Here is a 119,712-nt window from a genome sequence, read left to right on the forward strand (position 1 = left end):
TGCATCATACAATATAGGATGCAGACATAAAGCATTGCTGTGCTGCAAAGATTACTCCTCAATATATTCTTTTTTTTTTTTTTTTATTCTTCACAAATGTTAGAGTAAACACAGGGGTAACGTTGGAGTGCTGACAGACAGACTCTCTTTTTTCACACAAGCATTTTAGATTGTTTCACAAAAGACAGTTTATCTTTTATACATTTATCATCATGTATTCTCCCAGTGAAAAATTCTGTTTCTGTTTCTTACTTTGCTGATAAATTTACAAAGCTTCCTTGTAGTTTTGTGGACTCCTGTGAAGGAGAGGGATGTGATGTCTCCCTGATGTTTTGGTCATGACACATTTGGAGCACAACATGCTGAGATTGGTGACCTCTTCATCTTGACAGTGACTCAACTGATAAGGCTACTGAGTAACGTGGCAAATACACTGTTAATTTTAAACTAGGTGAAACAGTAAATAATTTTCTGGTTTAAAAGACCTCCTTGTTGTATGCTAAAAAGGGAGTCTAATGTATTGCTGACCACTGTCACTGTCGGGGACTGGATAACCCGCAACAATGTGCCAGATACCCCATTGTCCCAAAGCACCCCCAAAAGGACATCCTGAGAGGCCACCCTGCAGCCTTCCATGTATACAAAACACATGTAGACTGTTGGGCAAACTTGCATGAACCCTCAAATATCCTCTAGAGGGAAAAGAGGAATTTTTTCCACGACCAGGATTAGTCAAAATTTGTTCCTTTGAGGTTTAACTAATGGACAGACTTTCCAACCCATTGGCCCCGACCTCCACTTGATGTTGTAGAGGCCAATGTTTAAATACCTCAGTGACCTCACACAAAGTAATGAATGGGTCATCCCCTTTATCGCCACACTCTGTTTCTGCTATAGGAGGTGTGTCACTGGAGTTAGCAGATCCTCAAAGAATTCCTTCCACGGTCAAACTATATCCTTAGTTGAACTCAGCAGGAGTCCAATCCAGCCAGATATAACATGAGCTGGAAGCTGCTTTACTCTCCTGAGGCACCAGACAGTTTCTCCAAACTACTTAGAGACCAACAGAAAATCTTGCTCCATGGCCTTAAGAAACTCTTCCCACATCCAGGTTCTCTTTCAACTTTTGTCCAAGCCACACTCCACTTAGCACCGCCACATGTTTTCTTTAAATATATTCTTAAAGTAAGAATCTCATATATCCTTGAAGTTTTTATATCAACCACAGTATAGCATATTGATGTGATTTTAGCCATCATTAGCAGGTAACTGAAGCATAGTTTCTACTAGATTGTTAACTGTCAATACCTGGCAGCTCTATGTTCATCATTCTGGCTCCATTTTTAAAAGTCATGCATAGTATTAAACTTTGAGGAAGGATGAGGAGACAAAACAGGTGCAGGAAAAACAGTACTTAGACTGTTAGGCAGCCATACAGCTGGTAATAGAGAGAGGAAGAAGAATTCCAAACAGTGAACAATTCACAGACATATGAACAGATGTCTGGAAGAAAAACAGAATTAAGGATGATGAGTTAAGATAACAGACCAACAGAAATAAATGTTCTTGGAAGGTGTGAGGAAAAAGTTCTCAGAAAAGATCATTTGCCTAATATCATGTTCAGTGTTATCAGCTCGTGTGCCTCTGGACCATTTTCAGAATGGCCTCTTCTTCTAGAATCCTTTTGTAAAATCCTTTACATCTATGCTTCTCCCATGAGTACTGGCTTTCCTCTAGTGTGTCAAAATGGAAATTCTTTAACTTGATTTTCATTTTTGGGAAGTGGAAAAAGTGTTGACAAGTGTTCTAGGTGGTGAATGAAGAGTATATTTATGTGGACAAGAAAATGTCACATTATCACTGCTCTCTGACATGCAAAAGACAGCATGCATAGCAGTTCAGCTTATTTCCTCTGAATGTTCTTCTTTAGACCTCGGGACAATACAGCCAAGTTGACAAGTTGCAGTCTCACTATAGGAGGGGTTGGAAACTCCAGGCCTCAAGAACTGGTGTCCTGCAGGTTTTAGATGTGCCCTTGATCCAAGACAGCTGATTTAAATAGCTAAATTACCTCCTCAACATGTGTTGAAGTTCTCCAGAGGCCTGGTAAAGAACTAATCATTTGATTAAACATCATCTGCAGGATTTAGGTGATATCTAAAACCTGCAGGACAGGTTCCCCAGCCCTGAACTATAGGGAAGACATAATGCACATCCTGATGAATGTTAAAAGAATGAATGAATGGCTTTACTCCTTACCTGATGCTATGCCTTAAGTGTGGAGCCTGCAACTGAAAAATACTGTAAACAGGACAGTCATTGCAAGAGACCAAGGTCTCATCACCTGAAATTCAGTTCAGCTTGGAAGACACATGTGCAAGTCCATTGGTGAAACAGTAATGTGCAAGTGGTCAAGGCGACTCCAGCAAGTGAGCATAAAATAGCAACCAAAATTGAGTTCGTGTGGACATGCCCAAGTAGACGACCTTGAATGACTGGATAAATCATCTATCTTCTAGGAAAATGCCCTAGACAGATAAAAACAGCCAGATTGTTTTTTATTGTTTCTGCAAGAATATTTTTGCATAGATAGAAAATTGGTTATTAAGTCTATTTTATCCGATCTCTAAATGTCATATTTCATAAGGTTAATCACTGTTGTTCAATAATGATCAAATGCAGATATAGCAATACAGAAAACAAATATTTATTTATTTACTTTTCCCCCCAGATAACAGTATAGTGTAGACCTCAGCACGGGGCTCATCCCTTTTGTGTGTGGATTAATGGGGACAACATGGAATTATTTCTTCAACATGATTCTTTAAATTTAAATATCCTATTACGATTCAATAAATGGAGAGAAAGGGGTGAGCATCTAAAGAAAATGCACTGGATCTGTCTAAGAATACTAAACAGATTATACATATTCACAGGGGCCAGCACACCTCGGTGAATAGAGAGCTATGGATTTGCCCAGGCTCTGTTCCTGGCATTTTAATCCACTATGGAGATTAAAGCTGTTATCCACCTTCATCTCAAATAATTTGACACATACTGTACAACGCATCCTAACCATTGCAGGTGCGATCTAAACATCATCTGGACATTTTAATGAATATTCTCAAAATACATTTCCTCTGAAGGACAGATACAGTGCAGAGCTTTCCTTTCCAGACAGATCCTTAAAATAATTCTTCTGATTTGACTGGTTTTGCCTTTTTGGATTTCTGATCAAATGGTTTAATCTTGATTTGCTCAAACTGCATTCTTAACAGCAATGCATATATTATTCCTAGAAAAGTTTAAGATATCTGCAAATGATTCACAAATTTAAATCAAAGCTGTAAACTTATGTGTCTAACAGTGTCGCTGGTAAAGCCCAGAAACTCAATCTAAAAATCCCCAGCTACAGTGAAAGCTGACACAAAAGCCATAGAGTAAAGAATTGTGGATCTTTGATCCTACAAACTTTAGTCCCTGAGGGCAAGTCGTAAACCCGTCTTTCTGCTTTTACTTCAAATATATATTTCTGCTAGAATTCTTGTGACACAGCAAGCTACTGAACTTCCTAACACTGAGTGCTGCCATTGTCTTTAACCTTTTTGTCATTTGTGCTTGTGTCTACTACTTGACTCAAATTACATGATATCTAATACTGGTCTTTGGCATTGAAATGTGTGGCTCATTCTTACCTTTTCTTGCTTGGGCCCTTTTATCACTGCTAAATATTGACAAGGAAAGATGTTTTTGAGAGAAGCAAATGTTGGCTGATTGTGCAGCTTACTGTGTTCCTGACATACTCGGGGCTACAAACATCACATTTTCCTGTAATAGCCTTTGTAGCATTTGTTTATATTTAAAAGCCTTAACCATTTTTATTTAAAGTGTTCACGGCAAAAATTTCTGGTACAACTTCACCTACTTCCAAGGTGCATGGAGAGGATGAAAGAATTCACAATGCAGGCACTCCAGCAACACTTAAGGGAAGATGAACAACTTTAATAATTAACCAACGCGTTTCGGCTTGTGGCCTTCATCAGGGTCGATGACCCCTGATGAAGGCCACAAGCACTTTAAGCACACACTTAAAATTGTTATTTAAAGTGTTCTAAATGATTAAACCTGAACACATTTTTAGTATAACTACTTTTGCATAGCCACAATCTTAATTTAAAGCAACACTGCTGTGGTAGTTAGCACAGAGTATTCAAAACAGCAGCTTTTACCAAATTTCGGTCTCATGACTGTGGAAGCTGTAAGAATGAATGAAATGAATAGAAAAAAAGTTTAAAAAAAAAGAATGAGAGAAAGATAAGAAAAAAGATGCAGGTGCTTAAAATAAGAGGTTGTTTCTGTAATATTGATTTCACACCACAAGAGGATCAGGTGTACCCCTAATGCACATTGAAGAATTTTGACTTCAGGGCGTTCTCTCAGAGAACCTTGTCTCCTTTAAACCAGAGAGCTTTCTACCAAAAAAGCTTGTGTGGATAACTTTGTAAAGGGGTTTATTGGAACCCAAATCACAATCATTAGCTCAGTTTAATTAATCTAGTCAATCTAATAGAGTAGCTTTATTACCCAAAAACGAATATATAACATAACGGATGTAGCTCTATTATCTGATGACCTATTATCACACTCAACTTTCTACGACTATGACACTAAGCCTTCACAATGTGACATTCAACTTCCTGTGTAAAAAAAATAAAACTCCACTCCTCCTTTTTTACAAATTTAAACAAAGTCTTTTCACAAACAAGAATCTAATTTAACAATTTAGATCTGGCCTAAAAATGGAACCGTCAGATTAATTTTTTTACTGGCCTCTCCAGGTAAGGTTGCTGGCTGGTGGAACCGCAAATTGATTGATCCCCACTTAAAAAAGAAATGATCAGTTCTTGCTGATAATGCAATTCAAAGTCTGTTTCTATTTTAAATTCTTTCTTTTTAAAATTTAATTCAATTCAGTTTTTTTATATAGCATCATTCACAAAAGCAGTCGCCTCAAGGTACCTTATATTATAAAGTCAAGACCGTACAGTAATCCAATCGATAATTAAACAACCCCGTACGAGCAAATATTTGGCAACAGTAGAGAGGAAAAACTCCCTTTTAACAGAAAGAAACCTCCAACAGAAACAGGCTGGGGGGGATGGCCATATTGTGGGACAGGTTGTGGGTGATGGGAGGTAGTATAGGAATAGAGCCAAAGATTAAAAATAACTAATGATTAAATGTAGAGTGGTGTTTAAGCACATAGTGAGTGAAAAAAGGTGAGTGCAAAGAAAACAAATTGATTCATTATTCACATTAATTCATTACAACATTTAGAACGATGTCTGTTCCTTTTTGTCATGTTCATGTTTACAGAAATATGCAAAGCTGAAAATTCTATCTAGGAGAAATACAATATGCTAAACATGTAAACAATTGCTATCTTCAGTCAACACATATCTAGTATAACCATGCCCTTATCTGCTGCTGTACTCTCATATAGAGAAATTCTTTTTTCTCCACTGAGAGGAGATGTTGCATGCAACCAGTGAATGCCCCATTTCTTGGTTTGCAATATACATGCACATGTGAAATGTGAAGGAGGTATTATTTTCTTCATTCCCTGTCAGAAAGACCTCTGTGGGGTAAATCTTTCTTCTATGACAGCCTCAGGCAGCAAGGATCTCACCGCTACCAGCGTGCTCCATCTTTATAATCCTGCCTTATTTAAATGGTGACTGTCTGCCAAATCTTGGTATGTTTTATTAAATCCTCATGTCTTTAGATCCACTTGGTTGGATCTTGGAACTGTATGAAAAATTGTCACAAAGAAAGACAAACTGAATACAATTTTTCAGCCATATTGAAACTAGAGTTGAATCTGAACTGAACTAATTTCAGGTAATCTTGTTTTTGAATTATAAATTTAATCTTTATTGGATTTGAATATGGGAATAATTACAGAAAAGTCTTGCTATTTTTTAATGTATAAATGATCCTGGAAAATACTGAGTATATTTAGCATATTCCAAATTCAAATTTATTATTATACTGATCATCTGTACAATAGAAGAGCTGCCATTGTTTCACTGCCTCCTTAATGAAAATAACCAAGTGCACATGCACACATATTGTAGATGGTAAAACTTGTTGCTCATTGTTGCAAATTGTGTATAAAATCAGCCACCTTCTGTCTAAGCAAAGGCTTTGGGCTTGTTATGAGCAGCTATGGAAATAATGCTTTTATTCCATTTTTAAGCACTATTTGCTCCCTTTACACTAAATTAATCAAGGCTTTTATCCTTTAATAGGATTAATCTTCACACTGACTGTTGTGGGTAACAGTGAACCAGGAAATAATTCTTTAAAAGCTTTGAAATTTAGGTCAATCTTTAATTTTCATTTGTAAAATATCTTTTATGTCCTTTTTGTAGTTGTGACATGTTTAGTATTTAAACTGCTTTATTAACATTTGTACCATGAAATTCCTCTTTATTTGCATAGCATACAGACAAAGAGGAATAAAACATATGTTTTCTTTATTTTCATGACACTCAGATTTTAGGTTACTCTACTGCTAAATATTTTTGCAGGTCCTGCTTGATAAGTAGACATCTTTTTTTTTTGTCCTTTTTTCTTCTGTGTGCCATCTTCAGCTGAGAGGAAAGCCAGCGGTCAGGAAAAGCCAAGACAGGCAAAGTTTTCAAGAGGATTACAGGCAGACTTTGTCAAACAACCCAGGACAAGGAAATCACTTTCACTAATCCCACTCTCTGATGTCTGCTCCACAAAATGTCCCTTTCATCAGCAATAATTGAACATTGAGCAGACTACTATTGTGCTAAAGTCATTTCCTATGCCCTTAGTATTGTGACTTTCAAAGTATCTTGTCTCGCTGCTCTGTCTTAGATTTGGAAGAGGTTTTGTCATTGCCTTGATGCTATATGGTGTATGGTTCCCTTATGCTGAGGGTGAAAACCTACATTTAGTTTCATATTGGCGCACAACTAAACAAGCTACGTAACTTAAAAGAAAAGTGTGCTTACCTCCAGTAACTGCACATTGGTCAACACTTTTCTCTTTAGTTAATTATTTTTGCTACTCCTGTACTGGTGGAAGGTGAGTTTATTGTTCAAAATTGACTTTAATCTTCTTTTTCTTTTCTTTTTTTACTACTGTGGAGTCTGACTTGGCTGATGTGTATACTATTCATACAAACTGTTTCTTGAAAGTAAGATGTGAGCTGTGGGTAACCTCTGCTGAAGTATTTGACACATTCAGTCCACATGACCCCGAGCTCCATTTGCCAGCTTTGTCCTTGAAATAAGCTTTCTGTCTGCAATACAGAGGAGCTAAGAGAAGCTGAAAAATAGGAGAAATCCACTAGGCAGCAACAGTTCATAAATCAGACAAAAAATATGCAAGAAAGAGATTTCAGGTTATGTCAAGAGAAAGTGATTACAAATAGTAGCTTTTAAAAATTAGACAACATATAAATAGTGTTAAAAAAGGGATAGGCTTGAAATATTTACGCACAAAATGTGGGTGCTATGTGGGCGGGTTATTCACAGGTGTAGGTGAGCAATCAGTGTGGATTGACAGATTTAGTAGATTGGAAGTCTGTTGTGTGAGATGGACATCAGATGGACATCAGACGGACACGAAAAAACACTGCTGCACTTGAAACCTAGTATTTCTTTTATTGCAGTGTCCTGCACACTGCTTTCATGTGTTGAGGAATACAAAGCAAGCAGTGACAGGTTCAGTTTCTAAACTCTGGACAATCACTATTCAGAGGAGCATTTAAAGAAGTATTAGTTTTGCTTGTTTGTTTTGTTTTTTAAATGCCAAAAGCCTAATCTCTGTTGGTCATGTACAAATGACGTTTATTTTTGCTGGCAAATTGCGAATTCAGCTATAAAAGGGAACCCTCTGCATATAGCTGTAGGTTGCTAGTGAGGAAAAAAATAAATATTGTGAATCTAATCTCTGAGTCCACTGACCTTGAGTGTTTGGACATCACTGCGATAAAAATTCAGAAGGATATTTTAGTTTAACCTAGTGCAGCTCAATCCAACAGTAGCTGCAAGTGAACCATCATTTCAAAGTGCTCTGTCCCACACTGAGTTAGTGAAATGTCAGAGTGGGTTTGGGTCTTTCTCATACACTTACAAGGAAGGACAGGGTGTTAAAGTTTATACATTTGGGCTTGTTGTTTTGTCTTGTTTCCCCAGCAGCAGGGAGTTCTCAGGCTCTGCCGTCTTTACACATGGTTTAGCCTGGGGCACTTTAAACCCCCTCTATATCAGACACGTACGCATCACTCTTCCCAAGCCTCTCAGTCTCTCTTTTTCTGTATCTGTCATTCTTTTCAGTTTTGTCCGTCTGTCTGTCTCCCATTCTATCTGTCACCATCTCGCTCCACCTGTTCAGCGTTAGTTAGCAAATCCCTCAAGTCTACAGCAGAAACCTTCCTTTGACACACACAGCAAAAGCTCCTGGACTGACAGGATGAGGCCAAACTTACCCAAAAGTTATGTATGCAGTGTATGTAAGAATGTTTGCAAAAGCAGAAAAATATCAGTTTGTGTAAACATGTAATATAAAGTTAAACATTTTTCAAATACTTTTTTGCAAGATACAGTCATCTGAATATGCCTAGATACACAACATCCACTCAGAATTTGGCTTGAACAGATTACTAACTGTATCCATAATTCACACTGGTGGTGTAATGGTGCCAAAAGCATTTTCTTGGGACTCTTTGATTCCCAAATGGGCATCATTTAAATTCCACAGCCTACCTACCAGCACTGTTGCTGATCATGTCCACCCGTTTATGTCCAAACTGTACTCATCTTCTGATGGCTGCTTTAGCATCATGTCACAAAGCTCAGATAATCTCAAACTGGTTTCTTCAATATGACAAGCTGAGTGTATACTGAAATGGCTTTTGATCTCGATTCACCTTTGAGATGTCGTAGAAAGGGATATTCACATCAAGGAGGTGCAACCTACAGCTCTTTAGCAACTGAGGGATGCTATCAATGTCACTGTGCCCAGAAAAGAATAAGAAATGTTTCCAGCACTTTGCTGAATTAAGAATTAAGAAATTTCTGAAGGCAAAAGAGGGTGCAACCAAAAGGTTCCACCTCAGTAATATAGGAGAATAACAAAACAGGAACAATACACTATGACAGAGATAACACAAGTTAATGGCATGCAGGGTGACATTATTTCGTGACATAGCGTCAGCAATGCACAGGATTATATTATTATGGACTCTCTATCTTAAGTGCCAAGAAACAAGGCATCAAGGAAACAGGGTTGCAATGAAACTGTGGGTTCATATGATAGAAAAAAAATGCAATAAAACTGATCGGACCAAAGCCAAAATACATCATTTACTGAGCCTTTTTACTGAGGCTTATTACATGATCAGATCGGACCAGTTTTGCAGGCGATACATCTGTCATAAAAACCTGTCTGGAACAAGGATGACTTCAGGGGGAGGGAGAAGATAGAGACAGAGAGAGCCTTTATTAAGCTCTTGCTGCCTCTTAAAGCTTACTATTTAGTGAGACAGTTGGCCTTGTTTCAGATTTCAAAAATAATTTATTTCTGAATTATTTTTGACGCCACATGGAAAAAATTACACTGGGAGGTTGTTGATGACATGAGAGAGAGAGAGGCTGATGAAGTAAATCTACTGTTAGTAGGTGCACTCCCATCAGATGATGAGAATCAGTGAAATTACTCCAAATCAATGCACAATAATTGTGCACATAGACATAACAAGCAACCCATGAGCCATGTGGGGAAAGAAACCCAGTATCCTCCAAATGTCATGCAACAGGCATTATTGAGAGTCACGTGCACACTGCAGAGTTTAACATGAATTTATTATACATAACAAAACCATTAGATTTTCTTACACTTTATGCATTTATAAAAATAGTCATTGTAGTGTTAAAAAAATGGTTGTTATAAATTTGAAAATTTTGAAAGACAAACCTGAAATGTTGCAGCTTCTGGGGGTGACCTGAGCCTTTAAGCCAGGTATCCATGACATTTATTACACTGAAGATATATTATCTTTTTACCACTGCTGCCACATTCTATAATACAGCAACACTCCAGTTTAAAGCAGTACTTTCATTTATGTAAGTTCTAGTCACCAGAAGCAGCAGAAAGCAGACTGATGGTGAGCACTCAGAGGGGTGAGCAAAGATAAAATCTGGTGCAGTGTTTGATTTTACATGGTTTGAATTGTCTCTACGGGAAGTCATCCCTCACTGCTGGTGTTCAGCATGTTTTTGTCATTTCACACCAGCCTGACATTGACATTTTGTGCCTAATTTAATCTTTGTCCTGAGTTTGCATTTTGAATATCCTTCCCATAACAAATTTCATGAATGCTTGAATGACTAACATGTTTAGGCTCCATCTGTTAGTCCACAAGGGATCTGATTCATTGTATGATGGACGGACATGATGGCACAAGGGCTAAAGAAAAGCATGCTGTTGGACCCTCAGTTTGAGCTTTGCATTATATATAATTTTGGTTGCCTTTAAGGTTGTATACATTTATATTACTCTACTATATACTATATTTTTCTATATTATATAATATATATATATATATATTATACATTATATATTTTATATATATCAAATTATATATAACAATTATATATTAATTAATTAAGCTAAATATCAAATTCCATAGCCACCTTTTTACTTTTAATGTTCAGTTTTCATATAGAGCAGTTTTCATTTATCAATTCCACTGAAACATTGAAGCCAAAGAAAGAATTATGCAGATCATCATAATCAACAGAAGATTATGAGAATTACACCTCGCACAGATGATAAGATCAAAAAGTCGGTCTGAAAAATGCTCAGAACAAATTATCCTGACCACTACCTGATGGCAAACAGTGTGAATATATGAGTCACAGTCTCTAGACATGGCATATACAGATGTAGGTTTATGTACAGATAGGTCCATAAGTATTTAGACAGTGACATAGATTATACACACACATATATACACACACACACACACGTATATATATACACACACACACACATAAACAACAACACCCAGCACGCCCCTGCGGGCGGTTTATCCTTCAAGCTCGGGTCCTCTACCAGAGGCCTGGGAGCTTGAGGGTCCTGCGCAGTATCTTAGCTGTTCCCAGGACTGCGCTCTTCTGGACAGAGATCTCCGATGGATCTGCTGGAGCCACTCGCCTAGCTTGGGAGTCACCGCACCTAGTGCTCCGATTACCACTGTGACCACCGTTACCTTCACACTCCACATCCTCTTGACCTCTTCTCTGAGCCCTTGGTATTTCTCCAGCTTCTCGTGTTCCTTCTTCCTGATGTTGCTGTCATTCGGAACCGCTACATCGATCACTACGGCCGTCTTCTTCTGTTTGTCTACCACCACTATGTCCGGTTGGTTAGCCACCACCATTTTGTCCGTCTGTATCTGGAAGTCCCACAGGATCTTAGCTCGGTCATTCTCCACCACCCTTGGGGGCATCTCCCATTTTGACCTCGGGACTTCCAGGTTATACTCGGCACAGATGTTCCTGTACACTATGCTGGCCACTTGGTTATGGCGTTCCATGTATGCCTTGCCTGCTAGCATCTTGCACCCTGCTGTTATGTGCTGGATTGTCTCAGGGGCATCTTTACACAGCCTGCACCTGGGGTCTTGCCTGGTGTGATAGACCTATATATATATATATATATATATATATTATAAAAAAAATAATATAATATAATATAAAGGTTGTTTTTAATACTTGTAAACCTTTTGTAGTCAGTGACTACCTGAAGTCTACAACCCATGGACATCATCATCAGTGCTGAACGAGAGAGCGCTTCCAATTCCTTGGGGATGATCTTATAACCAGGTTTTTCCCATATTTGGGCCCATATTGTAGTGATTTGTCAAAGTAAAAGTGTATCAAAGCATTGAATCAGTCTACCATGACTAGGTGTGTTTAAAAACGAAGCAATTTTCTATTGAGACAGAGCACTATTTTTTTCACGATGCACAAATATCCATTGTGAAACCATATCATCGAAGGACAGATTACCAAATAAGTTACACGGTCACTGACTACTACAGTGCAGTTTCACAAGGAAATACTTGAGCATCAACAAATTGCCAAGTTGACTTTGCTATTTTCTTCAAGGACATTTGCTCCATGCTTATCTCTTCGACTTTGCGGGCTTGACTGGTGCAATGGAACAAAAAAGTTGACACCTTGTTTCAACAAATGAGAAATGACAAATGCATAAATCATTCAAGCTCTGGCGCGTAGAGATTTCAGTTTGACACAAACTCGGGCTGTTTGATGCTCTGCTGATGAAAACTTCCAGGAAAGCCCACGGAAGTCTCATGTCACCATTGATATGCAAAAATGGTCAGAGCCGTTGTTCAAGCTTCAAACCACGACATAAGACCATTACATCATACCACTCTGTACATATATGTTGCTGCACTTTTACAAACGCAATCATTCATGCATCTCACTTGTGGGCATACGGTCAATATAATTTAATAATAAATATTGTGAATCAATGTTCTAAATTAAGAATAAGGGACTAATTCAATATATTCTACATTATAGCCTTGTTGATGCTATATTGCCACTGATATTGTGCTTGACCTCAATAGCAAAAGACTCTTATCTTTGTCAGAGGTTAGTATTCCTCAGTGAAACAAAGCAATATGTGAGATTTCCAGGGAGAGTTCATCTTATTGGATGAAGCTACACAATGGTAGCTTAGATTATATTGTAAACACAAACCCAAAGTGGTTCGATATTTGCTCTTTTCTGAGAAAACATAATGGCGACAAACAATATTTTACAAAATCTGAAAACACACTTTATTTACTAAGAAAAAAAGCAATTTCACCTGGTTTTATGGACTCGTAAATCAGTAGTTATCATAGTATGGCATACTGTAAATTTGCTGCTTTGCATTTCTTCAAAAATTACTGCATTTCAAAGCATTCCTCAGAAGCATTAATTTATCTTCAAGCCCATCCAATTATCTATTTAGCCAATCGTATAATTACTTGTCTGTGTGCCAAGAGTGTTTATTAGGATTCCTAACACACAAATTAAATTGCCCCATAAACAATTTAGGAGCCATTAGAGCATCCTAAGAAACGATTCACTTAATGAGGGGGTGGGATGGCTATGGTGAGATGAGGAGACAGGGGGTTGTAGCAAATAGCAGCATCAACTGACATTGGGGTAACAGACAATTAAATCTTGGCAAGCTAAACTGCTATACAACCGATATGATGGCTTGTTTGAAATCCATATAATGAGCTACATGCAGAGTCTTGTAAATTTTTTATTTTTTTATATAACAGATGGAAAACACACCCTCCCTTGCTATGTTTATGAATGAGTACCTGTATAGAAAACCAAATTACAGACGAATCTTTCACTGTATCCCACTGGTGGTGGAAGCGAGTATCATCATGTCACCAGCATCTTGTTGAAGTTGATTTCTCCTGAAGGCAAAATGGTAGGCGTGTGAGTAAAATAATTACAATATGTAACAATCTGTTTCTCCTGCTCACAATAATTAATTTAAACAATTAATGTCCGAAGGTTAAATTTGCTTTATAAAACAAAAGGGTTTTCAGACAAACCCCACTCATAAAAAACGTCCAATATAAAAGATATTAGCATACATATACATATACACAATAGCAACACAGTTAAGTTTAAGGAGAAAAAAGTCCTACAAAAATAGAAAATGTACTTATTTTTTGCAGATCAGTTGTTTCTTTGGTTGGTATACAATACTATATTTTATAATTTCACAAGTTTTACTGTTAGATGTTAAACATTTTATCTTCTTTTAACTACACCTATAGCATATAAACCACAACCTTATACCATGAAATATGTTGCCACATTACTTTTTGCAGCATTACAAGTATGTGTTTTTAAACTTCTTCCAAACAAACCTTGAAGAATCAAATTTTGTCCACAAGAGGTGCTGTCATAACTTATTCAATAGCAAGTGAGGACTTGTGTTTTGACACCTAACTTCAAAGTATCTGGATTCTTTTTCATGTCGGCATTGGAGGAAAGTCAAAAGGATGCCAAATGCAAAATCCGTCACCGAGGTCAAAGCTACTTCCCAAGATGACAGAGGGGTCGGCAGATTCATTGTCAGTGCAGAGTCACAATGCCACCTGTCCTTGAAACACTGTTCTAAGCATCAGCTTTGTCTTTTCCATCCAGCATGACCAGCTCTCCTTTCTCTTTAGCTGCTCTTTCATCTGGTATTTAATGGAGGGATTGTCGACATGAAAGACATGACCACTTTGCCTTTCATCACAATGACATCATCCCTCTGGGTGCACCTGAGAACTTATCTTGTTAAAGTGGAATTCTGTATATTAAGATAAAATCCCACATTTCATTGGGAATGGTTCGCTTACACAGAAGAATGATAACATCGGGGGGGATAAAGCTTCAACATTTAGAATGATTTGTTGACAGGATCTTTGACCCTCTTTTTATTACACTATAACCATTTTAGGAAGAAAAAATGTAGTCCCTAACATTTACGTGCAATAATGAAATGTGTGTATTGTATTAACTTTTACTTCAAATGAGTTATCTGATCAAAAAATTACTTTTTTAGTATTAAATATTGTGTATGTAAAGCTTTTTGCTATTCAAATCTCCGTGTGACTGTTGACTGAAACTCCCTATGCTTCAGTGTAGTATCATTTTGAGTAACAAGCAGGATCTCTATTAGCAAAAGCTTTATTTCCCCTTGATAAAGCTTTAAGGACCTGTATATTTTTAATGGTACTTGTAGGCAAGGAAATCAGTGAACCACACAAAAAAGTATTATTTCACATTTAATCTTACTATCTGCGTGTTTGAGAAAAAGAGAGAGTGTGTTGAACATTACAGCAATGAAATGGATATCCTCTAAATCCAATAATTACGCTGCTAAGACACGCACTTCTGAATTTAATCAAACTTATTGAACAGAACCTCTTGTACCCCTGCACTGAGTTTAACAGGAGCTCCCTCTTTTTTATTGAAGTTGTAATGTTTTGCGGTACTTGGTCCCTCTGAGACTGTAGACACATCTTCAAAAGAACACCTGCCCTTATCTGTGTGCTTGACCTATTTCCCCAGCTTCTTTCCTCTATCCCTCCCTCTGTACAGCTTGGGCTACAGAGGACAGGTAATCCCATTGACAGTAGCAGAGACTGATGCGGTGCACCTGTGATCTGGTTATCTTGTCTAATCTTAATCATGAATAAAGCTGGTAGCAAACCAGTGAGGCTTTTGTAAGAGTTCCTGGGCTGTCATAGATCATTAGACTTAAAATAAGTGAGCACTGAACTAGATATTGTCAGGGGAAAACACTGGACAGAAGAGGTGAATGAAACTGCTGATAACAGTTTGTATGTAGGTAATGTTGACGCTTTTATGGAAGAGAGTCAAGTTAAAACAGCACTGATGGTATTCATAAAGAGAAAGAAATGATAAGGCCTTTAGTTCAAGGTTTAGCAGGACAGTTTAGAAATGCTTTTGATTGTGTTTTCTAGGACAAACTGAATTAACACAAGAAACCTAGACAAAACAGTACATGCAAACCTAGCGGCTTGGAGCTGTTGCAATATGAAAACAAAGACAAGAAAGGAAAATATTAAGTTCCCTGAGCATGGTCAATAAAGTGAAACAGCTAAACATAAACAAACTTAAATATTGATGGAGGATGTTATTCTCCTGGGAGGGAAAGCAAAGGCGTCTTCTGGTGCCTCGGCGTCTGTGTGAGCAGCAGCAGAACGCAGGGAGCCTCTGTAGCTGTAAGAGATGAGAAGCAATGAGTACAGTCAGTATCTTTGCTCAGCCTCCAGGTGCTTAACTCGTTTTTTACCGTAATGTGCACTTTGTTTTTATCAAAGCAGTGAAACTCGATCCATGCAAGAGTTGTCCACTCATTCAATTAATTGATTTTGCTGTCATCAGCCACTCTCTGCTGAACACTCTCTCTATCCTGTGCAGTCTCTCGTTCTTTCCGACCTCTCTGTGGGCTCTTGATGGCAGCTGAACGTTTATAGAGAGGCCCAGCAGGTATTTAGGCTTTCAACAGCTCAGGATAATGTGCATCTAGTGCACGAAGCTAAAAATGTAGCTACTCAGGCCTACCTAATTCATTTAACACAGCCCAAGGAGGCTGTGTTCTGGATCTTCAAAATCCATCAGCTTGTGGAGGAGTTCAGACACAAGTACAGCAAACAAACTGTTCCCAAGAAGCCGAGACAAGTGTGCGGAAGAGTTTTAATTCTCTGACACAATTTACTGCTTCCCATCAGATGAGGATTCATAATCCAGATTTACTGTGAATCAGAATCAGAATCAGAATACTTTATTCATCCCGAGGGAAATTAGGGGTTACAGCAGGTAGCACGCTAATGGCGCATGCGCACTCACAAAGGAACCTTCTGACCAACTTTACACAAACATCACATTGGGCAGACATGTCAGAAGGTAGGCTGATAGGAAAAAAACAACGAAAATACACTACATGAGGTAAGAGGAGGAGAAAAAAAACTCCACTCAGACTGAGCTCCTAGTGGGAGAACAGTTTGATAAAAGAAAAAACACCTCAGCACAAAAGCACATGACTATCAATACACCATAGAAACACGAGACAAGCAACAGGGGCGGGTAAAGGGTAAGAGAGAGCCGGCGTAGACAGCGCATCCGGTCCTGCAGCATCTGTGCTGGTCCAGTTGACTGCTATCATCCCCGGTAGGGCACAAGCATCGAAGGCGTTGGAAAGGGAGGGGGATGAGTGAGTGCTTATCAGTGTAAGTGTGTGTGTGTGCGTGTCCATAGTTTAGCTGAGACAGTGTCCTTCGGCCTATCAGGCTAAGTAAACAGTCCTCCAGCCAATCCAGGTGTCCTTCATGGGGCGGGAAGAATAGTCATCACACAGTTGTTATCAGGGAGTTGTTTTGGTGGGCTCCAGCCTTGGGCCTGCAGCTGGGGCCGTGGTGTCCAAATGTTGCATATTGTTGATTTCTCCTTTGTGAGCAGCTTGAATTCTAGCACTCCGAGGCTGGTCTCTCGATCTCCCGTTGAAGAGCTGCGAGCCTCCCCATGATGGTATCAAACTTCTGTTCCGTGGTGTTGTCAGTCTTTTGATTCTGAGACCTCACAACTGCAGTGATCCGTTCCGCGATGTTTTCCAACTGTCGCTCAAGGGTCTCATTTTGAGCAGGCCTCTCTCTGATGTTTCCCCTCATACGCTCAATGGTGTTGTTTTGAGCCTTCACAGCAGCTGTAAGCGTCTCCAAGGTGTTGACCATATTACGTTCGTTGTGAGAGGTCGCACCTCGTCCCGTCGCTTCGAATCCAGCGGGCAGCCTTGTGGGGGTTTGAACAGCCGGTTCCGCTTTCTTATTTCTCTGATAAACCAGGGCTAAGCCAACGCCGATCAGCATGAACCCTGTTATCATGGTTCCGAATAGGTAGATATCTTCAGCGTCCTCGATCGACAGTCCCGCCAGGCACACGGTCCTCCAGTTCTGCCACCCGTCCAAGGTGCATAACACTAAAATAATGACAGAGCTGCTCATCGTTCTCAGTATGGTCAGACTCAATCTACTTAGTTTTGCCTTGTACGAGAGTTTCCCTTTTTTCAGAGCTTTTCCTAATGGTTATTTTTTATTTGCTGCATTCAGGCAGATTGCATCTTTGTTCTGGGGTTGTGCAGGAGATGCTCATCTTTCTTGCTAAGGAAACCAGGGCAACCACCTTCTGACAACTCCCTCGACTCCACTGGCTTATGGAGTCAGACAGTGAACACATGCATACACAGAGGCGCACGCCAACACATACTGTAGGTGGTGATAGACAAGTTAGAGGAGGAAGAATGCATTCACATACATACTGTATAAGGTGAGAGAGAGGTTCAAAGATGGATTGGAAGGCAAAAACAAGTGCACTGTAAAATTTGATTCTGGTTTTAATTTTTGTTATTAATAACATAGATAATCACATCATCCATAATCCTTAAAAAAAAACATACCACTACATCAATGTGACAAAATCTGTACCATTTAAAAAGCTACAAATCCTTTTAAAGTACTCCTGAAAAAAATATTCTATCTAGCTTGCTGATATGGTGGGGTTTATCAAAAATTCTTAAAGCTTGTCTACCCCAATATATTTGCCCCACATTAAAGAAAAATACCATCTTCTAACTTTTTTATGCATTCACACAGTCACAAAATTTTCTCTTGCAGCGACAGAGGTATTGAGGCCTGTCTATACGGATGCGCTGTGGCATGGTTGTCTTCAGCTGGGAAGAGGACTGCAGAGGGTTTTGACAGCGTTCACTCCAGCTATCCTGCTCCAAGTGGAACTGATCAGAATAGACGCCTCTCTCAGCACTGCCGGGTGAGCTCCACATCATGTCTGTCACTGCTGTCAAAAAGTGGGGCCTGCACTTGGATGCTCACTTTATAACATAGAGATGGGCTGTAACATCTTGTTAAACTCTCAAAATTGCCTATTTTCTTTCTTTCTTTTTCTCATTGCATTTTTTACCGTGTTACCTACTAATTTAAGACTAAAAAGATTATCTGAATGATCTGAATAAAAACTACTGCTTACTCACGGCCCTCAGCTAATGATGAAACCCATCTCTTTGCAGGTCTTATGACAATTAGACAGAAAGCAGATTTGTTTATTTATTTATTCGTTCATTGAATCAGCACATTCAACAAACTTGCCAATGTGCTACATTATACCATACAGTTATTATTTCTCATCATATGGTAGTTAGTTCTGCTTCCTCACAGCCAGAAGGTCCTGCTTCTGAATCCTTTCTGTTTGGTATTGCAGGTATTCCAGCTTCCTCCCACAGTCCAAAGGTTAATTTTTGGGTGTAGGTGTGAATGGTTGTCTGTCTTTATGTTTTATATCAGCGACTGATCAGTGACCTGTCCAGGGTATTCCCTGCCTCGTGTCCTATGACAGCTGGGATAGGTTATATTCCCTTGTGATTCTGAATTGAATGAGTGCAGGAAAATGAAGGGATTATTATTTCTTTTAATTTCTTTGTGCGTCCAATGAGGCAAATCATTTTGAGTGTTCCATAATATCCTAATATTCTATTCTAGATAATTGTACATAATAATCACTATTTAGTATTTAGAAACAAGCACCATCTTGACAGAACCACAGTGGTGAAATCTTCTGATAAATACCCAGTTATGTCATTTACCCTCATCTTTCTCTGTGAGAACATAGTAAAAGTAAGAAAAGATTTTTGTAATTTCATTAGAAAATGAGCCTGAAAAAATGAAGTGAGTTGTGTGATGCTTTTCTCATCAGTATTTTGATAAAGGCTCTGTCGAAGTGTTTGGCTGCTGTACTGGACGGGTGGAGAGTGTCCCCATCAACACTGAGGTGAAGTGAAATCTCAAACCGACGGAGCTTTCCCTGGTGACTCGGCAACATGGCTAATGGCTTTGCTCAGGGCCTGTCCAGGCATAGCTTGTCAATACAATTCTGTCCCGCTTTTCCCACTTGCCAGTTCCCATCTGGAGCCAATTCATGAACTAAGATGGTGTGTACCTTTCCCATGAGGTCACTGCCTGTTTCTACACAACACTTAGCCCCAGTCCTGCCTTTCACATCCCATGTGCTCCTCTTTCTTCTCGCTCCACTGAGCTTCTTTTTCATTGTGACAGACCATACAGGGAAGTGCTTTACAGTAACTTAACTTCCTCTTTACTGTAAGGCCTCTAAGGCCTTTATGGCAAAGAAAGTAATGAAGATGTTGCTATAGGTCAAAGCACAACTTTGTGATCTATGTATGCAGTAAAAACATAGGTGCACGTGTATATAATATTCCTGAAAAGTTTGGGATCATTGTAATTTATTGTTCTGTTCTTCATGTATAGCCTCTTTTTGTGTCAAAATACATTTGACTAGAATAGGAAATTTATGTTTACAGTTTAAGTTCACTTGAATTATGGACTGGATTTTCATTCAACAATTCTGAAATGCTCAGTAAAATGGTAGAAACAAAATCAAAGAGAGGATGCTGGTCATCTGCAGTGAAAGAGGTTGATAACAGCAGGTACAACCTGCAAATTATTGGCCTGCTGTTGTTAGTCCACTGGCCATGCTGGCTCCCACAGTTAAAGCATGCAGCCCTACCCAAGTCTTGCGGCCATTATTTTCAAAAAGACAGTGTATTACACATTTCTAATTACTTTTCATTTTAATTTGTTACACTGGTCATACGGCTTGTTTTGCTCTCTGCAACATCACCAGGGATCCAGTGTAACTTAACTGACAGTTAATAATAGAAACCCTGAAACTGCCCAGGTATTAGCACAAATCCCTGATCTTATAAGCAGAACACATGCAAGATCTCTGCACTTTACCATCACATCCTTTTGTTGATCAGTTTCAAAGTAATGTGCATATCTTCAACCCTCAGCAGCCAAGGATTTCTGCACCTATTGAATTCAGGGAGCTGTTGCACGAGGGAGTGTAAAAGGCACTTGTTGGTACCCTTCTCAAAAATTTCAGCTGGGGATAAACAAGTACTTAATTACTTTTACATACGACAGTTCCACAAGTATTTCTGAAGGGCGCCAATTCTGTATACTGCGTTCTTCTGTTACTAGGTCAGTAATTGCATTCTGACACCACTTTAGTGGAAATCACTGTCACTTTGATTGTGGCATAAGAAACAAACAAAGAAAGAGGTTAGATAAATTATATCTTTATCTAACCTCTATATTTATATAACCTCAATACATACTTTTATTTGTCCTCCAAATAGATTCCTTGTCAGTCTCCAAATAATAATTTGGTAAATTAAGTGACCAAGCTTAACAAGTATATAATAAAGTTTTCCTCTTATCATTTAGGAGCAGCTTAGCTTTTGAGCCACTAAAACATATCATCCATAAAGAAAAGAAATGTAAGCTGCCACAAGTCAAGTACTAAACAGCAGGAGGTTGTCAGACAGCCTGGCTAAGGGGGTTACGGTTTCTACTCACCCAGTCAAAGTGCATATTCATTCTTGCTGCTCTACTCTGGTTCAGCACTGAACTGTTCAACTGTGTCTCAAGGGTGAGCATCAGACAGGCATAATTCCAGGGCCATGCACTGTTGCTCACATTACTATGCTGAGCCATATTTACCTGTTTAGTTGAAGGAAGAACGAGTGAACAAGGAGAAACTGTTAGATCAACTGAAGGAGCATCAGGGACTTTGGATTTTGTATTAGAACATTTAAACAATGGTCTGTAACTTGACTGCAAAATAAATATTTAATCTTTTTCTGACCAACTCTGTAACCTTTTTGGATTTGAGAAGTTTGAACATTTAGCAGTGCTGGGTAAAAACACAGAAATACTTTTGACAGATCTTCAATATATCACAAAGAAAAAACACACGTTAAACCTAGGAGTATCTGCCTGCTTGTACAAGTAAACTAGGAAGTGGACGAAAAGTAATACAGTCAAAAAACATACAGCCCCAAAGGATGGATGGCTACATTTGTAAATTTGCCTTTGAATTTTGAGATATACTGCACAATAATTATTACACATTATTATTTTCACTCATGTAATAATGTGGAAACAGCAAGAATGACCCATATATAAGCAGTTACACAAGAATGCTTCCCAAGTCTGCTGATTGCTATTTCTTATTATGCCCCCTGATCAACGTGCCTTACAATGTGTATTTGCCCTTTTTCCTTTTCTATGCCTGAGATTTTTATACATTTTAAAACTTATAGTTTACTTTTTTATATTTTATACTAACAAGAGTAACTAGAAGGGGAGCCAGAGAGTACATTTTGAACATCGTATAAAATCTTACAACTTACTTCAGTCAGTTCTGATGTTGCCCATGCTACAACTCTGGCCAGGTTTCATGAATTTTTGTTTGGTCAGTGTCCTTGTAGTCTTGGTAAATTCTAAATAAATAAATAGTGTACCTTTAACTTCTTAAAAAAGTTCTTAGAAAGTTTGAAACTTTGCCGCAAATAAGGGTTTCAAAAACTTTCCCTCTTCAGATTATAGTTTTACTATGTTTACTATGTATCTACAAAGTTTCGCAACTTGTTGCTTCATTTATGAATTAATCCAGAGGGCTGACTAGAATGGTGGTCATTCACTAATATTTATGTGAAAATGGTCCTACCCTGCACAAAAAACAAATGCATATGTACGTTTACCATCATAAAACATTCATAAAACCCTGTGCACCAGAATATTTTGTTCTTACCATTGAAAGGCTTGTGAAATCTGCACACAATCGGCATAGTGCCCCATTTCTAAAAACCTCCAGGTGAAATGGAGAAACTGGTTACAATGTGAAAGGCAAGCCTACACCGCTAAAGGCAAGAAAGTAGGTCCCTGCATTACAAAGGGAGTTCAAAATACCTAGCATACGTCTCTGTTATCTGGATTCCCTTACCCTTAGTTATCAACTCTTTTTGTTAACCCAGGGTTTCCCCTGCATGAAAGTGCACATGAAAGACATGACCTTGGCAGCATCTGACCAATTCCAGTTACTACAAAGTCTAATGCCAACAAGTGGAAGATGAATCTATACTATGGAGAAAAAATTTGAAGAAGTTAAACACAATACAAACTGAAAACAACACAGCTGCTCCCGACAGATCAATAGTGTAAGTGTGCACAAGAGGAAAAACACTGTAGAGTAATATAGTAATAAAGGTGTATGCTTTAAGCACTTTGGTAGGTAAGACTGGAACAGCACTACTACATTAATAAAGTCCACCTTATTCGAAGAAAGGAAAGAAGGCCTGGAAAAATGTTAACAGACTCGTCAATATCATATCTCTATCATTAAGACACAGGAGAATCTGATGGTTTATGATTGAGTATTGCCCTGGGGCAGACTGACAGAAGCGAGGCTGCCATATCGCGCCATTGGCCCCTCTGGCCAACACCAGTAGGCAGTAGGTGAAGTGTCTTGGACACAACGACCAGGACAGAGAGCCCGGGGAACAAACCGGCAACCTTCCGGTTACAGATGCGCTTCCCAACCCCCTGAGCCACGGTCGCCCATAATCTTTAGACTAACCAGATTAGGTTTAGATTAGCTTTACAGGGTAAGATATAATGACTGTATACCACATCATTGTACTTTGAATCCAGTGTTAGCCTGGATAAAATAAGTTACTTGAAGAAATTCCAACAAAAAAATTGAAACAACAGTGGCCACCAAGGAAGCCGGAAAAATTACATTTTTCCATGGTTTCAAATATTTAATGTGGTGACACTTTAGCTCGGTGTATAACCAGATAACAACATACGACATCTACACTGATCCATTATGCAATTAGTTTTTAATTAATTACAAAATCTGAGGCTCCAAGTTCTCAATGCTGTTTCTCCAGTGCTAGCAATTGTATTCAGTTAAGGGTGTGTGTAAATTATCTGAGATAGCTAGCCCTTAAACTTAGTTTGCATATATGGTCAGAGGGTCTTCTAAATTTGTTTGGAGAGTATGAACACATTTAGGAAAATATTGACAAATCAGTTTTGTGAATGAGGTCCATTTTTGGATCTTCCTACCAAAGTATTTGAACTAAGAACATGCTAATGATGTGGATACAGTAGCCTAATGAACAGATCACACAGTTCTCTCATGATCTTGCTTCAGTGGGACAACATGACTGGCACATATATTTCCAGGCTGGGCTGCTGTTTGGCTCTTTGGAAGCAGTGGCTTGAACACAACCATTTTATTATGCATTATGCAGTTCTCCTGTAAAGTTCTGCTCAGGATATTGTGAATACTATTTCTCTCCCTCCCTCTCTCTCTCTCTAACTGTGTTGGCATTTAGATAAGCAAATGCAACAATCACATCTTGGCTTGGCATAATTTTCGTGTCATGTTTGTGTCCACTCAGCAATTCTATAGTAGCATATGGTTACAGTATGCTTATGTTACAATGGGAGTTAACAGAAATGCATATCTGTGTATGAAATGCATGTCAACTGAACAAAGAGTCAGAAGCATAGTGACACATGTCTGATATTACACAGTGTGTGTTTGTGTTTAGAAACATTAGCTGTAACTTTCTGAAACTGACAGTTTCTGATGTTTACATCTATTTTATTTAATGGTAACAGTGAAGATTCTGGCTTTTTTTTTTTAAATTTCCCAACATCACATTCCTTTCATCTTTATACACTTGATTTTCAGCAAGTCATAGTTATGAGATGCCATGACACAATGCTCTGTACTGTCTTTACATGTCAGTGACCTAATCTCAAATGGTATTCAGCAGTGTTTTGCTTAAATCACATTCTCACATACTGTACTGTCACTTTTCAGCAAGGTTGCTGGAAATAATCATGACATCTCGGTGTGTCATGCATCATGGTGGATAGCTCAGGTGACACAGGGCTGATGTCAGCACCCCACATCATATAAAAAAGCTCTCATCATTCATACCCACAGGTCTCTCCCTATAGCAAAGAGTGCTGAACCTGACACACGCCAACCGTCAGGGAAATGTGCTACTTCCCACGTAGCTTTGCCTGTTGGACAAGTTGGTGCAAACATGCAGTATAGCGTACAAGGTTTGACTCGGTGCTCAGCACTGTAGGCCTAGGCATCTGTCTCTCACACCCACAGGTCTCTTCTTGGCCCACAGGTCTCTTCTACAACACCCTCTCTCAGTCAGCAAATGCCACCCACCAGCTATCCCAGCTGCCAAACAGTAGGTGGTGGAAAGCAAAATAGGCAGGTGTATTAAGTACAACAACACCTCAAACCACAAAGCACAGTCTCATCTGCCTCCTCCTGGTTCTTAGCACAGATACAGGAAGCAACCCACAGTTTCATTTGTAGGTAATAATTACAAAATTCATTTTCACAAGAAATGTATTTAAATAGCACAAGAACAATCTTTTCAGGGCACTTTACATCATAAGGGGACTGATTTACAAATGTTATATAGGAAGAAATCTAACATTGCCTTTTAGGCAAGGACTCAAATGTGCAATATGTACATAAAAAATATGAAATAACATAATAATAAGACTGTGTTTAACTAACTGAGCCATTTCCATGCTACATGTAATAAAATAGAAATCAAGTGGTGGGAGATTATTTCTTTATGCCATACTTCCCCATTGCAGGAGATTTCATGAATAATTCACCTTGAGTGGACATAAATGACATGTAATTGTTGTTAAATTAAAATGATAGGATGATTTCATGGGGTATTATATGTTCATAAATGGTAAAATGAGCCATTTTAGTCCATTGGTTACTAGACAACATCTCGGTATCTAATACAGCTAAGAACCTTCAGGTGCATAAGATATACCTGTGTGTACAATCTGGCTAGTAAACTCCATGTGGTCAAGGAGTAGTTCAAGGACCAAGAAACAAACAAGCGAACAGAGCATGATTTTGTGTATCGTAGTAAGATTGATGTGCCTCATGCAATTTCTGTCTGCGCTTTACAAAAAGAAAAAAAGTCTGCCCCCTTCTTAACCGTTCATCCACTTCTGAGGGAAGCTAGAGCCTTTCTCATGTGTTATAAGGCAAAAAGCAGGGTACACCATGGAGAAGTTGTCATTTAGTCTTTTAAAGGGCCAGAACAGAGAGACAGACGGTCATTCACACTGATGGCCAATTCAGAATCATCAGTCAATCTAACATACATGTCTCACCCCAGTCTTTAGAGTGTGGGAGTATGTCAGAATAGCCACACGGGCAAAAGAAGAACAAGCTCCATGCAGACAGGCCCTGGCCGCTTAATGGATTCAAACCCAGAACCTTGTTGATGGTAAAAGGTAGTACTTACCACACTGCCACTGTTGCTGCACAGAAACACACTGCTGACACTGCTAATTAAAAGGTTAGTACAAAACATGTTGCAGAAAACTTCCAGACCAATGGTGTCTTTTGTTTAGGTATATGTAAAATTGGAACTGCTTATAAACTGTCTACGGCACTCTTCACACAAGCAAGGTGTGGACTTTTAATATGATTCGCAGGCAAGCCTTTTGTCAGAGCTGTGCTTCTTTCCTTCTGTGAAACACCACCTATTATGATGCAGAATCCAATTACAGATGGCAGAGGCTTGTCAGGTGCAATGAGCTCTAGTGACCCCTGACCCTTCAGTCAATGTTTTCTAGCTTTCCCTTGCAGCTGATCACTGGTGCTGTCGAATTCTTCCACTGAACGGTTATGCAAAAATTTAAACAGCGATAGCGATGAGTTAATTAGTGATGGATGGAGTCAGTCATGACTGAGCTAGGTATCAAACTTACATTATGAAACAAGCACATGTTTTAAATGAAATGATGGTTCATATTGTGAATTTTACTTCTGATAAAGGTTTTAGTTTTTTTTATGTTGTTTTGATCCTGCTACAGTCACTTTAAGTAAATACAATATTGCACGAGGCTGTTTGGGTTTAAAACTGATAAAATACAATTTGAGTGAACATTTTATAGCAATGAAAATTTGAGGATGTATTCAGTACATTTTTCAGCTTTCCTGGTAAATAATTTACAAAATGCTCTCATTATTTTTCTTTAAAAATAATTGTGGGTGAAATCGAGGAGATATGGTTGGATTTAGAGTTAGGGTTATGTTATTGCACATGATCCCAGTGTTGTGTTCACTTGCTTGTACTGGGTCCAGTTGTATTTGTTTCTTTACTTATGTCCAGACTTGTTACATTGTTTGCTGCCTTCTTGGCCACATGTGTCTTATACAAATAAAAGATTATTGATATTAGACCAAAACTCTTTTTGCAGTAGTTGTGTCTACTGACATTGCATCACAACATCTTCTGTGCCCCATGACTTATGAACATTTGAATTAAGAGTCAGTGTCAGCTGCATTAATTTTTTTAATTAAATAAATAATCACTCAAAGCACAATCATACAGAGTCTAGAGTCTCTGAATGGAATATAATATTGTTGAATAATAACTATGTGGTGAGGTGTGAGTACTAGAAATTTGGATCCATGCAAACGACAGGTAACAACAGACGCAAGCCTAACGAGGCTTTCAAACTTAGAGCCTGGCTTTTCATGTGAAATGAAAAGAGTGGATCTTAATATCCTTGCATACATGGCATTTCTGCTGCTCTCTACCTGCCAGCCTCTCTGAGGTAGGGCGAATATTACATGGCTCCTTTTTTAATGTTCTCTGCAAATCCTGGGGGGAAATTACCCAAGCCCGGTCACCGCCGTTTGTGACAGATGGAAAACCTTTCCAAAGGGATTATGATGCCCTAGACTTACTCTCATTCTCATTTCTTTTAAAGCCCAGGTATCAGGTATCTGTCAGGCGAGCTTGGGATTGCCTTGACAGAGGTTCTCATGTCTCAGCTCACCCCTCGTCAGAGAGCAGATGAAATTCCCCGTTATAACCCCTCTGTCTCTGCCATTCACAGCTGTCAGGCAACACAATGACATAATGGCAACATTTGAAATGCACCCTAATAGTGCCGTGTTGGACCTTGTTAACACTATCATCCAAGCCAAAGAAAAGGCTTTGTAGCCCATCAGACGTGTGCCACATTCACAGTTGCCCCTTGAAATGGGATTAACTTTTAAGTACACATCTGAGGGAGACACTATGAGGAAGAATTGATGGACTGCTCCATTAAAGGAGATGTTGTTTGTTGAGATTTAAGGTACCTTGGGGAAAGTCACAGTGAGTGTGTATCCATGGTGTTGACAACATGTAAGAATGTGTGCCCATTGTTCTCTATTTGTAAGAATGTTCCCAGGTACATACTTAAGAGTATGCAAGTATTTATGATCTGCATTTGTTGTGGTTTCAATTGATTTTGATAATGTCAATATTATTTTTAAATAATAGTATAGTATATAAAAGTATTATTTATAAATGTTTATATATATATTACTGTGTAAAAGTCTGTGCAAATTAGTCAATCCCCATTTCTCTATATTTGCTATGAAAGTGGGAAAAAGGAGCAGCAATGTATTATTACTGCTGATTTAAATGCATTGCATGAGGCAAAAGCAGTGTTTGTACAATTCAAATAGACCTGAAAGTTAATATTTGACATGACCACCTTTTTTTCTTCAGAATAGCCTGAACTCTCTTGGGGTAGCTTTTCAGTAATTTATCAGTAGTCCTCCCAAAACACTTCCCCACACTTCTTGAAGGACATTCTGAAGCTCTTCTTTCATTGTTGGCTGCCTATTGTTCAGTTCTCTGTCAAGATGATCCAACACTGCCTCAATATAGTTGAGGTCCAGTCTCTGGGGAGCCCAGTCTATGATTGTGCTCCATTGTGTATTTTTCTACACTGATATGTTTTTAGTGCTTCAGTCCTAGTGTGTTTGGGATTATTGTCCTGATGAAAAATGATCAACCAGACACATTTTTTAAAATATGATTGTATGGTGAGTCAAAATCTGACCAAATTTTTCTGCGTTCATTTTCAGGCCACTGCCTGAAATGCAGCCCCAAATGAAGACAGATCTTCTGCCATGTTTTTAGAGATGTCTATAGCTATTGTACATGTGTCCTGACCTCCTTTGTACAATCTGAACACAAAGTTTGATGTTTCAATTCATCATTCCATAAGACGAAAGTTGCACAAGGTTTTCAGTCCAGTTCTTGTGTAATTTGGCATACCTCAACCTTTTCTGTGCATTTTCCTTCATTAACAATAGCTATTTGACAGCCACCAGACTATTTTTGATGAGGCCTCGGGAAAATATTCAGTTCAATTCAGTTCAGTCCAAATCAATTTTATTTATATAGCTTCAAATCAAAACAACAGCTCCCTCGAGGCATTTTATATTGTAAGGTAAAGACCCTACAATAATACAGACCAAACAAAGAAATAGTAGATGGATTAACTGAAGGGTCAGATGTATCTGTCAGGTCCTGTGTCAACTTTGCTTGATTTTTTTCCTATTTCATAATTACTTGAATTTCAAATACTGTTCATCTGCTGTATATAGCTTTAAGCCAGCAGCTTTTTCTTTAGACCTCAACTTGTCCAGCATCCTCATTTTTAATAACACAGTGTACATCATGTTGAGTAAGTTTTCAGCAGCTAACTTTTTGGAAATTACATTTTTGATGCCAACAATGTAGTTTTATGTCTGTCAAGGTGTGTTATCTTTGGCATTTTTCACAGATTTGACAAAAGAAATTGGTACAATTATTTGTTTTGCCAAAAGAAATGATTTGAAATTGATTAACTGTCTGAGTTGTCTGTTATGTACAGACACAACACTGGCTCAGTGCCACAACAAACTAAATAACCTTTCCTCTAAAAAAATGGTCAAGCAGAAAATATCAAAAGAAAATTTCTGAAATAACTTCAGAAAGCCTGGAGAAGTATTCCTCAAAACCAGAAAGCCATGCTCCTTGGGGGTAAAATAATGAAATAAGGGGTGACTATACTTTTGCACAGTACTGTTTACTAAATATTGCATATATGTTATTTATCAGTCTCGGTAGGCGGGGATCAGCCAACCGAGGCCTCCGCTCCTAGCCGCTTGGCACACATTGCACCCGATCCCTACGGCACCTCCTTTGGGTGGTGGGCCTGCAGGACGATGGGCCCATGTCCCTTTTTCGGGCTGTGCCCGGCCAGGCCCCATAGAGTAAGGCCCAGCCACCAGACGCTCGCCCTCGGGCACCCTACCCAGGCTTGGCTCCAGGGTCTAGGGCCCCGGTAACCTTATCCTGGGCAGTGTGAACTGTCCAGGCAAAGAGCCCCAGTACAACATATCCCCTGGAATCCCTGGGACACACAATTCCCTGCACCACAATAAGGTAGCGATTCGCGAAGGGGAACATTAACAACAATTATCAGCAACAATCAAAATTATGCAGTTTATGTTTAATTTATGTTTTTCCATGTGGACTTGTTATTAAAAGAGAGTCAGTGGAAGTTATCTTTCTTACTATGTGTTTTTGTTATGTTTTATTATGTTTGTATCCTGTTTTAACAGCATTGGTATTAAAAGGTTTTTTAACTTTCTGTTTTATTGTATTGTGATTATTCCTAGTTTTTACTTATATAGCTATATAGGGCTTTGTGACTTTGAACATTTTTCTGTACAGTGTAAAATATATAGATAATTTTACTTGTCCATCCCAAGTGGAATTACTTTCTTATTTGTGTATTACTAGTACCTCATTTATCCATGTTCCTGTCACACACTATGCTGAAAATACTCATGAAAGGTCCCAAAGGTTGCTTTTTGAGTGACATTCAGAATATTTAAAGAAGCAAGACTAAGAGTCTACCGTTCTTCTATAGCAAGTCAAGCTGTACAACTTTAACAATACTAACAAGTTGCTGTTTAGCAATATTTATTGTGATACCATGTCCACATCTACTAATTGCTGTAGCTCTAAACACAAATTAGAAGTCTACACACTGAACAGAAACATTTTAATGACAGTCTATCCAATAGATGTTTAGGCATTTTGGTCAAAACTTTATGTTAGCCCCAAATAAAAAGTCAAAGAACAACCAGAGTCATTAGGACTTCTCTAGACAGCATGAATATTTGCCTAATTAAAAGTAAAAACCAAAGGCTACAGAGACAGTTTTAAAAAACAAAAATATAAGGTTGTTGAGTTGAGGAATTGTTTGGAAACCCACCAGCCAAAACTTCAGTTTAACGCCTCTGGACAATCACTAAAACCCAATGTCAATTGAGTACAGGCATTCCATGTTTAAACTGCAGTATGCAAAAAATAAATGACACATTTAACAGTATGAACATCGGACACACTTGATTTTTTTTATTTTTTTTTATTTCAGGCTGCATTTGCTGTTATTGTTAATACTTTCTCTTTGTCCAATAAGATATTCCCACTGGTCACTAAGCACTTATTCCAGACCAGCCACACTATTAAAATTAAATAAAACCTCAGAAGAAACTAATTTCCATTTGCTTTAACTGAGAGTGGAGACTGTATTCTATGCATTGTCTACAGGTTCACCATCAGCATGGATATAGTTCTTTTCATCTTTGATATTAATTTAAATTCCATTGTCTGTTTCAATTGCAAATTTTTTCAGGTCCATAATTTCCACTCTCCTCATTAATGCTCAAAAAGCATAAAGAAGAATATGTAAGGAACTGGTTAAATAACCCATTAAGAAAAAAATAATTACTTAATGCACAGAACACAGTTTGTAAGGCTGTTGTTGAACTGCATAGGTAATGCATGCTTTTGTTTGAAGTGAATCAAAGACTCATCACCCTAGGGGTGATAGAGTCAAAATTAAAGAACGCTTTCAAATATTGGGAAATAAACTCACTTGTCAAGAGTGATGACTACTGTGGTATGCTAGGTATTCAAGCACTGTGCTTTTGGGTTCAGACATAGATGGAGCCCTGCGCACCTTCCTAATATTCATACCATCTCCTCCCAGCCACTAACAGCCACTAACAGCTCATTACTACCTTTTACAATTCTTCATAATTATTAAGAAAAATATACTGAGATTAGCAGCATTTTTAGTTCTGCAATAAGTGACCTGGTGTAAGGTTAAAGGGATAGTTCAGCATTTTAAAACTGTAAATCTTAATAGTAGTCCTGCCAGTTATTTGAAAAGAAGCTTCACTTTGTCTTTGTCTTTCTTTATAGAATGAAACTGGTTCAAGCTTAACTTAATTTAGCTCAACTTAGCCTAAAGACTATAAATAGGTGGAAACCTCTATGCTACGCCCAAATTTTATTAAGCCGTGCAAAGACAATATATAAGTGTGAATATTCTTAAATGTGACTATACATATTTAAATACATTCCCAGTAACTGGAGTGGATTCTGCTCCTTGTCAGTTATAGAGAAGCACAAACCAACCCTGTAACCAAGGCAGTCCACTACACATTTCTCTTGATGACTGCTCAGTAATGATTTAATATTATGCCCACGGACTGCAAGAGCAAATATCCACTGTGCATTAAATGAGGGATTTCAATTTGAAACACAAGGGTGTTTGTGTTAACATCGTGATTCAGTTAACCAGAACGCATCAGGTTTCGGAGTTCATCTCTCCTACGCTGATGTAGTCCAGGATCCATGTGTGAGACTTTCTTTCCAAGCTCCTTAGACGACTTTCTTGTGGTCAATCCAGGCGGTGTGCAGGTCAGTCTGGGGGGCTGGGGCTATCCTAGCTACAATAGGGTGTCCGGCGAGGTATACACCCTGGACATGTTGACAATCTGATGAAGGACTAACATAGAGAGACAAACAACTATTCACTCTCACATTCACACCTACGGGCAATTTAGAAGCACCAGTTAACCTAACCCCACTAACTGCATGTCTTTAGACTGTGGGAGGAGGCCAGAGAGAGAATGTGGAGAACATGCAAACTCCACACAGAAAGGCCCCGGCCAGATGGTGGATTTGAACTCAGGCAACAGTGCTACATATATATGTTAAAAGATATAAACAAAGATCCATAACTATATTAGGAAGATGGCCACGATCAACCAAGTGCTTAGTGAATACTTCAGGCAGCAGAAACCTGAGAAAGAAGATAAAGCAAGAAGAGGAACCACCATGGTAGGACAGGCCCCCGCAAGGCAAGTGCCATTGGCAGATAGGATTTCTTTATGTCAGCAGCTTCTTCTATCAACGGCTGGACATAACTGGGCTGAAAGTCAGCACCGAGACACTATTCATTCTGTAAATTTTAGCTTTCTTTTTGTAAGAAGGCTCCAGTCAGGTGGTAATTCAACATTGGCTTCCTTCTTTCTTTCTTTTATTTTGCTGAGTTGCCAAATGCGTTGCCACTTGTAGTAAAAGTGAATGTTTATATTACATAAAATGTCAGAATCCTCAACAAAACTAGAATTTTGTTTAATTATAGGCATGACAAATTAAAATTTCTGAACTATTTTAAAACAGCACCTGCTCAGAAATACTCTACTCTACATACTCTTACTTTGGTGTACTGACATATGACGGATTTTGCCAAAACCAAACATGGCCTGGAGCAGAGAGACCTGGGTGTCCAGGTGGAGTGGCATAGGAAAACAGATGAGCAGGAAAGGTTGAATAAATAGTCGGAGAGCATGGCAGACAAGAACAGTTGCACTGAAGCTAGGAGACAGGAGAGAGACCTCAAGAGGTCACCAACTGAGGTGAATCCCCTCTGTAAGCTGGGCAGGATTCTGAACTGACTCTTGAGCAGAAGCTGAAAAAGACCAAGGCCAGCCAAGGGCCTGGAAGCATTAGAGGCCAGGGAACTGCAGTGGCTGCAGGACCTCCAAAGCACTAGGGAACAGTGACCCTGGCACGCTGGGCAGCTGTGGGTACAATGAACATAAATAGCTAAGAGAGGGGCAACATAGACTGTCAAAAATCTGGTTAAAAGTTATGGTCGTTTCATTCTATTAATATAACACAGGGGAAAAGACCCAAATGCATGACCGTGAAGCATAATTAATAATGAGAAAGTAAGTCTTCAGTGTCTAAAACAAAAAAGCAAGAAATATTTAGCTCAATGAGCTACTTAAAACAAAACAGAATTCCAGCGTGAGTAGACACAACTCATACATTCAGGGCTGAACTGTTGTGTATGAGACAGACGGTCACAGAGGATGAAAAAACATAGCAAAAGCACCAGATATGCTGAAGAAGCTCAAAATAAAGCAAAGGGAGGACAGGGAAGCTAACACTGAGAGAAAACAATAGATGATAGACAATGACAAAGAGATACAGGAGGCACTGCAAAAATGTGAATAATTACTAATCGCTTAGAAATACAAGAAAACATGTCAGATAAATGAAAACAGGGAACAAATCTCAAACATAGCCAGGAAAGCTAGACTAAGAAATTATCTAATTGAAATATAAAATGATCAAGTTTATGCGACGAGTCCATCAAATGCTCTGACATCTCAAAATTAAGTCTTTTAACTGCCAAACAGGGGGAGGGGGTGGACTAGGGAGGGTAATCTTTGGAGACAGGGTTGTAATTTTTCTAAGTGAGTCATCAAAGATAGCCATTTAATCCCACATCTGTCCCAGACAGGAACAGAGAACTCTTTTGATCAGGAAATGAGGCCAGCACTGGGCCTCCAGAAAAATACCTAAATTCCATTTGGGGGATTGAAGTCAATTCAAGGGATGAAAAGATCAACAAACCATCGATTTGTTACATGCAATGTGCATGTCATCTAATTAAGTAAAATGTACACAAATTAGACTACTGCTGTTTCGCGGTTCTTCTTACCCACATATTTTAGATAAAATGAATGACCTGTCAGCTTGCTTTTAAACTCTGTGGATACGAGGGATTCATTAGAGAGCAAAATATGTTATTTATTCTTCTATAACAGTCTATACATGCTGTAAAGGATGTAAATACATGTGTAATAATACACACTGTTGGATGTTTATGTTTTTAGCATTATTGTAAATGTGCTTTATATCTTTCACTGTTATGCAATCACCACTCTCTTACACATAGAAATATTACAGCTTCAACTGCTGGCCTCTATTATTGAACAGAAAGAGGAAAAATATTGCAGGTGGTTGGCATTTAATATTTAAGAGGTTTTGCTGGATTCAAGCACCTGACTCGCATGCTGAAGAAAAACTGAGGATTTCTCTGCAGACCTGGCCTGCAGACCCTGTGGCCTCCACACTGCCCTCTATCCCACAACACCCCCTACCCACTCTCAAGCCATCCCTGTCTTGGACACAAAGCCTGGTCTGCACCCAAACACTTCGCCTTCATGCCTTATTCATTTTCCATAACATGAACATCGCAAGTAAGTCTCTGTCTGTCAGCCTCTCTCTGGATTCTTGGATTAATGTAAATCCCAGCAAACAAAGAAGATTCAGTAGTGGGTGATAAAGAATAGCTGCTATTTGCATCGTAATGTGAATTTATTAGATCGGTCTATATCCTGGAGATGGCTGCCTATTTCAGCAGTGATGTGGTGTTTTGTTGTTTTTGTGGAAAATGATGCTTCCTCCGGATGAGGGGTGGAGATAGAAGTGTCCTTGTTCATCTGGGGAAATGTTTATCATGATTCCCACACATTTCTTTCTCTTCTGACAAATCAGCTGCAACACTTTTTACACCAACATTTGAAGTAGATATCCCAAGCGACCTCCTTTGGGACTTCCAATTCTGAAGACTCTTGTTTGTGTCCTCTCCGAGGCTCTCAGCAGGGAAGGATGCAATGTTCTATGTTTAAAATGAAAAGAGGTGTCATGAGGTGTCACTAAATGCAGCGGGACTGTTTGATTGCTTCACTCGGCTATGAGGGGCTGTTCTCGTGTCTGTTTGGTGCCTATCACTTGCTGCTGGTTTGCCTCATCATAAATAATGCAGTCTTCATCCTGCCCACCCAACAAACACCTAAATGAAGGCAGCCTGCATTGCAGATTCTCAGAATGGGAAAGGTTACTTCAAGGAGTACAGCAAAGCCGAACGAGAAAACAACAGGAAATGTTTGACGAGGATGCCTCTGTTTGAGGGCGCTGTTTACAAATATGTGTATTCTTGTTGGAATGATATGTGTGTGCTGGTGTCAGCGTACTCTTCTGCATATGTATCTATCTTGTGTGGGTGGAATAAATAAAAGTAGCAACATATAAGGGGTAGTATAGAGAGAGAACAGAGAACACTATGGGCAAATTCATAAGCCTGCAAAATACAGTAGCTCTATTTCCCAAAATATCGTGTTTTGGGGGAAGATGAGATTGGCAGAAAAAAAATATGTGATGACAGTTATCTCCAACATAAAAGTATGCTCACGCAATGCTCCAGAAAACTTGTGGCTGAGACATTCCAACAATTGGAAATCTGCTCCCCCTCTACTTTTAATCACCTGAGTTTCTGATGAAATACTGAGCTGGAGGCACGTCAGTATCTGTTAATACTGGGAGCAAGACAAACCAGTTGTTGTCATTCTCCACTATATGTGTGAATGGGGAGGAATGCATTAACAGATGATCTTATAAACCTGGTCTAACCTCAGACTAACCTGGATTTGGTCTGGAAACTAACTTTTTCCAGAGTCCATCCCTGAGATTACAGACGCCACGCTGGGTAATTTGTGACTATTACATAAGGTGCAGTCGATAATGAATCTTTTTTATAACAACTATTTAGAAATAATAATATCTTGTCGTGTTTGGTGGCAAGAGACAAGCAAGTTAATAGTCTCTGAAACAGCAGTAAGCCAATTTCTGCACTATTCTAATTCGAAAGTGAAATGTGTGTAGTTTGGAGGAGCTAGTGGGAGCAGGTTTGTTATTCCTTCTGCTGGCTGGAGTTTTTGAAGATGTGATCTCTGCTCTCCTGATAGTAAAGAAGCTCATGCAACTGAGTTCAGTTTACGAGCAGCTAGAGTCAATAAAAAGTAGATTACGCATGGATTGGTGACTACTTAGTTCAGCATTTGCATATCGCATATGCACACAGAAATCAAGACAGTGGACTCCTTTTTTTTTTTTCTTTCTTTTTTTTTTAAACATTCCCATAATCTGGGAATCAATATTCTGAAACCACACATAGACACCAGAAGCAGTTTTTATGTGAAAATATGTTACCCTCAATCAAAAATAGATTAGGTAGAGGTCACTGACTACCTTGTTGGCTGCCAATGGTCCATGTTGAAAATAATGAACCGCTGAAAACATGACAGACGCAAATAGCATGATATATGGGAGTAACAGACTGTGCAGGCTTAATTGATAGTCAGGTGATAAATAAGGCAGAACACAAGAAAACTCCTATCAATTAATAGCATTTGCAAGAAAACATGCCCATGACAATGCTTGTAAAACAGGGGGAAGCATTTGACTGTGAACAAGGATTAATGAATGACTGATCAGAACTTTAATTAATGACTGTTAAAACAGTGGTCTGTCCTAAAGTGTTTTAACATGTGCCTAGCATCAGCTGGTTAAACTCAGTTTTGTCTCCAGAGTACCTCGACAAGCTATATTCAGAACTCTTGTTCTTTGTAATACAATCCAGTTTATAGATAATTGATTCTGGGATATAGTCCAACTAAGTCAGCCTTCTGGGAAGTATGTTAGTGGTCACCCAACTACTGAAAAGCTTCTAGACATCCATACCGAGCCAAGAAACAGCATCCCACCCTGAATCTAATGATTTTCTTTTTTATTCTTCCTGAAAAATTCAGGGAATTTAATAAACTTTACAATGTATAAGTGACACAGCAGTTTCTCTGGATTCTGGCATTAAACCTCACCAAATGTCATGCTGGCAAAGATAAAGCCAAACAGCAATTACGACCCAGCAAATAGGGTTACCAAAAATCTATTTAAAGTCTGTTTTAGAATCTGAAATTGTGAGTCACTGTGCTGTGGAATAGACTGTTAGCATTATGATCCACCAGAACTCTTGGAAGAAAACCTCAGCTTTCCTCAAAACCTTGTCAAGACACAGCAAAAGAACCTCAGGGAATACGGGACTTTTTGGCATGCCATACCTAATAAATGTCAAGAGGCTCACATGGGTTTGTGGACATGTGAATCCGATCTTAGAGCTATCAGAATCAATGCTTTTGTTTAAAAAAAAAAAAAAAAAACATGAAAGGCTCCTTCAGTCTATTACCAAGTCGAATGTTCTTTTTCACCTCCAAACCTTGAAGTGTTTTTATTTTCAGGCTTGTCCACTCACTTTCAGGCTTGTTTTGTGAAACCTCAAGCACTTTGATTCTATCATTGTGAATACAATTTTTTTCAAGGTCATCTTTTCATGAAAATTTGAATAAGCCCATGGCGAGTATGAGCTATCTGCCGCGCATAAAGCCACAATTGAATACTCAATAGCATCATCTCATCTGTCTACTGAAGTAAAAGGGCAGGAAATAATCAGAACGTGTCAATTGGCCTATCGTTCAGATGGGAATCGTTCACAGTTATCACCTCATTAGAGGTTTTAAATTTTAGCCGTCGTCCTAAAAGAAAGCCTTTACCTCCTCTCAACTATTAATGAGCGCGCTTGATGAACTGATTTGTTGTTACGGTTAAAATTGACTTATGCTATCCATCATGTTGTAAAATGTAGAACAGCTCCCAGAGAGTTTGGCTTTTTGCCAGCAGCTCCCAAACCAAGTGATGCTGGGTTCCAGCTGCTTATGAGCCCTGGTTTTGGGGCCAGATCATAGCTGGCAAACAGTTTAGGTGTACTACCCAGTACCCACTCAACACAATATATTAATATATTTATTTATAGTGATGTTTACAATGATGAGCCATTCCTATATGTAATGTAAGGTGCTTCTTGCGTTTTACACAAGACTATAGGAAACTACTGGGTTTATTCATAATGTGGTTTAAGCTCTGAGAAAGATTTCCACTACTACTGTTAGCCTGACAATCAGTGAGTATCTCTGCTTCTTTTCACTTGTTTAGTCTGACATCGTCTTTAGGTTTCTGTTTTTCAGGCATAGAGAACAATCCATAGTGGGGAACAAGAGACGGCAAGAGACGACGCTCACTCAAGCATATCCATGAATTGATCAGGCAATAATTAGCATGATTCACCATGCAAGTCTTGCTGAGAAATTCCGATAAATTAAACTTTAATACAAAAAACTTTCAAATCATAAATCTAATGAGATTTTGAAATTGCTGGCATTAAAGGAGAAGCGCCTTCATTAATTTTGTGCTCAACAACAACAACAATAACTCGTCTGGCTAGGCTGCGAGTCCTTTACAAGGTGCGAGGCTCCACGAGGCCACCAGATTCAAACCCAGGACCTTAATGCTGTGAGGCAACAGCACTAATTAGTGTACCAATACTCTACCCAATTCCTGCTCAGTGGTGGGTCTGCTCTAATGAAAGGTGCAGACAGCATATAGATTTATTTGTTGTTGGCAGTTCTGTTGTGTTGACACTTTTTTTTGTGCACTGGTAAATAAAAGAAATAAAGATTTTAAGATAGTGATGTAATCCACTAACTTTCATCTGTAACATCTCACCAAAGAAGTAAATAAGGATGTTTACAAACTTAAGTGTCTCAAATGAGCAATACTCTTGCCTGAACACACATGTACTCAAACAAACAAACACATGCACACAAGGACACACTGCAAGTGCTTGAACCAATTCCAAAGAGTGTTTCCTGCTTCTCCCAGCTCCTTCCTTACCCTGATCACTTCCTGTTCTAAGCTGCACCGCAGTGGCTTTGGCATACTCTCCAGAACAGTGTCACATATTCCTTCTACACAGACACTTTTAAGTGTGGTAACAACCCACTCAAATTCACAACTATGTCTTGCCGGGTGAAAAGCTATACTGTCACATGCCAACACAGGGTTGCTCAGCTCATCATTTCAGAGGTGACGTTTCACTTCAATTGTGAGTAAGCTTCTAGTGATGCAATCAGCACGTGTAAACAGTTATAAGAACCTCTTCACCTAAATTCTGCAATAGCTGAGTGATGTTTGTCAGAGCATGTGAATTTTACTTTAATTATAGCCGGCAGGCCTCTGAGATCTTTATGTAAATCACCAATACCTGAAAAAAACAGCTTTTGGGTTAACTTTCACAGGGACTTGGGAAGTTATCTAATATTTATACCCCCTCTAATTGCATGCCATAATTACAACCTTGGCCTTAAGAAAGGTTTCTGAATAAATTGAATTAATTTGGCAGCCATAAGTTGTGCCTGCATGCTGATTCACTTTGCCCCACCTCTAGAGAGAAATAAGATTAAATACACCAATAATACATTTAAATAGGATAGAAATGTGTCATTAGGAAAAAAGAAGGAAATCTTAAGCTAGGCAGAACAAAGAAAATGTTTGGAATTTGGAAAAGGTGCAGCTCACCAAAAACATCTTATCTATCTCATCTCTGCAGGTCCAAATGTTTCCTTATCATCTCTGCATGTCAGCCTCTCCTTCTTTTCCTCTTCCTCTTGACTGCTCACACACACTCTAAGTACGAGGCTGCTGATCCTGCTGTCCCACTGTGGTCTTCCAACATGCAGTGGGGTCACAGATGATTAAAGCAGTGGCAGGTGGACTCCACTTTGAAACTATCAATAGACCCCCGGGAACTGAATCAAACAGCAAGCGCTCCATCTCTGTCAGCCTAGGTTCTTGGTGGCACCAAGGGAAAGGGTGTGCAGAGGGTGAGAGGGCAGACTCCACCTCTGTATCCTCGTCAAACACTGTAGCACTCTGCTGAAAAACTGTGGAGCTGCTATGGTGGAATTCTAACTCTCTGATGTGATTTCAAGGAGGCTTTGTCTATTCACTGAGCTGACCCTGGAGCCTTTGACCAGGGGGGGCTGAGGCTGGGGTTTGCAAGAGTAGCAGTCTGCATTTTTTTATATAGATCAACTTGAATAGCAGTCTGCCTAGATTAAAGGTCCCAGTACTTCACCGACATTGTGCAATCAGAAATTACAACTATATCAAATTCACATGGTCAGTCTATCTACCTACCTACCTACCTATCTATGTATGCCTCAAATCAAAATGAAGCGGGGCAGTCATGTGACTGTCAGGGTGGTATAGTAGTATTTCCAGGAGGAATGATTTAATGGAAATGTCAAGAGCAGCAGTAGCTGGAAGCAAAGGCTGAACCCTCTGATACAGCGTGAGACACTTTACTCACTGGGGTTGAGAGACTTGTTGTCATGCAGCTCCAGTCCTAACCAAAATCTGCCTTTATCAGAACAGAAATGGCATTGTCACTTTTTAATGGGATTACAGGTCTTTCATTGCATATCAATTTGCAAGAAATCAATATGGGCTTTGGTGCTATTTGGGGGCATTTAAAACACATAACTGCTTAGCTTACATTCTACAAAACCAGGGACAAGCAGGGAAATGAAGGGTAGGAATAAGACTTCTATTCAGATTTCTGGAAGAAAAAAAAAGAGGCGGGAGGAAAGGGAACAAAGAAGGAATGAAGGTCAAGTAGATGCCTTGAAAATACAAGAAAAAAATTGTAAATTAGATGGATGAATGGATGATGAATATAAGAAGGGAAGAAAGGAAGGTCATCTGCATCCATAGATATGAGAAGAAAAGGACAGAAAACGCCAACAGCCAATACTGGAAAGCCCTCGGCTTTCAAAAACGCAATAATTATTACCTATTATAGCAAACAACTTCAACGCAGAGCTTTGAAACGTCACATATTTGAAAAATATTTTGCTCTTATTGAAAATCCACTTATACAGCCGGTCAGTTTGCCTAAAGGGCGCAAGAGCCGCCCAGAGTACTCAAGATTCATGCGAGTCGCAAAAACGGTGAAAATGTTTAATCGGAGAAAAGATTATCAGAGAAATATGGATATTTGCATTTCTTATTAAACTTACAACAGAAAAAGACCGTTTTTCACTTCGTGCCTCTGAATGTGCATAGTAATTTTGCAGCTGGTAGAAATATGAACTAAGAATAAGCGCGAGACTTATTGATTCTTATTGCTTTAGAAGTTTTTAAACGGTTCCAGCGTCGACGTGAGATGCGGACTGCTCAATTACTGTGGTGACCTTCAGCTGGGCGCGGTTGTTCTTATCGTGCAATCGCCACCAGTTGGCATTACAACACAATTAAAATGCGTATTCAAAGCGACCTGTCACCGTGGTTGTTTGCCGTGCTGCTTGGCACCCTGTAGTGGAGCGGGTGACATCTGTGACTCCGCGCCAAGGGAGCCCGCCAGACGCACCTAACTGTAGTTATTCTTTTAGCTCTGCCCGCAAAATTCAACGAATAATTACAGCACGAACTCCGACCGGAGGAGTTTTTTTTTTCACTTATCTGTTTTACAAGCGCAGTTATTTCCCCACATTGTAACATGTACAGGTAAGATCTTTTTTCCCCTTTATTTATTTTCTGATCGCATTAAAACCCGAGGCGGTGATGTTGTAGTAGCAATCAATGTGTCAGACAATCGGGCGGTTATTGGTGCATAGATGAATAACCTATATTATATTTTTAGAGGAGGGGGGGTCCTTCACTTATTTCTTCCGAGCTCGTGTTCTCAAAACTCCGCAGGCTGCATTCTAATTGTGCTGTACTTGAAATTTTCGCCCCGAAGAGTCGCAGCTGTCAAGTTTTGGGGGGTTTTACTCTTCACGTGCAGCCCTTCCTTTTCATGGTTCGTGCGATGTGATAATGAAACCGCAGTGAGTTTTGCTGATGATGAGATCTGTGCGGCAATAGGGTTAGATTCAGAACTGTTATACAGTAAATCTAGGTGGACATCATTATTGTGTGTGCGCGTGTGTTTGTATGTGTGCGCAGTGCAGCTGTGGTTTCGAAATATCATTAGCGCATTTACAGTTACAGCTGGCTTCAAATGAGTTGGAAGCTTATGTAGAAACCGATGTAGTCCGTTGCAAGAGATCATGGAGCAACTTTATGAATATTATTCAACTTCAAGACTACAGCAAGTTTGTCTACTTTGGAATAATTTAATGTAGATTAAAAATAATCAAATGCTCAAATATTCTAGCATTTTTGAAAAGCGCATGTTTTACTGTGCCTGCTCTGATTACATTTAATTTGCGCGTGAAGGGGAACTGGCTGTAATATTCTGGTAAAACAACGACTGAAGTTGAGATTTACCAGCCAGTCAGTGTTATCTTTAGGACCCGGCGGAGCGCTCATATGTAACTGGACATAGTAGCTCCATTTGAGAAAGATTGCTTATCTCTTTCCTCCTCCGAGCACAACTCGGCTGGGCTGAGAAATCAGTCTAACCTATCCAAACGACCCCGAGAGTTGTTCTTCATCGGGATGTATTTTAATAGCCGTTGATGGACTTCATCGAATTTGGGACAACTGAGAATTACCTTAAAGGCTTCTGAAGTATTCGCGTGCGCCATTCGGATGAACGCTGCGCCAACCAGCGCTGCGTAAATCAAGGAGCCGCTTGTTTGGACACCCGTGAAGGCACAGTGGCGTTTGTAAAAGGGGGAAGAAAAGCTCTGGTGATCGGGTCCCCGTGTTCATTATTCGGATGCAAAAGTTTAAAGAAAGTTGGGAGCAAGAGAGAACATCGTAGTCTCCAGGTCAGTTCCCGCTTTCTGCGCACACATCATTTTTATTGATCTATGTGGTGCAAAAAATAGAAGGAAATTAGAAAGAAAAGAGCCAGTCAGAGACCAATAAACGTCTTTCTGCAACTACCGGTGGCCTCAAAATAACTTGTTGAATGAGCAGATTGTCCCAGGAGCGTATTTAAATGTAAGTGTTATGTTTTGAGCATTCAGATGAGTTTGTACGTTTTCGTTATTTGTGTACTGTTGCTTCTGTGACCGGGATCGTCGTTACTAAATGGGCCGCCGTAATAGGGTAATTGCAGTAGGCTGTTTGTGGGAACGGTAACGTTTGTTAGGTGAGAAGTGGGTAACATAACCACGAGTTTTATATGAGATATATAAAAACTGTTGTGCATGTCCATAGTGTTTAATTGGCATCCTTCTTCAAAGAGTTTAAATGTATTCAGAAGGTTTTCTTCATTTAACAAGAAACTGAAATGTGTAGTCTGCACCTAAACCTAAACCCTTTCTTCAAGTCCGCCCCCAAAATTTAATAGTGGAAACAATGTCAGTTTAACCTGTTGCGCAGCAAGTCAGCAAAGTCAAATCTAGGTGTGCCATGTCTCTGCGCAAAACTGGATTCAGAACATAAAAGAACAGCTTCTTTAAAATATGTCATTTTTTCAAGCTCTATCAGATATTTGCATGTTCCATTTTGAAATCATTTAGAGACCAGAAAAATACTTTTTTTTTTTTAAAAAAAAAGACTTTTGCTCGAGGCTCTGTCTTTGAACATTACATGTGCTGAACAATAATTTCAAAAATTTGTTTTGATGCTGTGCGTTTTTGCATGTTAGTCGTCCTGGAGAAGAACTCGTGACAGCATGATTTCATATGTGATTGTAGTGAAGGCTGTCTGGCTGTGTCTGGGGCCATCACACTGTAACTACATCAACCACATCCTAGAGTGAGTCCTTAAATAACAAGTGACCTAACGTGGCTCCAGTTGGAGAGGTTAAAGGTGCAGCCCAGGGGCAATAATTGTATGTTTTATGTCAAGTGTTCATATTGGGAGAAGCTAAGAGACACAGTTGTAAACAGAGAGAGAGACAGAAAGAGATAGTTGAAGAGAAATAACAATTGAATGAAGGATCAAGACGGAAAGGAATGACAGTCAGAAGATAAATGTGTTACAGTACAGACATGCTTCTGCTTGCCAGTCGATCCCACTGTGACTCATATTGGGGGGTTTGTTCTTGGCTGTAAGAAATTTGGAAGCATTAACCCGTTTATTGTTGCACTCATCAGCCAGAAACAAAGCATTAGTCTGCTCAAACTGGCTATGGATCATAAGTTATTGGTTGGAATTCAACAAAATCAATGAACACAATAGGAGGTATTGTATGTGTGCACATCCAAAAGCCTGACTGATGCCCAGTACAAAAAAAAAAAAAAGAAAAGGCAAGACGGTAAAATAGCAATTGTCAGTAGAAAAACCACAAAGCGCAAATCAGACTGTCATGTTAGGGTCTTTTTTTATTTCAAAATCAATACGAGTGTTATTTTGCAATCATTGATGTCAGTTGGTGCAGAGTATTGGAGTAGATCTGAGGTCCTGCCTTTCAGCACCATGGACAGCTCTCTTTCACGTTGGTTAGAAAATGAGAGCTAAGAGGGGATCAAAAAGCCACACTCAGAGACAGAGAGAAAAGCCACACTTAAGCAGGATTACTATAAAATGAATGGAATACATCCGTTATGGTTTTTAAGAGTCTGGCTGGGAGTTTGTAACCAATATAAGCCACGGGGCACGACTGCCTGCTGACTTTTAAAACACTCTGCTATGCTTGAGCTGCCCAGGGGATGGAATGCAAGTGGACACAAGGGGGTGTTTCAGAGGCTTCAAAAACAAGTAAAGGAAAAGAGATGAAGAGAGAGGGGAAGGGAGAGAGAGAGAGAGTGTGAGAGAGAGAAGGAGTGGGGGGGTGGTCATCCAAAGTTCTGAGCTTTCTCCCGGCATATGGAGGGCTACTCAAATATTAATAACTTCTAATATAGAATCTGACTCATATTTTTCTCAGTGAAATTATGACATTCACAGGTTTCTCCTTGCACTTTGAGTAGCACAGAATATGAGGTAGACATGCGATGACAGAGGAAACAAGTGTTCTTCTGCATTTAATTTTTTCAGTGTAATAATTTTGATGCAAAATATACAGTGCTGCCAATTATTGCAATGTGTTCCCATGTGCAGCCAAAGCAGCTCTGGTCCATCGGGGCACTGACATTTCTATGGTGTCCTACAGTGTCAGGCTAGAGTACATTGTCAGCTGGTATTATGGTCCTCTATGGAGCTGCCTTGTTTTGGTACCTCCTATGGATGCTTAATCAATTTGGGATTTGTGGAGACTGGAGGTCAACACGCAGAACGCGTTTTCTTGAGAAATGTCCCAAGTGTTAAACAGGTTTTCATGTCAGTGGTTTTAATGTTGTGGCTGATGGTGTTGCTGTATAGCCCAATATGCAAACACTACAGCACGGAGGCATATTATTAATGCAGTACAAATTGCTGTGGCTATCACAAATGTCACCTCTCTTGGTCATGTTTCATTGAAAAGCAGTTGAATTTACTTCATAAATTGTGTGGGAACGCTTACTCGGCGCACTAATTTTCTCTTTTAGAGGAGTAAAGATTAAAAAAAATTGCAATTCCTTTTTCCTACCTTAGCACCAATGAGCATACCTGTCTATGCCGATTTACTGAGCTACCTGATACCTGCCTTTCATCTGGATATAATTTCATTGCTCTAGATGTCTGTGAATTAAATCCAGTATCCCATGGTCAGGCCTATTTGTTGTCCCTTATTAGCTTTGAATGTTCCTAGCGATAAGTGACCTACACCACCCTGCTGCTGCTACCTAATTTGACTGTCTTATGAAAGCCAACCTCAGCATTATGAAAGGGGGTGTGGGACTTTGCAGTATCACGGTGTGTGTGTTGGTTTGCATGTCAATCGTAAGTGCTCCATCCCATGACGCACCTCCGATCAGCCACTGACATTTATATTTATGAAATCTTATACACACATCCTGCGAAAGAAATTACTTAATCAACAATTACACTTCCAGGCATGTTTTAAAGACACTTTGCCGACTGATACGAATGCATTTAAAGAAAAAGAATTCTACCTTTTCGCCTTTATTTCCTCTACTTTCTTTCTTTTTTAAACAACCATTCATCTATACCTTTTGTCATGGCCCACTTTGAAGGGTCTGAAAAGCAGCTCAGTAATTTCTCCGGCTCAGATGAATAACTTTCATTACATTTGGAATGTATTCAAGCCCATAGTCATTTTGTAAAAGGGGCATTAGGTTAGAAAAAGGAATGCAGTATTTCTAAGGAAGTCTGAAATGTGATCTTAACTCCTTCAAATTGGCACCATTTTCAGTCCAAGACAAGATGACCAAATTAAAATATTGAATTCTAATACCTCCATATGCTAGCAGGCATCACGTAGTATGTGTTCGTGAACAGAGACATCGCTCATTAAAATGAGTTTCTCTTGATAAATATTGTTAAATTGCTTAATTGATTAATTTGATTTAATAACCTCAAATATGGTAATACTTTGTGTTGACACACCAAATTTTCTCACTCTTCTGAACATAAAACTCCCTCCACACGCTTCAAACCCCAGGTTACCTAAATAAATAAATAAATTTCAGCTGTAACTGTCAGTCACAGGGGGGGGTGGCTGTAGCCTGAAGGGTAGAGAGGAAAGCTGCTGACCGTAAAGTTACGGGTTCAACTTCATGTACTGTATCAGCTGGAGGAATCAGAGCAGAGAAATTCAATGAGTAATGGTTCTGCCTCAACAAGTACTGCTGAACTCCCCTTGCACAATGCGTTTAACCTGCACTTAAGAGGATAACCATGCGCGTTTCTTAACATTGTGACCTGTGTGGGCAAAGGTTAGATTGAAATGTATTTTTTCTGTACAGCTATTCACAGCAACAAATACTTTTCACTAAGGCAAAAGCTCTGGCAAATTGACAGTCAACAGTAGCTTAACTCTTATTTAAAGTGATACTCAGTTGGAGGTGCTAGTGTATATGCTTGCTTCATTTAGTCCCTGCTACTGCACACACTTTTTACCTGAGTCACTGAGATGGTGCAGGTCTCCGCTGACTGCTGCCAGGCACCATTACCTGATGAGTCGGGCCATCTGACTGATGGCTTGCGATTGCTTTGAGAAATGTACAATCCCTCAAATAGACTATTTCTGTCTTCCAATTTTACTTTAATATTTCCCAAATGCCTCTTAAGGTGCTGAGACAAATGCAACTCCACATTCGGCTATAAAGGAGCAAGAATCAGAAAAGGCAATAACTTAAATGTAGTGACTTGACACATGGAAATAAGTCTTTTTGCACAATGTATGAAAATCACATGGAGATTAGACTCTACAGAAGAAGCTCAATTTGAATTGTACACAGTGATTTTGAAAAAGTTATTATTGAGGGACCCATAAAAGCAGCAAAGCCATACATTACACTTGTGCACTTATTGCACATACGTGTGTCTTTGTGTCTGGGTTTGTGCATGTGTTGGAGTGGGTAGTAAGATGTAAGACTTCTCCACCTAGCTCCCTGCAAGCCATGCTAAAACTCATTTAATATTTTAATGTCGCATTTCAAATGTTTTGTAAATGTATCCAATCTTTTTAATTCATTAAGCTATCCTTTTCTTCTGTCCTTTAGGATGCTGCTGGTGCCAAAAAGTATACTTGGGGATCAAGCTCAGATATCTGCTGATTTATGAGGAGTGTCACTCCTCTGCACATCACATCTGACCGTTAGTTCACCTTTTCATCAACTACCAACACTAGCGAAGACACCCCCTTGTTGACACACCTCATCAGCCTGGCAGAAGCGGTGGCAATCAAAGACAAAATAACTGAATGGGGGCTAATAGTTGCCTGAAGCTCCTCACACAAAACTAGCAAGATGCTGCCACAGTTCCTAAATGCTCTATTGCCCCGTTCAAAGCTGCTGTTAAGTTAGAGTGCTATCGTCATTTCTGTGACTAAGCAAAAGACAAAAAAGAGAAAGAAAAGAAAAGAAGAATCCTACAGAAACCATACTGAATGAGATCAGCGATGTTCTTGCCTGTGTTGTTCGCTCTGCAAGCTTTGTGCACCAGTGTGGGCCACGCTATGCAACATTACCCTGCGGTCTGGGGACACTATGACGTGTGCAAGTCCCAGATCTACACAGAGGAAGGCCTGGCATGGGACTACATGGCCTGTCAGCCCGAAGCCACTGACATGACAGAGTACCTGCGAGTGACCCTCGACCCTCCAAATATCACGTGTGGAGATCCGCCAGAAACATACTGCGCTTTGGTGAGTCGTAACCTCGGTTGTCCCCTGATGGAGACAAATGAGGCTGTAGGCAGGATCGCACAGCATACTGGGTCAGGGATAGAGAGCGGCGCATACAAGGCAATGAGCTGCCGCTGCAGCGGAGATTAATGTACATGTAGACCTGTGCATTAGGACAACAGCAGCAACATACACACACATGCTGTTGTGCAAATCTTGGAGATGAATTTGGAGAGACTGGTAAATGTAAAAACAGACAGATGCACAAAACAACTGGAAACCGTTACATGCACAAACAATCTGTAAATATGTCCTTGCACAACTGATGCACAGGCATACACAAATCTGTATGTGTACATTAGATGTACACAAATTTGGAGCCATTTTTTTCCATATTCTGTTGAAATTCTCTTACAAATGTATTTTTTATTTAAGTTTTTGATGTCCTTCCAACTGTTGCCCTTTAGCGGTCATACAAAGGAAAGTTTTAGGATCGCTCTAATAAATATGTTTTAATATCAAATTATACTGGGGCAAAAATATTGTGAAAATGGATTTATTACTAAGTCTAAACAGACAAAGTACATGCAAATACATAAACAAACATCTATCTTTATAGCTGACTGAAGACTGACTGCATCTGTGCAGATGACTGCAGACACACACACACACACACACACACACAGGCACTGACAGGGTAACTGCACTGGTGCTGGCACTGTTATTAAACAAAGAACAGTGAATGCAGTATTCAGCCCCCTTATCAACCTTCATCAACAGTTCAACCCCAGGTTGCATTTGTTTAGAATCACACTCAAAGTAAGCTGTAAGAGCCCATAGGCTTTAAAGTGCTTCATTAGACGTTATGTTCATGCCTGCCAAGAGCTCGTGCGAGTAAATATTTACCAATTAAAATGGGCATCTTTAAAAGGAGGGCTTTTCTTCTCACAGCTCCAGATGGCATTGAGACATTTAATGCCACTGTAGGATGAAAAAGGAGCTAGTCTCCAGTCGGGTGTGACGTTCTGGTAAGCTTTTTTTTTTTTTTTCTCTATCAAAACACAAACTGAAACCTTTATCAGACCAGTAGATTATCCTGAATGTTCAACATTTACATAACACGGGGCGCATAAAGAACAGAACAGAGACAAACAGAGTCAACGTGGTTGGAATACTTTGTATGTTTGTTTGATTTTTCTTGTCAATACAGAATTTGTTCATAGAAAAGATGTCTTATATTTCTTTGCCATGTCATTTTTTTATGCATACTCAGCTTATGTATAATTTAGAAACACTTGTGTTTTATATTTCTTTTGTTGTAATCTATTTTTATTTTTATTATTTATTGATTTTTTATTAAAATATTAATAGCACATGAAATCTCTATCTATTTTGATGTTGGCAAAATACAGAACTAACAAAATATATTGTGGATCAGTTTTCTCCACAGATGTTATGATACACAGGGACAAACTAAAAACAATTTTAAGTAAAATAGTTTCAGTTCAATTTTATTGAGTTGTATTTATATACGGACAAATCGCCACAGCAGTTGCCTCGAGGCACTTTATATTGTAAGGCAAAGAGCCTACAATAATACAAAGACGACAGAGAAAACCCAGACAAACATATGATCCCTTATGAGCAAGCACCTTGGTGACAGTGGCAAGGAAAAACTCCCTTTTAACAGGAAGAAACCTCCGGTTGGGGGTGAAGGGGAAGAAGGCAGGACAAAGACATGCTATGGAAAAGATCCAGAGATTAATAAGAACTAATAATAAATACTTCAGTCTGAAATCAGTCTGTCAAGTGAGTCCAGCACTTAAATTCAGACTGAAATATGTCCGTATTTACAAGCAAATCTGTATGTACGACCCCGTTCACAAGATGGATGGTATCAAATTTTTTGAACAAGCATTCATAGTTCGCATATGATATCATAAAGATTTTGGTGGAATTTACATGTTTCACAGGACTTTTATAATATTTGGTTCTGACTTTGCTACAAAATTTCAGTTCCCCCTTGAGATGCTTTACATAATTTTTTCTATGCGGAACACTTTATTTACAACAGATTACACTGCTAAACAAATGACATCAGCAAAACTTGCTGTTTCGCTTAGGAAGTGCCTAAGAAAACAATGTCATGTTGAAAATAATCAAACTTCGAGGATTTTCCTTCACTGGATGATTGCATGTGCGTAAAGACACAAGTAGACTGTGTTCAGCCACCAAATGAAATAAATTGAAAAGATTAGCTGAGGACAAACCATATTGATCTGTTGTGAGACTTTTCTGCCTCATTGGTAGGACAGAACAGTCCCATTAGTGTAAATTCCAGCTGTATGGTAACTCTCAACTATTCTTGCTTCTGGCTAGAATGCCTTTCACCTCTGACATGAATTTGGGGTCATGATTATCTAGATCATCAAGAACACAGACTCCTTCTGGAAACACTTAAATGCCTGTTGTGTGTTTGATCTGTTTACATGCAGACTGACACCAGTGACCTTATCCACCAGTGCTTCCTGAGACTTTGTTGAAGATGAGAGGAGCATGCAAATCAGCTCTTTCAGCCAATCACTAAGTTGCCTGTTGTTGTGAGCCGACTCTAATCAGTTTTTCCCAGGAGTTGGTTTTCCTCATAGTGGATGGTCAAAGAATCCTCAATGTCTTGGCCCCCATCCCTTTCTCCATGTGTTTATGATTCCCATTTCCTATTTCGATTGCTGCTCAAAGAAGATTTTATGCATATGAAAGGTTCATTAATCATTCAATTGTGTTGTGGTTTTGCTAAAATGACAAAGATACAACCTTTTGAATTAGAGACTCAATATTCAATAATGAGACTCCAGGATATACAGGGTGTAGGAGATGTGTTCTGCATCAAGGAGTTAGCCTTGTTTATATTTTTAGCTGCAGACCTTCAGGGGTTCTTCAGAATGTGTTGGTATTAAGCCTGTTCTCCTACGGTGTGCTATGGCGCTGTCACTCAGTAGCACTCAACACTGGTATTTTTTACTGTACAGGTTGTGTGAAAGGAAGGAAACAATAAAATTGTAATATTCTGTATTAATACAAATGATCCAATTAAATGTATTTAAAAAGTTGCTGGCCAAATGATAATTATACTATTGTACCACTTGGGCATTAATGAAAATTAGCTGTTAAAACAGAGAAACTAAATAAGTGTTTTCAATTACACACCTTTTTTCTGTCTCTAAAAGCCATATTAGGCTGGCTTGTGGGGATCTGATAGTAATTCACTAAAGTAGCAAACCATTGGATCAAATGCAGCGAGAAATGAGGTTTAATGTTCAAGCATTTCATAGATAGACTTAATTTTTTGTAGTTCAAGTGCATGAGCATGGATATGTTTACTCCACAAAGCATAAATTAGCATCAGGAAGATGGATCTGGATATACTGGATAAATAAATTCTCTTTTGCTGAATAGACCACCCTGTCAAGCATTTCCCTCTGAAGCTGCCATAGTGTAGTAGTGTCTGGATTGTACCTTTCTGATTAGAGAACCCAGTGGTTTGGTGATTTGAAACGTGGCAGAAGATGAGAGATACTCTGTGCTTCCACAACATCTAGGGATCTGGCAGTTAATCTAAACGAATGAATGTGAGCTCTGAGTTAGGTGTCATCTGCCCACATGCTCTACGCTATCTTGAGCCATGCTGGTTCAACCACATCAAGTTGGCAATTGTGTAAACATTTCTGAGAGTGATTCAGTAACCGTGCTTATGCCAGCTACTCTGGGTCTAACTGGGTATATTCTTGTAATTCCTCTGAACTTTATTCAGCTCTCTCAGAATGGATGAAAGAAGTTGTGGCTGCCAGTTTGCCACACGGCCCCCTTTGGAGGCTTAGTAAGGAGAGACGAGACGAGAGCCCCGAGTAAGCTGCTTGGAGACTGCCACATTATTGACAGTCAATGCAGCAGACTTATCTTTGCTGGCAATGACAGCAGTCATTGTGAAATTTCAGTCTGTGTCTTACATGCACACAGAATTGGCGTAATAGACTTTAAAAAGACAACTAGATTATGGGGGAGAAAAGGGGACGTAACCTTTGATACATACATTGGATGTGAGGGCAATGACAGATGAATCTCCAAAATGGCTTTTTTCTCATGGCATGTAGGGGCCAGTTCTGTGGTTTCATGAATCAATGAAGACCTATTCTATGAGAAAGTCAAACTACATCTCACTCTGTGACTTTGGTAACTATCCCCCCTTATTTGCCAGCTTCCAGTTATTTTCAATAGATCATGGTGTGCATTTATTAGATTGCAGTGAAACATCTTGCTTGTCAAGTTCAAGTTTCAAAATACAAAATGCTCAGCTGTTAACAAAGCATATATCATGTGTGTTTTTAGGCCTGAGTTGGTGAAATATTTGGTTGTGCAGAGCTTGTAATTAGGGCTAAAACTTGGTAAAGTAAAAAGCATTAGGTCTTCAATGTCAAGTCTGCACTGATGTTTGGATTAATCTGTAACAAAAAGACCTGAAGCACACATCAGTGCAAGTCCAGTGATCCTTATTTTCAGCATCTTTCGTGCTTTTCTTAGAGCAGCTTTCCAGCTACCTTCTTCACTCAACACTTCACACACCACTCGCGTCAGGTCCCTACAACTTACTAAAACAGGGAAGGCTTGACCAGGTGATGAAGAACAGCGGTGTGGGTCAGCCTCCTATGCCACCACACCCTGAACCCACTGCTCCACCCCTCCCCTTCAGCTGTGCCACAAACCACACCCCACCACATAATCACGCTCACACTATACCATCAATCTAGTACCAACTGCAAGGCAGAAAAGATTAGATTATATAAAATATGAGAATACATTGTAATTGTATTCTTATGGTTTTGACCAAAATCACTTTTTTACACTACTCCCAGTTATTTCAGTGAATAAAGAAGCAGCATTATTCATTTTATTATTTTGTATAGTTTGTGATCAGCTGTAATCTCTCACTAGTCCAATTTTCTGAGATAAAATGAGGGTCAGCAATAAGTGATGAACGTGTCTGTGCAGAACCAGGTTAAGTAGTGGTATCAGGAGTTATGTGTCTATCTCCAGTTCTGGAACTAACCAAGCAGTTCAGAGGTCAAGCCAGAAACTGTCACTGGACCTCTCTGATCTCTGTACCCCTCCTCCTCGGTGGGGAATTCACTCATCCATGTATTTGTTTGGAGACAGGGAACAGTTGGAGCATTTAACTTGCCGTCACCCCGATGCCCTTGACTCTGTTCTGAACTGGCCCTGCCCAGCACATCATCACCGCACCACTGCGTACCAAGACACCGAGATGACATGCAACATGTCCCCTGACTCCGAGAGAGGAGGAGAGTCATCATTTATTCTTTCACTCGCCTGCCACTTCTTTTGTCTCCTGGCTTTTTAATTTCCTTCTCCCTTGTTTTCTGTCAGCTGATGATGCATAATATCCATGTCTTGTTTGAACATGTGGAGGTTGGATGCTCCATATGAGGTGAGCACTTGACAGATAGAGATATGTCGGCATTATTGCCCCAGGATCTGTGACAGGTTAAATCTTAGAGGGTTGTAAATACAAAGACGGATGAATTATGCATGGAGATATAAAAGAAAATGATGGGCATTGTGGCTTAAATAGGCAGAGTATTCCTGGCTTAATATTCAAAGCATGTTTTCACTCTGATTTAGAGCACATACAGTATTATTGCTGTATATCGTAATTGCTTTATTCTGTTGTCGAGTACACAAAAGCCAGTTTTGACATTTTAATGTGTATATGAAAATACTGCTTCCTGAGCAAAAATGTTACTAATTGTGTTGCTATAATCTCAAATTACACCCCCATGATATTTGCTATCCATATAAAAGTGCATGCCTATTAAGATTATCTATTATCTATTACAAAACGGGAAAGCTTACCATTCTGATTCAGTGAAACAGATGGTTCAGTTCTTATTGTGGATTTGTGAGTTTTACACTCCACTACTTTCACCAGCATGTGATGGAACCAAGCTGGTTGGCACGGCAGATTGTCAGACCGTGATGTTTCTTGACATTATGTTTGCCAACTGCTTTTGAAATCAAGTGAAAATGTGACATACATTTCCACTTAACACAGCTGGGGTCAAGCACATGCAAGTAAGGAAATGCAGGATTTTTCAGCTGAATTACCAAAATGTATTTAAACTTCTATTGTTATAACATTGGCCAGCTGTTTCACAGATTTTTCTTTTTATATATCTCTGCAAATCCTAAGCCTTACATTTTTGCTACATATGTCAGCATGTGTTACCCTTTTTTGTGGGTTTTTTTGTAATTTATCTGCATAACTCTTGATCCATTATCAAAGTGTATTCACTTTGCTGACTCAAAGGCTCTGTAATTGCTATTCATCAAATTGCTTTCTTGCCAAAGTAAGGTAAATATTATTTGTGACCCCAATCTTTTCATTGGAGCATGTTTAATTTGGATAGCTGGGTTTTCATTTTCCACAGAGAAAGTTATTAAACCTATACTGGAAACATTTAGCAAATAGAATAATTCAATAAAAAACACTCCCACAAACTTCATGTAAGAGAGATTATCGTGAGCTGAATACATCTCAGTACCTCATCATTCTCTGTTTCAACGTCAAAACATTTCATTATGAGTAGTGACACAAAGTTCCACGATTCTGTCAACGATAACCAAACATTATCCATAATTTAAATCTGCCCGATCCCCCCTTCAGAGTTGGTTCATGGAGAAGGTATGTATGCTTTCTAGTGCATTTGTAATGTATTGCTTTAATTTACTTTGAGAAAAAGGACAAAGTCAAAAGACAGAGACAAATCTGGCAAGTAGGGTGGGATGGTTAAGGGAGGGTTGTGTTGGCGTGACAAAAATGTGGGAAAATTCTCAGAATAAAACCCTGTAAACAAGCATGCTTCTGGTCACATACCTGACATCATGTGCTGCCTTTGGGTTTGGAAGCTGCGTGCTTGTAGTCTGAGACCCGCCCTGCATCCATTGTGATGATTTTCAGCACAAAGTAATTTGGATACAGAAGTTGTTGTTTTCCATGCACTTTGAACTTCATGGTACAATGACAGATGCACAAGTAGAGATGAACTCATCTGTATACCAAAGTATTCTAGACTCAAATGTGAGGCCATCTGTTTGACACCTAAAGCCAGAAAGAAATTGTGTCATGTAATAGGACAATGACGGCAAGCACATCAACAAAAAAGAAAAGAATCAAGTGTTGCAATAGCCCAGTCAACTGAAGCCACATTGTCAAGAAGAACGGGCCAAAATTCATACACAGCATTGTGAGTCTTATAAAGTTATATAGAAAATGATTTCTTTGAGTTGTTGCTGCTAAAAGCAGAAAGCTACTGAGACATGGGGTGTACTTAGTTTTTCACACAAACGCACAGTCCTGTGCAAAGTTTCTTTTTCACAAGACTGTAGTAGGAATATGTATCTCAAAATGATTCAAAGGAAATCCACTTACATCATCTATGACACATCTTTTTTCCCATAGTTTAGCCACATACAGTTAGTTCGCTACACATGCAAATGCTAGCACGTGTCAAACTCAAGGCCCGTGGGCCAAATGTTGCCCACCAAGTCATTTTATGTGGCCCACGAGAGCTTGTGCACGATTGTCTTAAAATAAGTTTAGTGTACGCTGCCTAAAAGTGCTCATTGGCCGTAAAGCAGCATGTATGAAACCACAATGCATTTCAGTTATTTGAAACTCAGTGAGCCCTGGTACCAGGGACAAGAAGGAGAACAGCTAGTTTAACGTGATGTACTGCCAGATCTGTTATTTAAATATAGTAATGTGATAATGTGTGGTATCGACAGAAAGGTCAGAATCTCAGCTAAAAGTTTATAAAACCATTTCAATGACCACCAAAAAGCTAAAACAGCAAACAATTAAAGAGCAGGTAAACAGATTCTGCCAAAAGATGTAAACACAAAGCCCGGATCCCACATACAGGACATGCCCATCGGGCATGAAAAGCCAACATTTGACAGCTTCTCAAACTCCAGATTTGGTCACTCTCCAACCGAAAATCACTGAACCAGCAGCAAAAGAAGACCAGTAAACTACACTTCATATTTGAAAAACATTGTGATGAATCCCCACTTACTTTAGCTGTCTTGCTTCCACCACAATCAAATCACACTTCCTTCACAGCTCTACCTCAGTGTGCTTCAAGACTAGTTTCCCACCAAAAATCTTTATTTTCTGTCTTATTTGCTTGCTTATTACGCACCGGTCTGCCGTTGTGTACAGTGTTGTCAACCGCTGGTTTTTTTTCCCCAAAAAATGCCATCTGACAAGAAAGCCTACAGCACCAGACATTTCAGCTTTCACAATTTATGCAAAATGCTGAACTATATCTCTAATAAAACCTCTATGACTTTGTTTCTGTTTTTTTGCTTTTTACTATAGAAATCTCTGGTTTTTTTATGACTAAAGTTAAAAAAAAACAACAACAACCACAAAAAATGGACAATCTGGACAATGAGCTACCAGAACTACTACTGTAATTTTATACATTTATTTCTTACAATTTAAGTCCAAAGAGTCATGCTGACCGATTTCTTTCTTTGTCACAGCAGCTTTTTCCTTAACAGGTGGAAAAAGTAAAATATGTGACTTTACACAGAAAGGGGAGTGTCATGTGTCCGGGCCTCCTAAGATCAAAGTGGGCTGTGTGTGGTCTGTAACTGTGCTAGCACATTCGTGGCACTCTACTGGCAAAGACATAATACAAACATGAGTAAATGAGCACTTAAGAAATAATTTGTCATTTCACTGGGCATGGTGCCTGTCACTACCAGTGAGCCAGCTTAACTCTTCAAGAGAAGTTATAATTCAGAGCTGTTAATGAAGTGCTTTCCCAGTGAAGATATTGTTGCAGTGACTTCCATGTGAGCATGTTTTGCTTTGCACACCTTGCCTCCTGTAGCTTTTCAGTAAAGACATAAAGGTGACTGGACACTGTCTGCTGCAATTTAAAAAATAAAAAGATATTCTTTCACTATTAAGCTGCATTCTTTGTGCTTTCTCGGCCTTCAGTGCTTGTATATCTATTCAGCATCCTTCATGCTTGACAAGCTGAACTAAATTCTTATTAAGATATAGTAATTGAATTACTCAAAACCTACTTGGCAGCATGGCTTTCTATTGGTGCCCCCTGAAAAAACTCCACTTGGTTCATCCATCTGTGAAAGATTTTTTTTTTCTAAGATGTGAAGTGCATGTGTGTGTGAAGGACTTCCAATCCCTCAAGACATTGCCTATAATTTTGCCTAGAATAAAGGGTTTCAAGCAATCAAGAAGTTCTCTCACAGGGGAGGAATGCTTTCAAAGCAGTAAACACAGAAGTCTTTGTTGGTGAGATGTTTAACAGGTTACCAGTTATTATTGTTAAAAACACAGCAAATGTTTTAATACAATAAAATGCAAAGTAATGTAAAGTATTAAAGTGTTTGAATTTTTTTATTCAAATGTTTTTGGAAAATAATGTTAGTGCTCTTTTGCCAATTTCCAGAAAAAAAAAACATTTTGTTGAATTTCCAGAAAGGCATTCTTGTCAAATGTCTACTGTGCTGGATATGGAGGATTTAGGTTGATCAGAATGATCAATGATTATTGAGCTGATTAATAGATGAGAGGCTACGGAAGCGTAGAGCTGCCACCCAGGCAAAAGAAAAATACAAGTGTATCACGTTATAAGGTGAAAGGTTTATTGTTCTAACAAGATACTTTTCCTGTTTGTACAATATACTTTTCACGTTTGAACAACATAATATCACGTTATTACAATATACATAATTATCACGTTCGTACAATATTTATATTGTACGAACGTGATCCTATATTGTACGAACGTGATCCTATATTGTACGAACGTGATCCTATATTGTACGAACGTGATAATTATGTTGTTCAAACGTGAAAAGTATATTGTACAAACATGATAGTATATTGTACAAACAGGAAAAGTATCTTGTTAGAACAATAAACCTTTCACGTTATAACGTGATACACTTGTATTTTTCTTTTGCCTGGGTGGCAGCTCTACGCTTCCGTAGAGAGGCAGTGTTAATTCATACAAGGAAATTAATCAGAGAGATTGAGCACACGCACTGAAACAAGCACAGTCTATCTACAGCACTGTGGAAAAAGTGTTTCCCCCTTACCGATTGCTTTGCTTTGTTTTGGTTTTTGCATATTTGTCAAAAATCTTTTCGATCATCAAACAAATTTTAATATTAGAAAATTATTCATGAATGCTTCCATTTTCTATCACTTATCTGGGTTCGGGTCTCAAGCTTGAGCAGAGATGCCCAGAATATCAATCTATAGATATATAGAGAGATATAGCTTGTATATAAAGATGTATAATATATTTTTTTAATTAAATCAGTGCCCGGATACGAGAAATGGTCCCTGGAGGAAGAGATTAAAAGTTTAACTTGGGTTTGTATAATGTGATTTTTTTTTTTTGTGGCTGGCAAGAATGTCCAAGAATTACATGAGGCCGCATCTGGATATTGGCACCACCTTCATTTGGAGCTAAATGTTCAAAAAGTTGAGTTACAGACTATAGATTCTACATTTTACTGCTTTACTGTTACAGTATCATAAGGTGAAAATATACATCTTCCTTAAAAAGTTATCCTATTTGTTATTTTTTATATTTAATGAAGCAAATTAACTTTCCATTTTCAAGTCTTTAAGCTAAGCAGGCAAACAGCTTATCAATTGTAGCTTCAAATTATCCACAAACATGACCAAAACAATTCTGCACTGTTCTGTTAAGGTGATAATATTTATATTGCATCAGACTTACCATATGTTGCCTTTAAAATCTCAAACAAGTCCAAATGAGAAAAATGAAATTTGAAAAGGTCAGCCCTTACAGAGCATTGTTTTATGTTTTTGTATTTTTTTTTAAAGAATCATGCACTGAGTAATAGGGGTCAGACTTGAAAGACAGAAATGGTTAGGAGATGACAGGCAACTGTTGCAACCCACCTCCCCTTAGGAAACCCAGCCATCATGTTGTCAGGCCATATTGATCGCTGAGAAAGAATGAAAGAGACTGTGCTGTAAAGAGAGGGAGGAAGTGAGAGGTAGAGATGTAAAGTACAGAGGGGAAGAGTGTTCGTTTGGTGCGATTTTATCATGCTCAGTGAAATGGTGACATTTCAGTAATGTTTTATTCCTTACTTTGGCATTTCAAATTAATAAAAGCCTCTAATAACTATGCAGACTGAAAAGATGGAGGTTGAGTTCGTTGACACACTATGAGCTAACACACTGATGAACAATGCAGCAATTTCACTCTTACACTCGCCTCATTCTTGCTTTCACTCTTTCAATTTCATCCCAGTTTCTACCAATTTCTTAGAGATGACCCCTGCATCCCATTGTGAACAGCTAAGGACTGAGTAGGTGTCTTTTGATTTTCTTCTCAATTAGAGTGCACCTAGAACCAGTGATCGATTTCTGATTCCAAGCTGCTTATATGAAACAAATGAGTCAAATCAATAAAATATTGATTTCACGGCAGCTTATCAATGTATACTTAGCCTGTCAGCATTCTGAGGCAAGAATTGGATTACACTTTAATTCTAATTTAGTTTCAAAATACTTGCAAACTGTAGGGCCAAATAGGACTGAAAGTGAGTGCACTGATGCAAACAGTTGCCATTTTGTGGGTTTTATGTGGCAAATGTTAAACAGGACACAAGCCTCTTTACTCAGCAGAAGCAAGTTTACCTGGACTACAGAGTGAAAAATATGTTAATTCCAGTGGAATAATTTGTTTATGAGGTCAAATTACTTGGTATTAATAAGTTTGACTTTGGTGAACATGAACTTCCAGGGCTGAAAACATTTGAACATGCATTTAATGGCAAGAGGTAGATAAGAAGGTGTTACAGATTATACTCTATAGCTGGTATTAGTTCAGAATTATGCCTGAAACAATGGTTTATATGATCTCTTTAGGACTGTTTGGAGTCATTTACTTGCACTTTTGGATTAACTGATTAGATTTAGATCTAATATCAAGGTCATTGTGACCTTAAGTTTGTGGACCACTATTCTGAACCCTGATATGATTGCTCATGTCTGGACAGGTAAATACTGATTTCACTGACACAGGCATGCAAGTAAGACTTTGTATCATGTAAAAACAAAATGGCATTTAGCCAAAATGGAAAAAAAATAATTCATGCAAATAAAAGTTTGCTAGAAGGTGTAAATAAATCACTTCCAATCTCCAAATGTAAACACAACCTACTGTTTTGCATTGCTATGGAAACTTGAGGTGGGCTTCTATTATAAGCAAGTTTCATACTTAATATTTGTGTATAAGACATAAACACAAGATGTGCAAGATATCTGTGACTAAACTGGCAAACAAAGAGTATATGTGCTAAAAAGTATAATGTCAATATATGCAGTCACATAAGACAAAGGCTCAAAATGTAATTCTGTGGTTTTTCACGTCTTGCTGGGTTCTTACTATAGGTACAGAAAACAAACTCTTCCAAAAATACTGTCAAAGTATTTGGACAATGATTTTTTTTGTAATTCTGCCTCTGTACAACACCAAAGTGCATTTTAAATTGAATAGTCAAAACGAGGTTGGACTAATCTAGTGACTTTTAGCTTTAATTCAACTGATTTAAAAATACTGCACTAATTATGTAAGAAATACAGGCAATTTTGTAAATTGTTCTCCATTTTTAGACGCTTAAAAATAACTGGACTTTTGAGCAGGTTTATGGCAAGTGAGGGCTGTTTTCTTCTTTCTTTCTTTCATGACAAATTAAGCAGATAAAAAATCTGGAGCTGATTCTTTCTCATGAACTTACATTTGGTAGCTGCCTATTGGAAATCTCAATATGAGGTCCAAAGAGCTGCTGGTGCATTTGAAAGAGGTCCATTATTAAAATGAAGAAAAAAATAAATCTATCAGAAAGATGACAAAAACTTGCTAATAGTGGTTAGAGTAGCAATCTGGTCCACCCTCAAAGAAAGTGAATCTACAGGCCTGCTCAACAACACCAACAAGCCTGAAAGATCACAGAAGACATCTCGAGTGGATGATCACAGAGTTTTTCCCTTGATTAAGAGAAACCACATCTCAGTGTCTAGCCAAGTCAAAAATAGTCCTGAGGAGGCAGATGTATCATTGATGACATCTACAATGGACAGACACCTCCAGCAATAGAAATACAGACAGTTTAGAAAAGGTGTAAACCACTGCTTAAACTCTATAAAAAGCTCTTAAAGGCAGTGCCCAGTTGTGGAAAATGATTCTTTGAACATATGAATGCAAGCTTTATGACATAGAATAAGGCCATATTAAAAAAAAAAAAAACAGTATTGTTGATCATTTTGAAAATAGTCAAAATTGTATTTTGAGGAAAAAGTTGAAATAATATTTTGAGAAAGACAAACTGCCATATTTGCTATACCCTTTACAAAAAAGCCTTGTGTAGTAGAGATAGTGGAACAAACTGATCAGCCGTCTTGTGATAAAACATACTTCCTCTTTATTGTGCAAGGGTGTAACCATCCTTGCATCTAGCCATGAACAGAAATTTAATTTTGTACAAATCCACTCTTCCAAGTTTGTGTGGTTTTTCTGACTGAGCCGCCGCAGCCGCAGATTTCTGCACCAGCTTTTCAGCATCCTTATACTCATCACCACAATATGTTTATGTGACAAAAGAAAAATTATTTCCTTCCTTGTTACTAAAGCTGATTCTGAAGTATGATTTCACTAACTTAGAGGGTATAGCATCTATGGCAGTTTGTCTTGAAACAACAATTGTAAACACTATCTCAACTTTTATCTCAAAATGATTGATAGTATTTTTTTAATGTGCCCCTAATACTCCTTTGTACTTTCACAAGAATGATGGCAAAAGTATGGATAGGGAAAGAAACAGCTCATAGTCTGAAGAATAGCATCAAACATAATGGAGACAGTGTTAGATCATGGATCTGTATGGCTGCCAGTGAAACTACTACTATTTATTTATTATGTGAGTGCTAATATAAATAGGAGAATGATTTTTGAAGAGTACAGGGCTATACAGTCTGTTCAGATTCAGCCAGATGGTGTAGAACTGATCACTGATTACTTCACAGTGCAAGTGGATAATGACCCAGAATAAACTGCCAAAGAAAAATAAGTTTTTCAAGGCAAAGAAATTGGATAGTTTGATCTTAACCCAGCAGAGTCTGTTTTTAGTGCTGAACACAAAAATGAAGATAGGCACTCATAAACAAGCGGAAACTGAAGATGGTTGCAGTAAAAACCCGGAGAAGCATCTCAAGGGAAGAAACTCAATATTTGGTGATGTCCATGATGTCCGCTATTTAAAATTATGTTAGTCTGTCCAGCCTGTCCAATTTACTTTTGCACGCTTGCTTACTTTATACAGAATCAAAACCTTTTAAATTTGAGTGGTGTTTTTTTTACACAGAAATATCTGACTGCATTAAGTGTTCTGTCTGACAGGTCTTGACAAGAGAAATATAAATTGTGCCATATAAGTAGGCAAAGAGATTGAAATCTACCAAAGAGAATTAAACATCTTCTATTAATCACTGAAACATCCACTCTTTATAGCATTGCTAAAGCTTTTTATTGAATTCTGACACAAGAGAGGATATATCCCACACAAAGCAGATACCTACAAAGCACACACAGCAATACACAGATACACATGGGTGTATAAACATACACATCCACATATCCACATATACAAGCAAAATCAGCCACACAAATACACAAGTACAAAACACATTAATTCACTTCTCCATACATAAATGCACAAATTTCATACACAGAATCAAGTGCTCACCTCCAACATCCCCCATGATAATAAGGCAGTGTTAAATATACCCCACTGGAACTCTGCCACATGGGATAGATAATGAGGCCAGGTGTTAATTAATGTGGAGTGCGTTTCTCCTAGTCTGTTGACACCCTGTGAATCCCAATCAAGACTGGGGCACTGGATCGTGGTGCGCTTGATTTGCCAAGCAGTGTACTTTAAAAGGCCAGACTGGCTGTGCTGCAACCCTCAAAGGGACTCCTTTGGCAAGAGCTGTGTTCCAAAGGGCGGAGTGTTTGGCATGTGGCAAATTAAAACACGAGCGCCGGGAGAAGTTTGTGTTTTCGTTTTGATCAAACGTCTGCACCAATAACACATTACAACACCCTCCGATATGTTGTTTGCATAACTATCTCATGCATAAGATTTTATCTGCAGTATGCGGTGTCATGCGTGACACTCAGAGGAACATACTGGTGTATTTGCACAGTTTTCTCAAATAACCATTGAGTATATGTCTTATTTATTATCTTTGACGGGTATAAAAACTATTGCTATTACATTTGTCATGGGGCTAAATTTTTTGTCATGAGTTTAAGGACTGGCTAATCTTAATTTCCTGTTTTATTTTGAAAATATTTTATATCTTGTGTCTTTGGTGTCTTTTGTTCTTATCTTTGTTTTCTTGCCTTTTGTAATGTCTGCCCTAATTGTTTTCACTTGTGTGACATTGTCAGTCTCCCCTGAGAATGCATATATAGCCTAAGATCTATATATAAGACCTTTATATAGCCTCTTTCTCAGATTTTTTGTTTTCCATGTTCGGTTTTGTATATCAGTCTGTTTTTCCAACCTTGTGTCCTTGAGGGTTTTTTTCCCCTGCGTTATTTTTTTTTCCTTCGTTAGATTTAATATTTTTCTGCCATCTTTATGTAGCATCTTGAGTTCCTACCTTTTTGTAACTGGTAAATGGACTGGTTCTTATATAGTGCTGTGCTACTCTATCCGAGCACTCAAAGTGCTTTATACAACTTGCTTCATTCATCCATTTACACCCATTCATACAGGCATTCTTTCTTTGCTTTCTATGCAGTTAAGGGTTAAAGTGAGATTCAGAAGGTGGGGGAACCCTAATATCTGTGCAGTGGCTCAGCACAGGGGAGAGAAAGAAAAAAAAAAAAAAAAAAAAAAAAAAAATCACAGTAATTTCTGTTGTGAGCTTCAGTAGATTTTCTTAGTCTGCAGGATATAATCAGCTGATGTGCTGCTGATTGTGGATTTACACATCAGAATCAAGCAAGATGTACACAGTTTGAGCAGTTATCATGCCTAATGTCCATCCCTTTCACTGACACTATACTGTTTATACTCACAGTATAAAGTTGGAATTCAGTCAGTTAATTTGAATTAATCAGCTTAATGCAAAATGATCTCTGCTACACTTGATGTAAACCTAAATCTGACCACGAGCACCACAGCCACTGTGAATTCTACTGCAAGCTAACCTGCTTATCCTGCACAAAACTATCCAGTATGTTCATGCAACATTTGAATAACACAGACATAGTATACTTAGTTTGTTTTGCAGGAGGTTTCACAATATGAAAATACATAATTTATCAAAACACATCCTATACAAAACCAATATGTGATTAAAATTATGACATCAGATATAAGCTTTAAATTTGCAGTTTATCGAGTGTTACTGAGCAGGCCTTACCTTTAAATCTAACCTTTTTTCTTCCTCTCCTGTCCTGTCTGTCTTCCTACAGCTTCCTTAAAATTACCTGACAAAAATCCTCCTCCCTTCACATTTCCGTATCTTCTGTAGTGCTAGCCAGATGCAATGTAAGGAGTAGAAAGTAAAAAGTTGCTAGAAAAATAAATACTCAAGTACAGATACCTGAAAATTCTATGTAAGTACAGTAACAAAGTATTTGTACTTCATTACTTCACATCTCTGAGGTTAAGTAATGGTTATATCAACTTTTTTTTTATCTCCTCTGTAAAGCTCCTGCAATTTATAATAAGTATAATTTTACTGTTAAAAATATTTAGTTTAAACTATCCTATTGTCTTGTGTATTAAATGTACATGTTTTATATATAATTTAACTTATGTGTCGTCAGGTCAGTAACACTCATATCCCACCGACCTCAGAAATGATATGATAGCCAGCCCGCCCACACACACACACACACACACACACACACACAGGTCGGATGTCCTTCATTCCTCTGAAGGTCAGAAGAATGAAAAGTCTGGCTCTGTTGTGAACCACTGCTGGCCCTGACTGCAGGTCATTAAAGCTCTATTGAGTTTCTGCCAAAGCTCTGACTCTACCAATATCTCACCATGGCTCATCTCAGCTGTCTTTTCTGTCCAATTTATACCAAGCCCTGAAAAGATCAACACCCAGCCTCTGTGCTCACTATACACATGTGCATTCCTGGATATCATCGTTTTGGCCTGTCGCCTGTGCATCATTACAAATGTATCATCCTCACTTAAAGCCAGGAACAGTATGAGTTCAGTTCAAAAGAGAGTTTTCCTGAGAGTTGAGAATTTATTGTCACATCTGATGGGCATCTTCTGATTTTGTCGAGTGGCGCTTCAGCTCAAATTATCGCCATTTTGGTTTTCTTGGATCAACTACCTGAACACTGAATCGCAGCCGAGTTACATCTTCAAACTGTCATTTGTCAGGGTTTCTCCTCCTCTGGTGCACCCCATGAATGAGGATGGGCATCCGATTGTGTGATAAAGGGGCTCAGAGGAAAGCACTCCAAGGGATCATTAACACCGCCCAAAAGATCACTGGCTGCCCTCTCCCCACACTGGAAGTTCTACACAACGCCCACTGTTTTAAAAAGGCCCAAAACATCATAAAAGACACCTCACATCCTGGCCACTCCCTGTTCGAACTGTTGCCCTCAGGCAGACGGTACAGGGCAATCAGAGCAAGGACTAATAGACTCAAACACAGCTGTTATCCAACTGCAATAACACATCTGAATACTACAAAAAAATGTCCATCACGCCACTCTTGTGTTAATCTATGCACGGTCTGAAGCATGTGTGTGGGAATGTATGTGAATGTTTTACTGTTATATCTTATTAGTATTTTAAGTATTCTATCTATTTTATTTATTGAATTTTATTGTTTTATTTATATTTTGATATTGCTAGGGATGATGCAATGATCGGGGACCATTCTTAATTTCGTTGTTCTCATGACAATGACAATAAAGTTTCTGATTCTGATTCTGATTCTGATTTGGGCCAGCGACAGGTCTGCAGGTGTCATGCGGCAAGTCAGGAGGTGCAAGGCCGAGCAGGATGATGGGCTGATTAATCCAGCAACACCTCAGGTCCAATGAGAGAGATTTTGCTGCCACAGAGGTGCTGAGTCAAATAAGTTACTGAAGTCTCAGCACAAACTAGCGAGGCACACGCAGGTCACAGATTAATATTACCATAGGGTTCATATTGCACTTTTACTTCAATTTGTACATATAAACAAATACTGAAGCATCTTAAAAATTGTAGTTGCAGATTTCATGAATAAGAATGGAAACCACAGAATTATACTACAACAATCTCCAAAGTACCAAGAAGTCATGTTGTTGTGTATTTCAGGAAGCCCACAGGTTAGTCAGATTTACCGGGGAAGAAAAAGTGTGGGTGAGTGGAAAATTATCATAATATTATATTATCAAAATAATTATCAACCTCTATTAAAATTATTCAAAATCTTGCTAATTTAAACTTTTCCATTTTAAGTCCACTGCTATTTTCTATAAACCTCCAAATAATGCAGTTTAGATAATCTAGATAAACTCTTGTTTTTTCCCTTACCCCCTCAGATTTTATCATACAAATAGTGCTTCTGGTTGTCACATTTACTTTGGCCACCCACACTGCAAGAAAAAAATGCTTGCTGCATTTATATGCTTATTTTTGTTGCATTGAATCTGATGAAATTGCATTTTTGTTTTTTAACATAAATGCTTACTGAATCATTGTTATCAAGTTGTCAGTTTTAGCTAGAACTGAAAATGTGGTTTCTCTCCTTTTTTGTATAAATTTGTTCTCTACTCCATTTGTATAAGCATGCATACAGAGTATCATTGTAGACATGTATTATTTTGTATATGTAGGTGCTAATGTGGGTTAACACTCCATATGAAAACCCAAAGAAGTTGTTTGATTTAGTCTGACTCTTAGTAATAACTTGAAAAATATGACTTTATAAATGTCATCATTATGTCTTCCTTTTGTTTTTCTTAGTCAAGGTAAACTTAAGTGCACAAATTGCATCTCTCTTCATATCCTCTGAGCCTCTTTTTGCACCTAAAATTGAACACATTTATCACAGGGTAGTGTGTAAATTTAAATGAGACATCACCATGAAAAAAGTGAAGTCTAATTCACTTAATACACATTTACTATGCAAAGTGATATGTCTCCAAGCAATAGACAGACAAAGTAAACCAGCCAAAACATGTTAATGTTCAGTCTGAAAATAGTCTGAAATAATAAGCACGCCTTAAAGAAGATGACTGGAGTGCAAAACTATGCTGAGTTCAATATGTAATCTGTGCTTCAGGTCCAGAAATCTGTCAGCTAAACTGATTGGTTGGATTGCCTCTATCCGTTCTTCAGCAGTGGCTGTCACTGGCCACAGAATTTATCTTCCGAGCCACATCCTCTGTCAAACGGCACCTCAACAGGAGGTTGCACTTTGTCTATCTCACAGGCCATATGTCACTCATTTAAGCATCTGCCTCACACATTATGTGTGTATATGTGTGTGTGTGTGTGTGTGTGTAAAATGTGGGTCTCCCTCATAAATGGCTGTACAGTATAGGCTCCAGAGATTAGGACATCATTTGCTGTTCAGGCCTCCTTTCACTCTTTCACTAAGGCAGTGCCCCCGGACGGATCATGTAGCATCAATAGAAACTGTACTCCGTTACACAGCAGCCATGAGGGTAACAGAGATGTCAGCAATGCCAATGAATGATGACCCATTAGACGCTCTTGCAGTGTTGTATGTTCTGTAATGTCAGTGGGTGTGAGATACATAGGAAGGTCATCAATCTATAACATGAACCTATATGTACTATGCAAGATAAAGATTTAATGAGAAATTATAGTGATAATATGGATTTGTACATCTGCATGAAGAAGAAAATTTTCACATGACTCTATGCAGTTCTGTAAAAAAAAAAAAAAAAAAAAAAAAAAAAAAAAAAAAAACACAAAGTATACTACCCCATGAGACAATGGTTTATAGAAACACTCTTAGCAGTGATAAGTTGAAGTAATTATTTTCTGTATGAGTTTTTCGGTCTCTTACATCATTGTGGAGTTATTTTACAACATGTCTTTAGTTCATTGTGATTTGTGGACTTTGTTTAAGGACAGCTTTTTTTATTCTCTACCACCACATTTCAATCAAGTTGAGGTCTGGACTTTGACTTTGTCATTGCAACATTTTGATTCTTTTCTTTTTCTTTCTTCAACCATCAGCTGAATGCTCTAGACGAGCAAACTATCAAAACCTCTGTCTGCAGAGAGTTTCTTGGACTTCATGCAGTTAAAATCAGCCCTGACTCGCAGTCTGCATTTTTTTTTTTTTACTGTTTTTTCCATCTACAAAACTGTCAGGTTTTCAGAAAGTATTGCAGAGTGGTTGATAGGTCTGAGTATTTTCAAAAGCCACAGAAAATTAAGCTAGCTAATTTAGGGCTTTTTAAAATGGATAACTAAACAGTTACAAGCAAATAAAAGTTGGTTTCCACCTAAATTATTCTGTTTGAAGGAAAAATATGAACTCAGCTTTCAAATTATTTTGACCTGCAGGTCTAACAGTACTACTTGCTTGCACTGTTAATGTTCACTGTCTTTTTGTAACAATCAGTCAGTTACAATCATCTGACTGTGAAACCACTGGCATCACTGTGTGTCTGCAATCATCCTGTGTGCAGAGACCTCTTTTATAGAAGTGCTCCCACTTATTGATAATTAATTTATTAGCCGCACTGTTTAGGAGAACCTGGCTGCTATTTTTTAAATACTTATTTATCCAGGTAAAAAATCTCATTCAGATACAAATCTCATTTCCAAGAGAGACCTGGCAACTTAATTCCTGAAAGTAAGAATGTTTTTCACAAATCTGCATAGAGTCCTTGGAAAACTTTGCTTTTCACGTGACCATAAGGACCGTGCAAACATGTTGGCTACTATAATTCTTCTAATTTGACAATTAGTTTTGTCTAAATGCTTTCTGTCTGTTAAATGTGAAATAAATCTTCTTGTCTACTAAAATAAGGTGATATTTAAAAAAAAAAAAAAACATGCTGCTTTAGCAAAAATGTGTTTTTAGTATTTCAAACATGCAGTGGAATTGATATTGTAGTCGAATCATATCATCACCATGAAACATTTTGGTTAGAAGTGGTGCCATTATTACTTCAATTATATTTTTGTGGCACCAGTTAATTTGTTTGGCCACATTTTTCATTTGATCAATATCTCATTTTAGTCCAAAACTCAGGTTTTTTTTTTCCCCAAATCCTCTGCTGACTACTTGCCCCTATGATCACAGGTAAAGGATCAAGTTGAGAGGGTTTATTGTTTTTTAATAGCTTCCCCCCCGGCATAGCGCTGTAGCCTTGGTCTTGAATGACCACAGAAGGTATTGATCTTCATAAGGCACTGTTTTTGTTGTTAAATAACCACCACAGGAAATCCGATGGAAGGTCCTGACCTTTGTCTAAGTCTTTCATTTCACCTAAACTGGGCTATATGAAAGCAGTGAAGTATGGTGGGGTTTACTGGTAGAAACTAAATACTGTACATGTCACTTCACGTTCAACTGGAAAAGAGACTTTAGATTATTGTTTGTTATTAATGATGGACAGGGCTTTTATGAAAGGTTTGTCCCCAGCCAGCTCCCAAATATGAATGGGCTGTTTGGTTAGAGTGATCACTTCCCCGAAGGCCTGAAAGTTGAGGCAGGCACTAAGAAAATGATTATGGATCAAATTTATGACTGCTTTCCACTGGTCTCCCAACACTTCTACTAGTGTGATGAAGCAAATTTCTCTCTTTTTAAAGCCTCTGTTCACTCTGTTTCTCACTGTTCTGCTGGGAAATTGTTTTTCTCATTAGCTACGGACGCCGTGGTCGGAGTTCTTCATATCGACTGTGAATAAGGCTGCCATTTCGGAAGATGCAAAAACAGCCACCCCACTGCTCCCCGAACCAAACCATGACAACAAATAAATCAAATATAGGTGAAAATTCATGGTCTTGAATGACAACAGGGAAATCACTCTCTTACAATATATTTCTCTCCCTCCCTCTCTCTCTAGGTAACATTAAGATTTGAGCTCTGAGCAGACCTCCAAGGCTGTTCAAGCACAAGTAGGGAATATAAGGAGCCTTAGCACACATCACTGGTAAACAGTTGACTCAAGTACAATTTATTGTCCCTGTGGCAGAACTCAGGCAGCCACCAACCTGCCTATTACTGCGCAACTCTCTCCTTCAAATCTCTCTTTCTCTGTGTTTCTACAGCCCGGCCTTTCAAGCTTTTGTGTTAGCTTTGTATGTGTGTGGGTGTGCATGGGCGTGAGAGGAGAATACTTTTAGCAGCTGAAGTCTTGCTTTAAAAAAGGTTACATTCACTTTCCCTCCCACTCTCTCTTATTCTTACAATCTGTGGTGGCAGCATAACCCTTATTACCCTCCTAATTGGATCATGCAATGCTCCTTTGAGTCAGCTGAGCAGGCCTAGTGACCCACAATCTTTCAGTCTTGTCATCAAATAGTTATCACTTTTAGCTGAGGAGTAAGGAACTGATAACATATCATAGTCTCACAGGAAATAATGCGGTCTCTGGAGAGCTATATCTAAAGCAGGGAAGTCATCCATACATTTTCCTGTGAAGAAGATAAAGCATCACTTTTTTTTTCCCTCTTTGGGGAGGAGATATTTGATGCACTTACTCAAAAACAAAAAGCAGCTACTGGTCTTTTCAAATGAAATATAATAGCGTCTGCTTATCAGTATTCCTGGCAGTGATCTTCAGAGAAAGTGGCAGTCTGGGTTGAATGCACTACAATATTGGAGAGATAAGTGACTAATGTTGCAGATAGCACTTTTCTCACCTTTAGATAATTTTGCGTGTAGAGTGTTGGATGATTGCTGATTATCGAACCGCTTTACAGTTGATCTGAATCTCTTCAGCACTTAACCTCATTGTTCCTGCAGCAGAGGTGAGAGGAATGTCAATTGGAGTGTGTCTTCTGCTCTCTGGGCCTGTTTCAGCTCTCTCTGTTCCTCTCTTTGCCATCCACACACACACACACACACACACACACACACACACATACATACACACACACACAAACAAACACATTCAGAGCTCTCTATCCCTCTCACTCACAAACAAACACACAGACATCAAGAGCTCCTCTTTTCCTCTCACAAACATGCTCACTCAAACATCCAGACTCACTATGGTACAGAGCAGACACAGGCCTATGAAAAATGCATGTCCCTTTGCGTGTTTCATAAGAAATACTCATCAGGATTCCATTCCCATCTCACCTGAAATACAACACAGGAATATCAATTACGAAAGCAATTTGGGTGGCAGTTTAGGCAGGGAATTCGTGCAGCTAGAATATGGCATCCACAGTGTCATCTTAGTGAGAGGGTCACTGTCTCCTGGAGCAGATTATAAAATACACATTGGCCCTGAATGTGATAGAATGTTACTGAGTACAGCAGTGGGATCGTGAGCCAACAAGGCAATGTAAAAGTAAATAACTTTTCAAGTTAAAGTACCTCAACCTGTGGGATATTTTTGGATGAGAATATTGCTCAATGTTGCCTTATAACTGTTTTGTAAGTTGTGGCATTTCTACTGAATACTTTATGAAAAACTAAATATTTACCTACCGTTTTGACAAGTCACTTGCCAAGCTTTCTTTTCTAAAACCACAAAGGGCAGCTTTTAAACTGTCAAGTACATAGTAGAAAACAATTTCTGTGCAAAGGTAAACTGGCACGTTAAAATGTTTCAGTATTGGCTGCATTTCTAATGTTTTACTGCTGCTTTGATCAGTTCTGATCAAATCCATGTGCTGTAGCATTGCCTGCCTGCCTGTTTAGCTGAGGGAGTTGCTCCCTGATAGATTGTACAGGTGTTAAAAGGGAAGCAGTGTATAAAGAAGTGCATTTTCAACATACCTTGCACACTGAACGCTTGTCAGCGAATTGTGAAATCTTAATTCACTCTCATGAATAGGTCGTGCAGTTTTAACTTTCTTTTGGTAAATTTGATGTTGCATTCATTTTTATGCTACAGTTGTCTTGTGCTTTTCACTAAAATTATTACAGATACTGAAGTTTTCTTGCACATGTTAAAGAGCTCACATCATCGCTCAATGGGCATTTTTAAAGTAATACATTTTTAAGAATATACTTTTAAATACTGGATTGCATCACATACAGAATGGGGCAAAAACAAACATGTTAATCGATACTTGTATCTTTTTTTGTTTTTTTATAGGAGAATCCTTATATGTGCAACAATGAATGTGATGCTGCCACTGAGGAGCTGGCTCATCCTCCAGAGTTGATGTTTGACATTGAGGGTCGCAACCCGACAACTTTTTGGCAATCAACGTCATGGAAGAAATACCCAAAGCCTCTGCAGGTCAACATCACGCTGTCATGGAACAAGACAATTGAGCTGACTGATGACATCGTACTCACATTCGAGTCAGGCCGACCAGAACAGATGGTCCTGGAAAAATCACTCGACTACGGCCGGACCTGGACCCCTTACCAGTTCTACGCCACTGACTGCCTGGACGCTTTCACCATGGAGCCCAAGACAGCGAATGACCTCACCCAGCAGACCTTGCTGGACATCATTTGTACCGAGGACTACTCTAGAGGGTACGTGTGGAAGAATGACAAGACAGTACGTTTTGAGATAAAGGACCGCTTTGCATTGTTTGCTGGGCCTCGACTACACAACATGGCCTCACTATATGGCCAGTTGGATACCACCAAGAACCTGAGAGACTTCTTCACAATCACTGATCTAAGGATTAGGCTGCTGAAGCCAGCCACTGGAGCCACCATGGTAGATGAGAACAACCTATCTAGATACTTCTACGCAATCTCTGACATCAAAGTGCAGGGCAGGTAAGCTCTTTTACATATGGTAATGTTCAGTAGTAATAGTTTCCTCAGAAAGTATTCAGATTCTTAGCATTTTTGCACTTCAGCTGTTTTTTTCCACGTTGAGCAGATTTTTACCTGCTTTATTAAGATGGACTTGCAAAGATGAGCATTTTGGGGGTCAATATTTTACTCCCAGTCTAAACAACTTAGCCACGATGAAGAAGTAGTAGTAGTCTTTGGACTCTTTGATTTGTGGCTGATTTCATTCCCGTGGCACATCTGAGCATTCTCCCTGTCCTTGCTATTGAGGTTCACCACCATGTTTCACTGTAAAGGTATTTGCCCTTAGGCTGTTCAACAGACATAGTATTCGACAGCAGGGTTCAGAACAGTCTGTCTCATCAGGACATAGAATCTTTTCCTTTATATTTTACTTTAAATTCTGTTTGTCAACTCAGATGTGAGCTTTCATGTGTTTCTTGGTTCATTATATTTAGCATTTCTAGTATAAAGGTTTGACTGATGAACAACGGCAGAGTTGGTTGACAACCAACTCCATAAAAAGGTCTGGTCATTCCAAACCTCCCTTATTTCAGAGTCACTGAGATGACAGATTTATGGAAACTGAAACTTTAGAAATGATTTTACACTGCTGATCCACACCGTGTCACAGTTTTAACAGAAAGGTCTGCAGAGAGTTTCTTGGACCTTGTGTCAGTTAAAATCAGTCCTGGCTGGCAGTGTCCATTATTGTCAATTACATCTGCAAAAATTTAAAATCATCTTTCCATGTCATCATTATGAGCTATTGATTTTTTTTAAACTACGTAAATTTCCATCTACAAAACTGTCAGGTTTTCAGAAAGTACTGCAGAGTGTTTGATAGGTCTCAATATTTTTGAAAGCCACAGAAAAGATAGCTAATTTAGGGCTTTTTAAAATGGATAAGTAAACAGTTACAAGCACGTAAAAGTTGTTTTCCCCCTAAATCATTCTGTTTGAACAAAAACTATGAGCTTATCATATATATGCATGCACACACACACACACACACACACACACACACACACCTACCTTAATAGGTTGTTGTAGTTGCATATTTGTGTTTATGTTCAGTGCTACTGAATGAATGACAAATGATTTTGACTTGTAGGTCTAACAATACTACTGGCTTGTATTGTTGTTAATGTTCACTGTTTGTATCAGTCAGTTACAATCACCTGACTGTGAAACCACTGGCATCATTGAGTGTCTGCAATCATCCTGTGTGCAGAAACCACTTGAAAAAAAAAAATTGCCTGGAGACAGTACTTTACATTTTGTCCCCCACTGTCCAGATATGAAGTGAGATGAATGATTGAAAGACTGGATTCATGTTGATAAGCAGGCTTCCTAATGAAAGAAATTGGTACAAAGGTACACTGTTAGAAAAAAGTTCTTTAAAAAAAAAACAAAAAAAAAAAAACAGTAATATTCCGGCAGCTGGGGCGCCAAAATAATACCGTAAAATAACAGAAAAATAACTCAAAAATACGGTTATTTCCAGTAATGAAAATACAATTTGTTGCCCTAATTTTACATGGGATTTTGCCTTTTTCAAGTGCTTTTAAACATTAAATTAGGAACAAATTAATGGATTCCATTCATATCGCGCATTTTGAGACCCTCAAAGCGCTTTACAATTCCACTTTATAATTCCCCTCTGGCCAATATCAGTAGGCGGTAGGTGAAGTGTCTTGCCCAAGGACACAACGACCAAGAGTGTCGGAGCCGGGGCTCGAACCGGCAACCTTCTGATTACAAGGCGAACTGCCAACTCTTGAGCCACGATTGCCCTAAATAGCAATAATGATAATAATAATAATTATTTGATGTAAAAAAAGTTTATAAGAATCATTTTATGCATTTTTCCATAGCATTACATTTTCAAATAACGGACAAATATTTGTGAAATCATGATACATTTGTGAATGTATTTTAACAATCTAAATATGCATATGTACAGACAAATACATAAAAAAAAAAAAGAAAATTATGTTTTATTACATTACAGTGATTTTACGTTAATTTATGTAGCGAGTAAAAGCCACCGAGTAACTGCTAAGGGCCTCTATACTACTCATGCAAACTTTCAGGACCAAAGCTCTTACAGAAACGAGCCCAGAATAAACGGGACAAGAGGGTCGATATCAGTCAGATACGTTAAAATTTATTATTTTAAAAGAAAACAAAGGGTTTGCAAAAGGCCTAAAACATCAAAATGGGGAAGGTCACTAACGACCACAATATAGTTTTATTGGTGCAACCTGCCCATATGGAAAAGATATATATATAAATTATATATAAATCTTATAAAGTTTGTATCTGTCTTGTGTGAAATTTGTATGAAAAGCATATAAGAGTGAAAACAGATATAAGGTCCCTTGAAAAATTATATAATGAAACTTGTATGTTTTGGATACTTACTAAAACAATATATGAAAGTAATGAGAAAGTGGCCACTTTCATGAGTAATCACATTTTTTACTATTTCTTTCTGTATTCACAGTTTTTACCATTTCTTTTCCGTATGGGTGCCAGCAATGCAACTATCACCTGAGGGCTTGCTCTACCCCGGTGGTCCCAGATGCTCGCTGCTTTAAAAGAAACAAATCCACCCCAAATAAATACGAGCCCAACAGAACACTTATCGCATGCACTGTGTTTTAGTTCAGGCAATAATTGGTGCCACTAAAATCACTCTTAATAAAACTTATTCACTGCAAATCCACACGGAGCACCTCTAAAAGACCTAATTCCCCTAAGGTAAGAGCCCAGCTCCGGGATTGCACATTGCCCGACTAATATTGCACCAGCCCAGTAGAAATAAAAACAAACCCAGAATAAAAAAAAAATCTGTTTTAAAAGGTGACCCTACTCTAAAACCAACTTGGGAGAAAAACACAAAGAAAAAGAGAAGGAGGAAAAAAAAACAGTGACAAATTCACATGTGCAGCCTGTCCTGCAGAAGGCAGTACAATATAAATTAGATTGTAGTGCATAAATATACTTTTTTTTTTTTAAATGTCAAATGTATTAAGTTAACATACCTCCAGCAGACAATTGTGTTTGCTGCACACCTGGCTTGTCTTCTAAAATCACTACTAGAAACATAAAATACAATAAACATCAAATACATTTCAACGAATTTTTTAAAAAAAGCACTGAAAGAAAAACAGCCTGTACCTCGAAACTCTGCTGTAGAGGTTTAAAACAACCGTTTGTGTAGAAGACAATTAAAACTTCTCAGGCTCTTCACCTACTCACACAACAATTGTTCACAGCCGCTCATCAGTACAAATGAAACGACGAGCACCTGCTGCTACTTGGGTCCCCTGGGTCCTAAAGCCTTCCCCATTGCATTTACATTTGAAATGTGAAATCAAAGTCTATTGATGTAAATGTAACGATATTCTAGAAGAACAGTACAAAACTGTAAAATACACAGTAAAATACTTTTATATTAGGATTTTTTTTTACAGTGTAATTCAGAAAGATAGGACGCTGAGTACCACTCTTATAGTAACCTTTTAAACTTTCACAAGTGTTTAGTTTGCAAAGGCTAAGTTCAATGCAGCCTTTTTATTTAATTTGACCAGAATTTTGGGAGAAGGAGCAGACTGAGCTGATACTAAATTTCTTAATTATTTATCAGAAAAATAACTTGACAGACGAATGGCTGGAGGATTAAGAAATAATCATTGAGTCAAGCTGTAGATCAAGAGTTACCTTACTTACTTCAGTTAAGTGTTTGCTTTGAAAATCTTCTGGCCGTGCAGTCAATAGCCAGTCAAGACCATTACTGTCAGAAAAATAAATGCCTGAATTGGTGTTTGGTGTGATGGCTATATTTAGTGCACAACTTGCTATCTGTTAGGTTGTATACCTACAAAATATCCCAAGATGAGAAGAGCATAAACTCAACAATATTTGCTGTAACTTAGATGATGTCATGAGAGGGAGGAGCTGGGGAAGAGTTGGGTTACAAAGCACCTTGCAGATGTGGAGCAATTGTAGAAAACAATGTAACCATAAATGTGGTGAGATCCATAAAAGGCTATCAGCTAATAGCCTTTTATCAGCTGTTTTCTGATGGCAATGAGAGCTACTGATATTTTTATCAGTAGAATTGTTTTCTGATTATGAACATCCATTATTTTTGGGTAATTGTCCAAAAGATCTGTTTAATCAATTTTGCCATTCTGTCCACTGGCACCTAAAAAAGGCATTTGGTGCTGAGCTCTTTTTCAAGCCTATAACCATATTTGACATATTTTAATTTCAATACTCTTCAACAAGAGTCAATCCCTCTTTTTCCTATATTTAAACAACCATGCTTTGTTTAGTAAAATCAAGGGAACTTATGGTGCGCGTTTAATTTACATAAAGTGTGATATTACAGAGAATAATAGCGGTTTTTTTTCAGTGAGTCATCAGAATGCCTCTGTGAGGAAAGGAAATGGAAACACTGTCATTTCATGATGCATGGAAATCACCCACATGATGATCATAAAGCCTCCACAGCTGCTCTCCAAATGGGACCTGTGCTGCTTTCTGCAGTGAGTTTATAGGAGGGTAACTAGGTTGGTAATGACCCATCAGATGGGCCCTAGGTGAATTAAAACAGTTAGTCCCTAATTAGAATTCAGTCAACTTCAATGGCAGATTAGAACCATTAGCACATTGGCTAATTGGTAGGAGACTAATCTTGTAATTAAGAGCATTTGCAGCTGATTAAATGGTAATCATCAGGGACACATCAGTGAAACGTGAATACATTTACAATTACCAGGCTGTTGTTCCAAATTTAGCCTTGCCTTCTTTAATAACGAGTAGATTTATGTTGTGTCAATGAGGTTTCCTATTTGAGCGAGCAACACTTTTTGTTTCAGAAGTAACAGTTTCACAGGTCTCTAATATTCTTATTATTACACTGCTCAAAAGATTAAAGGAACATTTTGAATACACATCTTATCTCACTTGGAAGAAAAACATGCTGGATATGTATACTAATATGGGCTGTGTAATGTGTTAGAAAAGAAAGGATGCTACATCGTTTGATGGAATTGAAAACTATCAAACTACAGATGATTGAATTAACAAACACCAAAACCTCACAGTAAAAAAATGGTTCTGCAGGCTTGTTCTTTTTCGGAAATTTCATTTTAATTGCTCAAAATGTTACTCAGTAGTTTGTAAGGCCTCCACATGCTTATATGTAAGCCTGACAATGTTGGGAAATGCTCCTAATGAGACGATCAATGCATCCTGTCAGGATCTCCTCCCAGATCTGGATCAGGGCATCAATTGAACTTCTGGACAGTCTGAGGTGCAACCTGCCTGTGTCAGTGGTATCAAATCCTTCATTCTCCAGGAACTGCCTGCATACTCTGACTACAATTACCACTCCCGGTCATGGTTATGAGCCAGAAGGAACCCAGGACCCACTGCACCAACACTGAGTCTGACAGTAGGTCGAAGGATTTCATCTCAGTACCTAATTGCAGTTCGGGCGCTGTTGCCGAGTCTGTAGAGGTCTTTACATCCCTTCATGGACATGCCGGTTGAGTTGGTGAGCACAAGGCCCACTAGCCCACCAACCGCCTCAAGGCACCCTCATGAAGTCTGTTTCTGATTGTTTGGTCAGATACATTCACACCAGTGGCCTGCTGGAGGCCATATTATGATGCTCTTGCACTCGGAGCTCTCCAAGAATAGTTGCCTGTCTCCTGGAATCTCCTCCATGCTCTTGAGACTGTGCTGGGAGACGCAGCAAAACTTCTGCCAACAGCATCATGATCATGTGCCATCATGAATTTGGAATACCTGTGCAACCTCTGTAAGGTCAGGTGTCACCTTATGCTACCTGTAGTGACACTGAGCCAATACAAATGCAAAACTAAGGAAAAATAAAAATATGAGGCAGGCATAAGACAGATATACAATGCATTCACCATGATCTTTATGGAGTACATGATACTAGTACCAGTGAGACACCTTTTTAGCATCAAAACATCTTTAACGGGCGACCGTGGCTCAGGGGGTTGGGAAGCGTATCTGTAACCGGAAGGTCACCGGTTCGATCCCGGGGCTCTCTGTCCTGGTCGTTGTGTCCTTGGGCAAGACACTTTGCCCTACTTGCCTACTGGTGTTGGCCAGAGGGGCCGATGGCGCGATATGGCAGCCTCGCTTCTGTCAGTCTGCCCCAGGGCAGCTGTGGCTACAACCGTAGCTTGCCTCCACCAGTGTGTGAATGTGAGAGTGAATGAATAGTGGCATTGTAAAGTGCTTTGGGTGCCTTGAAAAGCGCTATATAAATCCAATCCATTATTATTATTAACCTTTCATGACTTTCATTAAACAAGCTGCTGGAAGTATTCCTCAGAGACTTTGGTCCTGAATTGTGGACACAAGGCAAGATCGATCCATGCATTTGTGTTTTTTACTCCAACTTCTGACCGTACCAACTGAAAATAAATATGAAGCTCTTCAGGCAACATTTTTCCATTCTTTGTGCAAATTGTAGTATCAGATTACTGTTCTTATTTGGCAGGAGTGGCCTTCGCTGTGGTCTTCTACTGCTGTAACCCAACTGCTTCAAGACTGTGTTATGAGTTCAGAGATGCTCTTCCTCATACTTTGGTTGTAATGTGTGTATATTTGAGTTACTGTTTCTTGTGAACTTGAACATTTTGGTTATTTTCCTCTGACCTCAGGCATCAAAAAAGTATTTTCATCCAGAGAACTGTCTCTCACTGGATAATGGACCATTCTCTGTTAACCCTTGATATGGTTGTGTGGGAAAAACCAAGTAGACCATCACTTTCTGAAATATTTGCACCAGCCCATTTGGAACAATACCCATGCCACATTGAAAGTCACTCCTATCACAGTTTTTTCTATTCTGATACCAGGTGTGAACTTCAGCAGGTCATCTTGATGTGTCTACATCCTAGATGACTAACAGGCATACCTAACAAAGTGGCCAATGAATGTACATATTTTGCAGTAAACATAGTCTTTCAATATTCATTCTTTTTTGTGTAAACATGAATTGATGAGTTTTAAATTGCAGAGATTGCTCCACAGCACAGAATAGCATCTCCCACAGATATCTTATTCTGCCATTCATTAGAAAGAGTAGCAAAAGGTTGAATGTGAGGAAAATAAGCTATTTTTCCCAATTTTCCACCTTGCCCCTGGGCATCAAATTCAATTTTTGACCAAAAGTTTGCACTGAGAAAGAAAAGAAAATAAACATACGATTTTTGTCCAGAGGTGGATCAGTAACTCACATGAAAGAGGGTGATGGAGGCAGGTGGGGAGAGACTGATTAGAGTTCCCACCAGCCTCAGCAGCCTTCTGGCTACAACCAAATGTGAAAGCCTTATCACAGAATGGCCATCCTGTCCAAGAATTCCCAGAATACTCCACAAACACTGATAAACTTTAACTGACGTATACACACAGTCTCTCTCTACCACACACACACACACACACACACACACACACACACACCAGAATATTTAGTCTCAAGTTACATCCTGAATGTCTTTAAATCTGACAGCTTCATGCCCAAGAGGAAGGATTTCAGAGCAATGAAAAGCGTTTGGTTTCTCTATGTGGACAGCTTCAAATTTCAGGCAAGCTCGATGCTGTCGATTTAGGAGATGGACTCCTTTTTTTGATCAGCAGCCTCTCCGTCCATGGCAATGTAAAACTCATTTTACTGTGTACAGTGATCCAGCAGTTTTCAGTTCATGGCAGTCTTGAACCTTGGTGGTTCCTGGGTTGTTCCTAAACATCCTAATCAGTTTCTTCTAATCTAACAGTCACAGTTTGTTACACATCCAATTAACTTGCATTAGTTGTTAGAGCTGATGGTTGTGGAATCAGCATCGGTTTAGAAATGTCTTCCCAACTTGTCCTCCCAGTGCACTAGACAGGTGTCTCAACGACTCAGCACACAACTAGAATGCAATTAATAATTATCCTTCTAAGATATCAATAAGTTACTTTCCCACTATTTTCAGTATCGGTCAGTTCAATTATTGCTGTTAAGCAAATCCTTTTTATGCTGTCAAAGAGATCATTTAGTTTATAGACATTCAAATATCATGTTTTGCCTAAACTGCTATACATCACATCTCTATCACTAAAATCTTATGATTTTTCACTGAATGTGCGTTCATCCATACAGCTGTAGTAGCTATCACAAATAAACTGACAATGTGCTTTAAAAAAGAAAACGGCAGCTTTTCCTATTTGGTTCATTTATAAAAGGCATGCAGATGGCATATCTTAGCAGATTCACATTACAAAAGTGAGGAACCTTGAGTTTACCTCTTAGGGCAGCCAAGAAAAGGAGTAGATTTCTCCTTTAATAATCTACGAGTTGTTTATAAAATGCCTCAACAGTGCTTTGATTCAAAATGTACCAATACTGTCACAAATCATCCCCTGTAATGATTTATTGTGACAGAAAGGAGATGGGTAAAAGGGAAAAGAATTTAAATGGAGTTCTCCTTTTCACCTTTTCTGAATAGAGAGTCAGAGAGTGCGGCACTGCTAGCTGTGCTATTGATTTCTAATGTTATTCCACATCAACAGAAAACAAAAACCTTGAACCATGCAAGCGGGCCCACCTTTCTCGTCTCCCTCTCCATCTTTCCTCACTTATTGATCAGATGTCTGCTTGTTAATTAAGACATGACCGCTACCGGCAGGTTGCGTGGTCACCGCTGCACATCTGCAGGGCTGCAGTGGGGCCTGGGAACGAGAGGCATCTAATCTATAAGTGCTAATGTGCTATTTCTCGTATTCTCCATGTCACGCTCTAGATTTTTTCACCTTTTCTCCTTTATTTCTTTCTTTGAGCATCACTGTTTCGTTCTCCTTCATTTCCCATTTTACACAGAACGGTCTCAAAGTAACATTAAAATTAGCAACTGTCAACAACATGGCTACGGTTGCCTCATGATGGATACTGTGTAAGATCACTTCAGGATCACAGATTGCTAAACATGAGGTTCTTTTTAGGTGAGACAGAACATAGAGAAAATCTGTGGTTTTTGCTCTGTTGTATGAACAAAATCACCTTAGTAGATAAAGCGCCTTTAGATGCGTTTAGATGAACACTGTCCTGTGTATGAAAGGATTTAAACACCCCCTGTTATCTTGCAAGTGCAATTTTGTAAATAAAATATTGATTTGTCTTCCGCCTGCTATTCATTTATTTGTTTGTGTCAATTTTTGTTAGTCTTTTTAAAGTTCCTGTCACAGTCCAATGTTGGGAAGGCAGTGAGGACATCCCAAATGCACACCAAAGCAAGTCAGGAAAAGTTGATTATGGGTTAATTGGGGAAAAAAGGATCAAGCAAACAAAACAGGAGGGTGAGAACAGAATAAAGACTGTAAGTAAGGCAAGAAATCTCAGAAGGCAATAAAGTAAACAGGACAAAACAAGGCTGGAATGCTTGATTGAACATCCAAAGACAACCTGGGAAGAGTACATTTGGAGAGACAGAGAATCTTGAATATATTGTACACTATGCCAGAGTGATGAATGGAAATAGACAGGCTAATGGGAAAACTGGGAGCAAGGTGATGTGGGTGTGGCAGACATGAGACTAGGTGGAAGGGGTGAGGAAAAGCAGCACTCTCACATATCTAGTATTAAAACTTGATATCTTAGCCATGAAAGACTATAGCACTTTCTAAGTTGACTGTTGGTTGGGAATTGTACAATCATTATACTTGTGTTTAGTGTAGTTAGTGTAGCTGTGTTTAGTGTTAGCAAAGATGCAGATTTTCTTCTCTTGTGTGAGTATTTGTCTGAAATGTTCATTTAATCAAAGTAAAAGGTCTGAGGTCCATTAAACAGCCTTCTTACTGACAGAGAAATTTCATGACACAACAAAGAAAAAAGCATTAAAAGAAGACGTTGTGCTTTTTCTTTGACTGATGTCAGTCGTGAATCTTTAGAATGACCATAGACTGGCTGAATATAGATCAACCAAGAGATATTGCTGAAATGCCACAATCATTTTCCAAGACATTGCAGTTGCTTGGTCATATGTTTTGTTAATGGTTGAATGTGATTGCTTTCAGAATGCACCTGTATTTTCATTTTATTTTCAATGCTGTGGTTTGACTGGTAGGTCTCACTGGGATGTATTTCCATTTTGAATAGGTTTAATTTGTAACAACTGACCATTATGACATCTTGATAAAAATGAATATTTTACTTTGCCATCTGTAGTAGAGTAATGCTGTGGCTGCATCGGTTGGTTTAGTTAGATATGCAACCAACTGGCAGATACTGCAAAAGCATGAATAGATTACAGTTGTTGTGGGTGAATACAAGATTGCAGATGGCATGCCTTGGCTAGGATTATGGGCTGTACTTGCGTAACTTTTGTGTAATAAGCCAGTTTTAAACTTAGAATAGACATGATATGCTAGTTTTTCTATCAACAGAGCTAGTGCAGATCAGTGTAAAACACAAGCTTTGTAACACATAAGAGTTGTGTTGACATAACTGCAGGCTTTCAGAAATTAAAAAGAGATCCTTTATCCCCCACTGACTTTTTATGCTGACAAATTTTAAACCAAACCAAATTTTCAAAGACCAAAAATTATTTTATCCTGAACAGTTCCTCTGAGGTAGACATGGGAGTTATTCAAAGGCAATTTTAATAAAAAGAATAATAGGTTTAGATAAGGTATGAAACATTTTACTGTTATTTTACACTCCCAAATGTTCCCCTCAAGCCACAGAAAAACTTTACATCTCCCTCCCCTTGTGGGAATCCTAAGTGCATAAAAGTACTGTATCCCACATTTCAACTGTATCTTGCACTTAAAAGAAGACTAAATTTGTAGCTCTTCCCCAGTGCCATCACATGATGGTTACCACACCCCATTGAACTGCATAAAGAAGATCTAAACCCAGAGGATATCTATCAGTTTGTGTCTCAAAGAGCTGCACACAGGAATTGGGGAAAAGCAGAGTAATGACATTATGCCACGTTATCTCCTGTATAATGTGCCTACACATTTCCCTCCCTCATTTAAACTAGAACTGACATTTGAATATCATTCTATGCAAAAGATAGCCTTTTTACTGTCTCTGCAGATCTTTCTTTCAAGTTTCTCAGTTTATATCAGTGTTTGTAGCACTATAGATTTTCTCCTTAAGTCTTAATTTAATCCATCTCCCATATTCTACAATTGAAGCCTGTGCTGCTGACAAATGGCAGTAGTTTGACCTTGATTGGAGAATGTTTTGCAAGTTCATAACATCACAGTGTATCTGATTTGGGAAATGCTTAGCAGTTTTGCTCTGCAGTGTGGTATTTTGTGCTGATAATATTGTAGAGCTGCTAGTTGTGTTCTAGGATGTCACCCTTAACAGGACTGAGAAGTGACTTATTTTAAAACTACTGCACAGAAAACCCATGCTCTGTGAATCAGCTTAGTCGCTGGGTTCTTACCATGGCTTGTTCAATTTTATACTTTTTCGTCCTGAAGAATTTTTACATGGAAATTTTCCAGAAACCAAAATCACCTTCTTTGCATAATTTCTCTTTCCCTCCCTTGTAGGAGGTTGCCCTCAGAGTGTGTCAGACCTTGCTGCCATGGCCCAAGATTTAACTGTGCACTAATTGCATTTAAATGATACCCAACCTACAGGTATATACAGTACGTAAAAATCTAAGTATAGCGGGTTAACGAGCTTGAGTGACCATTTATCATTATCAAGCTATAGAAAACATAAAAAGTCCTTATTAGTTGTTGTGTACAGTTACAGCACAGTGTATCTGAAAGAAATACTGATAGAGTTGTTACTTTTTAGGTTATTAATAAAGGGTGATTAATAAAAGGATTTTTGATATTTATGCTTTTTAAAAAATTCAAATTTTACATTTTACAAAGTTTCACTGACACACGACAAAGTGAATAGCTGGAAGGAGATATATTGTTCAAAGCACTGTGTCTCACTGTGACTTAAACACAGCTTTGTGTTTTGCAGTTTTTTCTTGTTAGTTTTTTTGTTACAGAATCTCTATTGCTGACACTGTAAATGCGAGCTTGCTCTTCACATAGCCACAGAAGCCAGCACAAACTGCAAACATGCTTGCACACAAAACAAGCACACCGACTTACTGGCTCTTATCCAGTCTTTTACATACAGTACACACACATACACACACTCCCAATCCTCTAAGCCCATGCCCTGTGAACCATGACAGCTGTAGCCAGCTTGATTGACAGAGTTTGAAAGTCAGGTTCAAGTGCAGGTTCACACGACCCCAGCATTACTCTGCTTCCAATGTAAGGTTCTTCCCAGCTCTGCCAACGCCTGCTCACTTATCTTCCACCAGATGTCTGTCACATGCTGCGATGTTTTCTGCCAGTCATCTCCTAGTCTCCAGTGTTTAATTAGTGCTCATTAAGGCCTAGGTTTTCTTTGTAAATAATATATGGTAGATAGAGAAAGTAAATCAACATAAACAGTCTCCGGAGAGGCATCAGTCATTTTTCCAGTAAAATCATCACAAATTTTCTCTTGCTACATTTATTGTATGATATTGTACGATAAGGCTATACCAGAAGTGAAACAGACAAGGTTGCTTTGGCTTCTTGAGTGCTAATGCTATATGGGCATATAAAGGTTTATGTGGGTGTTTCCACTCTTAACGAATGCAGTGGCAAATTGTTTTCTCTCCTCTTCCTATTAAAGTGCTAAAACTATTTTCCTGAAAATATTGTATTAATGCTTTCACTCATCATAATGCACTAGGTGACTGCGTGCCCATGCAAGGGCCTATGCTGTCAGATATACTGTAGAGCATGCAGCCAAACTCTGATTTTCATATTAATATAGCTTTCCCTTTCTGGTTCCTTCACTACTTCCTCCTTGTCTCAGCTGCTTAGATCACATCACGAATGATACAGCTCTCCACCATGAGGAGTGAGGTGGGATTAGGGGGATAGACATTACCATACTGTATTCCTACATCAAAGCACAACCTCAATAATAGGCCCTGTCATGTAAACAAATCACAGGCTTTCAGGGGCAGTGGCCCAAGCCATGCAAATTCAAATTTCATTTCGCTTCAGCAGAAAATTGGAGCAGGGGGAATTAACTTGTGATCCACTCCTAATATTTCTCCAGCGTTTTGTGGAGCCTTGGCGGTGCTACTCTATATTTCAATGGGGAACACAAACAATTTGCTTGACAACGTTTGCATAACACCGCGAAGAATGACAAAATTGGCCACAGCGTAGAGCGACAAAAACAAGCCTAATCGGACTCTTCAATTTCACAGTGACACAGGCTGCTGTAATGAGGTGACTCTGCGACTCACCAGCCTTTTTGTGAAAAACTTCAATGCCATCTGAAATGTGAAGGAATTCAATGTAAAGAAACCCTGGCAAGCTCACTGTGTTAGCTGGATTTGTTCTGTTCATGCTGTAGAAAGACTTGTGTTTTCTTTTCATTGCATTTTGATGTTATGCCAATTTATGAAAGGTAAAGGTGAGGCCTTCAAGCTTAAGAACACTGTACCAACTGTCAAGCATGGTGGTGGCAGCGTCATGTCTGGGACTTTTTTGCTGTCTGTGATATTTATACATTGCAGAACAATGAAGAGGACTACCTCCAAATTCTTCAATTTCTCCTCAAATCAACAGCTAGCTGGTAACTAGGGCCAAAATTTTGTATTTTAACATGACGTTGATCCCAAACACAAATTAAACCTGGTTCTGGAATGGATTAAGCAGGCTAACTTTAAGTTTCTGGAAAGGCCCCAAACTCAAACCTGTGTTTTGGAAAACCTGGTCTGTGCCAGGAAACCAACCAATTTAAATGAACTCTACTTTGCCAAGAATGATGGTCAAATATCGGAATTATGCCACACACCTGTTAATGGCTACACGCACCTGGTCAAGTTGCAATTTATTAACCAAGTATATACACACACACACACACACACACACACACACACATTTTTCAATAATAAATCCATACATAATAAATCAAATAATAAATCAATTCAAACTTGTGCACCCAATTGCTGTTTGAATGCAATTATTACACCCAGGAAAAACAAAACTTCAAAAAGATTACCATAGTATTCATACCCATTATGACTTCATGGCCACTTGTAATATCATTAAACCTTGACACTCACTGATATATATTTCCCCAATAACTGGTTTTAAGGTTATTCCAGAAATGTAAATATTGTCTTAGCCACTTAAGCCCCACGCCCCTGGTACCGGGGGAAAAAGGAGGAGATCACGTTTAATCGGTTATAACACGGGTTGAGAAATATAAGTCCCAACATGTGTGGTATCCACAGAAACCTCTGAATCTCAGCTAAAATCGCTTATAAATCGTTTCTACAACCACCAAACACAACGAAAACAAGCCACGATTAAACGAGCAGTTACACAAATCCGCAAAACAAACAACACCAAACAAGAAATTCTCCAAACTTCATGTAACTGGCTAAAGACAGGCTGGTTATCTTCCAGAGCTATTACTGACCCCAAACACCAAGTTTCACCACGCTCTGACCAAAATTCACTGAATGCGTCGCAAAAGAAGACCACAAAAACACACACTGCGCAAATGCTAAGACAGAAATTGGCTTACCGTCCTGATTTCTGTTATTTTTGTCGTAGCCGGTAGCCACGTGATTATCAGCAGTTACCATGCCTAACTAGCTGCATCAGAGCCGTTTCCGTCAACAACCTCCATTTTAGACCCACCTACAGACACGTGACTGGACAGACGCCACATGCAGTAAATTTGGGCCCACGGGATTTGGCCTTGCAACTTCTGATTGGTTGAAGTAACATGACCGTGACATCGTTATTGTGCTCCTATTGGCTCAAACGAATAAAAAGAGGTGTCAATCATGCAAATTGACCAAAAGAAACCAAAGTTACAGCCCCTCAAATTTTAAAGGGCCAGTGGCCAATTAAATGCTCCATGCGCACGGCAGAAAAGGCCATGTAAATGTGTGGTTAATTCCTAGAAAAATATATTTGTAAAAAAAGCATTTTTAGGCTTGTTAATAAAATTAATTAATTTCTGCTCTTTAATACCTAAAAAATTCAACTGGCCTAGTGTCCAATGTGTACCAAAAATTGACATTTATTCATGTATTGATAGTGTTGTAAATTTTTCACTATTTCACTGTAGAAACAAATCAAAATAAATCTTTGCACAGATGATGTTTATATGTTGGTTACTGAATTTCTGGAATGAAATGTGAACTGAAGCATATTTTTAAAATGGTTATATGCTGAAAAATAAATAAAAGAAATTAGGCGAGGTTAAAATCTACTTCCTTTTTCTGTGTTCCAGTCTCAGTAACTTTTACACAGTAATATCTGCTGCAATCTTTACACCTCTGATGAAATTTCACAAGTGTTAGCTTTATTTTGATACCAAGATTGTAAGCACAGAGTTTGTAATTGCAGAGAAATAATCAAATAATTTTGGGCATTTCATTTTCGAGCACGAAGCTCAGAAACCCCTTTGGGGATAAAGAGGTTAGATATTGTTTCAGGGGAAATAATTCTTTTTAAAATAAAACAAGGACTTCTGATTTTCTTATTTTGGAGCCCTGTAGCGTACTTGCACTACAGTGTTCATTCAAACAGCCACCATCTCTCTGTTAGGTGGTGGCCTTTTTTCTGTCTTTCCCAGCAACACATTGACATTCTAAAACTCTCACCAAGGCCAAAGTTTCCCTCAACAGCCTTGATCTCTCCATATCTGTCAAAGCTATCACTGGTCAGGATATGTGAGGCTCAGTACAGTGTCTTGTAGAGAAAAAGTGTCAGGAAACCTCAGTATGTATTTATACAGCATGGAGGCACATTACGGACTCTGACCATGGGTGACTTGTGTGAGGAAACAGGTGAGATATGGAGCTGAGGGAGACTGGTTTGCTCAGTCTTATCAGTCAAAGTGTCGGCCATGGGTTAAATCTCGAATGAAAAAGGGAGAAAGGCTATCCATTCTAAGATACTGTGTGTCCATTTTAGAAAAAAAAAATCTGACAGTAGTACCAACATAAACATTTTCAGCTTTTTTAGACAATTTTCTTGCAGTGATGCTCTTTGACAAAATAGGAATAATAATGAATAATAATAATAATAATTTAATAGTATTAATCTGTTGTATTTTTTAAGTGTAAGTTATATGGAGGTGTTCTTATTTTGCCTGTTTTCATAGCAGTGGACAACGCTCTAGCAGTTTATATCCTAACTATGTAGAAGTGTTAGTTTGCATGCAACCACAGTAAATTATATCATTTCAAGAATCCAAGTTGAACCAGCTACAACAAGGCACATCGCACATTAACACATTAACATGAAATAATATTTATAGCAGCAACAAATTAATTGAAGTGGTAAAAGAAAAAAAAGGGCTTCCAGCTTCCTCCTACAGTCCTGCTATTAAGTTAATTAGTGATTCAAAATTGGCTATAGGTGTGAATGGGACTGTAAATGGTCTGTCCCTCTGTGTTAGCACTGTGATGGAATGGGATCTGTGGAGGGTATATCCTGTCTCTTGCCCTGTGACAGCCGTGATAGACTCATTAGATAAATAACTAAGACGGATCGATGGATGGATGGACCTAAGATAAAAAAGTAAGATGTGAAATAAGTTAGAAACAGAGAGTTTGTAGCATTTAAGCTTTATGTAGCTTTTTGGTAGACATGGATTTGGTGATTTATTAATCTGCTAACAGTAAAATATTACTGGAACAAGTTTATATATAACCAACATCTTCTTTAATGTCAGTGGTCTGCACACATGTTCCTGCACACCAGCACACTTGATTGACTGGACCTATGTTCAGGCTAAAGTTAGCAGCGCTATCCTGGGAATTATAAAAGGTAAAGGCCAGACTCAGTGCACCAGCAGACCTTTTCAACATGGAAAATTTGTAGGAAAAGTATATATGTTACTAATAATATTGATTCTGTCCTAATAAAGTGCTTCAGAAAACATAAATTGCAGACAGGTTTCTCTTTCATCTTAACTGTATCTTGAAAGTGCCGTTAAACTAATGCAGAAAATGTAATCTCACAAAATGATTTTTTTAAGTCTGTTTCCATTGCACTTTGTCACTTCTTACTTTTATTTGTTCAATAACACATCAACTTTGCCTTTCACACAAACCTGAAAGATTTTTTTTATAAAGTGAATATAAAAAGAGCTAGATCAAGATGCACTTAGAGAGCCCGCAGTAACCAATGAGACCTTGAAACCATGACAGCTAAATTGAATTTGTCACCCATCAATTATATCATTCATACCGGTCCTTTAGCTTATATAGCTTGTCAAAAGGAAAAAAGAAGTATATATTTTTTCAGATTCAGACCAGTGCAGAAGCAAAACATTATGTTCCTCGAGTGCCCACTTGAGGCTGGCTCCACAAGCCAACTGTGGTCACCTTGACCTCTTTAAGTGGATATCTAGTCTTAGATCGAAAGTGACAATAATTTAAGGAACTAACTCAAGGAATTCAATCACTTGACCATGATTGTATTGCATTTTAAAGGGAATTATCTAATATGATTCTTTAAGGTAACGTTCCTAACAGACTGTCCAAGAAGTCAATTTTGGGGGTGGAATTACATTTTTATTATTCATGTTAATAAGCACAAATTAGTAGGTACCTAGTGTGATGCCTCTTTTCTCAACTAAGATTTCTTGTTATTAAAATGTTTGAAATGTTTTCTTAAATGAAATTGTAATAAAAATATAATTTTTATCAAAATAGTTTATTACAGTGGTTTATTAGTCAGTGCTGCTTCACAATAATACGTTTATATAACTGTAGAAAACAGCAGTAATTACAGGTATTTGTCTGAAGTAAAACTACACTCTAGTAGATAAATTAATGGGGGGGGGTTTTCCGTTTGGAAAATCCAATTTGACGGTTAGCAACAAAAATGTAATAAAGGGAAATGAAAAAAGAAAGAAAAACTATAATAAAAACAAAAAGAAAGTTTCTCTAACCTGCCAGTTCAGGCTCTCTATTTAACTTAAGTTCTGTACTTCTCTCTTGTCTTGAATCAGTGATGCTAGAAGCTGTCACAGGGAAGAAAAGCTGTGTTAGACATAGTGAGCCTGTCAACACAGTGCCAAGCAGCTAGGAGAAGCCAAGGTTAGGCAGCAGCCAGAGGAGAAGAAAAGGCACTTCTGCTGTCTACTCGAGAGTATCAACAGAAAATAAACCAAAAATCCATCTTGCTTAATAATTTGCTAATTGCATGAACAGGCAGCAAATTTAGTTGGAATCAAGATCCGTATGTCTCTTTATTTTCCACATGTAGCAAAAATTAGCAGTATTATAATGTCTTCTTTTTTAATGTCAAGATTAAAGACTCCTTTTGCTTTATTTTGTTTTGTTTTGTTGACAGCAGTAGTAGGATGAAACATCTATTCCACCCTGTTAAATCTGCAGTGTTGCTCCTTTTAAATTACCACATTTTAAAAAATTTTCTTTCTTTGCACAGCAGCAGTCAGCTGTTTTGGCATTTGAAATAGAGTTCATTGTTACTTTGTTGCATAATTGACTGATGGGAAGATTTTAATATTTTAGTGCTAGTTACCTGTTTGTGTCATTTGTATTTATTGAGATGCTCATGTTGTAATTGTTTAATAATCCCCTCACTGCAGACAAAACACGCCTATATCAGTACTGAACCAGCAATTATAAAATGTGTTTTTATAGTGTTTTGAGCTCAATAGGTTGGAATTACAGGGGACCGCTTTCCTCTTGTGGCCAAAACCATTTATTAAAAAATAAAATTCTCTGATTTCAATATGACATTGCCAGTGGCAAAAGCGTCACATCCCCAAGCTCCCCCGAGTCCACATCCTCTACTCTATCAGCCTGCTAGCTGCACCGGTTGGGCCTGATGATCCAGATTTTGCTGGTTTTTAATTAAGTGGAAGGTCAAATCTCATCGCTCTTGACTTCAGGGAGCTGATGCTGTCTGCATGGCAGAAGAGCTACACCCAGTCATTAATTTTATGAAGCGGGGACTTTAATTGATTAAAAAGTTAAGGACTATAGGGAATGCGTGGTAAGAGGCACTAGTATTTCATTGCTGTGATTGTCGTCCAATATTCATCGCAATTTATAATGGTTGCTAATGAGGAAAGATGATTTGTGTGCGTGCATTTAGACACAGATAGATAGATAGATAGATAGATAGATAGATAGATAGATAGATAGATAGATAGATAGATAGATAGATAGATAGATAGATAGATAGATAGATAGATAGATAGATAGATAGATAGATAGATAGAGACTTTTTCTATTCAATTCGGTTTTATCTATACACAGCCAAATCACAACAGTCAGTCACCTCGAGGCACTTTATATATTGTAAGGTAAAGCCCCTGCAATAATACAAAGATGATCCCCTTTGAGCAAGCACTTTGGAGGCAGTGGAAAGGCAAAACTCCCCTTTAACAGGAAGAATCCTCCAGCAGAAGCAGTCACAAGGATGTGACGACATCAATGTCACGATGTCACACAAGTCACGATGGTTTGGGGGAGAGGGGAGGGAGACAGGACAAAGACATGTGAGAACCAGAGATGAATAAAAACTACTAAAGTTGTGTATAAACGCAGCATGAGTGAAAAAGTATGAGAGAAGGAGAAACACTCACGCATCATGGAAAGCCCCAGTAGCCCAAGTAATGTAGCATAACTAGGGTTGGATTCAGGGTCAGTTTATCCAATTGTCATTGTACATACTGTAAGTAAAAAAGGAAAGTCTAAATCCTAGTTTTAAAATAGTTCTGATATTATTGTGCTGATGGTTATTTAATGTCCTGTTTTTATCTAAATTCTACTATTATTTTATGTAAAGTACACTTTTGAGCTTCTTTTGTTGGTATTGATTGAAGTAGGCCATGGCAGAAATAGTTTGAGAACCGCTCCTTTAAAGCTTATTCACTGACTCTCTAATTCTGTTTAACAGCAATACCAGACGGGGTCTAGTTTCCTTTGTTTCCCGCAGTTATCTATCATTAAAGTGAGATGTCACAGTAAGGCCAGAAAGTCAATTAGAACAGATGTATTTCAGATTGCTGCTGCTATTTCTTTGTCTCATGTTCAGCGGTGATTATAGGAAACAGATACCCAGATCCTGACTCTCAAATGAGAGAAATCTTCCCTCGGAAGCACATTGTAAAAACAAACATAGGCATGATGTGAAACCATGAGCTGACCAAACCTCTGGGGAGGTCTCCCGTGTCAGATTCACTCAATGGCCTGCATCCCAGCTGTTTCTGTATCAGTGCCCTCCTCCTTACAAGATCTGAGGTCACTAGCTGTAACCTTTTACCCTCATGGGACTGAAATCAAATAAAGGGAATTATATTTGGAACACTTACTATATGAAACTGTATTATCTCATTTGGCGACAAAAACAGCTTGTTCTGCCTCGGGTAGAGCTCTTTCCTTGGAGTTAACACAAATGGAAAAAAGGTTATATTCTAAGTGTACGTAGTTTACTGTCTGCTCATTCAGGTTGTTTAGAAACACTCAGAGGAGACTCAAATTGCAAACAGCTTGTTCTTTTTCAGCAAGCATAGGCGCATGCTTCTTCCATGTGGTCAGAAGGGAGGTGGATTTGGAGCGCCTGAAAGCCATCCGCCCTTTTCTCTTCTCCTGTCAGGAGAATCTGTCAGCTCTGCCACAGTTCGGTCTAATAAACCAGCTTTGCCAACTGGTAGGGTTTCCTGCCTGGAAGCTCCCTTGCCAAATAACTTTGAAGAGAAAGAAAAAAGGAGTATTCTCTGGCTGCCCAGCTTCTCTTTATTGTATCATCTCTCTATCAGATCCCTGCTTTGTGCTCAATTAGCGAATCTTACAGCGTGCCTTTCATTTAGAGCAAGAGTGGCAAAAGTGACCTTATTCGCATTGCTGTTCTCTCCGCAGGGGCAGTAACAAATGAGGCCTTGTTTTTTTTAAAGGAGAGCATAATGAAGCTTTGTGGAGGAACGATCCAAGTCAGATAACCCACCAGGATTTTAATTTACCACTGTCAAAAACTTTGAAAGCTGCAAAAAAACATACCGAGGGCAGGGTATGCATATTCCCTCCAGAAAGTATTGATTCAATGGATGCAGAATGATGCCTATTCATGTCTCTGTCTTTTGTTGTTATTCTTGTGTCTCAGGTGCAAGTGTAACCTGCATGCCAACAGCTGTGTGTTTGACAAGGGGAAGCTGGGCTGTGAGTGTGAACACAACACCACAGGGCCAGACTGCAGCCGCTGTAAGAAGCACTACCATGGAAGAGCCTGGAGTGTGGGGTCCTACCTCCCTATACCCAAAGGAACTGCAAATATATGTAAGTACGGAAGCGCTTGTAATGCTATGTGGACAAGCACTGGCCATGCAGCTAATTTGCAAGTGGCTGGCAGCACATTGTTTCCACTCTTGCTGCTTGTTACCAATAAAGGGAGCCACAATGAAACATCTTTTTTCATTCTCTTTGAGAGCTTATTCTGCCTCTTTATGATTTCAGCTCTTTGCCACTGCACTGCATTTTTGCCAGATGCTGTTTGTAGCCTAGTTTTTTGACTATGTTTTCTAATGCATTGTAGATTTAACAAACTGCATACTGAGGACTTGCATGTCACATCATATTTGACAATGATCAGTAGTATAACTTGTATTTTTGACATTTGAGGTGAAACTCGTTAAAAGACCCATGTTTACATTGTGACAAGCTGACTGGTGAATAGCTGGGTATTCCAAGAGTGCACAGCCTTTCAACATAGTTTACTCAAATCATTTGTCAAGAGAAATTACAACATATTAGTTATAAACACAAAAACATTAAAATATGAAAAAAAATTCATAAATAAAAAGGGTGAGCTTTCATTTATTCAATATTCATTTCATGTAAAGTCAAATAATATAAGCTTTTTTGTGTTTTCACAAAAAAACAATCAAACTCAATTGTCTCAATTTATTAGAATAAATGATGTACAGCTTTCCAAATGTATGTCTATTTAAACATTCGGTAGATTACCAAGAATTACTTGGTAAAGTGTGGTGTGGTTTGGAGCAGATCAGCTTTTGGCACTTTAAAAGCGGTCTTTGGCTCATCTGTATTTCTGGGTCATTTGTTTCTTATCTGTCTTGACAATACCTGGTTCAAGTCTGGCAAGTTGGCTGGTTAGTCAAGCACAGTAATCTGAAGGTCAGCAAACCATTTGGTAGTAGCTTTGGTGGTGTGGGTAGATGTTTGGTACTGCTGGGAAATTAAATCAGCATCAAGCTCTTGATAATACTAGATGCACTAGTATTTGTTCTCGCTAATGATTTTTTTCAGATCCTATAATTTTCTTATTTTGATATTGTATTAAATTGCTACTTATAAATAATTTTAAAGTATTTCCAAGTAGTTAGCAAAGCCAGTATAGAAAAAATATAGAAAAATACAGCGGAAAAAAAACCCTGTTCACATTCATGTTTTGTCAGACAATAACCAGATGGGCGACTCAGTCCAAACATGTGACATATGGATGTATGTGTATGTAAAGGATTCATCGGTGTCACATTTAAACATACTGAGTAAGTCTCCATTTTTCAGTGTGAAGGGTTAATGTTGGGAAGGGGAAAGCTCCTGAGCAGGTCACAGACAGCTTTCTCCTGTCTGACAAACGTAAGGCATACTATAGCGAGCTTTAACAGAGAACTTTAATCTCTCTGTGTCTAATATTGCTGCAGCCAGCAAGTCAAGGCACTGACACCAAAGGACACCTTGTCCATATCTCTGCATCTGACGGAATAGAAGTATTTTGTGCCCTGGGATGCGAACGCAATGGGATCACTGACTCAAATTCAATGTAACCTGTTAGTCTTAGGGTCTTTGCATCACTGGTAACCTATTTTCTGTATTTCATTCATTTAGTATTCACAATTAAATAAGTGTCAATAGTCCTCCTACAGTAGTAACACTTTAACATTGAATTTATTATTGCTACCTCAACTCCATGACAAGTGTGAATTTGGTATCTCTGAGGCAGAAGGTGCTCTTTTGCATTATCCCCATTATAATCTTGGACTGGAGTTGAGTCACATTTATCAAATCCCATGCCTGAGGCAGGGGGCTCATTGCTTCAATAAATCTAATACAGCCACGCAGGGATATGGTGGTAGACGGCCAGGCAAGGCCAGATGGTGGAAGATCTAGCCCTCTGGTCCCCCATTCGCTCTGATTCAGCCTCCAGTCAGAAACACTCTCATAGCAGCCGTCTGCTGGGATTGACAGCAAGTTCTTTAGATGTTCAGTTTGATTGTCTCACTTGAATTCTCAGGCATCGTGTTATGATTAGATTTGTACAGAGATATGGTATTGCTATCGATCCGCTGTGTTGGTAAATTTGTGCAGTAACACTAGTTTTCTTGCTCTTCTAAGGGAAATTTCTCATTGATGGATTGGATGATTATTCGTTCATTAGAATTTTTTTTATCAGTCTCCTGTTTGCATGTATGCACGCTAAGCTGTGTGCACGCACACGCATGACATACACGCTCACGCACCACACTCGATTGTGTGTGGGAGTCTGTTTGTGGGAACATTTGTGAACTCTAAGGAGATATTGCTGGATTTACCCCTACACCTCCTCTGTGTTATGAATCTCCTGGCAATGTGGTGCTCACTGTCAGATTGACAGGGTGTTATTAAAAAATCCAACACTTGGCCGCATCTGCACTGAACTGATGAAACCAAGGTCTACCCATATCAAAAGCAATATTAGCAGTTGTTTGGAAGTGGCATAAAATGCAATAATGTTGCACATGGTAGTGACGTAACAATATTGGTCCCCCAGGTGTTGAACGAACACACTTTAGTCTTGAATGATTCTTATTTCTAAGCTTGGGTCCAATAATATGCCTTTACCTATTATGTGAAGCTCATTTTTCCCATGAGGATATTAAACATACAGCCCTTATATTACCACAAATATGTGGAACATGCGAAATGTAATTACGATTTAATAGCTTTCATCTGTCATCAAGTCTTCCTCTTTAATCTCGGAAGTCATTTATCTCACCGCTAGGAACAGGGCAGGGTCTATTACATATTCAAAACCACTGTACATGCAGATATATGGACATACGTGACCCTTCATCTAATAAATTTTAGCCCAAAATGGTGCACTGAGTTGCTAGGGGCCATAGCTGTCAGCAGCAGAAAGACTGAGAGTGATTCAAATCCATGATTTTCTGAAGTAAATAGCTCTGTGTGTGTGTGTGTGTGTGTGTGTGTGTAGGTGGTGGTGGTGGGGGAAAAGGGGTGTTGTCTGTAAGTTGCCTTCAGAGCAGAAGAGGAATCACTTCAAGAATTATGTTGACAGTTCACTTTGCAAAGAGCGTCAACTCATCTTGTGTTCCAAAGCAGGTTCAGAGGTTAAGGCAGGTTGGGTCTGAGAGTTTGATCAGACTGTAGAATGTGCTTTGGCTTCAAAGGGCAATATTGTTTGCCCTCCATTTCTCACATAAAGCTATGAGTGAGAAATTGCAGCCTAAATGTGCTTTTTGCAAATTGGAGCTCAGAATCTCTGATTTTCCGTTTTTTTCAACAGTTGTTGTAACAGGTAATTTAGTGATGAATAGGCTGCAAACAATATTAAAACCCCCAGTGAAACATAATCACGTGACGCAAAGTGATAAAGCTTGTGAAAGGCATCCAAAATTGCACTAATCCTGGAGTCACATTTGCTTGGTGATAAATATCACACAAAGATGGTGAATCCACAGCCAGATCGAAACACACATGGATTGTCAGGTTGTCATTGTTTGCAAATGTGTGTTTTGTTTTAAGACAGTTGAAGGTAATTTTTTGTTGTTCTTCTTCCCCAGTGTGTTTAATGAGCTTTTATCTCTCTTTTCTACATATTAGGAAGTTCCACGAACCTGACAATGAAAGACGATTACAGCAACTAGCATTTGTAGATGACGTTTGATGTGTTGATTCATTCATTCAAAGATGATATTGAAAAACGGTGAACATAAGCCAAAAGCAGATGAGAGAGAAAAACTCTGTTTATTGAAAACATGAATGAAACTGCTGATGACAAGACTTTTTCAATAGAGTTTTGATTCGGTTGACATTTTGTTGCCAGCAGGCCTGTTATTATCATCAGAAGAAGGCGGAGTGGTCAGGTTCTCTTTAGAGCAATACAGTAGCTGCTGCTAATCAGCGAATGCACTGGAGATCAATGTGATAAGTGCTGGTGTTTTGTTTTTTGTTTTTTCAAAGTAAACAGCACCATCAACAATATTTTCTCTCACGAGTAAAAAGAAATGAGTCAATGCGTTAATGATACATTATTTCCTTGCTCTTTCCGCAGGTATTCCCAGTAATCACGGACCAGTGCGTAAGTTGATCAGGCTTTTTTATTGGCATGCTGACTAATATTTTCCTCCCTCAGTCATGGCTAACTCTTGTTTGACTGATGATGTTGTGTGAGAAATTGTGCTGTACGTTGCCATTACCATTGATCAGCATGTTTTCCACAGTGGGGAAAAAAATCCATCCTACCAGGGCACTCATGTAGAATTGAATCCTAATACCCACGTCTATTGAGGGGGTGAAACGATGCATGGCGTGAGGTTGAGTTTCTCCAGTGTAGTTCTAATAATGATCACTGACATAAAAGTAAGAGTGTTTGAAAACTTTAGAGTTTATCCTACTAATAAAAATTTAACCTTTTAACATTCCTCTAATTTATTTCAAACCTTTTCCACATTCCAGCAGTTTTTCATATTTCATGCTGCCGGTTTTCATAGTTTGAAATGATTGTTTTGCCATATTAAATAAAAAACAATGTGCATTAATTCCCATATGGCACTAAATCAGTTACACTTCTTTAAATTAAGCTATCAAATTTCTGGGTTTTAATTATACCATAAGCCAGTCTGAATAATCTTTGAGGTTTAAAACAAATTCAGATCTTAAGATTTGCCATATTCATTACTTTAAGCTATGCATAAATTGGATTGGTGGTTAGAAATATTATGTATATTTGGTAGCTATTATGTGAAAACTTGCAAAATAATGGTAACAATTGATACATCTTGGTACTGGCGAGTTTATAAAATATGGTGGAAGTCCCGAGTGTCTGGCCAGTGTATCAGAATGATTTTTCCTTTCCAAACTAGAATATTTGTTCTAAGCACACAGACAGATATTTGCCCTAAAGAAAGGAAAACCTTTTTTTTTTTTAAATGAAGGTGTGGTTCCAGCCATGCTTCCCTCTGCATGTTGATGCCTGAAGGTGTCTCCACATACTGGATAACAAAAGCAGCTACCATGCATACACATTGCTATCTTTGTACTGTGGAAAATTCATTTAAGCTGCATGCACACTATTCTACATTAAGCCATTTACTACTCCAAATGTATGGCAGGAATCTTCTGGAAAATTGGACATATCTTTGGCCTGATAAAGGTCATTATTGTAAAAACCAGCAACTATGCATGCTGTCCCTGTGCTTTAACTAAATAACAGCATGACTTATTTGACAGCCAGTGTAATACATAACCTTTCCCATTTTTACACAGATCGGGCAAATGCTTCATCTCTTGGTGTTGCAAATCGTAATCAAGGTAGGCTTATTGGCTTTGTAACTTCAGCATGACATTACCCATAGATAAAAAATTATCGACTGGTTATTGATTGACCGTTTGGAAAAAAACAAAAGTGTAATGTAGAATATGCAAATTCTTGTGTGCAGTAGGTTGTCTTCCCAAAGCCCCAATGCTTTCATCCTGCATGCAAACAAACACACGCTGGTCCTTACAAGGCAGACCTTTTGTTGTGAGAACACTGCAGGGAATGGACCACATGCCTCATGATCACCGAGTCCACAGCCTTCTAACCCCTTTGATCATGCCCTTTTTTTAATTACCCAGTACGTTCTCTAGGGGTGCACCCTTTCTGCCACGTTCTGAAAGGAAAAAAATGAAGAAGAAGAAAAAACAGGGAGAAAAAAGAGGAGAAGGAGAAGGAAGGAGAGAATAGGCTCCAGGGGGGGTTTATGTAGATTGATCTCCAGCTATCTCCAGATAATCCTCAAACCCAGATTTTCTGTGTAGTGTGTGTTAAGTCACATCTGCACCACTGCTCTCACAACCAGGAGAGAAAAAAATTAAAAGAAGACTTTGAGGATTTCCACAATTAAGATGGGGAGGGGAGTTCCCTCTTTTTTTTCTTTTTCTGGATTTGTAAAACTGTGTATGAGATTAAACAATAATCTAATCTTTCTGCCGTCAAAAAATAATTAAATGAAACTGGCCATTAAACAACAACTCCATCAAGAATTTTCTAAATCAAACGTGACATCTTTAAATGGATTATGTTACTCCACCAGTAGTTTGAAGCAGACAATGTTTTGAGTAATTATTTAGAAAATTATCTGTTAATTTTCTGTTGATTTGTGATATATAAAACTAAAACCTTAACCTGAACACCCGCTGATTTAATTGCTCTTAAGTGTAAATAGCATTTACAACAAACCAGTCTGGACTATAATAATGGGTATATAGTTGACCTAATACGCACTTCTGTTGTTTGCGAAGACCCAATAAAAAGCAAAACACACAAAAAAATCAACTAACAAACTACATTAGCAGAGGTTTCTCCCGTGTTTCCCGTGTGCTAAGCTAAACTGGTAGCATGTTAGCTGCATTGAAGTATAGCATATCAACATAAAAGTGATAGCCTTGTCCTCATCATACTGTCGGCCCAGAAGTAACTAAGCACATATACTAAAATTTTCTTAAATGCAACTTTCAGATCTTGCAGTTTTGAGTTGACAAGCAGTAACAACTGCAACATTCGAGTAAAAGGAAAATCATGCACTTTCTGTCTTCAGATCCTCACCACCTTCAAGTGCTACTGTACAACTGACAGTTTATATTGAACTTCAGAGCGCTGAGTTACTGACTAATGATGAAGCCTTCATGCTAATACGATAACTGGGGATATGGCTGAATGAAAGTTTCAGCTTTCACTGACATCATGGCAAAAGATATTGACTGAGTGTAATTGAAACAACAGTATTCTGTCTCCAGGCAGATAATAAGATCCTGTATCTGACAACTGTCTCCAGGTAAAGTCAATTACCTGTACGAATCCATAGTTATAGAGACATTTTAAAAAATATTAAATGCATAACTGTGAATGAATATATTTTAAACTTTAATTAAATACAGGGGCATTTTGTTTCTGCAGGGTAGTCTTTTTTTAAAATTGGATCTTAAACTTTATGACTCACTTTCAGTCATCATGAGCAAACCTCATTCATGTAATAAACCCGATTGGCTGGTACAGACAGATGTATGTAACAAGATTGGATGTTCAATAGAATACACCTCCACTACATGACATATCTAGATCTTTCATTAAAAGAGTGACACTAGCTACAGTGTGATCCAGCTTATCGATTTGTGCCTTTTAACTTATCGTGCTGTGATTTTCGGTATCTCAGACACTTCAGCTGCGGAGTATGTGAGGACATCAAGAGTTCACAGAGATGAGAGGATAAAAGAACTGTCTGAGTGTGCTTTTGGACAAACAGACTACAATCTCCTTTTAAAAAACAGAAAAGAAGGATGAATAAGTCCAAAGTGTCACAACCACAATAGACTCAATGTATCCACAATAGTCTAATCCAGTTGTAGCACAATGCAATTGCTTTAAATTGTGTCACAATTGCAATTCCACAAACAACAATGGGAAACATAATTCAGGTGTTTGTCCTTCCTGTCACTTCTGTGCTGTTGCTTTGGTAAATGTTCTCCATGTTGCTTCGTGCAGCACCAAAACCCCAGAGTGGCTCTGTCATAACAGTTATATTGCTAAAATGTCACACATGTGACAGAGGTGTGAGGTGCACATATGTCTCCCGCAGAGTACGCCGGTCCTTGGGTACGACTGGAATTGCTGTGTCTTCACTTGCACAAGCCCAAGAGTGAATGATGTCACACAGGGTAAATTTGTAGACCCACTGCATTAAAAAAAGGGGGGGGGGGATTTTTAATGTCTTCTGGAGGGTGCTTTGCAAAGGCTGAAAAATAGCCCTTTAATGTTTTCATTAATTCCTCCGAGCCAGACTGAAGACTACAAATTTTAAGCTAAGAGCTGGTGTGGCATACAGTGAGGAATCTCTACAGGGACGCTCCCTACAGTGTCCCACGGTGTCCTTTCAGATTCCATTATTCTTAGATGGGAAAGGCTCATCTATGTAAATTGAAGATAGAAGGAGGACCAGCTCTGCCAAATTTCCCACATTATTACTGTGCTGCCAGCATCCGCTCCATTGCCTATTGACTAAGAGATGCATATGTGCCACTGGATGGGTTTGAAGCAGGAGGACAGTTTAACTTTCACTGCCAGTGCACTTATTTAATGTGTCACTTAAAAAAGTAAACTACATAACAATCTAGCTCAGGAAATTTAAACTACCCATAATAATGAATTTCTCATTCACATCTTCCGATTCAAAAGACACTTTTCTCTCATGGAAGATGGTGTGATACCTAGTGTTAGTAAACCACATCTAATAGCAGGTCTTGAATAAATATTCATGTCAGGAATTATTTTAGATTATATGATCTTGCTGCTTCAGATTGCAGGCCTGGAGAGACTGGGTGCATTTGTTGTCTTTATAGAATATTTCTTGATATAACTTGACAACTATTATCACCACAGGGGAGAACTGAGTAATAGATTTACTCTAATGTTTGTCCAATAGTTTAAAAAATATTGGGTATATACGAAGACTTCATGATAAAAGTATTAGTCACTTCAGCGATAGCAGAAGAGCTGAGAAAATAAATACGATTTATTCTTTAAAAAAAAAAAGTAAGTAATTTAACAAACGTTCCACACCCCAATTTTAAACCTAGGGAGCACTCTGGGTTGAGGGCTGGGGTGGATGTAAGCCAATCTGTTCTTCTTCTGTTGTCCACTCTGTACACGGTTATGTGAAATGTATTGCATCCAGGTAGTTTACTTTGTGGATGTTGTATTCTACCATGCTTGGTTTGCTGTCCTTTGTTGCTATAATACAACCAACTGAGAAAGTTTTCATTTCACTTTAGATAACAAAAAAATAATAATTAATTTATAGCGTAAAGCATCTTTTGTCACGACAGCACAACAAAGACAGAACAGTCTTAAGCCTCTGCATAAGCAAACTAATTGGTTTTACAGATGCTTTTAGAGAGGTAATGGTCCTGAGGGTCTGCTGGAGGATACACAGATTATCCTTCGGCCACAGGCAACAATGTTAATGTGTTGACTAAACTACTGAGACTTGAAGTGTTTTCCAAAACACACTGAGCAGGTGTTTACATTAGCTGTTAGAATTTTTATTTTTTTAACTGACTAGAAATCACTGATTGGGGAATTGCGAGAGGGCCATTAATGTTTGCGCCCACTCTGGACCCATAATTCATGAGTCCATTCCCACCACACCTGGTTAAAATATCTCCCCAGTCATATTTGTCCCTTCTTTGAGAGCAACAACTACAACATTGTTCCCACGTGGTGGTCCAGTCAGTCAGTTTCACACAACAGAAAGACACGATTAATGCATTGACATTTGATTGGCAACCTATTTAATTATGAAATGGTTGTAATCTGAAAGTCCCACAACATTCAAGCCGTGTACAGAGACTGGATTTGCCATAGGCCCATTTTATTATTAATTAGTTTAGTTTGTTTATTGCATTTACATATATCTACATGTAAATTATATTCCTGTCTCATGTGTTACTTAGCTTATGTGTCATGCTTTGTCTTGCCCTGTCCTTGTCTCTATTTCAGTCAGTTTGATTGCTTTTCCCAACCCTGTTAGTTTTACTTGTTATGTTTTTTTAGTCAGCTGTTAGTGCATGTGTGAGTTATTTTGTGTTTCCTGCCCATTTTCACTTGCTTATTTCTTTCTCTTACTGTTTTATTTGGTGGGGTGGGTTGTTTCTTTGCTTTTTATTTTATTGGCTTGTTGATATTACACGTCTTAACCCTCCAGCATCTTTTTGTTATTCATCTCTAGTAAATTTCATTAAATTTCACCTTTGTTTGCCTTACCCGCCCTTCTGCATTTGGGTCTTTTTTAGAACTCTCCTTTCCAGACTCATTCTTTTAAACAGCTACACAAAGAAAAAAACTTTTGCATACAGTAACAAACTTACTATTAAAATAAAGGGTTTGACTACCATATTTGCTTGTTTAGTGCCACTGTTATTGACGCTTTAAATAAAAGCACAGAAAGGCCATTAAACATAACAAGGCTAACACAAAACAAGTCTGGAGACTGTTCAAAGAAGATGTAGACATGTCAGGAAAAGCAGATCTACCAGAAGCATCATTTCCAACACTTCATCGCAAAGTTATTGAAAATCCTATATTAAAGATAAAACCCTGTGTCCACAGCTGGAATTTCCATTTAAAGTGCATAACAGCAGTGGTGTCTATGTGCAGTGGGTGGGAATATTATTAAGTTAAATGCAATACCAATGCCTTCTTAATCGGTTTTGGCATGAGCAATGATTATTTGTTGAGTTTATTCTGATGCATGAGCCACATTACTGAAAACCAAAAATGTGATTACTATTTATGCAAGGAGAGATATCCAATTACACTGAAATCTCTTGGCAAATATTACCTCTTCCAGGATTTCACCTCTGCAAGCAGAGAGGCTTCCTGGGATAATTGAGTTGTGAGTTTTTGTCTGGAAATGTGGATATTAACTTATGTAGTCCTAATCAGTCTACATCAAAACAAAGAAATGTTTGTTAGCCGGTAAAACTCCAGCCACTGATATTACATCCTTCTTCTGACAATGTTGTATTGCTTGCTGTAAGGTTAACTACAGAGAAGAAAATAACAGCTACTGGTGAAATACCTGGAAATGCTCATTTGCATATGAAAGGTTGTGGTGATGTGATGGAGCCAGGTATCCATCCCGTGTCTTCTCCTCTTTCTGTTCTTTTCACCTCAGCACAGAGGGGCTGTTTCACAATACTCTGGCATCCTTTGATTCTCAAATAATTAAATTCACCTCATCAGAGCCATGGTTTGCTTGCTCTTTTGTTTTGCCAGAATTATTTGCTATAAAGTCCCTTTGGCGCTACTAAAAATATCCATGAATCCATACAATGTCTGTGTTCCTTTGTTAAGTATTTTCAGAGGCTGTTGGCAGCATTATATTCTTTTAATATGTACCCTTGCTGTCGGTGTCCTCTTCCTTTTTTTGCACACTTTCTGAAGTCCTTGGCTTTACCCTCTCTAATGTGTCAGCTGTGCTCTAAGGACACAGAGCAGTACAGACAGGACAGGAAGAGGCAGCTTGTGCCCCATGAACCTGCCTGTTGATGTTCTCTGCCGCCCTATCACTGAGTGATCTATTAATCACGCTTTCCTGTCTCCCCTGCCCTTTCTGCTTTGTCTGTGCAGCTCGGGTGTGTGACAACGCGATGCTGCGCTGTCAGAACGGCGGCACGTGCCACCACCATCAACGCTGCCATTGCTCCCCCGGCTTCACGGGCATCCTGTGCGAGAGAACTCGCTGCCAGGGTCCAGGAGACTGCGATGACCAATTGTCTGGACAGGCCTCGCTCCATCATCGCCCCACAGGCCGCCACCACACTCTTACCCTTGTAGTGTTCCCGCTATTATTCGTTTCCCTTTGCTGAGGGACCTGAACCAAATCCTCAACCAAAACATGAAATGCTGAGAATGAACACTCAACCTTAAGGACATGAAGAACAAAGAATGTGTGGACAATGTGCTGAGCAGACAATATAAGCAACTCTTTTTTGTATATCCAAGGCCACAGTGGTGGATGGCAGTGTTATTAGCGCAAATGGCTGTGCACTGATGTGTTATACTGAATGATAGAAGGATTTATGAAAGGTCTGGTGAAATCACTGCTGTCTTATAACTTCCCAGAGGAAACGGTTGGAGCCTTTGCTTTGTGATCTTGTCATTGGCTTATACTTCAATAAAGGCAGACTGGATACTCCACTCAGATAAAGATACCCACATCCTGAGAGCAAACTGTATAAAACTAGACACATGATTTCTAAGTATCATCTGAAGTTTAAAAAAAAAAAAGTATATATATATATATATATATATACATATATAATAGTGTGGACGGGACTAAAATCATGTTGCCTCACTGCCTCCTTCCTTACTTGCTACCATCTTCTCTCCTTTCCTCTTTTCCCTCACTTTCTCCTTCATGTGCTTTGGTGACCCTGGTGATTTTACTTTGCGGAAGGGCGTCTGTTGTTTTGCCAAAAGCTGCACATGCGTTTTAAATTCCCTAAAAGTACCAATCTAGTATGGTTTTTTTTTGTTTGTTTTTTAAGAGGCTTTGTAGTCATGCTTGAACTCACCTGTATGGGGGGAAAAAGGTGTAACATACTGTAACTGTATTTAATTTTGTATAAAACAGATATTTTCATGACTACGCAAAAAAAAAAGATGTATTACTTGTTTTCTATTGCTGGCGACCTGTCATATAGTAGATGTGGACTATGAGTGCGTAAGGAGTTTTGGTTGTATTATTTCTTTGCTTGTGTGGCACATGGTTCTCTTCATGGTTTGAGAACTGCTGTCAAAACTATGTTTACATTCCCACTTACACAATACACTTCCACCAAAGCGAAAAAGCGAAACATGTCTTTGTGTTGTTGTTGAACAATGGTAACATTATTAGAAACAACATATGTAGAGTTACGGGTTTATTGTTTCTAGATAGGTGCAAACCAATGACAATAGATGAATGTCATTATAAAGGATTTTAAACTCAACAGCAGTTGCTGATAATAATATCAGTTAACGCGTAACTCCCTGGTTCTTTGTCCATGGCTGGTTATTTTACTGTGTTGTGACACGCTCTTGTTGTGCTCATGAAACATGGGAGAATGAAAAGAAACTCAAGACAAAATCCCATCAATTTTATGTAAATTTAACAAGAAGATTCAAAGAAAAGGAGATTGCTCCGCTGTCACAGAGGTTGTTCAGCTCAAGTCTGTAATCAGATCTAATCCTTGAATCAAATGGGAAGAGGGGACGTTTTTCTGAGCTAGTGCGACTGAAAGCCTGCATCCTGCTGTGGCAGCCACCACAAAGCTACACGTTGAGGAAATGAGCTTTAATTCATGCAGGGTCAATGAATAGAAATTAAGATGCATCCCACTGGGTGACATATTGAGCACTGAGACCAATTTCATTTGAGAGATTAATTGTACTCCCAAAGGTTGTCATGAAACATCTAATTGTGCTAGAGTCTATTATAAGTGCCTCTCATTAAATTACTATCTATGATAAGAGTTGCAAATGCCTTTTTTGACAGACTCTTGCTTATAAAGCGTCCTTTGAGAAAGGCTAATTCACTATATGTAATCACTAGAAAGGTATGGGTGTATTTTATTTAGCAAGGTTTAAAGTTTTGGAAGAGAAAAAACAAAATCTTTTGCTTAGAATTTCTGATGCAGAAAACACTAACAGACTTATCAGTTATTCAGAAAATGAGTCAGCAGCAGCAGGTTTGGTCTACACCCGACTGTATTAAAAAGGCTAAATCTATGTTATCTAGTTGAGGTGTGATGAGCTATTCTGTTTACTTACAAAAAGAATACAGTGGAAGACCAGATGTCCCAGTTTTCAAATAGGACTTGAATGCAGCTTACATTCGTGGATCTGTGTGAAAATCTGTCTCAAAACCCTATGTGGGCCTGCGACTCAGTGCCAAGCCCGTGCCAAGCTACATCAGCAGCAGCACAGAAGGGTATCAGCTGACCCATAAGGTGTCATCCCGATGGATCAGCAAGGAAAGAACAATCTCCAGGATCCTAGAGACTGTGATGACCAACTGTCTGCATAGGCCTCAGTCCATCATCACCCCGCAGGCCACCACCACCACACTCTTACGACTCCTTGTTTTGATCTCAATATTATATTATTTGTTTACCTTTGCTCAGAAATTTGAACCAAATCCTCAACCAAAACGTGAAATGCTGAGAATTAACACTCAGCCTTAAAGACATGAAGTACAAAAACACATGTGGACAATGTGCTCAGCAGACAATATAAGCAAGTGTTTTTGCTGGCAGTGTTATTAATGCGAAGAGCTGAGCGCTCTTGCTCTCCCCACGTATTATTTCCAGGTACAGTTAGATCTATATTGTGCATGACATGTAGCTTTAATGCAAGGGGTTTTACAAAAAAACATATTAAGTTTGGGAATTACAGCCATTTTCATACTTTCCCCATTTCAAAATTAATTGATAACTAACAGCTGGCTAACAACTGACTGACAATCACTTTCATGACCAGCTGAGGCCTGTTGATGAATAAAGCAGACATAATATCTAAAGCTGATTAAAAGGGTTGAATTTTACGTTAGGCATTGCTCTTTCAATTACGAGGCCCAACAGTGCCATGCTGCCAAACTACTGCAGATGGAAATTACAGAAGGGAAATTACTTTTTACTATAGTTGTCCCATCCTGTGTATATTAATAATGACAATAGCCAATGTGACATCACCCACTGGTTAATGGAGACGAGTCATGAAGCACTGAGCTGAGCATTTTTATCTTGACAACACAAGTCAAGGAAACAAGGGATGCTGCACACCTTACCACTCCACCCTAAAAGCACACACGGCTATAGCCTATATAGGATTCCATGGGAGCAATAATGCATTATGTGAGCATCATGTTGTGTTCAACCAGACTTAAAACGAACAAATTAGACCACAGTCGTAATGATATCCAAAAGCTACGTCTAACTTTGAAATACAGTCATCTGACTGAGAGGTTCTAACTGAACATTACGCTAAGGATTGCAAGCTAACTATTTACCAGCAACAGCAATAATTGAGCTGCTTTTAAAGCCAAGGAAAATTTCATATTTTGAAAGTCTCTACTCAGAGTAGTGCATATACTGTGGTGTATTTGTCTAATGTCTGTAGGTGCCAGATTTCTGCCACAAATTTTGTCCGACTTGTAGTTTATAGACTACTTGCAGTTCTGTGATGGATTCATGAAGGTTCACACACTACCAAATATCCAGCTCTGAGTTTATTACAGTTTTCACTAAAAGGGCTGTAATAATAATAAAAAAGAAACATACAGGTGGACAGACAAAAAACGTAAAAGCCACGTTTTCTATCTTGTTTATTCAGGTATCCTATGTAGCAAGCAAGTGCGTAAGCGAAGCTGCTCAGCTATAATTAGGCCTGTGATTTATTATACTTGTTTTATCTTAAAAAACAACAGCTTTTTTATTTGAATGTCTAAAATCATTAGCTGGTGATGCAGACTTTTCCCTGGGACATACAGCTTTAGCTTCAATTATTTCACATTATATTGCAGGCATCAGATTAATGGAAACTTTCATCCTTTTTTTTTTTTAAATGACCTGATCTAAAGCAGAAAGAAGTGAGCCAGAAACAGCACTAGCTAATAAAATCTATTTGGTAAAAGGTGCTATTATAATTAGCTAGAAATGACTATCCATTTTTCATCCGGAATGACTAATACATTTAATGGTAAAGTTGGCTCCATTGTTATATTCACCATGTGAGAACAGAAGACTTCATATGTGTCTCTGCAGTAAGGGGATTGTGCTCAGCTCTTTAGGATGTGTGAGTAAATTGGCAAATAACTACACTGTTATCCTAAATACAGCAGCAACTTCATCTGTCCAGCATTATATCGCCTTCAGTGATTTAATACTTTGCTTCAAGGTTCCTGTCTCCGAACTGGCTTTGGAGAATGTGAAGTGGTCCACTTGAGGCTGTGGTTATAGTTCAAGGAAAAGAAGTTTTTAGAGCAGTGTGTGTGTAGAAAAGAAAATTACCTTTATGACATGTTAGTGCAATAAAACTAGTGCTTTATGACCCTTTCTCTTAGCTTTGGGCTGTATTTAGCTATTGCCACTAAAATGTTTTAAGGTTAAATCCAAGTCTCTTGCCCTTAAATACTGATGAATGACTGGATAGGGAGCATTGCTCCAACTCAAAAGCTGCTCCAACACTCTTGCAATGAGATTCACAAGGAAACAGTCTGCTTAGCACTGACATATTTTAATGGTAATATCAATATGTTTTTCTCACTAGTTTATCTGTCTTTGGAGAGAAAAAAAATAAAGGTGGAAGGTAGATATTTTTATTCAAGAATTTTTACTAACTTATTGGTGGCAACAGTGGAAGTTGAATAACTGGGATGATTTTGTAAAGTATGATGATTTTTCAGTCACCAGAATTTAGACCACAGAGAGAAAGAAAGTTTTTTTTTCCTCCACTAGCTCTGCTCCCTACTGTTTTATGTCACAGCAACGCCTTGTCCTTTTTACTTTCACATCTAAGACTCAGGAGGGGGTATTAGGAGGACATTTTTAGACATGTACAGTCCTTGTGTTCTGCCACTGTCAGCACTGGTGGCACCAACAGAAGGTTACATAACGTAAGACAAGGGGTATTCAATATCGAGGAAAGAAGAGGCTCAGCAACATGACTGGAGCACTGAGCAAACCAATATCCATATTCAGCTCTAAAATACCCAGCAATAGAACTGGTGCTGTTCCACCAGAAATCTCCACTTTTCTGTCAATCGGCATTACAGATCGTATTAATGATCTGCACTTTGTCATCCATAAACCTATCAAATTTGTCTAAATATTTGAATATTGATAAACTCCATTCTGTTTGCAACATGAACTCGTCCTTGACCCTGTCGCTTAGCAAGCTTCAACTGCTGGTTCAGCTGTCGCTGTAACAAAAGAAAGGATGAGAGGATGTCTTGTTCATGCAGCACTAAAGCAACTTTATCCATTGCGGTGAAAGTTGTTTTATTTATTCACTTACTAACTTATCGTTTCATTTATTGAGTTACGCTTACTGACTTACTTACAATTGCGTTGTTCATAGTTTTATTTGTTTGTTTTGCAAATGCCATTTGAAAAGAAAAAAGTTAAAGCGACTCTTCTTTAGACACATCAAACTAAAGGCATTTTTTGTACATTATCTTAATAAACTTTAAACTTTAATCATTTTTAGGATAAACTTTTGATTTGAACTTAAGTACAGTAATATTAAGTGTCAAGTAGTCAGGTTTAACCATCAGTTAGTGAGCCTAGTAAATAAGGGACACCACATCTCTCATAACTGTCTTAAAATAATTCCTTCTGTAGTTCAGTAGCATAAAATTTTCATTGTGGACTCTTTAGAGGAACCAGTGAGCGGACAGTCTTGATCCTTTCAAGTAAATCTTTTCATTACAACAGTCCTGTTTAAAATGATTTTACTTCAAAATTGGGTTCGTCTAAATGCCACCATGAGGAATAAGACCATGTAATAAAAAATAATAATAATAAAAAGACCATGTAGGTGCAGAAAACCTCTGCAAGGAGATATCTGCTGTTTTAACACAGCTACTGTATTCACATATTAGCAGAGCACAAGTCAGGTGTTTTGAATAAAAAATAAGAGCATTTATTAAACAGATAAATGGCAGTAATGTTGTTTTGGTGCCAGAATTGAGCAGCGTAATTTAGCACTTTTAGATATTTACTTTTTGAGCCAGCATAAAGAGGTTTAACAGCTTATGTGACAGCCTGAAAGAAGCATACTTGCAAACCTGCATCACCTGTGCGCTTATGTGTACACTGACTCACCAGCATCTATAGGACTTTCCACCCCCTCCATCCTGATCAATGTTTATCGACTTCATTTATGTGACACCACATCAGGAATGGCACTTATGGAGAGGTTGGAGCAGCATGCCATATGTGGCTTTATCAAACTGCTATTCACATTCCTGACATTGCAAGGACAGCTGGTGGGTGGTTTGCTGGCTTGGCACAGAGAGCCAGAGTACGCTGGAATCAATAGACAAAACAAAGAGGAAGTTAAGCTGCCCCTGCTGAAGAAACCTCGAAATACCCATTTACTCTGTTTTTAAATATGGAAGTCCTTTTACTCTTTAACTATTTTGTGGAACATGGGATTAATATTATTGTTCAAAATGTTTTGATATCAGTCCTTGTGTTGTTGGACACTTGTGCTATAATAGTTGTCTCACTAAGGGGAAATAATTACAAAATATTTCTTATTTGCTTGAAAAGCATAGACAGATTTAAGCAGAGCAGCGTCATGTTGTAGAGATTAAAAGAAACCTTACAGAAAATTTTGCTTAAATCAATCTGAAGTCCCCCCTCACTTCGATACAATCTTTGCTACAGATTGCAATCTTTTTCAGTGTCAAACATGATCACAGCACTTGTCTTCTACTGTTTTCTTCAGAGCCAGATCCAGCACTTCTGGCCTTCAGTGCCACACCTAAATTGCAAATCAGCCCCGTCTGGGATTGGCACCACGAGCACCCCAACACCCTGTCGAAGAAATTATTTATGTATCACACCAACACTGTCCATAAATAAAAGATACCTTTCACAGTCTGTTCCTGGGTTCCTGGAGCTCGGAAGAAATGGTTTATCCTCATTTTTTTGCATGCTGGTAAGAAAGTGTTTTTTTGTGTTGAACCTCTAGGTTGCATTACAAACACGTCTGACTGGAAAAATAAAAATAACGCACCTGGAGAATGTGTGAAAGATTGCCACCTGTTATTAAGTACAGTCTACACTCAGACTGTGATATATAAACTGAGCTGCAGTTACAGGCTACATGTATATTAAGAAAATCTGAGTTGTTTTCTGGGTATGGGAAAAATATTTTTCCAAATGAGAGATTCAAATGATTGAAACTTAAAATTGAAGTTGCATTGATCCTTTTAGTCCTAAATTGCAGCTGTAGCAGGCCGACTACCAAGTCAATCAGTCTCTGACTTCTCCAGTCCAAGTAACCCACTGTTCCAGTACCTCCCGATGCATTCATTGGAGTATTAGAATATAGTGAATATTAGAACGTGCTTAGACACATATAAAACTGATGATTGTGGGACCGGGTGAATGAGACTTCTACGAGAACACACTTTGAGTGCTCAACTGAGTAGAAAGAGGCTATTTAAGTACCAGTCAGTTTACCATTGTGGAAATACCTACATACTAAATACCTGAGAGATCCATCCAGCCCTTCAGCAGATCCATCGACTGTTCCCTGAAACCTGATTTCAGTGGAAAGGTGGCTGTCAAGAACCCAATCTTAAGAACAGAGACAGGGAGAAAAAAGGCTGAGGTGCTCCAAATTACACAAGAAATATACTTGTGAAGTGATGAATATATATTATGAGTTTATGCTATGAAGGATGTTCCTCCAGCAAAAAATAAAGCTGAAAATAATATAAAGTTTATTTTTCATGCACGAGTGTCTGCATTTGGGTCCACTTCCTGCCTGCCCCAGCCATACATGACACAAAAAAGACATGCAAGGTAACTTAATTAACTTTTTACTTTCATTTTCAACTAATTTTCCCAATTGTAAATTAGATTTAACAAAATAAGTATGTTACGATTAAGTTAAGCTCATTTTACACATCATCATTTTTTCATTACAGATCCCAAAGGTAAAATATATTTTTATGACCGACTAATAAGCAAAGGGCACAACAGCACAATTCCTCAATACATCTAAATCATTTAATTGCTGTAGAAAAAGAGCCCTAGAGAAAAATTAAAAATGAACTTTGGATAGAGTGTGGTATTAGTTATGCTAAAATAAGGAGATATAAATAACAGAGCGCTCACTGTGAAATATTTGAACCGATCACTGCCTGTATTTTAAAACTGACCACACAGCTGGCTACAATAAAACAAAAATATGTTTTAATAAATTACTGTAGAAAGGTTAAAGTTTATCACCTTTTTCACATCTGCCTGCAGCTTCCCATGCCTGCCTCTCAGCACCATTCGCACCGCTCTGCCTCATTTTTGCAGCTTTTACATTCTCAGCTCTACTTTTCAGGCTTGAAACCATCTGATTCTTCTGCTCTGCTCCAGATTTAAATCTTTATTTACTCGGATTGGTTCCCCTGGTTCTCCATGTGTCCACAATCCGCTACGCCACAGCTCAATATTCCATCCATGACCCTCAGTGAGCTAGGTGCTATGTTGATGATAATGGATGGCTAATGTGGGTGATTGCTAATAAACAGCTAACATTACCTTGTGCACAGACCAAGTTAACATTTTATTTAGTTAATACTTGATATTGCTGAAACAGGAGCTTTACTGACCTTTGAAATTCCTCCTAAAGTGATATGAAACTACTTAACTACTAATTACAATATTCATTTGCAACAGCATCTTAATTCAATTTTAATGTTTAGTATGGATTGATGTTTTTTTACAACTCTATTTCATTGTATATGTGCATGTTTCAATAAATCAGTGCACCTATTTTCATTTTTCTAGCAACATGTAAAAAAGTGAGCTGTGACTCAAGACTGCTACATATCACTTTTTTCACACAGTTGCATAATGTGAATACACTGACTGCTGGAATGTTTTGCTTTTGGCAGGAATTAGCTACCTTCTTTATCATTTCCCTCCAATTAAAGCATATTTGGACCTTATTAATCTGTTCTTTACACCTGTAATTCATGTTCTGCAGCAGACATTTTTCACAGCCATAATCTTGACATGAAATAGTAGCATCCTCTTTTGTCACATCAACCATCTGCATTTCCTCCTTCACTAGATCCATGAATCTCTCTGTGGTCTTTCCCTTGTCCTCCTCCCTGGCAGCTCCTTCTCCAACATACTTTGTCTAATATATTCACTATCCTTCCTTTGCACGTGTCCAAGCCACAACAGCCTCACCTCTAACTTTGTGTCTTTTACCCCCCTCTGATATACTCATTTTTAAACTTCCATCCTGCTCAATCTCAATTAAAATGATGAGATCTTCAACTCTGCCACTTCCACGTCAGCACCATGTCTTTTTGTCCATGCCATCATCTCCAAACCATACATTATAGTGGATCTCACTACCATCTTGTAAATCTTCCCTTTCACTCTTGCTTGGTGTCCTTCTGTAACAAATCACCCCTGACACTCCTCTCCACCCACTTCACCCTGCCTGCACTCTCTTTTTCCTCTCTCTCGTGCAGTGTCCTTTGCTTTAGATAGCTGACCCAAGTTATTTAAACTCATCTACCCGCACTATCTCTACTCCTTAGACATTCACAATTCAAACACATGTATTCTGCTGTGCTTCTACACACCTCCACTTCTCTCCAGAGCATACCTTCGTCTCTCCAGGCTCTCTTCCACCGGCTCGCTACTCTCACTACAGATCACAATATTATCTGCAAACATCGCAGTCCACAGAGACTCCTGCCTGTCCTCATCTGTCAGCCTCATACATCACCATTGCCACACTTACATACTTCTCTGATCCAGCCACAAGGGGGTCACATGCCGGTGTACATCTAGTGCCGGTCCAAGCCTGGATAAACAGGGAGGATTGTGAAAAGCCAGAATACTTTTTCCTCTGTTTCTGTCTACTGCCCTCACACAGACTTAACGTTATTTTATTAAGCATTTATTCGTGATTTATTACAAAGCAGTATTGACTTTGGCAATTAGTGAATCAAAGGATTGCTATTACATGTATTAAAAGAAAGCTGGAGGTAGTGGCACAAATAATGGGGTCAAACAAGCAGAAGAATATAAACAGAGAATGACAAAAACCGAAGTAACATGAAGATAGACAGCTTACAAGGGGGACAAAAAAACAAAAAAGGGAATCAAGTGGGAAGAAATAATAGCGGGAAGACAGAAACCTTCATCACAAAAGGCTGCCATGAAACAATGGTTCCCTGATGGAGGAGGCAGCTGTAAACATGAACACCCCCATTTGGCAGACCTGAAGGAAAGGGTTGGAGGAGAAGAGGTAGACATGAAGGGGGGTGGGGGATGAGCAGGTGGGGTTAGAGACAGACAGACCCTGCCAAAGCAAGCCCCCATGACAAGCACCACCACCTCGTTAAACCTGTCCCCGGGAGTCACAGGCAGATGCTCTGCTTTTCCTATGATAATGACCGACCTGCTAAGCAGCTACCAGCGTCACGCTCCTGTGAACAACTATTGACCTCAAAGCTGTCACTCGCTTTCACGCCACTGCTGCTTCCAACTCGCCACACTCAGAAGGGGCTTGTTGCATCATTCGTTTTAATGCAGGCCTGGACATTTTAATACTGCCTGTTATCAAACGTTGTATTAAATCTCTTCCTGCCGATGGGGTCCTCAGAGGTTTTGTGCACTGCATGTGGACATCAGATACAGCGGCTACAGATTCGTGATCGTCAATTATGTCTTAAGAGCTTTGAAAACATGCTCCCCAACCTGTGCAAATTGACATTAAGGATATGAAAGCATTACCCATTAATACACATTTATTCACCATTTTACATTTAGAAGACCCACCGCTGTCAAGCATCAAAGCGCAGTCAGCACATGGAGCCCATGAGTCAAGAGGAAGTAACTGGGGTGAGGGAGACACGGAGAGAGAGACAGACAGAGAGCAGCGGTTCTCTGAGGATTAGCTCATTTAGACTGCTTTGATCTGTGAGATCTTAATTGCTGGGTAGCACTGATAGAGTCCTCATGGAGACTTAGCAACACCATACAGGCGAGCAGGGAGGAGGGTGGCTGTGTTCTTACCTTCTCTTCTTCTCTTGTTTTACTGATTAACTCGTCTCAGTTCGACAGACCATTCAGCAATGGTGGCCTATGGCATACTTAGCAATCACTGCATGTGACTACAGCAAAAAGAATTAATGAGCATTTTCAACTTTGTCACTGATACTCACTAAGTTTTCTGTACAATTTCTTCTTTCCTCGATACCTGTCCTCATAATGACATTTTTGAAGCGTTAAAGTCAACCGCTCATACTTCTTCTATTCTCTTGTAGGCACACAATTGATCATTTCCCTAGGGTTTTCAAATAGGTCATGTGACTCAGAGCCTTTCTCCTAGTGGGCCAAGTAACTAAGGACTTCCAAAAAACAAAAGCACTGTGGTCAGATTGAGTTATTTTCTAGCATATAAATTAATGAATTAAGCAAAACTACCGTTCATGTTTGCTCATGTTTCTAAATGAACAATCAATACAGTTTTTTGTTTTTTCTTATGAGGGCAACTTCCCCATAAAATCCCAGTAAGAGCACTAAAAAGAAGAATAACACATTATTTTCAGATTTTAATCAGAATGTTTTGCATGTATGAGGTGGAGCTGCCATCAGATCATATATGTCATGTTATAACAATTCAATTCATCCACCCATTTTCTTCCGCTTTTCCAATTCAGGGTCGTGGGAGGTTGCTGGAGCCTGTTCCAGCTGCTATGGGGTGAAGGGCTAACACAGGGAGAGATTCACTCTCACATTCATATCTACAGCCAGTTTAGAACTGGCAGTTAACTGAACCCATTGCATGTCTTTGGACCGAAGCCAGAGTACACAGAGTGAACTCACACAAGCTCTACATACAAAGGCCGCAGCTGTACGACCCCAGCCGGCAGATTTAAACCCTTCTTGCTATGACGCAACAGCGCTAACCACTGTGCCATCATGCTGCACCCCTACCCATCCATTTCTGTTCACTTATCCAATTCAGGGTCAGGTTTGGGTTTTCTCATAAGATCTGATAACTTTTTCAATCATTCCCTTTTTTCTTGTGAGACATTTTATATGCACCTTCCCTCAGTGAAGAAAAACATTAGCTGCAGTTTTAGTTTGTAAGAGGTTTCATGGTCAGAAGTCATCAGTTGAATGTAAATCATACTGTTAAACTCTCTCAGAGAGCCGAGCCCCTTTGAGGGGACGTGAGAGCTCACTGTATTTGCAGTTTCAGCTTTTGCTAAACTCCCTTTTAGCCCCATATAGAGATCCAGAGGGACTGACAGGTGAAGACTGGGGTTAAGAAGATCATCCCAACAGATGAAGATGATGCAGGGCCTCCTTTGCTTTCTCTTTCTGCCTTTGTCCCTCTCTCATATCCATACACACTATCGTGTTTCTACCTGTTCTTTATCTCACCATACTCCATGCAGCTTTGTACATCCATTTCTCTCTCTCTCTCTCTGGCTGGTGTCCAACTTCTCTGTTGTCGCCTTTCATCTCCTTGGCTAAGACAAGAACAGACAGATTAAGGAGAGGAAGAGTATTAGGGGAGCCATTTTTTCTACCTCTTTCGTGATGGGAGGGTTACTGTTAGCTGAGCAGCACCCTCCCTCTGCTGGGTTTGGTCATTAGAGTGGCTTCAGAGCAGTGGGGGGAAAGAAAGCCTGAGGGAGTGTTTACATTACAAGAATACTGATACTGTGAGGCTCCAGTGTGTAAATCAATCCATTGTTATATTTGATAGAGAATTTCATCTATGGTAATATATGATCAGACTGTATAAAACAGCAGGAAATGCACATTCAGTAATTAAGAGAACTAGCTTACTGCATCACGGCATTAAAATAAACCGAAACCAGTAAAATGAACACACCTATAGATAAAAGAGCAGCATCTCACTAGATGCAGGGTCATCAGGATCACAAGGGATTAACTGGAGCATTTGCTTAATTTGTTTGCTTAAAATACATAAATTTAGCTAAATGTAGCAAATTCTGACTTTTGAAGTCAGTGAATACAAGGTGGAAATAATAATGTGAACCATGTCATCTCTGTACCAGCAGTCCCTCGAGACTGCCTGATGTGGCCATCTGCACATCAATAAAGACCTTTCCGTTGATGTTGTGAAACTGTTTCTTTTAGATGGTATTTTGATGCAGTTGTTACCATCTCTTACTAACATGACACATAAGAGCTGCGAAGTATAGTAGTGTGTAGTGTCTACAGCTTAGACACAAGTTCAGCAGTGAAATGCTATTATAGGCACCCCTGTTTTTGGTAATGCTAACAAAGACTTTCTTATTTCATTTATTTAGGTTTTGGTTTTCCATCATTATTTACTCAGTAGGACATTTTTCTGTAATGCTGACCTATCAGCCCCACAGTCCTATGACTGTTTTCTCTATAATAATTAATCTATAATC

General features: G+C 38.7%; 1 protein-coding gene and 1 long non-coding RNA gene across 4 annotated transcripts; one reads left to right on the plus strand and one right to left on the minus strand.

Annotated features, from left to right (window-relative positions):
* Nucleotides 1–14,921: 14,921 nt before the first annotated feature.
* LOC147308114 (uncharacterized) lies at nt 14,922–76,852 on the minus strand. Its single transcript, XR_015126131.1, has 4 exons — nt 76,649–76,852; nt 71,528–71,624; nt 55,419–55,643; nt 14,922–15,881 (listed from the first exon to the last, which is right to left on the minus strand). It is a non-coding gene; the product is annotated as an uncharacterized LOC147308114 (long non-coding RNA).
* LOC147308115 (netrin-G1-like) lies at nt 41,732–107,977 on the plus strand. Of its 3 annotated transcripts, none has more exons than XM_086272512.1 (7): nt 41,732–41,904; nt 47,847–48,490; nt 72,937–73,580; nt 94,839–95,011; nt 99,030–99,056; nt 100,244–100,288; nt 106,146–107,977. In XM_086272512.1, exons 2-7 carry the CDS (start codon nt 48,233–48,235, stop codon nt 106,382–106,384), a joined length of 1,386 nt encoding a protein of 461 aa, XP_086128638.1. In that variant the 5' UTR covers nt 41,732–41,904; nt 47,847–48,232; the 3' UTR covers nt 106,385–107,977. The 3 variants fall into 3 exon arrangements, with proteins under 3 accessions (XP_086128638.1, XP_086128637.1, XP_086128639.1); XM_086272511.1 differs by lacking the exon at nt 41,732–41,904 and adding an exon at nt 42,566–43,115; XM_086272513.1 differs by lacking the exons at nt 41,732–41,904; nt 100,244–100,288 and adding an exon at nt 42,566–43,115.
* Nucleotides 107,978–119,712: the final 11,735 nt, after the last annotated feature.

This window comes from Aulonocara sp. 'chitande type north' Nkhata Bay, linkage group LG18 (assembly GCF_057382095.1).
Source record: "Aulonocara sp. 'chitande type north' Nkhata Bay isolate Kocher_YH1m ecotype deep benthic linkage group LG18, A_spYH_male_GT1.1, whole genome shotgun sequence".
Classification (NCBI taxonomy): domain Eukaryota; kingdom Metazoa; phylum Chordata; class Actinopteri; order Cichliformes; family Cichlidae; genus Aulonocara; species Aulonocara sp. 'chitande type north' Nkhata Bay.

What these genes read in the sequence shown, in the direction of transcription:
- LOC147308115 (XM_086272512.1), top strand. Translation starts at nt 48,233, where the DNA reads ATGAGATCAGCGATGTTCTTGCCTGTGTTGTTCGCTCTGCAAGCTTTG. An exon ending in CAGTAATCACGGACCAGTGC is followed by an intron (nt 99,057 to 100,243) that starts GTAAGTTGATCA and finishes ATTTTTACACAG; the next exon opens with ATCGGGCAAATGCTTCATCT. An exon ending in TGTTGCAAATCGTAATCAAG is followed by an intron (nt 100,289 to 106,145) that starts GTAGGCTTATTG and finishes TTGTCTGTGCAG; the next exon opens with CTCGGGTGTGTGACAACGCG.